The sequence below is a fragment of the Entelurus aequoreus genome, linkage group LG07, assembly GCF_033978785.1.
Source record: "Entelurus aequoreus isolate RoL-2023_Sb linkage group LG07, RoL_Eaeq_v1.1, whole genome shotgun sequence".
Lineage (NCBI taxonomy): Eukaryota > Metazoa > Chordata > Actinopteri > Syngnathiformes > Syngnathidae > Entelurus > Entelurus aequoreus.
This window is the reverse complement of record NC_084737.1, coordinates 22,701,084-22,845,262: the sequence shown is the minus strand read 5'-3', so window position 1 is coordinate 22,845,262 and position 144,179 is coordinate 22,701,084. Positions and strand designations below refer to the sequence as shown.

The 144,179-nt window shown below is 40.3% G+C and overlaps 7 protein-coding genes across 10 annotated transcripts in view; 3 read left to right on the top strand and 4 right to left on the bottom strand.

The window, feature by feature from the left end:
* The window catches only part of fance (FA complementation group E), an 11,876-nt gene extending 10,103 nt beyond the window's left edge, over positions 1-1,773 (bottom strand). Inside the window, exon 1 of the mRNA XM_062052905.1 lies at positions 1,481-1,773. Within this exon, the coding sequence (XP_061908889.1) occupies positions 1,481-1,695 (215 nt within the window). The 5' untranslated portion in view covers positions 1,696-1,773. The remainder of the gene's footprint in view (positions 1-1,480) is intronic.
* Positions 1,774-1,946: 173 nt separating this feature from the next.
* mkrn4 (makorin, ring finger protein, 4) lies at positions 1,947-8,094 on the bottom strand. Its single transcript, XM_062052911.1, has 8 exons — positions 7,811-8,094; positions 6,909-7,037; positions 6,590-6,822; positions 6,452-6,513; positions 6,078-6,334; positions 5,896-6,003; positions 2,776-2,875; positions 1,947-2,705 (listed from the first exon to the last, which is right to left on the bottom strand). The coding sequence occupies exons 1-8, from the start codon at positions 7,849-7,851 to the stop codon at positions 2,544-2,546; spliced, it is 1,092 nt and encodes a 363-aa protein (XP_061908895.1). The 5' UTR covers positions 7,852-8,094; the 3' UTR covers positions 1,947-2,543.
* Positions 8,095-19,777: 11,683 nt separating this feature from the next.
* On the bottom strand, positions 19,778-33,150 carry ppardb (peroxisome proliferator-activated receptor delta b). Its single transcript, XM_062052906.1, has 8 exons — positions 32,768-33,150; positions 23,238-23,594; positions 23,002-23,153; positions 22,784-22,922; positions 21,640-21,842; positions 21,259-21,465; positions 20,923-21,166; positions 19,778-20,849 (listed from the first exon to the last, which is right to left on the bottom strand). Exons 2-8 carry the CDS (start codon positions 23,575-23,577, stop codon positions 20,602-20,604), a joined length of 1,533 nt encoding a protein of 510 aa, XP_061908890.1. The 5' UTR covers positions 23,578-23,594; positions 32,768-33,150; the 3' UTR covers positions 19,778-20,601.
* Positions 33,151-35,310: 2,160 nt separating this feature from the next.
* On the bottom strand, positions 35,311-66,311 carry LOC133653529 (differentially expressed in FDCP 6 homolog). Its single transcript, XM_062052899.1, has 11 exons — positions 66,157-66,311; positions 59,070-59,210; positions 58,796-58,981; positions 51,173-51,400; positions 50,934-51,080; positions 43,216-43,324; positions 42,832-43,130; positions 42,600-42,766; positions 42,051-42,249; positions 37,324-37,414; positions 35,311-36,244 (listed from the first exon to the last, which is right to left on the bottom strand). Exons 1-11 carry the CDS (start codon positions 66,250-66,252, stop codon positions 36,051-36,053), a joined length of 1,857 nt encoding a protein of 618 aa, XP_061908883.1. The 5' UTR covers positions 66,253-66,311; the 3' UTR covers positions 35,311-36,050.
* Positions 66,312-71,550: 5,239 nt separating this feature from the next.
* On the top strand, positions 71,551-99,131 carry troap (trophinin associated protein). 2 transcript variants are annotated; one of them, XM_062052896.1, is made up of 19 exons: positions 71,551-71,682; positions 72,070-72,136; positions 79,228-79,420; positions 79,483-79,909; positions 81,861-81,934; positions 82,091-82,142; positions 83,496-83,626; positions 83,700-83,757; positions 90,265-90,395; positions 90,470-90,527; positions 90,604-90,662; positions 90,750-90,812; positions 93,366-93,423; positions 93,504-93,553; positions 93,637-93,699; positions 97,251-97,346; positions 97,417-97,675; positions 97,743-97,933; positions 98,675-99,131. In XM_062052896.1, the coding sequence occupies exons 2-19, from the start codon at positions 72,075-72,077 to the stop codon at positions 98,708-98,710; spliced, it is 2,061 nt and encodes a 686-aa protein (XP_061908880.1). In that variant the 5' UTR covers positions 71,551-71,682; positions 72,070-72,074; the 3' UTR covers positions 98,711-99,131. The 2 variants fall into 2 exon arrangements, with proteins under 2 accessions (XP_061908880.1, XP_061908881.1); XM_062052897.1 differs by lacking the exons at positions 81,861-81,934; positions 82,091-82,142.
* A 141-nt stretch (positions 99,132-99,272) lies between these two features.
* On the top strand, positions 99,273-126,202 carry LOC133653526 (ATP-dependent 6-phosphofructokinase, muscle type-like). Its single transcript, XM_062052895.1, has 22 exons — positions 99,273-99,488; positions 102,862-102,935; positions 103,085-103,162; positions 103,259-103,448; positions 103,958-104,123; positions 104,276-104,320; positions 105,380-105,488; positions 105,570-105,665; positions 105,733-105,825; positions 108,617-108,742; positions 108,822-108,886; positions 108,983-109,046; positions 109,139-109,285; positions 117,485-117,555; positions 117,664-117,751; positions 117,815-117,967; positions 118,066-118,230; positions 118,305-118,366; positions 118,472-118,583; positions 119,133-119,232; positions 124,771-124,876; positions 124,957-126,202. Exons 1-22 carry the CDS (start codon positions 99,398-99,400, stop codon positions 125,096-125,098), a joined length of 2,343 nt encoding a protein of 780 aa, XP_061908879.1. The 5' UTR covers positions 99,273-99,397; the 3' UTR covers positions 125,099-126,202.
* A 7,753-nt stretch (positions 126,203-133,955) lies between these two features.
* On the top strand, positions 133,956-143,288 carry LOC133653528 (uncharacterized). 3 transcript variants are annotated; one of them, XR_009826745.1, is made up of 2 exons: positions 133,956-143,024; positions 143,213-143,288. XR_009826745.1 is itself a non-coding variant. In XM_062052898.1 (2 exons), exon 2 carries the CDS (start codon positions 137,642-137,644, stop codon positions 139,568-139,570), a length of 1,929 nt encoding a protein of 642 aa, XP_061908882.1. In that variant the 5' UTR covers positions 133,956-134,217; positions 134,325-137,641; the 3' UTR covers positions 139,571-143,288. The 3 variants fall into 3 exon arrangements, 1 of the variants encoding a protein (XP_061908882.1); XR_009826744.1 differs by having other exon boundaries at positions 143,106-143,288; XM_062052898.1 differs by having other exon boundaries at positions 133,956-134,217; positions 134,325-143,288.
* The last annotated feature ends 891 nt before the right edge of the window (positions 143,289-144,179 follow it).

Genomic DNA, 144,179 nt, shown 5'->3' with positions numbered 1-144,179 from the left:
GATATACTCTGATGATTAACTTGTGTGATGACTGTATTATGCTGATAGTATGCCTCTCCCGAAAATCTCCCGGGACAACCATTTCTACCCGAATTTCTCCCGATTTCCAGCCGGACTTAAGGCACGCCCCCTCCAGGTCCGTGCGGACCTGAGTGAGGACAGCCTGTCGTCATGTCCGCTTGGCCAACCAAAAAGTAACCACAGAACACGATAGTGTTCTGTGGTTACTTTTTGGTTGGCCAACGGTTTACGTTGTATTGCGCACCCTGACGGCAAGTGTGGGAGTCGGTTCTGAAGTATGAAGTAAAGAGACGTAACTTCGTCACCTCGCCTGGCTATTGACTCCAACCCAGAATATTACACTGCCCATACCCTCCTTCAAAGGCTGTACTACTGGCTGCAAAGCATTGCACTTTCAAATACAACGAGTAGAGAGGAGTGTTGTGTGTATATGTGTAAATAAATGAACACTGAAATTCAAGTATTTATTGTTTATATATATATATATACACACACAGTGTATATATATATATTTATAGCTAGAATTCACTGAAAGTCATTTATTTAATTTATTTATATATATATATAAATATATATACATATATATATAAGAAATACTTACATTTCAGTGAATCCTAGCTATAAATATACTCCTCCCCCTTAGCCCCGCCCCCGCCCACCTCAACCCCCCTCCCAAATCTCCCGAATGTGGAGGTCTCAAAGTTGGCAAGTATGGGTGTTACCATTTAGTGGTCAATTGTACGGAATATGTAGTGTACAATCTACTAATAAAAGTTTCAATCAATCAATCTGGGCTAAACCCCGGATCTTTTATAATCCTAAATCCGCCCCCGGGTAATGCACCTTTTAACTATCATTTTTAATCCACTGTGTATCCTTTTTATGTTGCCCCTGATGTTTTAAATTGAATTGTTGTTTTGGGATAAATAGGATTCCTATTTGTGTTTGTTTAATAGTCGTGCATTGATTTAATAAGTCAAATTATCGCATATTATAGTTTTAAAATTATTGCTCGTACGTTTGTCTAGCAACTCTTGTCAATGCAAATGCTTTCACGCTTCACGTAAAACAACCAGGTACATGCAGACATTATACTGCTGCTTTCCCGCTGCCTCGCAAGACCCGTGTCACGTGACTACAAACTTAACACCACATTGGCTGTTCTGAGACACGAGTGACTTAATTTACCGGAAGTTATTTAAGCACTTTTTTTACACTTCATTTGTATAAGCTGAATTTTAAAACACTATTTTAAACACAAGGTTTTTTTTTTATTATTCAGTGAAATTGTCAGCATCATTTCTTGTCAACAAATCAGCTCAAAATTAAAAATGAAGTTACATAAATCCTTGTCAAAAACAGCTTCGATGAATAAAGACAAAAATGACCTCTATGCAGCTTCGTTAAACTAAAAGTGAAATGAACACTACTTAAGTGATTTCTTCCAGCACTGACTTACACTGTAAGAGGTCGTCCATCCGTCCCTGGGTAGACGACTTCGTCTCGACAAAGCGTGTCTACCAAGTTGGTCCACGACGACAATTCGGGATTAGCCCGCTGCTGCCTCCGGAAGACATCCAGCGCCCTGTGGGCACCGGAGACTCCAGAGAGCAATGACCGGACCAACAACTTCGACTGGCCGTCAAAGCGGCTCAAAAAATGGTTACCGTTCATTTTGAGCTAGAACACCAACATCCGCCTCAGTTGTTTACTTTTCTTCTTCGTGAGTGTAGCTGGGCTTAAAACACCACACCCCCATCTACTGGCCAGCCACCTCACTTACACTGCACAAGTATTAATAGAAAGAGCATGAAGCGTTTTCAGTGAGACAAAATGTGAAGTAGTTTATTTTTAGTGTACGAGTACAACTTGTTTTAAAAGAAATAAAAAGGAAGCCCTTAATAGTTATGCCAAAACTAGGGAATGGTGTCATTGTAATTTATTCAAAAGTAATCTTTAATTGGCATCAACCGTAAAGGAGTCCAGTACATTTTTTTTGTTTTTTTTAAATCTTTAGACAATTTTTAAGAAAAACACCATTCACACACCACTTTTAAAATACCCATATATCTAGTTCTGTCAGTATTGAGCCCTCTAATCTAACAAGAGGCAAAGAAAGTAAATGTATCTGTCAAGGTTTAAATCACTATGGCTGCAGAAAGATATATACTCTATATAAAAAAAAACAACCGGGGGGCATAGCCGAAACCCAATCCTTATTCATCCTCACAAGACGGCTTACATTAGTTTGAGTAAGGATTGTACGTACAATTCATGTTTGCCGTCTACTGCAGCAGGTCAGGTCAGATTAGTGTCTCTCTGGTTTAAGCAAGTCGGTGAAATCAGGTGCTATATAGTATGACCTCACATAAACCTGCATGGTGTATGAATACCCTTGCCTGCCCCAACAGTTCTAATTGTCCAAGGGCAGGCAGGAGCAGTTGTGTCATTACATCTGTGGGGTGACAATTTTCTGGCCTATTTCAGTGGTTCAAACACTGAAAAAAAAGAAAGGAAAAAGCTCAGAAACAGTACTTGTCCAGGAATAAAAAATCGTCACTGTCATCGTCGTCGTCGTCATCAGCACCGAGAAGAGTCATGGCAATGAAGAAATTGAGCAGGTCTACGCCATCGTAGTCATCGTCGTCGTCATCATCATCGTCGTCATCATCATCCGTGTTGCACTAATCAGTTAAATACATGTTAACCTGTGTTCACCAAAGTATGATTAGTCAAGGTTTGTGTGATACATACCAGAAATGAGCTACGTCGTGCAGACTTGTCATGCCGGTAAAGGCACTCCGTCTTGAAGGGGCAGCATTTATATCGTGCATAGTAAGTGCAGCTACGCTTACTAAGAAAAAGACAAGAGAGAGTGTTCATTTACATTGGTCATTCATCCAAATGATTAAGAATTAGGATTGAAAATGATCTTGTTTTTTAGTTTTGTTTTGCATGTTAAATGTTCTTAAATTTCATCTGTAAATGTAAAAGTTGATCGTCCAAGTCCAAGGTAACAAAATTCCCTCCAAACTAACTAAGTGCTTACTTAGTATATAGACTATGGGGGGCACAACTTGACTGCTCACACAGTGCCTTTGTCCTGATGTCTACCATCTAATCAAGAACAGTTTCAATCTGTTGAGTAAGAATGTTAATGCAAACGTCTGCACCAACAGAAATCCTCAACGTGTCTTGCTTGATCTGTGCTAAAATGTCAAAGGGCCAACAGAGCTTGAATTTTGTAAGAAAAAAAGGCAAAACTTTGATTTCAGTTATTAAGAGTCAACATTTTTGGTAAATAATTCAGTTGCTCTATTTTTTTCCTTTTTGTTTTTTCCCCCACATCCCCGTTTTAATAGCGCTTTATCAGGGTTGATCGTGTCTTGCGACGTCAAATCTGTGAGCAGCCTCAACTACTTAGCTTGTAAGCAGGTGGACGAGAAATGCTATATAAATATATATCACTTCACTTATTGCAGCTATAAATAATCAATGGCAGACCTTTTTGTGAAGGGCACATCTAGGCCAATAATCAATAGGTCAATTAATCGAATAGTTAAGTGCATCCAGAAAGTATTCACAGCGTTTCACTTTTTCCACTTTGTTAGGTTAGAGCCTTATTCCAAAACGGAATATTTTTTCCCCTCAAAATTCTACACACAAAACCTCATAATGACAACGTAAAATGTTTTGGGGGTTTTCTCAAGTCTTTTTAACTACGATACCAAAAGCTTGGCAAACCTATCTGAGGACAAAAATTGATTTAATCCCTTTTGAAATAAGGCATCAACATAAAACGTTTGAAAAAGTGAAAAGCTGTTAATACTTTCCAGATGCACTGCAAGTTAAAATAAAAAAATAACTATAATTTTGCCAGCATCGATAAATGCCATATTCGTGTGTGTTTGTTTCTTTTTTTGACTTGAATAGTTAACCCCATGAATCGAATGGGGCCCAAAAATTCACAGTCCTACTGGAAAGTCTGAATTTTTTTTTTCAACTGACACAGGTGTCTACAATAGTATGTGAACTCGCAAATAAACTGCATTTCTTAGTATCGTTATCAAATATTAGGACGGGGCTAAACAAACGCCAAGGGGCAAGCCAGGAAAAGGCATGCCAATAGCTAAGCTAGCTTCAAACAACAAAATAAATACATTCTTAGTAATTTGAGTGTAGATGGAACTACATTACAGCAAAAAATAAACCACTATTAACAAATAGGTCAGTAAGAGCCTTTAAAGAGTAGTGTAATAACTGTTGATGTACCAGCATTGTCGCAGTTAGTACACAAAATGCAAATGGACGGATGCATCCATACATTGGTGGGGTCTACATCAAGGCTAGTATCACTATATGATCAATATTTTTATGTTTTTGTTAATGTATATTAATTCAGACACGGGAAGAATTTGAGCATACAAAGAATTTTAAAGACTAATGTAGTAGTAGGGTTGTCCTGTTGCCATACTTTTCAAAATAAAGGGGACCACAAAAAATTTCATACTGGCTTGGTTTTAACAGAAAATCTTGTGATACATTAAACATGTTTCCTCTTGCACTCAAATAATTTGGGGAGATTAAAATAGGCATTAAAAACACATACCGGTATGTAAATTTAATTTTTCGTATACATATAGCCTGCCATAATCTACAATTAGGTTAGAATAGAATATAAAGCTTTCCTGACAAAAATGCTTCATGATTCAGGGTTGTCACTCTTGGTTTGGCTTTGAGAAAAATACAAGAATACCATTAAAAACAATACTATGGCTAAAACTACACAGATAAGACATGTAGCAAGTAATTCAGTCGTTTTACCTGACTGTTTAAAACAATTTACCCTAGATGAGCGGTTTTGACTGCGCTGATTTGCAACAAGCCAAACATCTGTGTATGCGTCTATGTATCTGTATGTGCACAGCAGGGGAGCAAGTTAACTATATTACCTGTCACTTTTTAAACTCCTCGTGCAGATCTGGATGCTTGTTATTTAATTGTCTACCTACGTTTGAGGCAAAGTTGGCAATACTGTATTGCTACCTTTGGCGAGGCACGTTTTAAAGCGCTTCCGTGTTTAAAGCGTATAACCTTTATTGATAGTTTTGCAGCCCAAATACCTCCATATTGCACTTCACGCACCCTCTTTATTAACCAGTAGAATGTGTTTTTTGCAATTCTTCCTCTCCACACTCTTTTGGCTTGTATGCGCTGTGTACGCGTTTTGACACATCATTCGCCTCAGCTTTGTACGTTAAAAAATAAGTACCGGTATTTTTCAAAGGCAATATAGTAACGTTTTAATTCATTTTTTAGTACAGCCCTAGATATTAGTGTTTGATTTTTTTTGTAAAGTTATTATGTACTATTGACTTTGTTTTTCTCAAACAAACAGCAGTTTATTTTGTCAATATTGTTAAAACTGTCAATAGCACTCACCATAAATAAATGTAAAAAATTACAGTTAATACATGTGATCGGTATTGGCCAATCTCACCCATGAATGATCGGTATTGGAATCAGCAACATAAATCCCTAGTCGGAACATTCCTACTCGAAAAGAGCCTAATTTTGGGTTGGTGCACTAATTGTAAGTGTATCTTGTGTTTTTAATGTTGATTTAATAAATAAATACAATTTAAAAAAATTATAAACGATACCGATAATTAAAAAAACAATACCGATAATTTCCGATATTACATTTTAAAGCATTTATCGGCCAATAATATCAGCACGCCGATATTATCGGACATCTCTACTTATAACATTAGGCTTTATGCATTAACCTCAACAGTCTATTTTCTGAGGGGAGACTTACAATGCCACATGCTCTCTAGTTTCCAATCATGGAGTCAAAATGTCTCAGCTTACCTGAATTTGTCTTTGAAGTCAGCTATAAGACTTTCCTTGGCCTGGCCTTCAACCCAGTATTTGTTGGGCACGTAAAAGGGGGATCTCACCCTGCATTGTGGACAGGTTCTAAAGCAGACAACACAAATCTGTCAAACTTGTGAAAGGTTTTTTTTAAAAAAAGGTACACGTACAAGACCTACTTCACGACTTCTTGCCCGAGGTCCTTCGTTTTTCTCCATGTCATGATGCATTGTAGGCAGAAGGCATGGGTACAGTTGGGCAAGATTCCAAACATCTGGTTTCTTGGATCCATCTTTTCATACACCTTGTCCATGCAAATACCACAGATGACGTCTCGACTCTTGAGGAAAGCCTCTGATGTCCTGCTGGAACTAGAGGCCGCAGCAGCAGCACCTACGTCTTCAGTGGAATTGGTTGGGGCCTCCTGTCCAAATGACTTTAAACATAGGTAGGTATTTATTGTCATTGCATAAGTACAACAAAACTTTGACTCTAAACATCAACTCTAACCTACTGGGTTCAACTTTAACTCACAAATAAAGCACACACAAACCTCTTTGCTATCACTTGCAGATGCCCATTCTGAGTTCTTAGGTGATCTTTGGTAAGAAGCATCTGCAGAAATGTTTAAAAAAGGGGAAGAAGTGAAAATCTGATTGGATACACTCAATGCTGAATGGCTACAAATTACATTGGAAGTGTTCCTCCGCTTGAAGGTTCCCAGTGTTTGAAGTGTGGCGTTCCCGCCTAGACGTCATCTCAGACATCACTGACCCCCTCCGGTCAGCAGGAGGTTGGACCATGGAGGAGATAGAAGATGAGGAAGAGGATGAGGAGGGAGACGAGGAGGAGGAAACAGTTTGTGCAGTCGCTCTTCGACCGCCACCATCCCCATGACTTTCAGGTTGAGGCAGGTGGATATACCTTGTCAGGAAACACAATCATTGCTCAGAAATGCACATTACTTTCTTCTTTATGGTACAACTGATCAAACAGCATTGTTTTATTACCTGCAGTGTTCACCATACCAGCATCCACCTTTCTGAAAGTATCTACATATTTGGGATGACAGTGCAGGGGGATACTCGTGTCGATAGTTGCATGTTTCTCCATACCGGCATGAACCATTTAAGAAATATCTACAAATTTACAAAAAAAGGGGGAAAGGAACATATCAAAACAGATCTCAAGATGTGCATGAGATTGGAATGTGCAATTAGCAACATTTTATTACTCCCTGACAATCCCAAATGAACGTTTTACACAAAGATAGGCAAAAGCTATTTGGTTTACAATGGTGGTTACACAAATAAAAACTATATATCAGCTCCGTTAATGAACGTTGAAAGTTAACGAATCCAACACGTATTTTGCCGCTTTGGAATTCACCACTCACGTTTAGACATAAAGAAACTGGGTGACTTTTATTGTGAGAAAACTAAGCTATGTTTTGTGGGGAAATGGCTACCAGGGTGTAACTGAACTTTTCCCGCTTCGAAACAAACACCATCTACTCCCTTATGGCGAGGTTTGTTTCTTCAATAACCCTCGGAAATCCTAATCTCACTCTTTGGCTGCGGCTACACGTTAGCTACGACCAATCTTAAAAACAAGTCAAAAGTTTTGATTTTAAGGCGACTGTCACTCGACATAAGCGTTAGACGACAAACATTACAAGTTGGACACAACGCATAAGAAAAACACTTAAAACTCTTCATTGTCTGATTTCCGTGCTGACGGTTAAGCCCACACAACACCATGTTGACGAACCAAAGACTCAACTTTTAGTTTCCGTTTAGAAACAGAAATCAACTTCAGCGACGGTGCGGTTTAAAATGGTTGCTTCTCGATTGTGGTAAAATCGTATGTATTTCTTTTGTCGAAAAAAAAAAAAGCGATAAATGTCGCTTACCTGCAGATAGCCCCGCTACGGTTGGAGGACGAGCGATCCATGGCGGAATCCTCCCTTGGTGTGTACGTGTGTGTGTGTGTTTGTGCTGCTCCTGCTGCTGTGCATGCGATCTGGCCGCTTCCCCCAACCGACTGTTTAAACAGTTGGCAGTTGGTCGCTTTGCCAATTGGCGTAGCGACGAGCCAATAGAAACGTGACGTCCTCTTTGATCGTCACCGTTTGCAATATATCCATATGACCTTTTATCTCTCCAAACTACTCTGGGACGTGCAGTCCAAGAGCCTCGTGACCAACGGAATGTCAGCACTCTTTGTATTAAGAGTAAATGTGGGGTGCAATCAAAAGTTTATCGAGATATCATTTTTCAAAACATCTGACGATCATTTCGAGACATTTGCTGAACATTATATGGCAAATAATCCACATTTGAAGACAGACAGCGAGGTCGGTTTCAACTTCCGGTCCACTATCTCTTTGTTTCATTCTGTTGCAGCCTATGGAATTTGTTTGATCACGTAACGGAAAAACGTATTAAAAGAGCCTTATTCATTTGCGTTCCTCGTAAATAAAATGTATTAATGCAATTGACTGTAATTTAATGACAATAATTAATATGTTCAAAAATAAGAAAAGTGCTCAGGATACAAACTTGAACACTGGGAAAATAGCATTTGGTATGAGACTTTACCATAAATATTCAAAAGAATACACAAGTGTGTGCTATCCAAACTTTACTTAAAAACAACAACAAAACAGTTTAGTTACAATTCACAGTCGTGCCTGGGCCATTCTACCGGATTGGTTCACAGTGAAATTGGAAATATTTTTTTAAAATTGTAAGTTTTGTTTTCAAAACTTTGTCCCTATATATATTATATTTTACAATATCAGAATATTTGGGAATGTGTCACTACCGAATCATAGGCTTCAAATATTAATATAAAACATTGTTACTCTGTTAATATCATGCTTACCTTGTGTAAAGATTTTTTTTTTTAATATTTAAGGTTTTTCATAATAAAACCCATAAAAATGATTTTTTGAACACATTTCCTTACTTCTTACTAATGAAACTATTCAAAATTGACACGCAATTTTTCTTTTTAAAATGAAATGATCAAATTGATTTCATAGTTATTGATTTATGAAATTGAACATACATTTAACCAATCAGTGTCATCATATTTTAGTTGATAACTCAATATACTTTCTTTTCTTTGTAAACACCGAGTGTTTAGGTCAGGGGTGTCCAAACTTTTTCCATTGAGGGCCGTACACGGAAAAATTAAAGCATGCGGGGGCCATTTTGATATTTTTCATTTTCAAATCATAACAAAATGTATAAATGTAAAGGGTCTCAGTCATTAAAATGTTAAAAATAAGTCACATTATTATTTTTGTAATTTTTCTTTAACGCTTACAGTAAATCTCTGTATCAACTTCAGGTTGATACAATGTTAAAAAAAAAGGTTTTATGCCTTTTCTGTCAAAGACAACTTTGTTTTTTATAGTGAAACTGAAATATGCAGTATTTTCCCCACCGCCTAAAACATTCAGAAAGCAATGTTTGATGTGAAGTAATTGGAGCCCTAAAAAGATCAATAATGCAGGACACCATTGATTTTAATTTATTATGATTTTTGATTAATCACCGTGAAAAGATCAATAAAATTCCATTAAATATATTTGGGATCCAAAAGGTCCCCCACTCATAAAGTGATACATTTTTATCATATATTTTTTTACTTTCAACACTTAAATTACGAGATCAACTTCAGATATATCTGTCTATTTTACGTTTGAACTATTATTTTGTTTGTTTTATGCTCTTATGTCAAAGAAAACATTGTTTTTATATGGCAACCACACAATATATGCAATATTTTCCACATAAAACATTTTAAAGTGAAATATTTGAAGTAATTGGAGCCTTAAATAGATCAATAATTGATTATAACATTGAATTTTTTTTTAAACATATATATTTTTTTGAGCAATGGCAAAAAAAGCAAAATAAAGAAAGACAAAAGAAAAACAAACAGCCTGCATGGCAGCTTTGTGTCAACATTGCAACTGCTCCTCGTTAGATTTCACCTCATTCCACTTTTTTTAATGTTAATTTTTAATTTTTGCAATAGCATTTCCAGAATATGTGGCGGGCCGCTAAACAATTAGCTGCGGGCCGCAAATGGCCCCCGGGTTGCACTTTGGACACCCCTGGTTTAGGTAGTGACTTCACATGTTTCGGTAGTGACCACCAAGGTTGTATCATATTCCCTCAACTTTAAAGTTAAAGTTAAAGTACAATGATTGTCACACACACACTAGGTGTGGCGAAATTGTTCTCTGCATTTGACCCATCACCCTTGATCACCCCCTGTGAGGTGAGGGGAGCAGTGGGCAGCAGCCGTGGCTGCGCCCGGGAATCATTTTTGGTGAAATTTTTTTATTGCCTAATATTAACTTATAAAATGCTTGATGTTGGAAATGTTGCCAACACTTATGTTTTGTGGTAAATAAAATCATTTATTTTGGGGGAAAACTGTTAATATCAGTTGAAAATAAGTACCCATGTGAGTTCAGTATTCAATGGCAGCACGGTGGGGCAGCGTTTGTGCCTCACAGGAAAAAGGTCCTAGGTTCTATTCTCGAGCTCTGGGTCTTTCTGTGTGGAGTTTGCATGTTCTCCCCGTGACTGTGTGTGATCTCTCTGGGTACTCCGGCTTCCTCCCCCACCTCCAAAAACATACCAAAGGGGATATAGGCCCCTCCCACCTTCAAAGACATGCACCTGAGGATAGGCCTGCGTTTCTCAAAGTGTGGAGCGCGCCCCACTGGTGGGGAATAGAGACATAGACATGACAGGAATGGGAGGAACGGGAGGAAACGCGAGGAACGGGAGGAAATTTCACTTTAATTTGTTTTTTTTTTTCAATTATATTCTTAGATTTTTTTTTTTACTATGCTTTCATTTTCTATACACACTGTAAATCACTTTGTGATTCTGTCTGTGAAATCCGCTATATAAAGAAATGTTACTTACTTATTTTTCCTGTAGGCTTTAAATTTCTAGGTAGGAGCGAAAGTTTGACAGACATAGCAACAGTAACTAATGGGGGCGGGGCTAAGCGGAAGCTTTGTGAATGGCGAGTCACTGTGCGAGGATTTGCTGTTTTGCAAATACATAAAAAATAGAGCCAATGCTGATGAGCTGTTCAATATAATGGACAGTTTCCTCAAAGAACACAACCTTAAATGGGAAAACTGTGTGGGCTTTTGCTCTGATGGCGCACAGACCATGGCAGGGTCAAGAAACGGACTGCAGGCTCTAATAAAGAGGGCTGCGCCAAATGCGCAAACCTCAATGAGGTTTTAACAGTGGCAGTGTCAAGCTTGCAACCCCGATTTGAAAAGCTGTGCAGTGCAAAACAGGCTCATTGCAGCCACTAATGCTGGAGTACTGTAAAACTCATGTTCACTTGCCCTGTCTTGCCAAATGCATTAGCTCCTCCTTTTTTTTTTTGCAAAGATTGCAAAGTGGCACTTTTATTTTTATTTATTATTGAACTTGATGCAAGTTATTTGATTTATTATTGAACTTGATGCAAGTTATAACACTTTTATTTGATTTATTATTGAACTTGATGCAAGTTATAACACTTTTATTTGATTTATTATTGAACTTGGTGCAAGTTATAACACTTATTTGATTTATTATTGAACTTGATGCAAGTTATAACACATTTATTTGATTTATTATTGAACTTGATGCAAGTTATAACACTTATTTGATTTATTATTGAACTTGATGCAAGTTATAACACTTTTATTTGATTTATTATTGAACTTGATGCAAGTTATAACACTTTTTTTGATTTATTATTGAACTTGATGCAAGTTATAACACTTTTTTTGATTTATTATTGAACTTGATGCAAGTTATAACACTTTTATTTGATTTATTATTGAACTTGATGCAAGTTATAACACTTTTTTTGATTTATTATTGAACTTGATGCAAGTTATAACACTTTTGTTTTATTTATTATTGAACTTGATGCAAGTTATTTTATTTGATATTGAACTTGATGCAAGTTATACCACAGCTGCACAGTTATTTTATTTATTATTGAACTTGATGTTATTTTATGTTATTGAGTTTGAATGTATACAACTTGATGTTACTTGATGTTCAATAAATTTGAAAATGGTAAGCTTGGCATTAGCGTTCTGTTGGGGCGATGGGGGCAGGTGGGGCTTGAAAACTCCCCCTTGTCCAAAGTGGGGGATGACAAAAAAAGTTTGAGAACCACTGGGATAGGCTGACACTGCAGGCCAAAGTGGCCCAAATCAGATTTTTTTTTTAGATCAGTTTTTTTCCAGCTGACTGTTTACACTGCAAGTAAAATGTGTTTTTTATCAGACTCCAGTGTAAATACGCACAGAACCCAATGTGGCCCTAATGTCACTCTGGCCGCGTTTACACTGCACACCAAATCAGGTTTTTTTGCCCTCAAGTGACAGAAAATGTTTTTTTTGCCAGTCGTAACACTCCTAAATGCTTCAAATCTGATCTTTTGGCATCAGATCCAGGCCATATCAGGAGGTAGTCCTGAATCCGATTGGAATCTGATCTTCTTAAATGTGACTTCCGACCTGAATGTGAGTTTTTTTCATCAGGTTTGGACAAGCTACGTCACTCGTGTGCGCCGGAAAGATGCGGTCGCAAGCGGAAATGGATATTTCACCACAACACCCGGTATCGGTTTCTGATTAAGATGACTGAATTTCCAGTGCATCACTTGTCAATAGTGCGCAAATAATAGGCTTTATGTACATCCATTTATACATTATATTACTTCAATTTATTTTCACGTAAAAAAAACAAAAAAATTTAAGATGTTGCAACTTTTATTTTATTTTGTAGTATTAGCGACTTCCTCCAGGTCAACTTCCTTTATTTTCACTTTATCAAAGGGCGCATGCAAGTGACGTTGAGGCCACATTGGGGCCTGTGCGCGTTTACACTGGAGTATGATAAAAATCACATTTTACATGCAGTTTACACAATCAGCTGGAAAAAATCAGATCTAAAAAAAATCGGATTTGGGCCACTTTTGCTTGCAGTGTAAACTGAGTCTTGCATGCGCACTTCGATATAGTGAAAACAAAGGATGTTGACTGGGAGGAAGTCGCTACTACTACAAAATAAAATAAAAGTCGCAACACCTTAAAAATTAGTGTTTTTTTTAACGTGAAAGTAAATTAAAGTAATATAATGGCAACACTAAATTGGCCCTAGTGTGTGAATGTGAGTGTGTCTATCTATCTGTGTTGGCCCTGCGATGAGGTGGCGACTTGTCCAGGGTGTACCCCGCCTTTCGCACAAATGCAGCTGAGATAGGCTCCAGCACCACCTGTGACCCAGAAAGGGACAAGCGGTAGAAAATGGATGGATGGAATGTATGAATGGATGTATATATCCATCCATCCATCCATTTTCTACCACTTATTCCCTTCGGGGTCGCGGGGGGCGCTGGAGCCTATCTCAGCTACAATCGGGCAGAAGGCGGGGTACACCCTGGACAAGTCGCCACTATATAGTGTAATATATTTGGGAGGGTTGTAATCTGTTTATGGCTGTTAAGTAGAGGAGACAAGGACATCAGCATGGATCTATAAGAGCTTTAATTTTCAACTCACATGTAAGCAAATGCGCCACAGGGTCAATTCCGGTCTTTCAACAATTGCTATTTCTTCAGAATCAAAATATATATTAATATATTACATATAGCCTATTGTATGCGCATGATTGACAAGTCATGCATGGAAAATTCCATCCATCCATCCAAATTCCATGCATCCATCCATCCGTCGGAAAATTCCGTCATCTTAAATAGAAACCGAAATCGGTTGTGATGAAGTATCCATTTCCACTGGCGACTGCGTCATTCCGGCGCACATAAATGACGTGGCTCACCCATAACAGACGAAAAAAATCACATTCGGGTCACATTGCGTTTAGACTGAAGTCACACTTGAAAAGATCAGATTTTAATCAGATTCAGGACTACCTCCTGATGTGGCCTGAATCTGATGCCAAAAGATCAGTGTTAAAGCACTTTACAGCATTCAGATCAGATTAAATCAGACCTGTGTCACTTGAGGCCAAACAAATCTGATTTGGTGTGCAGTGTAAACGGGGTCTTTTTGGCCATATTGTGTGAAAGTGAGTGGGAATGTTGTCTGTTTATCTGTATTGGCCCTGCAATAAGGTGGCGACTTGTGTAGGGTGTACCCCGCCTTCCTACCGAATGCAGCTGGGATAGGCTGCAGCAACCCCGCGACCCAAAGAGGGACAAGCAAAAGGAAATGGATATATTCAGTATTCAGAGAATAAGAAAACACTTCATATTACTGTCAGGCTTCTGAAAACTAATGTGCATTACTATGGCTCCAAATTCGATTGGATAATTATTGCGAGTCGAAACGCTCAAAAGTGTTTCAAATCTAATATTTTCGTATACTATTGGGCTGTATAATCCATTTACATCAGGAGGTAGTCCAAATCTGTTTGGAATCGGATCTTTTCAAATGTGACTGCAGTATAAACGGCAATGCAACCTGTTTGCGACCTTTACATCATCTTTGGTCGAGCTACGTCATTCGTGTGCACATCTTTTCTTCCTCCTCCTTCAGTTGTTTTCCACCATCTGACGACTTCCCCTACACAACAGCCACGGCACAAACCCAATAACACGCTGATCTGTGGCGGCCAAGTTTTCTCCTTTAGTAGCGACTTCCTTGTTAATTTACAAAATCCAGTCAAATTCCTTTGTTTTCCTTTATCGGACTGCGCCTGTGACATCGAGGCCACATTGGGGCCACATTTGGGCCTGTGCGCATTTATACTGGAGTCTGATAAAGATCACGTTACCTATAATTTAAACAGTCAGCTGTAAAAAAAAAAATCATATCTAAAAAAAATCTGATTTGGTCCACTTTGGCTTGCAGTGTAAACACAGTTTTGACCTCCAGGTTTAGGGGTAGCATTCTTTTGCTCCCTGGCCGATAAATTGTTGATGACTTTAAACTTTCCTTCTTCCTTTCTTTTATTATTTCTTCAACAATCATTGGTGTTAACTGGGTCAGCCTTCACTCTTTCTCCTTGTTCTCTCAACCTTTCTTTTTGACTTTGTTTTGGCATGTTGGTGTCTTGATTCTCTCTCTCTGAACTATACAATTACAGATAGAAGCCAACACTACATTAAAGGCCTACTGAAACCCACTACTACCGACCACGCAGTCTGATAGTTTATATATCAATGATGAAATCTTAACATTATAACACATGCCAATACGGCCGGGTTAACTTATAAAGTGACATTTTAAATTTGCCGCTAAACTTCCGGTTCGAAACGCCTCTGAGGATGACGTATGCGTGTGACGTAGCCCGACGAACACGGGTATGCCTTCCACATTGAAGCCGATACGAAAAAGCTCTGTTTTCATTTCATAATTCCACAGTATTCTGGACATCTGTGTTCGTGAATCTGTTTCAATCATGTTCATTGCATTATGGAGAAGGAAGCCGAGCAAGCAAAGAAGAAAGTTGTCGGTGCGAAATGGACATATTTTTCGAACGTAGTCAGCCACAACAGTACACAGCCGGCGCTTCTTTGTTTACATTCCCGAAAGATGCAGTCAAGATGGAAGAACTCGGATAACAGAGACTCTAACCAGGAGGACTTTTGATTTGGATACACAGACGCCTGTAGAGAACTGGGACAACACAGACTCTTACCAGGATTACTTTGATTTGGATGACAAAGACGCAGACGTGCTACTGTGAGTATGCAGCTTTGGCTTTTTTTTGCGTATGTACGTAACTTTTTTTAAATATATAAGCTTTATGAACCTTGGGTTAGGTGAACGGTCTTTTGGGCTGAGTGATTGTGTGTGTTGATCATGTGTTTGAATTGTATTGGCGTGTTCTATGGAGCTAGGAGCTAGCAGAGGAGCTAGGAGCTAGCATAACACGTACCGTACCGTACGTGCGCGTCACGTACGTAACTTTTTAAAAATATATAAGCTTTATGAACCTTGGGTTAGGTGAACGGTCTTTTGGGCTGAGTGATTGTGTGTGTTGATCGGGTGTTTGAATTGTATTGGCGTGTTCTATGGAGCTAGGAGCTAGCAGAGGAGCTAGGAGCTAGCATAACAAACACGCAGGTGTTATTATGCAGGATTAATTTGTGGCATATTAAATATAAGCCTGGTTGTGTTGTGGCTAATAGAGTATATATATGTCTTGTGTTTATTTACTGTTGTAGTCATTCCCAGCTGAATATCAGGTACCGTGAGTATGCAGCCTTGGCTGCTAAACATTCGATAACTTGACCGTATGTGCGCGTCACGTACGTAACTTTTTAAAAATATATAAGCTTTATGAACCTTGGGTTAGGTAAACGGTCTTTTGGGCTGAGTGATTGTGTGTGTTGATCAGGTGTTTGAATTGTATTGGCGTGTTCTATGGAGCTAGGAGCTAGCAGAGGAGCTAGGAGCTAGCATAACAAACACGCAGGTGTTTTTATGCAGGATTAATTTGTGGCATATTAAATATAAGCCTGGTTGTGTTGTGGCTAATAGAGTATATATATGTCTTGTGTTTATTTACTGTTGTAGTCATTCCCAGCTGAATATCAGGTCACCCCCGGCTCTCACAGCATCTTCCCTATCTGAATAGCTTCAACTCCCCACTAGTCCTTCACTTGCACTTTACTCATCCACAAATCTTTCATCCTCGCTCAAATTAATGGGGAAATTGTCGCTTTCTCGGTCCGAATCTCTCTCACTTCATGCGGCCATCATTGTAAACAATAGGGAACTTTGCGTATATGTTCAACTGACTACGTCACGCTACTTCCGGTAGGTGCAAGCCTTTTTTTTATCAGATACCAAAAGTTGCAATCTTTATCGTCGTTGTTCTATACTAAATCCTTTCAGCAAAAATATGGCAATATCGCGAAATGATCAAGTATGACACATAGAATAGATCTGCTATCCCCGTTTAAATAAAAAAAATTCATTTCAGTAGGCCTTTAAAAATGTATGCTTATATGCTAGGATTAAACTACTTTGCATTTCATTTTGTCACTACCGAAATGATCATATCACCCCCGAAACGTTATCATTTATTTCCTGTGTGACAATTCTAGCTCATTTTGACCATAACTAAGCATAACTAACCAAGCATATGGCTAATAAAACACACATTTGAGTTACATAAAAACATGATATGTTGAATAAAAGCTTAAAACGTTTACATAATAAAATATAATTGGTGTTTGACAATGTTTAAAGATACACACTGATGGTCAGACTTTGAAACACATTTATTTAAAAACTATATCATTAAGTTACTTACCATGCAGCCATGATGGGCAATAATGCAATGTCACTTCCGGGTCACAAATGTAGGGGTGTGGCCTAAATTTAGAATCAGCCACGCCCCTGAAACTCTTGTTTGAGTTTATTTCGAACATGCAAGCATACAACATGATACATCACAATTTCCAGTCGGTAGTGACATAAAAACTATAGACATGATTTTTTTTTTTTTAGCACTTTTTTAATTTAAAAATTAAATCTACAATAAATATATGTCTTTCAACCTCTGTTTGAGCTTAATCATAAATATATTTTAAATTACACCATTGAAACCAATCTCAAAAATGTTTTAAGTGGTATCTTTATACATTTAAATGTAGGGGTCACGATTGGGGGACTGTAGGGCTGTGAATCTTTGGGTGTCCCACGATTCGATTCAATATAGATTCTTGGGGTCACGATTAGATTCAAAATCGATTTTTTTCAATTCAACACGATTCTCGATTAAAAAACTATTTTTTCCCGATTCAAAACGATCGATTAAAAAACTATTTTTTCCCGATTCAAAACGATTCTCTATTCATTCAATACATAGGATTTCAGCAGGATCTACCCCAGTCTGCTGACATGCAAGCAGAGTAGTAGATTTTTGTAAAAAGCTTTTATAATTGTAAAGGATAATGTTTTATCAACTGATTGCAATAATGTCAATTTGTTTTAACTATTAAATGAACCAAAAATATGACTTATTTTATCTTTGTGAAAATATTGGACACAGTGTGTTGTCAAGCTTATGAGATGCGATGCAAGTGTAAGCCACTGTGACACTATTCTTTTTTTAAAAAATGTATAAATGTCTACCGCGACCCCGAAGGGAATAAGCGGTAGACAATGGATGGATGGATGTCTAATGATAATGTCAATGAGGGATTTTGAATCACTGCTATGTTGAAATTGTAACTAATATTGATACTGTTGTTGATAATATTCATTTTTGTTTCACTACTTTTGGTGTGTTCTGTGTCGTGTTTGTGTCTCCTCTCAATTGCTCTGTTTATTGCAGTCCTGAGTGTTGCTGGGTCGGGTTTGGTTTTGGAATTGGATTGCATTGTTATGGTATTGCTGTGTATTGTTTTGTTGGATTGATTAATAAAAAAAAATTATATATATATATTTTTTAATAAATACATTTTAAAAAATCGATTTTTAAAAATGAGAATCGATTCTGAATCGCACAACGTGAGAATCGCGATTCGAATTCGAATAGATTTTTTCCCACACCCCTAGGGGACAGCTACATTTCAATAGAAAGTACCCAACAAAAGGTGATTTTGTATTTATTTATCTTATCACTATCTCAATTAATGCCCGGGGTTTAAACAAATCATATTATAAAGTAAGTAAAAATACATGTTGGTTAAAGGGACAGCACTTTGCTTTTAATTTGGTAGAATGCCCCGCCTAGGGTTTTACTCAACCCAACAACCACCTCTGAAAAAATTGGATGAGTCTTCAAGTCACATGTTCCAAAGGAAGTCGCAAATATTCAGATCATTTGCAAGCCAAAAGTAAGTTCTAGTTAATTTTTTTGTTTTGACATTTCAACTACAACGAGCCTTATTACCTCTTAAATATGTTATTTGTCTTTCAAATACAATTGAGTGTTGAATCACTGTAATGTGCTTAGTGTCAACATGTGATGAGCATAAATTTAATGTTGTTAAATTTTATGTATTGGCAGATTTTAGGCTAAAAACTCCTGTTTTTTCAATAATGAGACATCTTCATTGGAACCTCGCACACAAATGAAAAATGATCATTTGTAAAATATATTATCAAGTTCTCAATAGCAATTCAACTCAGGAGTATAGCGTGAAAAAAATACTGTCCCCCAGTGGGATCATGATAAAAAATAACTGAGAAGTACCCTGGGAGGTGTGAAAAACCCTAATTGTCTTCTTTTGTTGTAACTTTTTTACTTATACACAACAGCTCCTGGTGAAATGAGTCTCCTTTTGATATTTATTAATGTAAATCATTTGCATATGAGTGTGTTGGTAATCCACTCTTGGCCAGACACCTACAGACCGACCGCTCAGCACTCTGCATCCGACCTCTTACAAAGATAATAAACTGTGCAACTTCTCTTGTCTTTATTTCAGGTATTCTCTTTCTTATTCGATTCCTGTCCACAACAGCCAATATTAAAAAAATGCTTGTAAACCATTTAAAAAGATTTAAGGCAAGTGTGGAGATCATCCAATGAGATATTGTCATACAATAGAGGTAGATTAAGATGAATGAGGGTGGATCATATGGATAAAGAAAAGAAGGCCAAGAGCAAATGTGAAACACTTGCAACATTCAATTAGAGCTAAAGGACAAATCCGTCTACAAAAGAAAGCTTGGGGCTCTTAAGGCAGAGTCTGTTTGTGGAATACTGCTCTGGTTTCATAAGTAAAAATCTAAATGATATTCCATGCATGAGGTGAAATCCCTCGCCCAGGAAAAGTTGGTTGGCATATTTAAAGGTATATTTGGTGAACCAAATAGAAATAATACATACAGCCCAATACGTACAGATGATGTGATAGGTCATGTTTTACAAATATAATTGACAATTACAAATGGACATACCGGTAATTACAATGAGTAAACTAAGAAAAAGACACATAAAATGTCAGTTGGTGATCATTTACATGTCTATCTAAAAACAATGACTGTCCCTTGTACTTGAGAGGATCATGTATAGCGCCACTATTCCAAACAGACTGGTTGAAGCAGGTGTTTCGCATGAGAGTGGAAGGATTTGAAATAAAACCAAAAATTAACTTGAATGTCAACTGACAGATGGATAACTTATTGCACAGATCTGCATTCAAAGGCAGCTCCACGCAGCTGTAGCCTGCCTACTTTGTGGCAAAGATAGAGGCCACTGATTAATGATGATGTAAACAAAAGCAACCTGTGCATATTTCGCTTTGACCAAAAACTGAGAACTGTTGACATCCAAACTGATGGCTTTCCTTCGCAGCACGGCATATGTTAACATAAAAGGTTTCCCCTTTCCAGCAAAGCGCTGAGCCAAAGTGAGAGAGAAGCTCACTAAAAACACTACTATCAGCTCAGCACTGCTCGGAGGTTGAAATGGGAGCAGCTTCGGTAAGAAAACATACCATTCTCAGTTATGTGACCTTAGTGGAATTGAGGGACTTGCAGCAAATCATTCCAGACGCTCATCACACGAGCACAAATGACATTGTGTGCTTACGGTACTGACGAGGATGACAAATATGCACATGACATTATGTGGAACAGTGTTTGTACTGAACACAGTGTATTGTTATAAGCATGCATTCAGTCTGTAACAGTATTGCTAAAGCAGTTTGTGCTGGAGATGCCTAATACATGTCTTTGTAGATCTCCTGTAGTAGAGGGTGGAGCGAAGTCTCCGACTCTGTCTTTTTGATCTTTTGGACAAGCTGAGCATTCTCTGTAACAAGCTGGCGCAGGTCAGCCATTTTCTGCAGCAGCTTGGGGAAGAGGTAGACACAGTCAGAGTGGTTTGCTTGCAGGTGGAGGTCCAAGGCCTGGAGGATGTTGTCCTGACTCTGCTCCACCTGTTTCACGTTCATCAAGCCGGGGCGATCTGGAGAGACATGAGTCGCAGTTGAGCAAACATGGGAGAAAATATTGGTGATGAGAAGTCGCTTCCCTTTTACCTCCACAGAGGATAATGGCAGCAACAAAGAGGGCCAGGTCACTGTCGTCAAGCTCCAGAGCGTTAAACTTGACAGCAAACTCAAACTTGGGTTCCATGATCTCACTGAAAGGCTTTCGTAAGCTGCGCAGGAATTCTCTGGTCACAAAGCCTTTACCGTTAGCCACCAAGAGTCCATCTTTGTTCATGAGAGACGGCAGCATCGCAAAAATAGCCTCGTGAACGCCATACTTCAGCAACGTTACCTACAGAGGAGCACACATGCGCACTGCAATGATCTTCTTTCTCCCAAAGGCTGTACATAAATCTTGGGCAGCCGAAAGTGGGGACAACTGACCTGGTCGTTAAGGTAGAGGTCGACAAACCCTGGAATGCTCTTGGCAAACTCGGTGAGCTCTCGCACCGTCTCCACTGTAGTGCACTGGCAGCGGTAGAACACGTGGACCCCGATCTCCTTGGTCAGGGGAGCGCCTGGAACTAACTGGCTCCATACCAAACCACTTTCAGCCTGCCACAGTGTGTCCACATCGTAGATCACAAATGGCTAAGGGCAGGACATCAGTGAGACTTATTTTCAGAGGACATTCAACCTATACTGCTATAGAAGGTGACTTAAGTATATCAGAGGTAAATTCATATAGTGTTTTCTCTGCAGAGGATATGATTGTGAGATCATGTGATAGAATGTTTGGTAAACGGCAAAAAAAAGTGAAAGTACCGATGTGCTGCTGTTTTTTCCCATCAGGATGCTGCGGGCCCTCTTCTTGGTCATACTAAGGTTCTTCAAGTACGCTGTGTTGACTTGTTTGGCCAAAGTTTTCAAGTCCGAGCCACCCGGTTTTCCGACGTTTAGCTCCTCAGCAAGCAGGCCGGCCACCAGCTTCTTCCTCTCAGCCTCAGGCATGCGACCATATCGGATTGCTGAGCAAAGACACAAATCCAAGCACATTGGCATTTTATTCTAGAAGTTTGGAAAAGCCTGAATTAAGTCATTTTTAAAGGCTCTTCTGAATTACCTGACTTGTACTATATATTGATGGACATCACAGATGACCCATTTTTCCAAAGAGTGTGAACCAAACGATGTGTTACTTACTCCAGATGACCACATTGAGTAACTACTACCTCTTACTGTCATATCTCTGAATAGTCTGATTGTTTGATTACCTTGCTTCATTAATCACAGTTATCCTATACCCAGCATCAGAACTTATCCTCTGTTACGTGCTAACTTGCCCAAAGTTTTAGCATCTTCTAGAGTAGGTTTGTTTGGTGTCCTGGCTTCATTTCTTCAGGTTACTGGTGTGTGTAACAGGAAGAGGAAAAAACTCACTCACCCTGACTCACTTGGAAAAAGCCGTTTGACAGGCCCTGTTGGTTTTATATGTGTAAATCTGTAGACCCTGTATATGATCTAGTCTTTTACACTTTCTCCCCAAAATCAGAAGTTCAGGTTTGATGCTTGAATTTATGAAAATGATTAACTCCATAAAGGGAAATTTGTATCAGTTTTTGGGATTAGGCAAAAAGTCATTTAAACTTTGTGCAGGAACTTCTGGCATGAATAAAATCATTTATTTTACCTACAGACATTCCGGGACATTTCTTTATATCTCATTGAATAATGAACAAAATGTTGCAATTTGCAGGAAATGGGTACAGTATCAATGATGGTGGGAATACTGCTTGTTCTAAGGGCTATTCTTAATGATTACAGTAATTACAGTTACTCTATGGGTCAAAGCTGACGACAGCAAGGTTTTGGGAAAATAGTGCAAAAACAAAATGTGAGGATTCTCAGCAGGCTGCAGGTCAGATGAGTGTAAAACCGAGTGAGAGAGTAGAAGACATATCTTACTCACCATCATGAGACATTCCCAAAGATAGGCACTTCTGGAAACGACAATATTGGCACTTGTTGCGATTCTTTTTCTGAATCTTGCAGGAACGCTCACAACGCTCATATTCCAATTTCATTCGCACGGTTCGTCGGAAAAAGCCCTGGTTGGACCAAATAACAATAATACAGTAAGGGGCACACAGCAGTCATACTTTTGAGATTTGTAGTAAAATACAGTACCTTACAACCCTCACAGGCATGCACACCATAGTGGAAGCCAGAGGCCTTGTCCCCACAGACCTTACACTCTACGCTGATGCCAGCGCCTGTGTTGTCTTCTCGACCCAGACGCAGCTGCTCTGACAGCGAGGGAGAAGGTGTGTGGGAAAGGTCTGCTTAGAGAAACGCATCAATAGTGAGGCTCAACATATCCACTGAGAATGTAACAAGAGCTTGAGAAAAAAAAAAGGTCTCACCCGTGTAGCTGGATGCTGCACTGCTGTGATTGTTTTCTTCATCTGGACTTTCTTTTCTCTCCTGGTCCCCTTTCTGACCAGATGCGTCCTCCTTCTCTCTGTCCTCCCTGTCTTCACTCTCATTGGCTTTCAAGTCTTCTAGGTCCGTTTGATCCGACGCACTCGCAGCCCCGCAGCTGTCTGAACCCTGCGACTCCCCCTCTGGCGCCGGCCACCTAACATCAGCCGTATCCTGAGGGGATTTGGGCTGACAGTAGCCGTTGACCCTGTCGTGCTGCTCAGAACCAGTCTGCTGTAACTCTTCCATGGTTCCTGTTGAAGCTGACGAAGTTCCTGTCATGTTGCCATCATAGCCCACTGGTTGACAAATGGAAAAATCAAAGTTAATGTAGTTATTTCTCAAGAATGACATTAAGCTGCTCATACACGTAATGGTGTTGACTATTGCACTTTTGTAAAAACTTTTACTAAAGTGTAACTTACCAAGATGCTCTACAGTTCAGTAACAGTACTGCTGGGTTAGTTTAAGAAATACTTAAGCGCTTAAAGCGCTTAAAAACAACGCACAAATTCATTGCATGTAGAAGTTTCCGAAAGAAAACTGCTCATATGTAAGTATATAGAGCAGGGGTGTCAAAGTCATCTTAGCTCAGGGGCTGCATGGAGGAAAATCTATTCCCACGTGGGCCGGACAGGTAAAATCATGGCTTAGAAACACAACTACGATAACTTCAGATTGTTTTCTTTGTTTTACTTCGGCCCAAAATAGAACAAGCACTTTCTGAAAATGTACATGTCACAAATAATCCTCTTGACAAAACACTTCAAGTTAGTTGAAAATTCTAAGGAAAAAAATCGGTGCAGTTTTAAAAACACCACGAAGACCACAATGAATTATACTTAATCTAAGTGTATCTACAAAGCAATTAAACTTTAAGTCACAGCCCATCTAGGATTGCACAAAAAACTAAATAAAGCATAAATAAAAACTGTGTATCAACTACCTCATTTGTCATTTCCACATATTAATCCTGTGCTAACCAACCAAACCATACAAACTGAGGTTGAAACTATTCAAAAGGGTTGATTTACTCCCTGCCTTTGAGGCATAACTGTGTATCGATAGAAAAATAAAAGATGGTCAATGTGTGAACAATTTCAACAAACCAAAAATACAAACTTAAAAGACTGACAGTATTGCAGTATATCACACACTGTTCATCAAACATATATTAACGTTGTTGCCCTAGGATAAACTGGGTATAACACATGGCACACTGACAAAGCTTAACCTATTGTTACTATAACAATCTACAAGGTTAAGGTTGCTTCTCTTTCTTCCCCTCCATTTTTCTGCATTCTTTCGTATCTCAAGTTATCATTACGTATATGTATTGTTGCATTTGAACAATTGTATTGTTGATAATAAAGGTAAAGTACTGGTATTGTTTATTATCAATAGCACTATTTCTATTGGTATTCATATTGCTCCATTTTTAGTGTAATAATGCTCATTGTCATTTCTGTATTTTTTTATTTTTTTTTTTAAATTTTCGCTAACTGCTTATTTGCTATTACTTTTACCATCATATTTGTACATGTCGTATTTGCTGATGTTGCTCTGTTGTTGTTGTTGTTGTGTTTGCTGTTGTTGTTTTTGTCTCTCTGTCTAATCCCCCTCTTGTCCCCACAATTCCCCCCTCTGTCTTCCTTTTTCTCTCTTTCTATCCCCTCCTGCTCCGGCCCGGCTGCACCAAATGATAATATAAATACATTTAATAAAGTCAAAATACAAGTAAGGCAACAAGAGAAGTATCCTACACTTCTCTTTTGTAAAGTAAATCTGAACAGCCGATATGGGCATCTACATCTGCTATATGATTTGCCCGAGAAGCTGGGCAGGACAAAAAAAAAAATAAAATAATAATAATAATAATAATAATAATCTAAGTGTATCTACAAAGCAATTAAACTTTAAGTCACAGCCCATCTAGGATTGCACAAAAAACTAAATAAAGCATAAATAAAAACTGTATCAACTACCTCATTTGTCATTTCCACATATTAATCCTGTGCTAACCAACCAAACCATACAAACTGAGGTTGAAACTATTCAAAAGGGTTGATTTACTCCCTGCCTTTGAGGCATAACTGTGTATCGATAGAAAAATAAAAGATGGTCAATGTGTGAACAATTTCAACAAACCAAAAATACAAACTTAAAAGACTGACAGTATTGCAGTATATCACACACTGTTCACTTTCTTTACATTTGCACAGAAGACAATAATTTTCAGAGAACTATGTCAATGTGCAGTGTCCCATGCAGCATTTTAAGTGGGGTCACCAATTGTTTGTTTTACGTTGGGTCGAGGGGGAAGTGTTGCAGCCCGCCCGGCTTTACCATGTACCTCTTGATTTGTATACTTGCTCGCCCTGGTATAAACTATTTACCTGCCTAACAAAAATAGTATTGCGACATCCAGTGGACACATTTAGAACAGCAGTTTCTTTAATTTAAAAGAGGTCATCTTGCGGGCCAGATTGAACATGTTCGCGGGCCGCATGTTTGACATCCCTGATATAGAGAATAAGAAAAGTAAACAAAATAAAACATAATTTTATAGTTTATCTCAAGTTCATACGGATAGTGACAAAGTGTTCACTGCAACTGCTACTCAATCTTGTTGTCGAGTCGACTCCAGCAGCAGGTTGTTTCAACAACTTTTTTCCCTGGGGGGCAAACAAGTGTCTTCACAGCCAGCTGCAAGTGAAATCCAAGTAAAAATGCCACATGTATGCACTGTTCTTACATGTGGGACTCGATCAAATAAGTACTATTTTGGAAAAAGTTGTAGAGTTCTTAAGATAGTTCATTATACAGGTAAAAAACAAAGGTTAAAGAAACAACAACAAAAAGGGAAAAATGATTGCTGCTGAACCTGCCACCCTTTTCAAGTGAAGCCTAATCTAAACACGCTCAAGTTTGCAGTGACCATTTTTTCAAGGTCTCTATGAACTTACAAATAAACTGAAAAACCTGTGTAGTTACTTTTTACAGCTTTCCTTAGAAACTATGGTGTGTAATGGATTTGTGTTGTTGTTTAGCGCATATGGTGCAATTTTTACCATCAAGATACTCACCAAATACCCTCCATTACCTTTATTTGTTCTTCAAAATTAACTTTTTATTAAGCCTAATGATTATTTGATTGTTTATTAGGTGTTCTGTAAGATGTAAACGTTAGGTTTAAAAGCTTAGCATTATCATGATACAGCTGTTCATCTTATGTTGATTGTTTTATTGTCAATATTTATTGTAAGTCATAATTAAATGTATTTATGATATTGTCTGTAAATGTATGTTATATTTGTGTGTTTTTATGGTGCCTGCCTTAGGACAACAGATTAAATTTAGCCATTGCAGCTAATTCTGGCATATTTACTGTGATGCTTTGCTCATATGTTGATCAATATGTATTGTCTTAATCAAATAAAGCTATTCAATACAATTCAATACTGTATGTTGTTGCAATGGGATATACTATTTTTGACAATATCTGGTGATTGTATACAGTGGTACCTCAGCTTACAAGTGCCTCAGCTCACAAGTTATTTGGGATCAAGCTGTCCCTGGCAACGAAGAAAGTGAGCGCAAAGGACAGTCCTGAGAAGAAGCGGATGATCTTACATTAAAGAAGGAAATCATCAAAAACTATCACTGAGATATGTCTGTGTGTGAAATTTCAATGTTGATGATGTGCATTCATTAGGAAAAAAAGGATTAAGGTAATGGCAAGCCGAAAAATAGTTTAAACTATTTTCCATAAAATATACATTGATGCTATAAGTGTGTTTGATCCAATGACTCGATTACTAAAATAAGTAATAGCTGCAGCCCTGATTTCAACTTCACTTTCAATTTTGGCTGTATTACAACTATTTTAGCTTGTAACTCTTTGAACTCTCATAGGCACTGATTTTATAGTTAAGCTGTTGCACTCTGTGCAATTTTTACTTTCCACCCACAGTCTGAATGCTTCTGTATATATGTATATAGTATAATATTTAATATTTAAACAACACATTCAGAACATTCATTCTCAGGACTGGACTGTGCACCTTACCTCCTTTTGCACTATTTTTATTTTCTTTCCTTCCTATGTTTTGCATATTTGTAGACTGTCGCACTGATACTGGAGTTGCTTTGAATCTCAATGTACCTGTGTATAGTGACAATGAAAGGCATTCTATTCTATTCTAACCTTGTTACTTTATTGTCATAATATTATTACAGTGATACCTCGGTTTTTGTATACCGTGGTAGCACTTTTATTTCTACTTCTGTGACTTGCGTGAGGAGCAAAGTTCATGTGCCTTACGGGATAAAGTTGTGTTTAAAAGGAATTGCGATACTTGGTGTTGTGTGTATAACCCAGTCCTACTCAAATAGTGGGGTAGCCCCCCCTGGGAGGGCACGGTGCAATGCCGGAAGGGGGCACGTGTGACCTCGGGGAAGATGCTTTTTTGCCTTTCCACAACATGACGAGGGGCAGCACAGTGGTTAGTGCTTGTGCCTCACAGCGAGAAGGTCCGATGACTTCGGCTTCCTCCCACTTCCAAAGACATGCACCTTGGGATAGGTTGATTGGCAACAGTAATTTGGCCACAGTGTGTGAATGAGAGTGTGAATGGTTGTCTCATTGAATGCAATGAGGAGACGTCTTGTCCAGGGTGTACCCCGCTTTGCGCCCACGTGCAGCTGGGATAGGCTTCAGCTACAATACAACATGACGAAGCGCATGTAGCGCTCGGCTTAACTGTTACTACGGTGGGAAAGGAGAAAGATTGGTGTGTTGTTTTCTTTAAAGGGGAACTGCACTTTTTCGAGAAGTTTGCCTAAAATTCACAATCCTTATGTAAGGCAAGCACACATTTTTCTTTTTTTTTAATGTATTCTAACTAGTAAATAAATCTGCTTACAATGTAGCCTATGGTAATTGCTCTATTCTGCCTATAAAACCATGAAAAAAACAACCAAACACTTCCATCAATGTTTTATATACACACTGTAAGTATATGTGCAATGTAGTAAAAGGCACATTAATAATAACATGTAACAATTACATATTTTGCTTATTTTAAGCATATGGCACTGCAGTAATTTCACAACATTCGCGTTTTCCTTCAGCAACATCACTTTACTACATACTGTAGACACAATGAGAGCCAACAAACATAATAAAACATCACTTAAAGGCCTACTGAAACCCACTACTACCAACCACGCAGTCTGATAGTTTATATATCAATGATGAAATCTTAACATTGCAACACATGCTAATACGGCCGGTTTAACTTATAAAGTGCAATTTTAAATTTCCCGCTAAACTTCCGGTTGAAAACTCTTTTGGAGGATGACGTATGCGCGTGACGTAGCCAGTGAAACAGAGGTATGGCTCCCCCATTGAAGCCAATACAAAATAGCTCTGTTTTCATCTCATTATTCCACAGTATTCTGGACATCTGTGTTGGTGAATCTGTTGCAATTTGTTCATTGCATTATGGAGAAAGAAGCTGAGCAAGCAAAGAAGAAAGTTGTCGGTGCGAAGCGGAGTATTTTGCGAGGGAAGTCAGCAACACAACACAGCCGGCGTTTCATTGTTTACATTCCCGAAAGATGCAGTCAAGATCGAAGAACTCGGACAACAGAGACTCTTACCAGGAGGACTTTGACTTCGATACACAGACGCCTGTAGAGAGCTGGGACAACACAGACTCTTACCAGGATTACTTTGATTTGGATACACAGACGCGCTTCCAAACATTTGATCGCTTGCCCGTACGTGCGTGTCACGTACGTAACTTTGGTTAAATATATAAGCTTTATGAACTTTGGGTTAGGTGAACGGTCCTTTGGGCTGAGTGAGTGTGTGTGTTGTGCAGGTGTTTGAATTGTATTGGCGGGTTATATGGACGGGAGCTAGTAGCTAGGAGCTAGCATAACAAACACCTATGTGTTTTTATGCAGGATTAATTTGTGGCATATTAAATATAAGTCTGGTTGTGTTGTGGCTAATAGAGTATATATATGTCTTGTGTTTATTTACTGTTGTAGTCATTCGCAGCTAAATATCAGGTCACCCCCGGCTCTCACAGCATCTTCCCTATCTGAATCGCATCCACTCCCCACTAGTCCTTCACTTGCACTTTACTCATCCACAAATCTTTTATCCTCGCTCAAATTAATGGGGAAATTGTCGCTTTCTCGGTCCGAATCTCTCTCACTTCATGCGGCCATCATTGTAAACAATAGGGAACTTTGCGTATATGTTCAATTGACTACGTCACGCTACTTCCGGTAGAGGCAAGCCTTTTTTTTATCAGATACCAAAAGTTGCGATCTTTATCGTCGTTGTTCTATACTAAATAATTTCAGCAAAAATATGGCAATATCGCGATATGATCAAGTATGACACATAGAATAGATCTGCTATCCCCGTTTAAATAAAAAAAAATCATTTCAGTAGGCCTTTAAGGGTAAAATACAACGATTTCAAAACAATAAGTGGTGGAGTTTATCAATTATCATATCGGAAGGTTAAAAAAATTCAATAGTTGTTGATAAAAAGTCAACACTCCTAATCGGAATATTACAACCTTACTATTATTGGCCTCCATTCTCCAAACTGCTGATTACAAAAACAAATTTGAAATGTCGGTTCCACTCCTGTGACAATAGAAGCAAGCATAGATGCATTACATTAACGGTTACCAAGCGAGGTGCACAAACACTTGCCAGCAAATATGTTACAAAAACAAGTAAAGATTCCCAGGAAGCACAAGGATGAATGCTGAGAAGTTCTGTGTGTTCTCTGCTATCTTTAAAACCTTGTAAACGCAGTCTATGACAAGAGTGAAGGGCCATCTGTATTATTGTGTGCACAGTGTACAAAGGGACAGGGTGCATGCACTATGTACACACTAAGCTGTGTTGATCTCAGGTGGGGGGGCCAAAGGAGAAAAGGGTGGGCAATTCTATGAGTGGGTGAGTGGACAATACTTTCCAGGAAGCCCCCTAGTGGAACTGAACAGTCTACGTAGCATTTTAGCATTGGCTATGACCAGGAAAACAGCCTGTGTCAGCTTACTGGAAATGAACGAAACATGATGAAAAGTATGTGTTGGCTGGTTCCTTCGCTACAATTAATTGAAATCACACATGCTAGCATTAATTTAAATCTAGGTCAGTGTTTTTCAACCCTTTTGGAGCCAAGGCACATTTTTGTTCATTGAAAAAATGCGTAAGCACACCACCAGCAGAAAACATAAAAAATGTAAACTCGGTAGTTGATATTGACAATAAAAAGTAATTGCTGCAATTGTTGGATATAAATTCAAACCATAACCAACCATGCATCACTATAGCTCTTGTCTCAAAGTAAGTGTCACATCACGCCGTGACTTTTTTTGAGTTGTTTGTTGTTTTTCTGTGTGTAGTAGTGTCTCGCGCTCTTATTTTGGGGGCATTTCCTGTTTTGTTGGTATTTTCCTGTAGCAGTTTGATGTCTTCCTTTGAGCGCTATTCCCCGCACCTGCTTTGTTTTAGCAGTCAAGACTATTTCAGTTGTGCGGACGCTATCCTTTTTTGTGTGGAAATTGTTAATTGTCATGTCATATACGGATGTACTTGGTGGACGCCGTCTGCTCCACACGCTGTAAGTCTTTGCTGTCGTCCAGCATTCTGTTTTTGTTTAATTGTAGCCAGTTAAGTTTTAGTTTTGTTTTCCATAGCCATCCCTAAGCTCCAATGCCCTTTTTAGGGGCACTTGCCTTTTGTTTATTTTTGGTTTAAGCATTAGATACGAACCTGACTCTCGCCAGATCCCTGTAGTCCGCTGAGCTACACCCACACAAGGATCTGGGCTCGGAGGCAATGCAAACTCCTTCAAGATAGCAAAAAATAAGGAACCAATCAAGATCGCCAGGCGGGATTTCATAGATGTGACGTAGCGCCGAAGCGACTGTTTGACTCAAACAACAATGGCGACACGCAGTGAGGAGTCGTGTGCTGACATATTTTCTTTGCACAAACGACATCGATCGTCTACTGCAGTGGTTCTTAACCTGGGTTCGATCGAACCCTAGGGGTTTGGTGAGTCGGCCTCAGGGGTTCGGCGGAGGTCAAAACACACCGACTCATCGTGTAAATACAAACTTCTCCCTATCGGCGTATTACGGATACGGCAACAGCAGAAGTCGCACTGATTTGCAAGTGTGTAATTTGTTGTGAGTTTATGCACTGTGTTGGTTTTGTTGTTTGAACAAGGTGATGTTCATGCACGGTTCATTTTGTGCACCAGTAACACTTTAGTATGGGGAAGATATTCACCATTAATTAGTTGCTTATTAACATGCAAATTAGTAACATATTGGCTCTTAACTAGTCATTATTAAGTACTTATTAATGCCTTATTCGGCATGGCCTTATTATAACCCTAACCCTCTAACCCTGACCCTAACCAAATAACTCTAAATTAAGTCTTTATTACTTAGAATATGTTCCCCTAGTGTCCAAATAACTCTAAATTAAGTTTTTGTTACTTATAATATGTTCCCCATACTAAAGTGTTACCAAAAACATAACTTTGTCTTGAATTTGAAAAACATTATTATTTTTTTTCACTAAAGAAGGGTTCGGTGAATGCGTATATGAAACTGGTGGGGTTCGGTACCTCCAACAAGGTTAAGAACCACTGGTCTACTGACATTGCTGCGTTGTTTCAGTAAAAGTTCTCTAACTTTTCGCTCTGTCGTTATCCAATATGTCGGCTGTTCTGTTTTGTTTTGGACTTCCCAGCGTCGCTCTCATCAGCGTCACGGGTTGATTTCGATGTGAGTGGTTGAAGTAGCACGTCATTCAAGATAACGGACAAGCGGTTTATCCAATCACATACAGTAATATTTTTTTTACAAGACCCCGGCCTTCTGAAATACATCTCCTATTGAGAAGTCCCAGATCCTTGTGTGGAGCTCAGCGAACTACAAGGATTGGGGAGAGTCAGGTTATTAGATACGACGTTTACAAAGCAATTAGCTACCTGCTGTCACCTACTGATATGGAAGAGTATTACACGGTTACCCTGCCGAGCTCTAGACAGCACCAGCACTTTATTTGAAGATTATAATTACTGGTTTGCATAAATTATTTTTAACCGAAATAGGTGAAATTACATAATCTCCCACGGCACACCAGACTGTATCTATGCCATCGGGTGAGCACATTCTTTCGGGGGATAATAAGTTAAAGCAATAGCAATCAAAACATAAACAATGGTAGAAGCAGTTATAAGAGCTTTAGGGTCTGTCAAGAGGCCGTCGGAGAGCATTGGCACGACATGCTAACTAAGCTAGTTAGCGCCTAACCTTGATGGACACAACTATGTTAGCGTGGCTGACCCACATTCCCCTATATATGTATGTGTGTGTGTGTGCGTGTGTCTTTAAAAAACACACCGACGCCACTTTACCTCTCCGAAAAAAGTGCTTGAGGTTCACAATCCGTTGACGCACCGACAAAGCGTGGCGGTGCTCCAGCGAGCAAGTGTCGAACACAGTCCCAGAGTTGCACCGCCGATCGATCCGCTGTTGACAAGTTTGTTTGAAGTCGCCAGCTAGCCGCACAAGCTAACGTCACAGGGCTCGCACAAACTCAACATTGACTCGGGCCTCCGTGCTGAAAACGTCCACATAGAGCCAACACATAGAGTCCAAAGAGGGGAGAAACAACCACACGTACACCTTCCGAGGTACGCATTATCGTCCGTGTCGGTCAACTGAGTTTACCGATAATCCCGAACCGAGTGACTTCTTGTTGTTTCCCAGCTTCACTCTGCGTACCCCCCATGTTTAAATCCCACCCACCTCGTGACGTCACATGTCAAGACCTAGCTGCCGCCGGTGACAACAATCCAGCAAATAAACACGCACTTATTTGGCGCTTAGAAATTGTCACACATATGCGGTGATACTACATTTAAACGTCCAATAAACTCTTGAGATACTGCAATGCATTTGCCATGTGTGGAAAAGACAAGCCTTTATTTCAAATGCTAAACACTTTACATATTGTAATATATTATTATAATACAAACCCCGTTTCCATATGAGTTGGGAAATTGTGTTAGATGTAAATATAAACGGAATACAATGATTTGCAAATCCTTTTCAACCCATATTCAATTGAATACACTACAAAGACAAGATATTTGATGTTCAAACTCATAAACTTTATTTTTATTTTTTCAAATTATAATTAACTTAGAATTTCATGACTGCAACACGTGCCAAAGTAGTTGGGAAAGGGCATGTTCACCACTGTGTTACATGGCCTTTCCTTTTAACGACACTCAGTAAACGTTTGGAAACTGAGGAGACACATTTTTTAAGCTTCTCAGGTGGAATTCTTTCCCATTCTTGCTTGATGTACAGCTTAAGTCGTTCAACAGTCCGGGGGTCTCCGTTGTGGTATTTTAGGCTTCATAATGCGCCACACATTTTCAACTATGAAGCCACGTTGATGTAACACGTGGCTTGGCATTGTCTTGCTGAAATAAGCAGGGGCGTCCATGGTAACTCATTAGTTACAGTTAAAGTGTGGTGAAATTACCCTCTGCATTTGACCCATCCACTTGTTCCACCCCCTGGGAGGTGAGAGGAGCAGTGAGCAGCAGCGGTGGCCGCGCTTGGGAATCATTTTGGTGATTTAACCCCCAATTCCAACCCTTGATGCTGAGTGCCAAGCACGTAATGGGTCCCATTTTTATAGTCTTTGGTATGACTCGGCCGGGGTTTGAACTCACGAACTACCGATCTCAGGAAGGACATTCTAACCACAAGGCCACTGAGCAGGGTAGTTGGGGTGGTTTTGGTAACATACAGTTATTATGAATATACTTAAAACAACAAATATTTCCAATGTCTTCAGTGGTGAACATGGCCACTTACCTATTTTCATTTAGGTTGGAAGTACTTATGTATGAATCTGTAATAGTAACGTTGCTAATGTCAATAACGTAAAGTAGGTTGGAAAGTAGTTGTAACAATATATTGTCATGTATTACATTTTTATTTTTATTTTTGTCAAAATAAAAATAAATATCTGATTGACTTGTGATGTAAGAGCGAGTTATCCAATAAACTGTGCACTGTAAAAATTACAATACGTTTTACAGTAAAAAAAAAAAAAAAAGTATGCTCTGTCGCCCGGAATTTTACAGTAAAAATAGTGGTACTGTTTTACCACATAAAGTAATACACTACAAAAACAACAATAAACAGTAACAAACTGACCGCTCAGTTGCCTTAATTAATTAATACATTTTAATGGTACCATTTATAGTCATACGCTGTAAAAAAAAAATAAAAATAAATAAAAATACAGTAAATTATACGGTAAAATTCTGGTGACTGAGCTGCCTGTCTACAGAGAATGTCTGAAACTATATTCCATGATCCAATGCATATGCAATTGTGTAATAATATCATGAGGTGAATCCTGGTACATTTATAGTCATTTACAAGCGGCCCTCTGAGAGCAGCCATAACTGCAATGTGGCCCTCAGTGAAAACGAGTTTGACACCCCTGTTGTAGATGGTTGATCAAGATGCAAAAAAGCATATTGTTTCATGCATCATTATTGCCACTGCCAGAAGGTTATGTAATTGTTCCCATTGGTTTGTCTGTGTCCTTTCTGTTAATTAGTTACAAACTGCTTCATTGTTGAAAATAGTCTTATTTTTAGTTAATTGTTTTGTTTATTTAATCATTTGAAAAAAACATCGTTCTTCTTATCACAACAGAAAAAAAAGATAATAGATACTGAAAAGGACATAACAAAAACAATATTTATTGCCAAAAAATGCAACTTTTATTTAGCTTAGCCTCAGGAGTATTACACACAGTTGACACACTAAACATACTGCAGTACTCATTTAGGCCACTAATGAATAGGATGATAAAGAATGATTAATGGAAGCATTGTCTAACTGTGCCACTGAACTACAAAAAGGATGAATGACCACCCATTCATTCTATAACCTACACCACGGCGAAAAGGAAACTATTAATCTTCCAAATTAAACAATGTGTGGGAATGTCCGGAATTGATTATTATACACAGTAACATTGTATTATTGATTGTTTTTTGATGGTGTTATAATATTTGTGTTTAAATAAAGGTATACATTCATGTTATGTCTGCACACACATACCCCAAAGAAATAAGAAAGTAATTATATGGTATCATTTGATGCAAAGATACTGTTGATGACATCCAATAAGATATTTTATACTAATCCAACCATTATTGTTTCACTATTTTAACTTATATCCCAGCTCTGCTTTTAAACATAATTTTGTCATGTTGACGTATAAGTGAAAATAATGACGTGTTGTCCACGACTTAACATTAATCATCTCCTCATTTTTTATTTTACATGTTAAATCAAACACCACGCATACATTCAATAGGAAATATTGATATGCATAATTGGCTTCAGTTGTACATGTCAGCATTTTTACATCACAGTTAAATCGCTCACCATTTCATTTGTACAAGGCACTGAGGCGTTTCCTGTCCCAAACCATCAAACATCGGTGGTCAAACAAACGCAGTTTATTATTAAAACATTTTAAAACACTTTCCAAAAAAAAGAGGTCAGTATATTTTACATTTGGGGAGCAATCTATTACAGTCACTTTAGTTTCTACATCGGAATTGGAGATGACACTGTCTTGTATGAGTTGTTCTTTTAAGGGATATCCATTTTTCCATTAGAAGTGTGGGAGTTGTGTCTCTCTAAATCGCACCCGGGTCCGTCAACATTTTCTTTACACTCCTCGTCTCGATCCTCCGAACCGGATATCCTTCTGAGATGCAGTCCCGGGTCTCTCTGGGTTGGAATCTGGAAATGTGACAAGGAACTTCCCAACAATGGTCTTTTTTCTAGAGACAATGACACAGAATGTAATGTTTATATCACCTGCATGAAATAATGACACTTCTAATTAAGGGTGTCCTGATACAACTTTGTCACTTCAAATTCAATATCAATATTAAACCCTTGAGTATTGGCCAATATAGAAATTGATCCAATACAATATCAGCACAAATCATACATTCTTTTATTATTTTGTAGTGTGAAATGTTAGAAAAGGCCTTATCAAGTATAATTACTCAGAGAACAACGGTAGGTAAGAAAAACACTGGCCTATTTAATATTAAGGATGGAATTGTCTTATGTAGTCTTTAAGTTGAAGAAAAGGGGTCATTTTATTTTGTGTCGACATTTGACCACAATAATTCATCAAGATACACTTTTGACACAGTAAGTTGGATGACGCAGACACATTTGTTACCGGATACTTTCTGATAAGCTTTTGTCTTGGAGACTTTGTATCTGTAAGTAATATGCAACTTAAAATATTTGATACTTTTTTATACTAAAAAATGTGGTCATTTAGACTGCAATATTGTTCAATTAAGGACCCGTATTACACGTGTGTTACTGTGTGCTTAGCTGTTGTGTAGCTTCTAGCTCTAGTAGCCTGTAGTCTACCATGTTTACCTTTTTTAAATTACTTTACCAAAATACAAGAAAAGACCATCCTTGTGTGCTTATTGGAGGACATTTAGATATTAACAGGCTGTCCAGCTTTGCACAAGTACACACTATGCAGGACTGCTTGTATCGGAGCGCTTATATCGTAGATTTTAACTGAAAGCTGATATCACCCGATACTTGTTTGTTTTTTGCTGGTATCTGTAAAAAAGTCTGATATCAAAATTGGATCAGGACACCCCTACTTCTAAGGTGAGTCAAGATGTACATGCTTGGAAAATAGACTGACATATTTTATCTTGCAAATTATCTGCAAAACACTCACAGAGGCAAGTTGCTTGACAAACAACAACACATTCATTTTTTTTCATCCAGAAACCAAAATATAACTGTGAATCAACACATTTTGTACATCTTGAAAAAGGCACCGACTGCATGTAGGAATGCATTGTGGGAAATTTACCGCCTGGTCCAATAGGTCGCATCAGTCTGTTCATCTGGACATTCCAGTGTTTGACGTTGGTGCTCGCTTGGCGAAGTTTCCTCTGGGCAGCCTGTGAGAAGGTCAAAGCAAGCCTTGGTAGTTTGTCAACCAACCATTGGTCACAAATGGCATTGAGGAAAGGGAGACAAGTCCCCTACAAATTCTAGTGATACAGATCTGTCCATCCTCCATCAAGGTTTTATATAGATGCTGCAAGTATATATGTAATGCAGTAAGAGGCACGTTCATAATAACATATATTATTTACGTATTTTGCTCAATTTAAGCATATGGCACGCATTAATTTCACAAACGCGTCACTACGTTTACTTTTTCCTTTGACAACTTCACCGATTACTACTCACGGCAGACATCATGAGAGCCAACAAACATAATAACACACCACTTACCAGTGACGTGCGGTCACTAGAGGCAGGGGAGGCGGGGCCTCACCTGCCATCATGGAAAGAAAAAAAATTTAAAAAGAAGAAATATTAATTAAATTGTTATATGTATTCAGTGATTATACTATAAAGTTATTTTCCATTTAACTTCACCAGTTTTAGATTATTTTTATTCAAAATCGCTGAATTTTCACATTTGCCGTTCAAATACTGAGAAGAGACGGTGCGGTGATCAGCAGCCAGTTGAGGCACGTCACTGCGTTGTGCCTCAACATGGATTGCGGACTCGGCTAACTGCTGGCCTGCTGTGCAGTGAGACCGTATTGCTATATGAACTAGATTATACATTTCCATAGTTTAGTTAGCTAAGGTATATAATGTACAGTGTATTTTGTCAACAACTGTATGTGTGTAAAGTATTTCTTGTGCTGAGCAATCATAAAACTGCTGCGAAGACGCACTGTGGGAGGCTTGGAGTAACCCCGCCTCCTTGTGCCGGTTAAAGCACTCCCGCCGCAGAATGCACCCTTGACGGGAGCGCCACACCAAACAAAGCCCACACCCAAACCCTCCACGTGCAAGACAGAATCCACCCAAAAAAAGTCACTTAACAAGAAGCCAAAAAGTGCAAAAACAACAATGCTCGCGCCGGAGGAGCCGTGAACAGGGACACAACATTAGGTCATACTTGCCAACCTTGAGACCTCCAATATCGGGAGGTGTGTGGGGGTGGGGGGGGGGGCGTGGTTAGGGGCGTGGTTAAGAGGAGAGTATATTTACAGCTAGAATTCACCAACTCAAGTATTTCATATATATATATATATAAATACTTGACTTTCAGTGAATTCTAGCTATATATATATATATATATATATATATATATATATATATATATATATATATATATATATATATATATATATATATATATATATATATATATATATATATATATATATATATATATATATGTATATATATATATATATATATATATATATATATATATATATATATATATATATATATATATATATATATATATATATATATATATGTGTGACGGTCCACAACTGTATGTGGCAAAATGCAGCTCCACACTGCTGTCGCTTCAACATATCACTGGCACCAGGTGGATTATGAATTTCTTTTATTACAGTGTCCTGCAAAACAGTGCAAATTGTGAGACTGTGAGTCCACTTGGGTCACGGGATTATCAATTGGAAGGCGTCACAGTTCTGAGCACTTCCCGCAGGTAAAGTACATACCACTTCTCGCCAGCCACAGGCGCTGTTGCAACACTTCATTCATAATTTAATCAACCATTATGAACGTCTGTTTCTACACCGTTACACACACATATATATATATATATATATATATATATATATATATATATATATATATATATATATATATATATATATATATATATATATTGATTTTATTATATAAATAAAATAAATACTTGAATTTTAGTGTTCATTTATTTACACACACACACACACACACACACACACACACACACACACACACACACACACACACACACACACACACACACACACACACACACACACACACACACACACACAACACTCAACTACTCATTGTTGTACTTGAAAGTACAATGCTTTGTTAAGGGTTGAATTGTCCATCCTCTTTCTATTCTCTGTCACTATTTTTCTAACCATGCTGAACACCCTCTCTGATGATGCATTGCTGTGTGGCACGCACAAAAGTGCTTTCATCAAATGCACGAGAGTGTGGAATCTTCCATCTCTCCCTAGCATGGCCCAAAACCGGTCAATCCTTGCTTCCTGGGGAAGATCTTCCCTGGCAAGCAATTGGTACTCCAGTACTTGTACCCGGAGGCTGGTCAGGTCCAATCGCAGCTGCGGCAGACTTTTTTTTTTGGGGCGTGGCCTCCAGCTCCGGCTGAATACCGGGAGTTTGTCGGGAGAAAATCTCTGTCGGGAGGTTGTCGGGAGAGGCACTGAATATCGGGATTCTCCCGCTAAAAACGGGAGGGTTGGCAAGTATGCATTAGGTACACCTGCGGACTGCAGCACGGATTTCATTTTTCATTCATTCACAACTCCTCCAACACGAACACCACTGTTCCCGCACTTATAAGTAAAGGTAAGATCATAATAAGGTTTTTTTTATTAAATGTGCTTTTTTGTGTGCTACAGTTTGTATGTGTAAAGTTAAAGTTAAGTTAAAGTACCAATGATTGTCACACACACACAGGGGCGCCGAAAAGGGGGGGTATAGGAGACGGATTCTAGGGGCCCATGATGGAGGGGGGCCCAGGGAGAACCCTTAATGATGATGAAATTATAATGTTGCCGCTGTGTTGGGGGTTCTGTAAAGATTCTTTTCATGGGGCCCAAAATCCCTAGCGGCGCCCCTGCACACACACTAGGTGTGGTGAAATTTGTCCTCTGCATTTGACACATCCCTTGATCACCCCCTGGGAGGTGAGGGGAGCAGTGGGCAGCAGCGGCGCTGCGCCCGGGAATAATTTTTGGTGATTTAACCCCCAATTCCAACCCTTGATGCTGAGTACCAAGCAGGGAAGAATGCTGGTATGAGCTTTTAAACATAACCCGTTAACTGCTGCCAATCAAATGGTGAATAAGATACTCTTTAGGGTTCATATGTTTGTAAATCTGACTGTGATGAAGTCAGTGCCTCACCAGTCATGAACTTCACCGCACGTCACTGACACTTACTGTACAATGTCTGCTGTCACGAAAATGCAGACTGATGGGATGTTGATATATTCCCATTTAGATGAAGAATGACTCATAATTCTCGCGAATAAAAAAAAGAGGGTGAAACTAAACGTCTTTTCTTGTCTTTTTGCCATTGCCGCGTCTAAATTGGATGCCAAAAATGATCAATTTGACGGGATTATGTCCTCATCCTTCTACTATCAAGGTGAGAGGCATTATTTATGATCTAGAATAAACTTTCACCAGCTCCGAGTCGAGAAAGCAGGTCACTAGCTCATGACATCAATACAGCAGCCATAAGCTAGTTAGCTCTCTGTGACAATGCACCGCTAAAAATAGTTAGTCTGTGGTCGCGCTTATAATAACAATATCACTGGTTAATATTCAAGTCACAAAATGTAAATGTGGTATTGTTGGAACTTTTTGGATGTTATTTAGAGGGCTTTATGGGAGGAGTAGAGGACCTGCCATCGACTCCATTGTAAGCAGACTTTAATTTCCGTTTATTTACGAGTTAGAATGCATAGAAAAAAATTAATTTGTCTTATTGCCTCTCATAATGATTATGAACGATAGGCAACATTCCAAACTGGTAAGTCCGTCTGTGCCTGTAGAAGTGATCAGACAACTGTCTACTATGACAGTCACACAATTACTACTATCACTCACTACTAATGCTACTGCTACAGGGTGATAATTTAAAAAAGTAAAGAAGTGATCACCATGTAATTCTACAACACCCCCATTTGTAGACAAGGGGAAATACAGCCACCGAAGCACGTTCAATTGTTTTAGCTCTAACAACATGCAGTTATTAACACATTCAACAGGAGCTAACGCAGGCCACATCTCATAGTCTCGTCGGAAAGAACTCAATGAGTTGAAATATTTTGCTGACAGCTTGGTACCACCAGTTCAAAAATCCCATCAGCACCTCTGCAACCAATAACTAACATTTTGCAATTTTAAGGTAAAACAGTTCTACAGCATACAAAAAAGGTAGTCAACAAAAAAACTATTGAGGTGTTTGATTGATAAAACCAACACTGCATTCAAACAGGGGTAATTGATTATTTATGTTGTATTATATTGTTGTTATATCTTTAAATTAATGTATTACTTTTAAACGTATGTTATTGTTAGAAAAGTCTTTTTTTAATAATTTGAAACTGTTTTGTACAATCTAAATGCTTACATTGTAAACTTTGGAAAATAGTTTTATATTTTACATTAATAGCAATTTTTTTGTTACAGTATATGTATTTAAAAATGTTTAAGGTATGTTGAAAATGCTTAATCATCTCTTAATAAAAAAATAGTTTGACATGCTTGCACAAAGCTCTGAACAGTAACATTAATACAGATTGTACAGTACTAACACAACGCGGACGGTGTCCAGGCGGGTCCACTAAGTTACTATAGTGAGTCGTCATAGCAGTGACAGAGGAGTCGTAACATTATATCTATACAAGCGAGTTTGCTATAAAATATTTTCAAGCTTTTATATTGAGGTAAAATAGATGATTGTGTTATCTTATTTATGAAAACATTTTTTGCTTACCACCACATCCTGGTCCACCCTGTGCCGGTTGGCTCTGACCTCCTCCAACTGTCTTTGGGCCTCCTCCAGGGCCTGCGACTTGGCCTCCATTTCCTGCTTGAGCTCCTGCTTCTCCCTCTGAGTCTTCAGAATATATTCTTCCTGCTCCTCCTGTAGGTTCATCAGCGCCTTCATTTTCTCCTCTTCGTCCGCAAGAAGCCTGCACCCAGCAGAGAACATTCAAAATCTTCTAAGGCACATGGTTGAGCGTAAAGACAGATCTCTCAGAAGGTTTGGACGAGGGACCGATTCAGGTCTTTGTGTTTTATCACTGCATGATTGGCTCTGCACACAAAAGATCTGAGTGGCGGCGACTTCCTCTGCTAGCAGCTCTGCTTCCTCAGGAAGATAACGCAACATGATCTCTTCTCATTTGAAACATTTGCTGCACAGCAAACACGTCAGCACAAAATGGACAACAGTATGTCACACAGAGCATCACAATTGAACACATTTTCTGTTTTAAATAATTTGGCTTAATGGGTGCGGCTGTACTAATGGTAACTTTACCCAGCCTGAGCGTAGCGGAAAGCCTCCTCATCCATCCTGGCTTTAATCTCCTGCTGCAGCGCCTCCTCCAAACACTTCTGCATCTCCTCCAGCTCGTGGATCCTCTTCCTCTGCCTTTCTGCCTCCTCCTCTTTCAGAGCCATCTCTGCCTGCATGCTGACTCGCGCCTTTATACACAACCAACAATAAGTCTTCTTCTTTTCATGGACGCTGCTTTCACCTTCACTCTCACCTCCTCAGCCTCCCGGAGCTGGACTTCCAAGGCCTGTTGGAGCTGCTCATGCTGCCGCCGCCTCCTCTCTTCGTCCTGCTCGAGGAGGGCCTGTGTCTGCCTCTGCGCCTCCCTCAGGAGCTCCAGCTCCTCCAGCTTGCGCTCGCGTTCCTCCTGAAGGGCCCGCAATCTCTGCAGCTCTTCCTCTTTGGCCTGCCTTCTCTTCTCTCGCTGCTCCCGCTGCTCACGCCTCTTTAGCTTTAAATCTTTATGGAGGGACTTTTTCCCCTCCACATGCAGCCTGATTGCTGTCTGGATGGCTGTGGGCAGATTACATATAAACCCAAATGGTTTTTTTTGTTTTGTTTTTACACTTTTTCAGTTGATCATTTTATTTCTTCTGACCTGTTGTCCATTCTTGCCTCTGCTTGGTGTCTGATGCACTCATCTCGTAAGTTTTAGAGAGGGTTTTTAGACAAAACATGCATCTTTTACCGTCACGGTCTGGAAGCACCTTTTAACAAGAAATGCAACATCACTAATCATGCAAAAACATAATAGGATAATATGTTGTCATGTTGCAATAATGTGTGTGTGGATCAAGCCAAACTAGGTCACTGATGGAGCTGTGGTTGATACAGCTGACCTTCACACAGCCAGCATGAAACTGATTCCCTCTCAGAGGCAGTGTGTGAATGTGAATGGTTGTTTAGAGTATTTAGTATATATGCCCTGTAGCTGACTGCAGGCGACCGTCTCTAAAATGATTATCATCCTTGTCTAAAAAAGGTGATATTACTCCGAATTTTTGTGAAACGACTTATGTTCTGGTTTGAGCTAGATAGGGGAATTGTTAATAAGGGTGTTCCCCACGGCTCTGTTTTAGGTCATTACATCTTTATCAGTTAAATCCTTTCACTTGTTATTATTTTTTTATGAAATTTGGGACGCAATACCTGTCTTTCAAGCCAAATTCAACTCTTTTGCCATCTCCCCTCTCTGACTATCGAAACTGTCTTTCAGTGAAGTACTTCCTGTCAAAGACTTATTTCAACCAAGTACCCCCTTACCAGAGAAAAGCATTTGAGGTTGAAACGAGGTGTGTTCATCTGTTGCGCTCTTGTTTGAATAAAAATAATAACTTTAATTGTAAACACAAATACAAAGAAAGCTGTCAGATATGCTGCCACCTTTTGGTTTTTACTTTTTGTTACTTTTTATGGTCTGGTTTTATCTTGTTTTGTATCATTTACTGCTTGGTGCTTCTTTCAGCCCAGATTCCGGTTTTTGCCTGGTGGGCAGAGTTGCAGGACATGCTCAGCCTGGGCCTACTTAAGTGTATCCTGACTGCCAGCTGGCACTCTGCAAATGTCTTGTCTTCCTGGTCTGTCATGCCTGCATAGTTGCTGTTCTGCTGCACCCATTAGTTAAGCGTTTTTTCCCAGTGCCATGTAGTTATTTTGTATTTTGCTATCACTTCTTGCATGTTTGTTTGATAGCTTCGTACCAAAGACTAAAAAAATGGGACCCATTACCTCCCTGCTTGGCACTCAGCATCTAGGGTTGGAATTGGGGGTTAAATCACCAAAAATGATTCCCGGGCGCGGCCATCGCTGCTGCCCAATGCTCCCCTCACCTCCCAGGGGGTGAACAAGGGGATAGGTCAAATGCAGAGGACAAATTTCACCACACCTAGTGTGTGACTATCATTGGTACTTTAACTTTAACTTTTTTTGTTAGGGGTTCTATTTTTCCCCACTGTGCTAATTATGTTCCTCCCGCCCCTTTTTGCACAGTCATATTTTGTAAAGACTTGTGAGTACTGTTCATTAGTAAAATAACTATTTAACTCACCATTGGTCTGCATCCTGGGATTTTTCTCAGCTGTCTTGCACAGCGCACAACAAAAGCGTTGTTCCCATAAGATAGTTATCAAATTAAAGTGCACTCATTTGCGATTAAAATTAAGATCCATCCATCCATCCATCCTCTTCCGCTTATCCGAGGTCGGGTCGCGGGGGCAGCAGCTTAAGCAGGGAAGCCCAGACTTCCCTCTCCCCAGCCACTTCGTCCAGCTCCTCCCGGGGGATCCCGAGGCGTTCCCAGGCCAGCCGGGAGACATAGTCTTCCCAACGTGTCCTGGGTCTTCCTCGTGGCCTCCTACCGGTCGGACGTGCCCTAAACACCTCCCTAGGGAGGCGTTCGGGTGGCATCCTGACCAGATGCCCGAACCACCTCATCTGGCTCCTCTCGATGTGGAGGAGCAGCGGCTTTACTTTGAGCTCCCCCCGGATGGCAGAGCTTCTCACCCTATCTCTAAGGGAGAGCCCCGCCACCCGGCGGAGGAAACTCATTTCGGCCGCTTGTACCCGTGATCTTGTCCTTTCGGTCATAACCCAAAGCTCATGACCATAAGTGAGGATGGGAACGTAGATCGACCGGTAAATTGAGAGCTTTGCCTTCCGGCTCAGCTCCTTCTTCACCACAACGGATCGATACAGCGTCCGCATTACTGAAGACGCCGCACCGATCCGCCTGTCGATCTCACGATCCACTCTTCCCTCACTCGTGAACAAGACTCCGAGGTACTTGAACTCTTCCACTTGGGGCAGGGTCTTCTCTGCAACCCGGAGATGGCACTCCACCCTTTTCCGGGCGAGAACCATGGATTCGGACTTGGAGGTGCTGATTCTCATCCCAGTCGCTTCACACTCAGCTGCGAACCGATCCAGCGAGAGCTGAAGATCCTGGCCAGATGAAGCCATCAGGACCACATCATCTGCAAAAAGCAGAGACCTAATCCTGCAACCACCAAACCAGATCCCCTCAACGCCTTGACTGCGCCTAGAAATTCTGTCCATAAAAGTTATGAACAGAATCGGTGACAAAGGGCAGCCTTGGCGGAGTCCAACTCTCACTGGAAACGTGTCCGACTTACTGCCGGCAATGCGGACCAAACTCTGGCACTGATCATACAGGGAGCGGACCGCCACAATCAGACAGTCCGATACCCCATACTCTCTGAGCACTCCCCACAGGACTTCCCGAGGGACACGGTCGAATGCCTTCTCCAAGTCCACAAAACACATGTAGACTGGTTGGGCAAACTCCCATGCACCCTCAAGGACCCTGCCGAGAGTATAGAGCTGGTCCACAGTTCCACGACCAGGACGAAAACCACACTGTTCCTCCTGAATCCGAGGTTCGACTATCCGGCGTAGCCTCCTCTCCAGCACACCTGAATAGACCTTACCGAGAAGGCTGAGGAGTGTGATCCCACGATAGTTAGAACACACCCTCCGGTTCCCCTTCTTAAAGAGAGGAACCACCACCCCGGTCTGCCAATCCAGAGGTACCGCCCCCGATGTCCACGCGATGCTGCAGAGTCTTGTCAACCAAGACAGCCCCACAGCATCCAGAGCCTTAAGGAACTCTGGGCGGATCTCATCCACCCCCGGGGCCTTGCCACCGAGGAGCTTTTTAACTACCTCAGCAACCTCAGCCCCAGAAATAGGAGAGCCCACCACAAAATTAAGATGTGTTCTTAAAATTAGAATACAAATCAATTCATAATCTTTAGTTCTGTTTTTCTTAAGTCTCAAGTAATGTAGCCTTCATGTGTCCCAATAGGTAGCAGAAATCCCATTTGAGAACTAGGGTCCGAGACATGAAATCCTTATTAACAATTCGCCTATTTAGCTCAAATCCACACTTACAAATTAGTAAAATTTAACAAGTCCCTAAAAAAATATGATAATGGGTTCCTTGTTAGGATCCGCTGCTCGGATCACAATTTGTTTACACTTTTGCGTCACGTGTTTGTTTCTGTTGCCATGACTGCAGATTTTACTCACCTGCCTCTGATCAGCGTTCGGGACGCGCACCTGTTGCCCGAGCACTGATCAGAGGGCTATTTAGTCTTTGCCCGGGCCTCACTCGGCCTGGCTTCCTAGTTTGCTTTCACGCAACAGCTAACGACCACCTTGTTTCCTGCTAGCTCTCATGCTATATTATTTTGCTTACTAGCTCCCACGCTAGTCGTTTTTGTTTTTTTCTGTCTGATTTATTTGTGGAAATAAATCATTTTCTTACCTGCAAGCTGTGTCCGAGCCGTCTGCATCCTTGGGAGAACACCTCGCACCACGATGCGACCCGGTCGTTACAGTAGGAAGCCAGCAAGAAGAAGTTCTCCCGCAACGAGCACGTCGGAGGAGATGGACGAAGGTACGTGGATGGTGTTGCGAGCATTGGAGGCGGAGACTCTCCGCTATTCCCCCTCGGAGCGCCAGGACCTGATCTGGGGTCCTAACGGAAAGTTGGTCCCAATCCACTCCGTTTGGCCCGAGGACATCGCCACACCCCCGCACCACCGGACGCGTCAGCGAAGACGGAAGCCGCCAACGAGGTCTTCACTTCGCTGCAAAGACGCGCCGCTCCCACAGACTCCTCCACCACCACACAGTAAGCAACATTCAGCCCAAGATTCCCCTCCTCACATGTTTGGCAACCCTATCGACCACTTTGCCAAACATTTCACCGATTGGGCTGTCAGTCAGCTGGAGACCCACACAGATGACGTCATCCCGCCCACTGTGGATGACGTCAGGGACGAAGAATTTTTTTAAAATTCTTCTGCTCCTTTTTATCAGCCACCTCCTAAGGACTTGAATTCTAAGATAAGACATTATCAGGACATTTTTGTGAAATGTAAATCTAGTCAGTCCCGGTCACCTGACTTTCTAGCTCCACCCCCAGTGACTATTGCTCCGCCCACTGCACATATTTTTTCCCCCTGTGCTCCCACCCAGTCTCAAGTGGGGAGTAAGAAAAGACATTTTGGACAATTTAGAGGAGAGGATTCAGCCCTCCCCCGGACCTCCCACCACCCACCCTTGAAGACGGTTCCAATCCGCAAGGAGCGCGTCTGGGATCCGCTTTTTGAGGGGGGGGCTAGTACTGGGAGCTGTGCGAGTGGGGTGGCACAACGGCGTGCTAAGCCGCAACCTCCTGCTCGGCCACCGCCACCTGTCCTTCGGCCTGCTAAGCCGCAACCGCCAGCTAGGCCACCTGCACCTAAGCTAGCGCCAAGGCTAAGGCTAGCACCAGCTCCACCACAGGTTCCAGTACCTGCACCTTGGCTGGTTCCCACACCAGTACCTGCACCTCGGCTGGTTCCCACACCAGTACCTGCACCTCGGCTGGTTCCCACACCAGTACCTGCACCTCGGCTGGTTCCCACACCAGTACCTGCACCTCGGCTGGTTCCCACACCAGTACCTGCACCACGGCTGGTTCCCGCACCAGTACCTGCACCACGACTGGTCCCCGCACCAGTACCTGCACCACGACTGGTCCCCGCACCAGTACCTGCACCACGACTGGTCCCCGCACCAGTACCTGCACCACGACTGGTCCCCGCACCAGTACCTGCTCCATGGCTGGTTCTCGCACCAGTACCTGCACCACGACTGGTTCTCGCACCAGTACCTGCACCACGACTGGTTCTCGCACCAGTACCTGCACCACGACTGGTTCTCGCACCAGCACCTGCACCACGACTGGTTCTCGCACCAGCACCTGCACCACGGCTGGTTCTCGCACCAGCACCTGCACCACGGCTGGTTCTCGCACCTGCACCACGACTGGTTCTCGCACCAGCGACTCCGGCTGCCACGACAGCGACTCCGGCTGCCACGACAGCGACTCCGGCTGCCACGACAGCGACTCCGGCTGCCACTACAGCGACTCCTGCTGCCACGACAGCGACTCCTGCTGCCACGACAGCGACTCCTGCTGCCACGACAGCGACTCCTGCTGCCACGACAGCGACTCCTGCTGCCACGACAGCGACTCCTGCTGCCACGACAGCGACTCCTGCTGCCACGACAGCGACTCCTGCTGCCACGACAGCGACTCCGGCTGCCACGACAGCGACATCTCAGCGACCTCGAGTGGTCCGGCGGCGCAAGCGGAAAGCAGGTCCCCGCATGCAGCCCTCGAGGTCAGTGAAGGGACGTCAGTGGCGCAAACAGCAGCGACATTCAAGACTTTGTTGCAGGACTCAGAGGCTGCTGAAATTCTGGCGCCACTCACGCCCACCTTCTCGGCGGCCACGGATGTGGCCTTACCGTGGTCGCCCGCCTCGCCCGCCTCGCCAGCGGCGGCGGCGTTCCATTCGCCGCCGCCACCTGACCCTTCCCCGGTGGATTCGGGGACACGTGGCCTGGCGACCCACCACCAAGTCACCCCCCCCGCCCGCCCTTGACTCATGAACTATTGCTTGTTTTTTTTGGGTTCCAGTTGTTTTTTTGTTTTCAAGGGACATCTGGAATCTGTCCTTTTAGGGGGGGGTACTGTTAGGATCCGCTGCTCGGATCACAATTTGTTTACACTTTTGCGTCACGTGTTTGTTTCTGTTGCCATGACTGCAGATTTTACTCACCTGCCTCTGATCAGCGTTCGGGACGCGCACCTGTTGCCCGAGCACTGATCAGAGGGCTATTTAGTCTTTGCCCGGGCCTCACTCGGCCTGGCTTCCTAGTTTGCTTTCACTCAACAGCTAACGACCACCTTGTTTCCTGCTAGCTCTCATGCTATATTATTTTGCTTACTAGCTCCCACGCTAGTCGTTTTTGTTTTTTTCTGTCTGATTTATTTGTGGAAATAAATCATTTTCCTACCTGCAAGCTGTGTCCGAGCCGTCTGCATCCTTAGGAGAACACCTCGCACCACGATGCGACCCGGTCGTTACATTCCTATTGCTACCGTCTTGTTTATGGTTGCTTCCTCCAGATAAGTTAAAAGATGATTGCTCAGAATCTATGTTCCTGTTATGTTTTGGCTTGAGCTAAATAGGGGAAATTGTGAAAATGGTCAAACTATATCATCAGCTTCTAATGGTATTCCCCAGGGTTCTGTTTTATGTATTCTCATCTTCATTGGTTACATATCAGATAAATCCTTCCACATGTTGATTTTCATCCATCCATCCATTGTTTACCGCTTGTCCCTGGAGCCTATACCAGCTTTATTTTTTGAAGGAAATTTGGGATGAAATACATGACATTCAAGCCAAGTCCAACTCTTTCACCAAACCCCAGTGCACTCATAAATTACTTAAATTCATCATGTCCCTAAATAATCTCGGATAAAATGTTGTTCTTCAGTGTATGGTCCATCTCTCAGGTATGTTAAGAGGTGCTAATAAAATTGGTCCCCCTCTGCAAACCACATCACCCCCATACGTTAGAAACTTCACTGAGTCTTCTCTTACCCACAACCCCTACTTTCTGCCCTCTCCGTCTTGAAAGGCACCTATGAATAAAACTAGGGATGTCCGATAATGGCTTTTTGCCGATATCCGATATGCCGATATTGTCCAATTCTTTAATTACCGATACCGATATCAACCGATACCGATATCAACCGATATATACAGTTGTGGAATTAACACATTATTATGCCTAATTTGGACAACCCGGTATGGTGAAGATAAGGTACTTTTTAAAAAAATGAATCAAATAAAATAAGATAAATAAATTAAAAACCTTTTCTTGAATAAAAAAGAAAGTAAAACAATATAAAAACAGTTACATAGAAACTAGTAATTAATGAAAATTTGTAAAATTAACTGTTAAAGGTTAGTATTATTAGTGGACCAGCAGCACGCACAATCATGTGTGCTTACGGACTGTATCCCTTGCAGACTGTATTGATATATATTGATATATAATGTAGGAACCAGAATATTAATAACAGAAAGAAACAACCCTTTTGTGTGAATGAGTGTGAATGAGTGTAAATGGGGGAGGGAGGTTTTTTGGGTTGGTGCACTAATTGTAAGTGTATCTTGTGTTTTTTATGTGGATTTAATAAAAAAAATAATAAATAAAATAAAAATTAAAAAACCGATACTGATAATTAAAAAAACAGATACCGATAATTTCCGATATTACATTTTAATGCATTTATCGGCCGATAATATCGGCAGACCGATATTATCGGACATCTCTAAATAAAACCTATTATGATTGTTTTTGGGGAGTACCTAACCTTTAGATTAGAGGCCAGGTTTATCGTCTTATGTGGAAAACTTGTGCATGCTACTGAAAGCTGTAGTTTACCTCCACACAGCAATTCCCATCCAGAGGGATTTTGCCCTGGCACTCCTTGCGGTCCTCCGTGGTGTAGTAGGACAAGTTGCTCGGCCTCAGCGTGAACCAGCGCTCCTTCCAGTTTCTCCTCAGTTGGCCTTTCTTCCACAGATAACCCTGCATTCACCCCAAACAACACACACACAAATGCTGTCAGGGCACAAAGTAGACCCTGTCAGGGAAGTAGACCACACACTTTGGCCTCCTACCTCTTTCAGGACATCACCAACTATCTCCCTGTATACTTCCTCTATACCCATACTGATGGCTGCCCTATCCATTCCTCGAACTATCTTTCCTGTGTCCATCATCTCCAGAAAAATCCAGACAGTGATGCCTCTCTGTTGCACTGCATCTTGGGAGAAGAAGTCCTCCAATTCAACACAGTTGAGCTCAGTGCTCATCGCTGAGCAGATCTTCTTCAGTAGATACTCCAACTGAGGTAGAGGTATTAATAGATGGATGAAATATGATTAATTTCATCGTGTACATCTAACATTTGCACTACTATGAGAGTAAACTGTTTTGTGTGACCAAAAACGACATATTGAGAAAATATTTTTTTCCAGAGAGGAGCTAGGAGGGCAGGCCCTCCCCAAACTGTATGTTCTCAGAAGGAAGGCTCACTGTGAGACACTTTGAAACCACATGACTTAAATGTCACTCTGACTTGATATTTGTTTTCAAATCTGCATTAAATAAAATAGATGCAAAGTATCAGTAGTAGCGTTGTATTTCACATTTTAACAGCTGTACTTCATTCCCAGTTTCAACAGCAACGTTTGATCAATTTGAAATAAACTAGTTTCCTCTTAAAATGTAAGCCCTTTTCTTGGAAGTGTCTTCGTATAAAATACATGACAGGAAACCAAAACACGACCATGAAAGTGAGACAGGAGCCAAATGGCGGCATAAACAGATCCTGTGTATTCCATGACGCAAGGAACAAGATTTAAGTCAGGGTGTGATAGTTAGTGGTTGTAAATGATCCTAAGTGTGACATATTTATTTTACAGATTACTGCCTTCTTATTTCAACAAACAAGAGCAACAGTATCACCTAAGACATCCACATAGCTAAATTTACCCAAGTAACATTTTCATATGGTAAAGTGTACCTACAGTACGTATGCCATTGGGCTAGTGGAAACGAAGATGAAAGATGGAAGTTATTTGTTTTTATGGAATTATTTATAACATATTCTGGTCTGAGACTGATTGCTTGTTTTCAACATTTCATTGCTTGTGGTTTGAAATGCCTTCTGTGGTCTTAAAAATTGGTTTGTTGACATTGGTCCAGTTACACGGATAAATATGTATATTGACTTGCATTGAACAAAGAGAGCATAGTCTACTAAGACAAATTTATTGTGTGTTAAACATACTGTATATCACAGCTATCAAACTAAAGGCCCAGGGGCTAAATCTGGCTCGCCACATCCTTTTATACAGCCCGCAAAAACTGGAAATATTAGAGGTCAATAGAGAGGTGACAAATATGATGTAAACATTATTATGGAATGTCCAAAAAGAAAAATCTGCTTAGCATAAATATAAAGGACAAACTGAAACTTAACTTATTTAGAATGACTGCAACAAAATAAACATATACAAAGACTTGGAAAGAGACAGTAGCATATAATATAAAATGCTCCTATAAAACAGCAGTGACACAGATATTATCAATGGAAAAAATAACATTCACTAATAGCAATAACATTGACACATTTAAAAAGTTATATCTGGAAGATTTCTGTTATATAATCATTGATAAAGATGACAGTATACAAATAGAATGGTGGTCAATATTGTATGTATGTACTATGTTTATGTGTGAATATGTACACTATGTGTATATTATATGTATATACACGTATACTATGTATATATAATGTTTACATATACTGTATACATATACTGTACATACATATATATTGTGTATATATATATGTATATATATATATATATATATATATATATATATATATATATATATATATATATATATATATATATATATATATATATATATATATATATATATATATATATATATATATATATATATATATATATTAGGGCTGGGAATCTTTGGGTGTCCCACGATTCGATTCAGAATCGATTCTTGGGGTCATGATTCAATTCAAAATCGATTTTTTTTTTTTCAATTCAACACGATTCTCGATTCAAAAACGATTTTTTTATTTTATTTTTTATTTTTTTAATGAAAACAACTTGTCCAGAGTGTACCCCGCCTTCCGCCCGATTGTAGCTGAGATAGGCTCCAGCGCCCCCCGCGACCTCGAAGGGAATAAGCGGTAGAAAATGGATGGATGGATGGAAAACAATACACAACAATACCATAATAATGCAACACAATTTCAAAACCAAACACAATTTTGGAGTTCTGAACTTGTGATTTCTTGCAGTGTTAAGTGGTAATATTTCACATTTGTCCCAATTGACTTTATACCCTGATAAACAGCCATTTTCAGTGATGACATTATTGATATAGTGTAGAGAGGAGTTAACATGTGACAGGTAGAGAATTTTGTCGTCACAATACATCGATAGCTTATTATACTGAGAGCCAATTTTTATAACATGAATATTATTTTCACTTCTTATTTTTGCAGCTAAGGGTTCAATAACCAAATTAAATAATAATCCAGATGCAGGACATCCCTGTTTTACTCGTCTTTTTAACGAAAAAGGTTCTGAAATATGATTATTGGTTTTGACTGATGCCATGGGCCTTGTATAAAGCATCTTAATCCATTGTATAAAATTATCTCCAAATCCAAATTTACGTAATGTGCAAAACATAACTGACCAGTTTATGCGGTCGAATGCCTTCTCCGCATCAACAGTACATACTGCTGTGGGATAAGGGAGACTTCTAGCATAGTAAATAACATTAAACAATTTCCTTGTATTGTCTGAAGATTGTCGACCTTCCATGAAGCCAGTTTGGTCAGTATGAATTAATTTTCCTATTACATTTGATAATCGTGTGGCTAAGATTTTTGCCAAGATTCAAAAGGATTCTCTATTTATTCAATACATAGGATTTCAGAAGCATCTACCCCAGTCTGCTGACATGCAAGCAGAGTAGTAGATTTTTGTAAAAAGCTTTTATAATTGTAAAGGACAATGTTTTATGAACTGATTGCAATAATGTAAATTTGTTTTAACTATTAAATGAGCCAAAAATATGACTTATTTTATCTTTGTGAAATATTGGACACAGTGTGTTGTCAAGCTTATGAGATGCGATGCAAGTGTAAGCCACTGTGACACTATTGTTCTTTTTTAAAACATTTTTATAAATGTCTAATGATAATGTCAATGAGGGATTTTTAATCACTGCTATGTGAAATTGTAACTAATATTGATACTGTTGTTGATAATATTCATTTTTGTTTCACTACTTTTGGTTTGTTCTGTGTCGTGTTTTTGTCTCCTCTAAATTGCTCTGTTTATTGCAGTTCTGAGTGTTGCTGGGTCGGGTTTGGTTTTGGAATTGGATTGCATTGTTATGGTATTGCTGTGTATTGTTTTGTTGGATTGATTAATTTAAAAAAAAAAATAAATAAAAATCATTAAAAAAAAATATAGATTTTTTAAAAATGAGAATCGATTCTGAATCGCACAACGTGAGAATCGCGATTCGAATTTGAATCGATTTTTTCCCACACCCCTAATATATATATATATATATATATATATATATATATATATATATATATATATATATATATATATATATATATATATATATATATATATTAGGGGTGTGGGAAAAAATTGATTTTTTCGAGATATATATATATATATATATATATATATATATATATATATATATATATATATATATATATATATATATATATATATATATATATATATATATATATATATTTATACATACACACACACACACACACACAGGGAAACCTGCGAAACAGGCTTGTAGGGATGATATAGCCTCTGTGTAATATATATATATATATATATATATATATATATATATATATATATATATATATATATATATATATATATATATATATATATATATATATATATATATATATATATATATATATGTATATATATATAATTTATTTACCAGATTAATCACATTTTGGAATTTGTCAGAATGTCATCCAGGAAAGTTTTTAAATGTTATACTTGTCATTTATTTGCATATTTATTTTATTTGGTAACGGTTTTATTTATCTATAGTTCTGTTAGGCTATATTTTGGAGTGAAGTTTGACACCAGTCGGAGTCTCCTATAATTTATTTTGTACTGACGTATGCAATAATCTGATCAATGACTCTATAGCAGTCAAAATAAACAGCATGATTAATCTAAGTGTGCACAGGATTTAACTCACGATTTCACATGAGTTAACTCGTTATATGTGTGTGTACAGTATATACATATGTATGTATATATTAGTGTGTCAAAAAACTACATTTTCATCAAACCAAATCCTCTAAGCGGACTATTTGGGGTAGCCCCTCAGTCATCTTGTTTTAGCACATCCAAAAAGAACTTGGTAGCATTCACTACTTTGTTGGCTTGAAGACTCATTTTGTGCTAAATTGTAAAGCTGCAGCGCCTGCCTGCCACACCCGCTGGATTATCGATACTCTTTATTTCCTTGAATTGGAGAAAATTAGGCTGACATTGAACGGTTGTTCTGTGAAGTTTCAGGAAGTATAGAGTGGTTTCCTAAAATGTGTAAATGACTAATCTCAAATTTAACCCCGATTGAAAAGTAATTGAAAGGTATATAATTGATTAACCTTTTGTCTGCTTTTGCATATTACTGCACCGTGTTGGGGACATGCAGGAGTGCAGTTGTCTGTGGCTGCATGTCAATATTTGCATGTACCTATTTGACTGATAGGTTATTTATCTATTTTTTTAATATATTTTATTTTATATATAATTTTGGTGGATTACTTGTTTGGGGGGAAAAATAACATTTGACATCTGTTTAATCATATTTCTGGACTGTATATGTAAACAATCCAATAAACAAATGTAAAAAATTTTAAAATTTTTGAATCATTCGCGTTTCTTATTGGCAACGATTCTTAATCGATAAAAAAAAAAAAAAAAAAAGAATTTCAAAAATAAAACAATTTTTTTTTTTTTTTGATTAGAGCTGTCCTGTCCAGCCACTGAGGAAAATCATATATCTTGATGTAGATGCCCATATCTGCTGTACAGAAGTGTGGGATACTTCTCTTGTTTGGGTAGCATTTTATTTAACAAAACCAGTTTTCTTTTAAGTAATATAGAAATTTAACAGAGGTGTTTATCTTTTTTGTAGAGGAATGTAGTTAATCATCGAACTGGCACCCAATGTTATTAAAAAGTATTGGTTTTCAATCAATCAATCAATCAATGTTTATTTATATAGCCCTAAATCACAAGTGTCTCAAAGGGCTGCACAAGCCACAACGACATCCTCGGTACAGAGCCCACATACGGGCAAGGAAAAACTCACCCCAGTGGGACGTCGGTGAATGACTATGAGAAACCTTGGAGAGGACCGCATATGTGGGTAACCCCTCCCCTCTAGGGGAGACCGAAAGCAACGGATGTCGAGTGGGTCTGACATAATATTGTGAAAGTCCAGTCCACAGTGGATCCAACACATCAGCGAGAGTCCAGTCCATAGTGGAGCCAGCAGGAAACCATCCCGAGCGGAGACGGGTCAGCAGCGCAGAGATGTCCCCAACCGATGCACAGGCTAGTGGTCCACCCGGGGTCCCGACTCTGGACAGCCAGCACTTCATCCATGGCCACCGGACCTATGCAACTCCCCCTCCCAAGGGACAGGGGAGAAGAGGAGAGAAGAAAAGAAACGGCAGATCAACTGGTCTAAAAAGGGGGGTCTATTTAAAGGCTAGATTATACAAATGAGTTTTAAGATGGGACTTAAATGCTTCTACTGAGGTAGCATCTCTAACTGTTACCGGGAGGGCATTCCAGAGTACTGGAGCCCGAATAGAAAACGCTCTATAGCCCGCAGACTTTTTTTTGGCTCTGGGAATCACTAATAAGCCGGAGTTCTTTGAACGCAGATTTCTTGCCGGGACATATGGTACAATACAATCGGCGAGATAGGCTGGAGCTAAACCGTGTAGTATTTTATACGTAAGTAGTAAAACCTTAAAGTCGCATCTTAAGTGCACAGGAAGCCAGTGCAAGTGAGCCAGTATAGGCGTAATATGATCAAACTTTCTTGTTTTTGTCAAAAGTCTTGCAGCCGCATTTTGTACCAACTGTAAACTTTTAATGCTAGACATAGGGGGACCCGAAAATAATACGTTACAGTAAACGAGACGAGACGTAACGAACGCATGAATAATGATCTCAGCGTCGCTAGTGGACAAGATGGAACGGATTTTAGCGATATTACGGAGATGAAAGAAGGCCGTTTTAGTAACACTCTTAATGTGTGACTCAAACGAGAGAGTTGGGTCGAAGATAATACCCAGATTCTTTACCGAGTCGCCTTGTGTAATTGTTTGGTTGTCAAATGTTAAGGTGGTATTATTAAATAGATGTCGGTGTCTAGCAGGACCGATAATCAGCATTTCGGTTTTCTTAGCGTTAAGTTGCAAAAAGTTAGCGGACATCCATTGTTTAATTTCATTAAGACACGCCTCCAGCTGACTACAATCCGGCGTGTTGGTCAGCTTTAGGGGCATGTAGAGTTGGGTGTCATCAGCATAACAGTGGAAGCTAACACCGTATTTGCGTATGATGTCACCCAGCGGCAGCATGTAAATACTAAAGAGTGCAGGGCCAAGAACCGAACCCTGGGGAACTCCGCACGTTACCTTGACATAGTTTTGAATTGAGAATGGATTCTGAATCAAATCGTTACCCTCAAGAATCGAATCGAGGTGTGTGGTGCCTGAAGATTAACAGCCCTAATATATATATATACAGGATATATATATATTTATATATATCCATCCATCCATCCATTTTCTTCTGCTTATCCGAGGTCAGGTCGCGGATAGGCCGATAAGCAGATAAGCCCAGACTTCCTCTCCCCAGCCACTTCGTCCAGCTCCTCCCGGGGGATCCTGAGGCGTTCCCAGGCCAGCCGGGTGACATAGTCTTCCCAACGTGTCCTGGGTCATCCCCTTGGCCTCCTGCCGGTCGAACGTGCCCCAAACACCTCACTCTGGAGGCGTTCAGGTGGCATCCTGAGCAGATGCCCGAACCACCTCATATGGCTCCTCTCGATGTGGAGGAGCAGCGGCTTTACTCTGAGTTGCTCCCGGATGACAGAGCTTCTCACTCTATCTCTAAGGGAGAGACCCGCCACCCGGCGGAAGAAACTCATTTCGGCCGCTTGTACCCGTGATCTTGTCCTTTCGGTCATAACCCAAAGCTCATGACCATAGGTGAGGATGGGAACGTAGATCGACCAGTAAATTGAGAGCTTTGCCTTCCGGCTCAGCTCCTTCTCCACCACAACGGATCGAGTATGTAGAGATGGGAGTGTTTTTGTTTGCTTTTTGTATTTTTTTGTAGTTCTCCTAATTATATATTTATTTATTTTTCTCTGTACTCATTTTTTGTATATATTACAATAACTGTAATTATTGTTTTTTTTTGTTTTTTTTTCAAAGAAGCAATGTTAAAGGACAGGAGTGTATTGTATTGGACAAATTCAATACATTTTTTTGTATACCTCTATGGTTTTTAACACATAGTTAACACATAGTTTTTTTCCTCTACAATATTTGGTATCCCTTCACCATCAAATAAAAGTAAATATTTTAAACCAACCTCATCAGGGACCATAACTAAAGGGTACTTGTCCTCAGACAGAAAGTTAAAAAGGCACCATAGCCGAAATGCATCCTGCTCTGGCAGAACAGTGTTTGAACTTCTGTCCGGTTTGTAGTTTTTCTTTGCTGTGAGGGTCCAACACAGCTCATCTACATGTTCCTTGTTGAAGGAGCCTTGTACTACCTGAGTAAAAAAAAAACAAATTGTCAGTACAGCATCCATGACTAGTACTCAAAATGTACTTTTTATTTTTTTAAAGTAAAAAAATCACCTTATCCAAGATATATTTGTTGAGGTAGGGCATATAACCCTGACTGGAGACTGGGCCGTCGTCATCATCCCTGAAGTGCTCCTCCAAAGCCACCGGGTCATGTGGGATGCACAAAACAGTGCAGAGGTTGTGTGATAGCACCTGAAAAATCACCATGTTAACTCGTTTAAACAAGGATGAGAACAAACGCAATAGAAAACAGGTGCGGAGACACGTACAAATAAATAAACCATGAATAAATTGCACTGACGTGAAATCATTCAAAGGAAAAACAACATTATCAGAAGTGAAATAATAAATTAAAAAAACATACCTAAGTATAAATGCATGTCCAGAGTTTTAGGGTGATCTTCTAAAAATACTTCAGTATACTAACATTGATAGATGTGTCACTTTCCACTGTTAGTAGTTACTGCCATCAAGAAGTTAAATGTGTTTGTCCTGTCTCTTGTTGATCTTTAGAAAGTGTTTGCCTATAAGTATTCATGTGTTTTATTAGTGCTGTTGAATGACAATTTTTTAAATCAGTTTAATCACACTTTTACATTTTGATAATCATGATTAATCACAGATTATTACTTGCTTGCAAAAATTTAATTATTTAAAAAATAAGACCCCAATATATGGACACAAATGCAGTTTAATTGTCAGAATGTTACACATGAGGAACATTTTGTTAAATTGAACACACGTAATTAATTTGCTCAAAACCTGTTAACAGTTAACACGTACTTATCTTAAGTCCAGTCAGCGTTTATTTGAAAGCAACATTTGAAAGCAAGCACACTAGTCAGAGTATCCTCATCATCTGCTGCTATAGTTTTGTTAAATATAAAAATCCATTATAAACTATACTATAGAATTTGTGCTGTGGCAAAGTTTTGTGTAGCATATGGTACTGAGAAATGTCAAATCGAGTATGTATTCTCTAAATATGACCATTTCAAGCTTCTGATATGTCATTTCCTACCTGGCCACACTGAATTCCCATATTATTTGTCTACTTTATTTTCAAATTCATCACCCACTATGATTTAATTTACTTTGAGATTTTCAAAAGTAAATTAGGCTAGCAGCAGGCCGATGGTGGAAGGCTAGCAGGCAGGCCGATGGTGGAGGGCTAGCAGCAGGCAGGTCGATGGTGGAAGACTAGCAGGCAGGTCGATGGTGGAAGACTAGCTTCAGGCAGGCACGTTGAGGTACCACTGTACAGAAACTTGGAATTTTAATTATAAAATAATGTCGCTTTGACATTCAACACAATTCCTTTTCAAATGCGTTAGCTCAATGCTAATTTACTTTTGAAAATCTCAAAGGGCAAGGCAAGGCAAGGCAACTTTATTTGTATAGCGCTTTTCATACACAAGGCAGACTCAAAGTGCTTCACAGACAACAAAGTGAAATGAAAGAAAATAAAAGCAAAATTAAAATGCAGACAACAAAAACAAAAACAGTGCAGACGTTAAAAGTTAAAAGATTAAAAGATTTAGCTGAAAGCTAAGGTGAACATAAAAGTCTTCAGTCTAGTTTTAAAAGTAGTGAGAGTTGGGGAGAGTCTGACATCTTCAGGAAGTTTATTCCAGCTATGTGTTGCATAGTGACTGAATGATGATCTCCCTTGATTTGAGTTTACTCTTGGAACCGCTAACAGATTGGTCTCAGAAGATCTTAGTGATCTAGAGGGCGTATATAGTGGGAGCATATCAGTGATATACTTGGGCCCTAGACCATGTAGTGATTTATATGTGAGCAGGAGGATTTTGAAATCTATTCTCTGATGTACAGGGAGCCAATGTAAGGATTTAAGAATTGGTGTAATGTGCTCACATTTTTTTGGTCTTTGTTAGAACTCTAGCAGCAGCGTTCTGAACAAGCTGTAGCTGCCTGACAGTTTTTTTGGGAAGACCTGCAAGGAGACCATTACAATAGTCTAGCCTACTGGTAATAAAGGCATGTACAAGTTTTTCTAAGTCTTGAGCTGACATGAGCCCTCTAAGTCTTTTTACATTTTTGAGGTGATAGTAGGCCGATTTTGTTACTGATTTGATGTGACTGTCGAAATGTAAATCAGAATCTAAAATAACCCCAAGATTTCTGGCTTTATTTGAGGTTTTCAGGGACAGTGATTGAAGGTGTTGGATGACTTTAAACCTTTCTTTTTTAGCACCAAAAACAATTATCTCAGTTTTATCTTCATTTAGTTGTAGGAAATTTTGGCACATCCAGTGTTTGACTTGCTCAATGCACTGGCACAGAAGATCTATGGGGCGATAGTCATTTGGTGATAGCGCTACATAGATTTGGGTGTCATCGGCATAGCAATGATGGTCAATGTTATTATTTTGCATGATTTGTCCTAGTGGGAGCATATAGATGTTAAATAAAGTCGGCCCCAAGATTGAACCTTGGGGGACTCCACACGTTACGTTGGTTGGTTCTGATACAAAGTCACCAATGGAAACAAAATAGTTCCTATCTTGTAGATATGACTTGAACCAGCTTAAAACTGTGCCTGAGATCCCCACCCAGTTTTCCAACCTGTCCAAAAGTATTGAGTGGTCGACAGTGTCAAATGCAGCACTGAGGTCCAAAAGCATTAATACTGAAGTTTTGCCAGAGTCTGTGTTTAGACGGATGTCATTTATAACTTTAAGAAGGGCCGTCTCTGTGCTATGAAGAGGTCGAAATCCTGACTGGAAGTTGTTGTGGCAGCCAGTAGAAGCCAAGAAGTGATTTAGTTGTTGGAGGACAACTTTCTCAATTATTTTACTTATGAATGGTAGATTTGAAATTGGTCTGTAGTTGTTGATAACAGAGGCATCTAGGCTCTGCTTTTTTAGAAGAGGTTTAATGACTGCAGTTTTGAAAGCCTTCGGGAAATTGCCCGATTTAATAGAATTATTAACTATTTGCAAGATGTCTGTTGATAGGCAGTCAAAAACATTCTTAAAGAAGTTGGTAGGTAAAACATCAAGGCAGCAGGTGGATGACCTTAGAGCTGTCACCGTTTCCACTAGAGTTTTAGAGTCTATGGCATTAAAGCTTGCCATCATTGCTGTGTTACTTTTGCCCAAATGGGGTGGTGATCCAACTTTTTTACTTGAGATATTGATGGTGCGTCTGATGCCTTCAATTTTATCAGTATAAAAGAATGCAAAGTCATTGCATTTCTGCGTGGAATGGAGTTCGGCTGGTATTTGTGTTGGGGGTTTAGTCAGTCTGTCAACGATTGTGAATAGGGTTTTGGCCAAAGTAAATTAAATCATAGTGGGTGATGAATTTGAAAATAAAGTAGACAAATAATATGGGAATTCAGTGTGGCCAGGTAGGAAATGACATATCAGAAGCTTGAAATGGTCATATTTAGAGAATACATACTCGATTTGACATTTCTCAGTACCATAATCAAAAAAACGTTTTTGAGTCGAGAATCGTGTTGAATGGAAAAAAAATCGATTTTGAATCGAATCGTGACCCCAAGAATCGATATTGAATCGAATCGTGGGACACCCAAAGATTTACAGCCCTAATAAATAATCTTGGACAGAATATTATTCCAAACTCAACTTTCCATTTCTACGCTGATAATACTGTCATATACTGCACAGCACCCACTCCTACTGAGAGGTCTTTAAATATTCACAACATGCATTTGACAGAGTACAAGAACAACTTTGCTATCTTCAACTGGTTTTAAATACAGAGAAAACAAAGTGTATGTTCTTAACCACATTAAAAACTGTAAAATCAGTACCGTGTGAGAACATTTTAACAAGAAATGGGCAACAAATTGTGTTAGTATCTTCTTTTAAATATTTAGGATTTTTAATTGATGACCACTTGAGTTTTAAGGAGCACATTCAGTATGTTGTAAAAAAAAAAAACCTGAAACTTTTACTGGGATTTTATTTTAGAAACAAGTCTTGCTTTTATTTTACTGTCAAACAGAAATTGGTGGAAACAACCTTTTTACCTGTTATTGACTATGGAAATGTGTTGTACATGAATGCTACTGCTGCTGTCTCCACAAGCTCGATAGTGTGTACCACAGGGCACAGAGATTCATCACAAACTGCGCTCCCCTTACTCACCATTGCGTATTATACTCAATGGTTAACTGGACATCATTATGTGCTCGACGCCTCAATCATTGGTATGTTTTCATCTACAAAACCATTCTGGGTATCACTCCATCTTATCTGTCTTGTCTTTTAACAAAGAAACAAGGAAGTCACAATCTTCGTTCAATGAATGTTCTGCAATTTGTCCTCCCCTAAGTAAGAACTGAACTGGACAAGAAAGCATTTAGGTTTGCAGCACCGAATGCTTGGAATAACCTACATTAGGATCTTCAACTTCAAACCCTTCTTACAGTAAATGAGTTTAAAGCTTCTGTGAAAGGATTGCAGTCTGCCTTGTCTGTGTGCACATGTGTTATGTGAGCAAGTTTTAATGTTGTAAATTTGATGTTTTATGTGTTGTTTACTGTTTTTAATGTAACCTTGCTGCTGACCTCTTGGCCAGGTCTCCCTTGGAAAAGAGATCTTTGATCTCAATGGGATTTTACCTGGTTAAATAAAGGCTAAATAAAAAATAAACATAAGAGTGCCCCAACTTAAGAGTGTTTTAAGGTAAGAGCTGTTTCTTGGCTAAATGTTATGCTTTAAGTTGCAAGCAAAAATTAGAGTTACAAGCATCCCCAGCATTAGTTGGCGTAGAAAATGTGAACCCTTTAATAGTCGACCAACACATCTGGTCTTACTTGCTAGCATTAGCTTATAGCTAGAGATGGATTTAACCAAATTTTTCCAACCATCCGATGGAAGAAAGTGAGAGTAAAGGACCGTTTTGGGAAGAAGAGGAAGTGAATGATAGTCATTGCATTAAAGAAATAAATCATCACAAACATAACAGAGCATGTCGCCAACTTGACAAAGCCATTTGAGGGTATCACTGCTCATTTGCACCATACTGAAGCAGAAGGAGTCTTACGCCATCCAAGGACGTTAAAATAATATCTAAACGGCAGACATTTATCTATGAAAATATGGAGAAGCTGCTGATGGTGTGTTTAACAGAGAAGAAGCTGGAAGGAAGTCCCGTAGAAGGTAAATGCTGTCAATTATTACTACATTACTTCATACAACTACCGCGTTAAACAAGTCTGGCGCCAACTTGTTGAAGCAATTTGAGCGTTTCGTTGCTAGCTTGCAACATACTGAAGAAAAAATTAGTTTAATACCAGCCAGAATGTTAAAACAATATCTAAATGGCGGATATGCATCTATGAAAATATAGAGATGCTGCTGATGGTGTGTTTGACGGAGAAGCAGCTGAAAGGAGAAACCGTAAATGTCCATTCGCCAAGGTAAATGCTGTACAATTATTATTACATTACTTCATGAAACTACCATAGTTATTATATTGTATTTTTTTCAAACATTTTGTCTAAAATGTTTTTTTTGTTTTTTTAAAGACATGTTACATGTTAAAACTGGAGCAGGGAGGCGGGGTGGGGGGGAGGGGTGGCTAAACACCAATTCCATCCATCCATTTTCTACCGCTTATTCCCTTCGGGGTCGCGGGGGGCACTGGAGCCTATCTCAGCTGCATTCGGGCGGAAGGCGGGGTACACCCTGGACAAGTCGCCACCTCATCGCAGGGCCAACACAGATAGACAGACAACATTCACACTCACATTCACACACTAGGGCCAATTTAGTGTTGCCAATCAACCTATCCCCAGGTGCATGCCAATTGAATTGATTTAAATGAATTTCATTGGAAGGTGTTGTTTTGAGATACAAGTGTTTTGAGTTAAGAGCTCTGTCGCAGAACCAATTAAGCTCGTAAGTTGAGGTTCTACTGTTTGTTCTGTTTTACATTGTTTCAAAACTAAAAACACTGAAATGGAATTCAGCGTATAGATTTTCATTAGAAAACCTTTACGGAAACTTTTGTTCAAATAATCCTGAGTGTGTGAATTAATATGTTGTGTCCCTGAAATGTCAGGTGGCGACTTGTCCAGGGTGTACCCCGCCTTCCGCCCGAATGCAGCTGAGATAGGCTCCAGCACCCCCCGCGACCCCGAAAGGGACAAGCGGTAGAAAATGGATGGATGGATGTTCAGTAACCTTGTTTTGTGCTACCTGTAATTTTATAAAATTAAATATTATTACTATTATACAGAGGGTAAGCCAAACCACTGGTCCACAGAAACTACAGATTTCTTTGTGCCAAGATGTAAAAAAAAATCAAAAGGAAAACAAAGTTTTTATTGCAGAGACCTTACGCATTACCTTACCCTACGCAATAAGTTACCTTGCACATTATTATTATAAGTGCAGTGGGTGCATTTCGGCAACAACCTTGAAAGTATTGTAAAACACAAGGTCTCTGCATGAAGGCCCAACAACCACATCCTGTCTCATGTCTCCCTGCTACTGAAACATCTGCAGCTATTGAGGCCACATGCACAACCACTTTGTGAGCATGGTATCTTGCACCTTGCACACACGGGGCTGCATGCGTAAGGGGGATAAGCCGAATCATGGGTCTGACTCTCTGCGAACCCTGGGGGACGGGGGCGGTATATGGCAGGAACATGGAGGTGGCTGGAATGGACAAGTGACATAACCGTGACATCAAGGAAAACACAGAGGCTGCATTGAAACCAGTGGCAAGAAACAACAATCACCAACATGTTTCAACATCGTGTCCCCTCTCACGGCAACAATGTTCTTTTGACAGACACAGACCTCATGTTGTTTACACTCCATCCAACAGGACTAGTACCACAGGGACCTCTTCGCACTGCACACTGGCAGCAACTTAAGAAGCGCAGTTTGGCGATAAGTGTTGTCTCTGTATTCTGGACTCACAGCAAACTGTAAATTTGTGTTCTATCAAATCGGCACGAATGATTAGAGATGATTTGAGAGAATACAAATGTGAGGGGAAATTATTTTCCTGACTCATGACACATTTTTGATCTTCCTCAAAGTAAACCCACACGCTACAGTAAATGAGGGCGGAAACTGAGCAGCAAAATTAAAAAAAAAGATTTAAAGTTACTGTTTTCACTCACCTTGAGCTGAGACTTGGACACCTTTCCACTTCTCTCCAGGTCCAGTGCTGTGAAGCCGTACCAGATGGACTTTAGCAGCTCTGACCGCAGGTCCATATCTGCACCAGTGTCACTATTTTGTAGTTTCCACTTTTCTTCTTCTTCCTCCCTCTGCTCTTGTCACTGCCTCTGAGTGACTGGCACCCCAACCCCCACCATGATGATGCTGTCACGCAGGCAAAAAAGGTTGATCACATCTTGATTGCAGTGACATCTAGTGGACACAAACATTGGCGGCGGGCAATTAGTGTCAATCCGATACCAAGTAAATAGAGGGATACTAGGGGGTGTGGGGAAAAAAATCGCAATTTTCACGTTGTGCGATTCAGAATCGATTCTCATTTTTAAAAAATCGATTTTTTTTTAAATATATTTATTTTTTATTTTTTATTTTTTTTATTAATCAATCCAACAAAACAATACACAGCAATACCATAACAATGCAATCCAATTCCAAAACCAAACCAGACCCAGCAACACTCAGAACTGCAATAAACAGAGCAATTGAGAGGAGACACAAACACGACACAGAACAAACTAAAAGTAGTGAATTAAAAATGAATATTATCAACAACAGTATCAATATTAGTTACAATTTCAACATAGCAGTGATTAAAAATCCCTCATTGACATTATCATTAGACATTTATAAAAAAATTTAAAAAAAAAGAACAATAGTGTCACAGTGGCTTACACTTGCATCGCATCTCATAAGCTTGACAACACACTGTGTCCAATATTTTCACAAAGATAAAATAAGTCATATTTTTGGTTCATTTAATAGTTAAAACAAATGTACATTATTGCAATCAGTTGATAAAACATTGTCCTTTACAATTATAAAAGCTTTTTACATAAATCTACTACTCTGCTTGCATGTCAGCAGACTGGGGTAGATCCTGCTGAAATCCTATGTATTGAATGAATAGAGAATCGTGTTAAATTGAAAAAAAAAAAAATCGATTTTGAATCGAATCGTGACCCCAAGAATCGATATTGAATCGAATCGTGGGACACCCAAAGATTCACAGTCCTAAGGGATACTAATACTTTTTTCCTTGAACACTTTTCAAGATCATTGAATAATTGTATACTTTGTGCCTTTAATATGTTGACAATGATGTTTCAGTTCAGTTTCAGTTTATTTCGAACATGCATACGATACAATGTAATGCATCACATATTTAGAATAGAATGAATGGAATAGAATGCCTTTTATTGTCACTATACACAGGTACAATGAGATTAAAAGCAACTCCAGTATCAGTGCGACAGTCTACAAAATATGCAAAACATAGGAAGGAAAGAAAAGAAAAATAGTGCAAAAGAAGGTAAGGTGCACAGTCCAGTCCTGAGAATGAGTGTTCTGAATGTGTTGTTTAAATATTAAATATTATACTCTATACATACATACAGAAGCATTCAGACTGTCGGTGGAAAGTAAAAATTGCACACAGAGAGGTGCTAAACTATAAAATCAGTGCCTATGAGAGTTCACGGTGGTTATGGCTTTAGGGAAAAAACTGTTCTTAAGTCTGTTTGTCTTAGACCTGATGACCTTGTAGCGCCTTCCTGAGGGCAGCAGGTCAAAAAGCTCAAAGCCAGGGTGGGAGCTGTCCTTGATAATGTTGGTAGCTCTGCGGAGGCAGCGGGAGGTGTAAATGTCTGTCAGGGAGGGGAGAGGGCAGCCGATGATCCGCTGTGCTGCCTTTACCACTTTCTGGAGCCTCTCCCTGTCTGCAGCGTTGCAGCTGCCGTACCATGCTGTGATGCAGTATGTCAACAGGCTCTTAATGGATGAGCGGTAGAAGGTCAGCAGCAGGTTGGAGTCCAGGTTGTACTTCTTGAGGACTCTCAGGAAGTGCAGCCGCTGCTGAGCCTTCTTAGTGATGGCAGTGATGTTAAAGTTAGAGTACCACTGATAGTCACACACTAGGTGTGGTGAAATTACCCTCTTCATTTGACCCATCCCTTTGTTCCACCCACTGGGAGGTGAGGGGAGCAGTGAGCAGCAGCGGTGGCCGCGCTCGGGAATCATAATCCTACCACTTTTCATATCATAGAAGTTTTATCCCAATTCCTTGTTCCTTGTTCCTTGTTCCGTGTTCTCTGTTTGTAACAGAACAGTAAAGACATAAATAATAAATAAACAAATATATCATAAGTAAGTAAACAAATATTAAACATAAATAATCATTATCTCTTTTTTTTTTTAAACGTTCAAGATTGATTGATTGATTTATTGAGACTTTTATTAGTAGGTTGCACAGTGAAGTACATATTCCGTACAATTGACCACTAAATGGTAACACCCAAATAAGTTTTTCAACTTGTTTAAGTCGTGGTCCACTTAAATTGATTCATGATACAGATATATACTCTTAAGGTGTGGGATGTGGAGGGGGGGGTTAGGTTTGGTTGTTTATATATATATATATATATACATATATATGTGTATATATATATATATATATACATGGAGTATATATATATATACAGCCACCCATCCGAGCCTTCATGGACGACCTGACAGTGACCACTACATCTGTCCCAGGCTGCAGGTGGATCTTGAATGGCCTTCAGGAGGTGATTTCCTGGGCTCGCATGAGAAAAGAAAAGAAAGGGAAGGTTACTGGCAAGTTCTGCTTCTCACTTGGCACCACCAAAATACCATCACTCACCGAGGAACCTGTGAAGAGCTTGGGAAAGGTGTTCAATTGCAGCCTAAAAGACGTAGCCTCCACAAAATCGACCAACCAAGACCTGGAGACCTGGCTGACCGTGGTGGACAAGTCTGGCCTTCCTGGCAAGTTCAAGGCCTGGATTTACCAGCACGGGATTCTCCCTCGGATCCTCTGGCCCCTCATGGTGTACGAAGTCCCATTTCAACGGTGGAAGGCTTTGAGCTGAGGGTCAGTAGGTTCCTGCGCAGGTGGCTGGGACTGCCGCAAAGCCTGAGCAGCATTGCTCTATACGGGCACAATAACAAGCTGAAGCTCCCCATCAGCAGCTTGAGCGAGGAGTTCATGGTGACACGGTCCAGGGAACTCCTACAATATCGGGAGTCCAGTGACCCAAAGGTTTCCCAGGCTGGGATTGAAGTCAGGACGGGGCGGAAGTGGAGAGCTGCCGAGGCTGTGGATGTCGCAGAGGCAAGGCAAGGCAAAGGGTGTTGGTGGGAACAGTGGCGCAGGGGAGATCTGGCTTAGGTAGCAGAAGAACACCTCGCTATGATAAGGCGCAGGGGAAAGAGAAGAGGTCTCTGATCCTCGAGGAGGTGCGAGCAGGAGTTGAGGAAAGGCGAGCCTGCCAGATGGCGGGAATGCAGCAACAGGGCGCCTGGACCAGATGGGAACAAGCAGCAGAGCGCAAGGTCACATGGACCGAGCTCTGGAAAGCTGAACCCCATCGGATAAAGTTCTTGATCCAGGCGGTCTACGACGTGCTGCAAGTCCATCCAACCTCTTCACCTGGGGGAAGGTGGAGACACCAGCGTGCCCCCTCTGCCAGAGGAGAGGAACCTTGGAACACATCCTAAGCTGTTGTCCGAAAGCCCTGGGTGAAGGGCGGTACCGCTGGCGACATGACCAGGTCCTGAAGGCCATAGCCGATACCATCTGCAGGGGAGTCAGTCACAGCAAGAGCCTCCGCCCAGTGAAGAGCACTGCTTTCATCAGAGCTGGGGAGAAGTCAACACAGGCTGCCCGGAACACCTCTTCTGGTCTGTTGGCAACAGCACGCGACTGGGAGCTGTCAGTTGATCTGGGCAAGCAGTTGAAGTTCCCTGACGTGGTTGCCAAAACAACACTAAGGCCAGATATTGTGCTTACCTCAGTGGCCTCCAAGCAGGTAATCCTCCTGGAGCTCACAGTGCCTTGGGAGGACCGTATGGAGGAGGCCAATGAGAGGAAGAGCGCAAAGTACTCTCAGCTTTTGGAGGAGTGTCGGAGCAATGGGTGGCGAGCGATGTGCCGGCCCGTTGAAGTGGGATGTCGAGGGTTTGTGGGCAAATCCCTCTGCAGGGCCTACAGAATGCTTGGCATCACAGGGGCCAGCCAGCGAAGGGCCATGAAGTTAGCCACAGATGCAGCAGAAGTGGCATCAAGGTGGCTGTGGATCAGGAGGGGAGAGGCGTGGCATGTAGGGCAGTAGCGCTACCTGGACACAGGCTGGGGCCTGATCAACCCTAGCTGGGTCGCCTAGGGGAGGGGGTCTGATTGTTGAAAGACCCGAAACCCCCTGTGATCCTAGGTTACATCACTGAGGATGTGTCCAGTTGCACCATTGGTGTATTTAAAAAGTATATATATATATATATATATATATATATATATATATATATATATATATATATATATATATATATATGTATATATATATATATATATATATATATATATATATATATATATATATATATATATATATATATATATATACATATATATATATATATATATATATATATATATATATATATATATATATATACACTACCGTTCAAAAGTTTGGGGTCACATTGAAATGTCCTTATTTTTGAAGGAAAAGCACTGTACCTTTCAATGAAGATAACTTTAAACTAGTCTTAACTTTAGAGAAATACACTCTATACATTGCTAATGTGGTAAATGACTATTATAGCTGCAAATGTCTGGTTTTTGGTGCAACATCTACATAGGTGTATAGAGGTCCATTTCCAGCAACTATCACTCCAGTGTTCTAATGGTACAATGTGTTTGCTCATTGGCTCAGAAGGCTAATTGATGATTAGAAAAGCCTTGTGCAATCATGTTCACACATCTGAAAACCGTTTAGCTCATTACAGAAGCTACAAAACTGACCTTCCTTTGAGCAGATTGAGTTTCTGGAGCATCACATTTGTGGGGTCAATTAAACGCTCAAAATGGCCAGAAAAAGAGAACTTTCATCTGAAACTCGACAGTCTATTCTTGTTCTTAGAAATGAAGGCTATTCCACAAAATTGTTTGGGTGACCCCAAACTTTTGAACGATAGTGTATATATATATATATATAATATATATATATATATATATATATATATATATATATATATATATATATATATATATATATATATATATATATATATATATATATATATATATATATATATATATATATATATATATATATATATATATATCCAGCGCCCCCCGCGACCCCGAAGGGAATAAGCGGTACAAAATGGATGGATGGATATATATATATTGTATGTTCAAAAAAGCGAGAAAGTGCAATGAAATGGTATGATAGACCTTTTCGCTTGGTTGCCATGGAGCTGTTTATTGAAAACCGTCGCTCATTGGCCAAAAGAAAATACAACCAAACAGCAGTCGTGCTGATTGGCTGATACAGTTTCCAAATGTGGCCAATGGTGAAGGCGCTACATCCAAACGGTTGCAGTTCTAGGAAGTTTGTAGACAACGTTGCCGTGTAGAAGAGCATCCCAAGAAGATCTTTAAACTGGTACTAAATTAATGAAAACAGAATAATTAGCACGTTTTAGAGAAGCAGCAAGTAGTCTAACGTCTTGAAGTGTTTGGTTAACGTATGTATGAGTGTTTAGCTGTTGGTTGAGCTGCAAGCTAACTGCGAAGTGGTCATTGCTGTTTGGATGCTAACAACAATGTAGTTTGTGTTACGTTGGCTTTATCAAATGTATCGTAATTTGCGCATTTAAAACAATGTTTGGATACATGTATTGTGCGAATGTGCTTTTCGTGTTAACATAAGGTAAAGCGAAGGTCATTTGAGCTTCACCGTAATATGAAGGGATGTATCACATATTTATAAATGAATGTTTGTCATGCACTGTTTGGTGGCTCACATTTGACTTGTTTGAATCCACTCTAGTCGTAATGGACTCCTCTCCAGTTCTTCGTGCGCAAAGTCACAACAAAATCCGCACTGACTGTTTGAGGTAAGCAACCACGTCACTACAGTGTTTAGCCTTGAATTGTTTTTCCTATTTTGCAATGGAATATGTCAATCCATTGTGCATAAGGTACTGATAGTTTTCTTTGTTTATTTCACAAGTAATAATATCAAGAGGGTTTTAAAGTGTGGCACGGCCTCCATCCATCCATCCATCTATTTACTACCGCTTGTCCCGTTCGGGGTCGCGGGGGGTGCTGGAGCCTATCTCAGCTACAATCGGGCGGAAGGCGGGGTACACCCTGGACAAGTCGCCAACTCATCGCAGGGCCAACACAGATCGTTTAATAGAATATCATACGATTGTGGCCAACCCTATTAATTCTGCAGCATAGTTTGTGGATTTCTGCTCACGCTAAACTTTGTTTAATTGCTCCCTTAAAGAATTGAACATCAATTGGTGTTGTCTTTGACATAGGCGCCAATCTACATTTCTGCCAGTGGATGCTCGGTGTGTGTGTATTACTGTTGTCCCGGTACCAAAAGTATTTTGGTAATTTTCTAAATAAAGGGGACCACAAAAAATGTCATTATTGGCTTTCTATTAACAAAAAAATCTTACTGTACATTAAACATAAGTTTCTTATTGCAATTTTCTCCTTAAATAAAATAATGAACATACAAGACTTGTCTTGTAATAGTAAGTAAGCAAACAACGGCTCCTAATTTAGCTGCTGACGTATGCAGTAACATATTGTGTCATTTATCATTCTATTATTTTGTCAAAATTATTAAGGACAAGTGGTAGGAAATTAATTATTAATCTACTTGTTCATTTACTGTTAATATCTGGTTGATTTCTGTTTCAACATGTTCTATCTACACTTCTGTTAAATTGTAATAATCACTTATTCTTCTGTTTTTTGATACTTTACATTAGTTTTGGATGATACCACAAATTTGGGTATCAATCCGATATCAAGTAGTTACAGGATCCTATATTGGTCATATTCGAAGTCCTCATGTGTCCAGGGACATATTTCCTGAGTTTATAAATATAATAAAAAAAAATTAAAAAACGAAAGAAGATTTGTGATGTTAAAAAATATCGATGTAATCATAGTAGTATCGACTAGATACGCTCTTGTAGATTGATAGATAGATAGTACTTTATTGATTCCTTCAGGAATCAATAAAGTACTATCTATCTTTGATTGATTGAGACTTTTATTAGTAGGTTGCATAGTGAAGTACATATTCCGTACAATTGACCACTAAATGGTAACACCCGAATAAGTTTTTCAACTTGTTTAAATCGGGGTCCACTTAAATTGATTCATGATACAGATATATACTATCATATATACTATCATGATAATACAGTCATCACACAAGATAATCACAATGAATTATTTACATTATTTACAATCAGGGGTGTGTGTGTGGGGGGGGGGGGGGGGGGGGGGGTAGGATATGGACATAAAGTAGTGGACAGAGAGGGAGAGAGAGAGAGAGAGATCAGAAGGCATAAGAAAAAGTATCTGCATTTGATTGTTAGCAATCCGGGGAGGGTGTTAGTTTAGGGTTGTAGCTGCCTGGAGGTGAACTTTTATTGCGGTTTTGAAGGAGGATAGGGATGCCCTTTCTTTTATACCTGTTGGGAGCGCATTCCACATTGATGTGGCATAGAAAGAGAATGAGTTAAGACCTTTGTTAGTTCGGAATCTGGGTTTAACGTGGTTAGTGGAGCTCCCCCTGGTGTTGTGGTTATGGCGGTCATTTACGTTAAGGAAGTAGTTTGACATGTACTTCGGTATCAGGGAGGTGTAGCGGATTTTATAGACTAGGCTCAGTGCTAGTTGTTTAACTCTGTCCTCCACCTTGAGCCAGCCCACTTTAGAGAAGTGGGTAGGAGTGAGGTGGGATCTGGGGTGGAGGTCTAGCAGTAACCTGACTAGCTTGTTCTGAGATGTTTGGAGTTTAGATTTGAGGGTTTTGGAGGTGCTAGGGTACCAGGAGGTGCATGCATAATCGAAAAAGGGTTGAACGAGAGTTCCCGCTAGAATCCTCAAGGTGCTTTTGTTGACCAGAGAGGAGATTCTGTAGAGAAATGTTGTTCGTTGGTTAACCTTTTTGATTACCTTGGTTGCCATTTTATCACAGGAAAGGTTAGCCTCTAGAATGGAACCTAGGTAGGTGACCTCATCTTTCCTGGTGATAACAATGTCACCCACTATTATGGTGAAGTCATTGACTTTCTTGAGGTTGATGTGGGACCCACACAGGATGGATTCTGTTTTACCTAAGTGTATGGATAGCTTGTTGTCAGCGAGCCAGGTGCAAGTTCTACAGAGCTCAGCACTGAGGATTTTCTCCACCTGTGACTTGTCCTTGCCGGATACCAGCAAGGCAGAGTCATCCGCAAACAAAAACAATTCACAGTCGCATGCCGATGACATGTCGTTTATGTATATTAGGAACAGTAAAGGTCCCAATATACTGCCTTGGGGGACTCCACAGCTCACAGAGAGGGGGGGGGGGACACGGTGCCATTCACCTCTACCACCTGCTCCCTCCCCTCCAAGTAAGATTGCATCCAGCTCCATGAGTTTTTGTTAAATCCGATTGCTCTGAGCTTATCCAACAGTATAGCGTGGTTAACGGTGTCAAAGGCCTTCTGAAGGTCCAGCATGACCATGCCGCAGTATTTGCCCGCGTCCACCTCATGTTTGATGTGGTCGGTCAGATAGAGAAGGCATGTGTCAGTGGAGTGGTTAGTTCTGAAGCCGGATTGGAATTTGTACATGAGTTTATTAGTGGCAAGGTAACTATCGACCTGTTTATAAACTATTTTTTCCATTACTTTCGAAATGGAACTGAGAATAGGAACAGGTCGGTAGTTGCCAGGTACCAATTTGCTTCCTTTTTTAAAGAGGGGAGTTACTCTTGCAATCTTAAAATCTTTTGGTACTTGGCCTTGTGTAATTGATAGGTTTATTATGTGCGTGATAATCGGGGCAATGATGGAGGCAGAGTCCCTGAGGAATCTGGAGGGAATATTATCAAGGCCGGTGGCCTTGTTAGGGTGGAGCGCGCTCAATTTTTTAAACACCTCATCAGCTGTGACCATTTCTAATTTGAAATCATCGTTGGATACTCCTAGCTTTCTGTAGAAGGCTTTAATGTGTTCTACACCAAAGCGACCAGAGTGGTGGGACAGCTTGTTGACAAGGGTTGCGGCTATGCTGGTGAAAAAGATGTTAAGTCTGCTAGCTACCTCCATTTTGTCTGTAATGAGGGAGTCACCCTCCTTGATGCTGATGTTGGTGAGTCTTGTTTTAAGTTTCTGGCTGCAACCAGGAAGCTGGTTGTTGAGAATTTTCCTGAGCTCATGTGGCTTATTTGTGTTTTCCTCTATTTTGTCGTTAATGTAATTTTTTTTAAAGGATTTAGTCAGGTTGGTTGACTTATTTCTTAATTTATTGCATTGCTTTTTGAGAGTTGAAAGGAGTAATTTGATGTTGATATTATTGGGTTGTTTATCTACTTCTGTTTTACATTTTTGGTATTCAGAGTATTTCCTGTCTCTGTCTTTTATGGCAGCTAATAGGTCCGGATTCATCCATGGTTCCGAGCGGGCTTTGATCCTGACTGTTTTCACGGGAGCCATGTCATTTAGTATCTTTAGGAACGCCGTTTTGAAGCGATCCCAAGCAACATCGACCAGGTTGCTCGCGAGCACAGGGGACCAGTCCCACTCATCTAATTTTAAATTGAAATTGTCATTGGAGTATTTTTTGAGGGATCTGGATTGGGCTGTTATGTGGCCATTGGCTTTAGGTTTAGCTATTTTGCGGGTGCAGAAGGTTAGATAGTGGTCGCTAACACCACAGATCATGACCCCACTATTTTTTATTTTAGGCCGGTCTGAAGTGAGAATGAGATCTATGGTTGATTGGGTGGAATCACACACCCTTGTAGGTAGCGCTATTAGCTGGGAAAGACCGTGCAGATTACAAAACTTGCTGAAGGATCTGAAGACAGGCGCATCTTTGCGTTGAATATCTGTGTTCAGATCCCCAGTTATAATTTTCTCCACGTTGTCTGTCCCCGCCAAGCATTCTTCCAAAACCCCATAGAAATCACTCTGATTAGGGGGTCTATAAACAGTCACTATTAGTACCGGCTTAGCGTTTTTAAATTTGATTTCCGCCCACACAGATTCCAGGTCATTGAGGTTAAGATCAGTGCGAGTTATGTATTTATCTATCTATCAACAATAGCGTATCTAGTCCGTGGTATCATTACAGTGGATGTTAGGTGTAGATCCACCAATGGCGTTTGTTTATATTGTAGCGTCCCGGAAGAGTTGGTGCTGCAGGGAATTCTGGGAATTTGTTCTGTAGTGTTTATGTTGTGTTGCGATGCAAATATTCTTCCAAAATGTGTTTGTCGTTGTTGTTTAGTGTGGTTTCACTATTTGGTACATGTTTATGACCGTGTTGGCATTGTTCATACTGCCACCCTTGGTGTGACATGTATGGCTGTTGAGTAAGTATGCCCTTCATTCACTCGTGAGCGAAGTCAAGATGATTGTGTCATTAGTTCACTTTTGGGCACATTAACATTTGGTCAGGCTTTGATAATTGTAGACTGTAATCAGTTACTTTTTTAGTATGTAAAACGAGCTAATCTCGCCACAAAATTAACAACAACAAGATTGATTTTTGAAAAATTAATTTAAAGATTGAAAGTTGCCATCAATCCCACGTGGGTGCTCAGGCCCCGAAGCACCCACGGGATCTGCGCCTATGGTCTTTGACATAACTTATCAGCACAGTGCTCCTCGAATAGTATGGCTCTCCCCTAGGGTGAGGGGTCACGGGTGCGTGAGAGCCCGCTACTGCTAGACAACATCTAGTTTGACACATACAACTGAATAAATAAATATCAGGTTCTCAATATTTCAGTTCATTAGATGAGTGAGAGTAATCCGTGTACTCTAAAGTGGTATTACAGGAAATACTGACAATCGCTGGCTTAAGCAGATTTGAAAAATATGTATTTTCTTAAAGGGGAACTGCACTTTTTTGGGGAATTTTGCCTATCATTCACAATCATTATGAGAGACAGGAACACACGTCTTTATTTATTTGATTTTTTAACGATTTTTAAAGATGAAAGAAAACGCTTGAAAGATGCGGCTAATGGGATTCACCGTTGTAGCATTCAAATCACTCTAAAACAACTTCAAAACCCTCCAGCAACGTTTTATATACACGGTGCAAGTCTGTATATAATGTAGTAACAGACACGTTCATAACAATATGCAATATGTACAATATTTACTGTATTTTGACAATTTTAGTCATTTCCGGGACTGATTTATCCCGCGCATTGATTTCTGTTTTCATAGCAGCACACGTCTGACTTCTGGCAACATGTGTTTTCCTACTTCCGGAATCAAATGCGAGTGTTTTCTAATCATGTCAGACTTAGTAACAGACAACAAAGACGACTATTTTTGGACAAATGAGGATTTACAACCTTATACCTTTTGAAGCTTAATATACTGCTGCTTATAGAAGCAAGCACGAACGTATAGTGAGACGTTAGAGCAGACGGAAGCCGGGAGAGGGGGATGAAAGCAATTTTGACACTATTAATATGGAAATTGGAGCCAAGCTATTTCGACATAAATGGATTGCTTACCCAAAATCAACAGATAATGTCCCCGGCCAGCTGGACCGGACGAACAACTGTCCATCGAGTGAGTTATTTTAATATCGATCATGATATATGCAGCACGCTATGTGTGTTAATACAACTACAGTACATACGCTGTCTGGCCAGCTCAGCTGTGTACAAACAAAATATGAAATACAGGCTAATATGTTACAGATACTGTAATATGATTGTTCATGTTTTTCAGTCAGTACAAATTAGTGTTGCATCGCAGTGTTGTGTATTACAAACCCAAACGTGTTTCGTGCTGTTGTAGATGGTAGCTTATCTCTTGCCGTAGTTAGCTTTTACGACTAATACCGGAGCACGCCGATGTGTTACTACGATAGGAAAAAGAGTTCCTCAGTGTTGGCTTTTACAATAGCAATGTTGCTACAGCTTGGTTATTATACAGGCTGCAGAACGTAAATTACTGTATTTTTCGGAGTATAAGTCGCTCCGGAGTATAAGTCGCACCTGCCGAAAATGCATAATAAAGATGGAAAAAAACATATATAAGTCGCACTGGAGTATAAGTCTCATTTTTGGGGGAAATTTATTTGATAAAACCCAACACCAAGAATAGACATTTGAAAGGCAATTTAAAATAAATAAAGAATAGTGAACAACCGGCTGAATAAGTGTACGTTATATGACGCATAAAAAAACAACTGAGAACGTGCCTGGTATGTTAACGTAATGGTAAGAGTCATTCAAATAACTATAACATATAGAACATTCTGTACGTTTACCAAACAATGTGTCACTCCTAATCGCTAAATCCGATGAAATCTTATACGTCTAGTCTCTTACGTGAATGGGCTAAATAATATCATTTGATATTTTACGGTAATGTGTTAATATTTTCACACATAAGTCGCTCCTGAGTATAAGTCGCACCCCCGGCCAAACTATGAAAAAAACTGTGACTTATAGTCCGAAAAATACGGTAAGTACTGTTGACGGTTTTTGAAGACATTTTTAAAGTGACTTAGAGGTTGAAATGATCGCTCCCATTAGCTGCATTGCTAACAACCAAGAACAAGCCGATTTTTATGTTTGAAAGAGAGAAAACAAACTTTTGTCTTCTTGTCTCTCAAAACGATTGTGAACGATAGACAAAATTCCCCCAAAAACAGCAGTTCCCCTTTAATTTTTGTCAATCTGCTGAACTCTCCAGGTGCCTCATAGTGGATGTCTGCCTTGAAAAAAAGGGTGTTTGAGGCGAGTGCTAATTTTACAGCATTTAACATGTTATTTCACTTTTCTGTTATGCCATGATATTGAATACATACATTTTTTTAGTTATGGATGGTTTCTTCTATGCAACAATGCCAAGTTATAGGCACACTCACCCTGATCATACATTATAATCCATTCTCAATAACCCTTACTATTTTGTTTTTTACTTAGGATAAAAAGTGAAAATAACAAAATGCCAGTGGACCCCAAGAATTTGAAGCCTGTGCCAGCACTGCACCTTCCTAACAAAGAATCTGAGAACCAAGATCCAGCATACTTAAAAAGGAGCAGACTTCCTGTGCTTGTCAAGTCCCTCCGACCTTCAGCATCTGACTTCACTCAGTGGGAGGAAAAAGCTTTGACTGTGAGTGTCTTCTTTCTATCATTTGTTGCCCAGCCCTCTAACACTTCATCATTTACCTACAGGGTAAAGCTAAAAAGAAAAAGCCATACACTCGGCCCATGCCTTTCGACGGGCCGCAGAAAAAGAAAGCAGTCGTTGAAGCTTTACAGCCAAGGAGTTTTCTACAGTCAAGAAGAGGTCCACGTGAAAACAATGTCCTTGTGAAAACCCAAAATATAACTGCCAAGCCCTCTAAATGTCCAGCTGGGTTAAAAAGCACCGTAGACTCAAACAAGGGGAAGCTGGAATCTCATGGAATGGCAAGGCTTGCAGCAGGACAGTGTGGGCATTCTGACACTTATAGGACAAAAAATTTTGCACATCAAAGCAGTGTCTCAGACAGTGTGGAAGTCTGTTTAGACCATATGACTCATCTCAGTCTCAAAGAGCCAACCAAATTATGCTATTTAAGCCAGAACGTGCGGGATAACCTTTCAAACGACCCATCTGGTAAGTTCACATGTACAGTAGGTCAGACATGCAGTTGTGTAACAATTTTTCAATACATCTAATGCATATTTGAGAATTGTTTGTTCTTTGCATCAATTAATAAGTAAGACTTGTTGAGCCTTGTTAGAATGTTGTTTACTACAGAACAACAGCGGAGTCTCCAAAGTTGAACAAAATCCATGACATTACGTTGGGTGACATCCAAGTTATCCTAAAGGGTTTGTATCGTGCAAAACCAACTTTTCTTACCTATTAGTACATGTTAATAATTATTTTTAATTTGTATAATATTTGTTGTGTATTTAAGATCCCCATCAGTCCTGAACTTTTGAAATCAAATTATGGAGGCATGGTGGAGATATTTATATAAAGAAAAATCTTGCATTCTTCCAAACTTGCTCTCAAACGAGCCGTTTGGAATTTGAGACTTTAGTGACTTATTGAGCCATTTGGATTTTGAGACTTAAGCGACCTATTGTACTTTAGTTACTTCAGCGGATATACCGTAATTTCCGGACTATAAGCCGCACCTGACTATAAGCCGCACCAGCTAAATTTAGGGGAAAATACAGATTGCTCCATATATAAGCCGCACCCGACTATAAGCCGCAGGGTTTTGATGTGTAATTACCGTAGTATATAGGGGTTCCTGCTACCACGGAGGGGATTGTCGGGACAGAGATGACTGTTTGGGAACGCAAAGTGTCCCATTTATTAACTATAAATCTTTCAATCAAACTTTCACATCTTTGACATGGCGAACAGCATTCGTGCAGAGTACAAATAATACAACGGTGCAAAGTAATACAAAGTGCTCGCATGTACGTTATCAAAATAACCAGCCTACCGGTATATGAAAAGTCAGTCTTTAATCATTGTGTCATCGTCTTCCTCCTGCGTACTAAAACCACCGAAATCCTCTTCGTCAGTGTCGGAGAAGAACAGGCCGTATATAAGCCGCACCGTTGTATAAGCCGCAGGGACCAGAACGAGGGGGAAAAGTAGCGGCTTATAGTCCGGAAATTACGGTATCCATATATGGTAACGGTTTAACCAAAGACCTTTGCGGCAGTCCCCAGTTTTTATTTAGTAATAGTCTTAAGTTGTAGTCAATATAATCTCTCTTTTCCTCTATCCTCTTTGTAGGGCAGACTGGCTTGTACATGCACATTCGTCCTCCGTTGTTGCCATTTCTAATAAAAAGTAGCGTATAGTTCAAACTTAAATATTTCAGACTCGATAAGGAAGCGCTAAAAACTACAACATGGCTGAAAGAGTGACACAGTCAAAGGGGTTTTGGCCTAAAGGAGGGCTTTGGCACGTAAATAAGAAACGGCGCGTTCTAAAGAGAGTCAGAAAGTGCCTTGAAGACAGGCTGTAAAAAAAAAAAAAAATATTTGCAAAATTTTGACCAAAGAAGCACCATTAAATGTTGTGTAGACTACAAGGAAGTGTTTTAAATGTAGGAAAAAAAGTCATATGACCCCTTTAACATTCAATGTGAAATTAATTATTTCAGGTTGTTGCCATCATAAAACCTTTATTAACTGTACAGGCATTGTTTTAAGTAGCATTCTAAGCTCAAGTGTGAAGAAATTCTACTAATAACCCTTTGGTCTGACCGACAAGTAGTGTTGAGGTAACAAGAAGGTGTTAACAGAGCAATTCAGGCAGTTTTATCATTATTGCTGGAGTAAATATAAATTGTGTCTGTCACACTTTGTGTAAAGTATTGCTTTTGATGCTCTGCTAGCTCACAAGATTTTCTTTTCATTCGGCAAGTTTGTTAAAGAATTGGTTGAACTCCATTTTGTTTTATGACTTTTGACTTTGGAAGCACGACTGTAATACATTTGCTGACTGGAAAACTGCTTTATTAGTGTATCAAATAAGCATTGACATAATTTCCTGCTACAGTTGTTGCGGGTATTTTTTTTGCAATGTTTTTCAGACAAAGCAGAGGAATTCCAGCCTGGTCACACTGCTTTGCCAAGCATCCTGTGTAATGAGGGTGTGCACATGCAGGTACAGTATGTGCAACTCCAAATTGTAAACCTTTTGTTATTGTTGTGAGATTGTGCACTACATTTAAATTATTTTTAATAGTCGGGATCATCTACGGTTTCTTGTAACTTTACTTATTGTGACATGGGTTTGTAACAGTCTTCTTCATTTCTGCAGCCCCAGCAAGTTTCTATTGCAAAGAGGCATCAAAGAGCTCCACCCACCACAGGTCAGAAGAGTGTTAACTCTACTCAGCATGTCACCACATTACATTAGATCATATAAAAATCATGTGTATATGTATATATGTGTATACAGTATATACATGTATATATATTTGTGTATATATGTGTGTGCGTGCGTGCAAACAGTGCATCTATAAAGTATTCACAGCCCTTCACTTTTTAATTTTTTTTTCATGTTACAGCCTTATTACAAAATGGACTTAATTCAATTCTACACACAAAAGACCATAATGACAATGTGAAACAAATCTTTTTTAGAAATTTTGGCAAATTAATTAAACATTAAAAAAACTATAAAAATCACATGTACATAAGTATTGACAGCCTTTGCTCAATACTTTGTTGATGCAATTTTGGCAGCAATTACAGCCTCAAATCTTTTTGAATATGATCTCCACAAGCTTGGCACGCCTTAGATGAGCCTAAACCAATCAGAGCATGCTGTTCAGTATAGTGGCCACTGATTGGTTCAGCCTCAGGCAGCATTACTAATATTGGATTAAAATATTGTAAAGGTGACAAAAGGGTGTTATTTCACGTCTAGAGGGCTGTCATAATGTTGAAGAATGTATTTAGAATGTAGTAAACAGGTTATTTAGGCCATAACAATGAAAGTATTGGATTCATAATTCCTATTTTGCAAAAAATAATTTATCATGGTCATGTCTGGGACCAATTAACAGTAATAAACAAAGGATTACATACATGTAATTTTAATACTTGAATAGTATTTTTGAAGATATGTCAATTCTGTGTACAAACTAATCACGCGTGGTTTCTCTTTACCAGCATAATGATTTCTCAAGTTCTGCAGCGCCTTCCTGTCATCACCTGCGGCGTCTGTCATGACGAGGGACAAACTTTTATTGTACAGTAGTTAAATCAGAGCTGCATACACCTCTTCATTTTTATTGGCGTCTTCTCCCGCAACATTGTCGTCATCTTCACCGGGCAGTTCACCCAGTATGGTGCTTTTTGAATCCAGCAGATGCAAAAACTTAGTTTCCCACAGTTCATACTTCTTTTCATCTCCGCCAAAACACAAACGATTCCATCCACCCATAATGGGTCTAACTTTTAATAGGTAGCTTGAGCTTCACATTCACACAACCTTGTCTAACGATATGCCCTGAGACACACTGTTAATATGTTTCAGAAGAGTCAAAATAGTCCAAAAAGTCAGTGTTTATGATAAAGATAACATTTGTGAGATGATCACATGCTAAAAGATCCACGAATATTGTGTATGAGTGAGATCGATGTGAGTTAAATGACAAATAAGTACATCCTTGTACACCAGTGAATATGTGCTCCTTTTTGGTTTGTAACTGCATCAGTGAAGTCGGTGGAATTCTCCGCTGACCCCGGTGCCCTGAGAAGCATCCTACAGAACACAGGGGTGAAGGCTGGAGGGCCCTTGCGTGCCACACCTCAGAACTCATCCAGCAGACACAGCTCTATCTACACAGTATGTCCATTTTTTTTTAGTCTAATGTATGTCCTTTGTATAGTATTTTGAGCTAAAGTAATTTCCCATGCAGGCTCAAAGAGTTCCAGTTAGAAAACATCTTACAGAGACCCCAAATGGAGCAATAAGAGGTAGCTTGAAACCTGATGCACACTCCTCTGCTTTCAATATTGTGACGTTGTTTTTTTTGTCTGCTGCAACACACAGAGAATATCGGGACACCACAGGCAGCATTACTAATATTGGATTAAAATATTGTAAAGGTGACAAAAGGGTGTTATTTCACGTCTAGAGGGCTGTCATAATGTTGAAGAATGTATTTAGAATGTAGTAAACAGGTTATTTAGGCCATAACAATGAAAGTATTGGATTCATAATTCCTATTTTGCAAAAAATAATTTATCGTGGTCATGTCTGGGACCAATTAACAGTAATAAACAAAGGATTACATACGTGTAATTTTAATACTTTAATGCAGGGTTTTTTACCAGTAAGTCCGCAAAGGTACTGCAGGGGGGTCGTGACATTTTTGGTTGATTGGACTCAATTTTAATATATTTTTTATATCTCCTTGCAATTTATCCACAAATTTAAATGTCAATTTTTATGTATCTTCTAAGAGCATTACATGATTAATATCCATAAATTAACATTCTTAAATTCATGGCACTATAATAGCACAAATGGGTTTTGTGCTATTCTTGTTTGTTTTGCCAAGAGTCAGCATGCAGTATTTACTGCTATAAGCTAACCTGCAAAACAGCAACACGCACACACGCTGTTAAGGGCATCAATTAATCACAGCGTAACGACCTGGCAGTTACAGCGTATGTGTGGTGTTGGCCTTTTCCGACTGTTTTTGTGGGTGTGAACGCATTACTCGCTCAGCAAATGAAAAAGAGAGAGCGGCTGCTGTCAATACGACGTATACAGGTAGTTGGTTTTGGTGTGATTACGGCAGAAAGTGACCAGTTTTGCCAGATAGTAGTTTTGTTGTTGATGTTGTTTTGGTGTGGTTACGGTCAACAGTAATACGTTTTGCTCAATAAAATGACAGGTTTTGACAGTGTTATTACCTGTCACTGTGTTGCAGTGAAAATGGTACAGAATAAATTATGTATTATATATTGTTTAGAGTTTAGGTTAGATTTTTGAATTTGGATTGTGTGTGTTGCATAGATTTTCCGTGCGCGGAGGACACAGGAGTAGTGCGCAATTGCGCAGACGTGCGCCTTTTAGAGGGAACATTGGCTGGGACTAGTTTAATTAAAAACAATCACAATTTTAAACAGGTTATGTTCGGGGGTCCTTGGTCCTGTTGTAGTGATAATCAACCTGCTAATCTATTATTCTTACAATAAATTGAATTCCTTAAAATCACCAAATAATACATACTATTCAATTAACCACAGAGTACTTACTACATGTAGTATTTAGTATTTAGTACTGTAGCATTTACTACAGTAAATACAAAAAAATAACCACAGGGGTTACACTGCCAATAACAGCTTTGGCTGTAGGGATATTCCTGATAGTTTTTCTTAACTCCACAAGATCGCAGTAGCTCCATATTTAAGTATTAGGTAAAGTACCGTAGTGTTTAGTGTTGCACGGACATACTTGCCAACCCTCCCGAACTTTCCGGGAGACTCCCGAATTTCAGTGCCTCTCCCGAAAATCTCCCGGGACAACCATTCTGCCGAATTTCTCCCGATTTCCAGCCGGACTTAAGGCACGCCCCCTCCAGGTCCGTGCGGACCTGAGTGAGGACAGCCTGTCGTCACGACCCCTTGGCCAACCAAAAAGTAACCACAGAACACTTGTGTTTTGTGGTTACTTTTTGGTTGGCGAACGGTTTACGTTGTATTGCGTTCTGTGGTTATGGGCAGTGTAATATTCTGGGTTGGAGTCAATAACCAGGGGAGGTGCTCCTTCAAAGGCTGTGCTACTGGCTGCAAAGCATTGCACTTTCAAATACAATAATGAGTAGAGAGGAGTGTTATGTGTGCATATGTGTAAATAAATGAACACTGAAATTCAAGTATTTATTTTATTTATATGTATATATAATAAAATACATATATATATATATATATATATATATATATATATATATATATATATATATATATATATATATATATATATATATATATATATATATATATAGTTAGAATTCATTGAAAGTCAAGTATTTATTTTAGTGTATATATATACACTACCGTTCAAAAGTTTGGGGTCACCCAAACAATTTTGTGGAATAGCCTTAATTTCTAAGAACAAGAATAGACTGTCGAGTTTCAGATGAAAGTTCTCTTTTTCTGGCTATTTTGAGCGTTTAATTGACCCCACAAATGTGATGCTCCAGAAACTCAATCTGCTCAAATGAAGGTCAGTTTTGTAGCTTCTGTAACAAGCTAAACTGTTTTCAGATGTGTCAACATGATTGCACAAGGGTTTTCTAATCATCAATTAGCCTTCTGAGCCAATGAGCAAACACATTGTACCATTAGAACACTGGAGTGATAGTTTCTGGAAATGGGCCTCTATACACCTATGTAAATATTGCACCAAAAACCAGACATTTGCAGCTAGAATAGTCATTTACCACATTAGCAATGTATAGAGTGTATTTCTTTAAAGTTAAGACTAGTTTAAAGTTATCTTCATTGAAAAGTACAGTGCTTTTCCTTCAAAAATAAGGACATTTCAATGTGACCCCAAACTTTTGAACGGTAGTGTACATATAAGAAATACTTGAATTTCAGTTAATTCTAGCTATAAATATACTCCTCCCCCATTTAACACCCCCCACCAATCTCCCGAATTTGGAGGTCTCAAGGTTAGCGAGTATGTGGACGGACATTTTGCAAAGAGCAACAATCACCTGCAGATAGAGGACAGCAAACAGCACACAGCATTGCGTCTGCCTGAACCTGGCATCAACCATCTGCAGCCGTTTATTGATAATTAGGCGCACCGGTGTGTTAGCTCCACCCACACCAAGAGTCCAACTAATAGTTCACAAAAACATACAATAACAAAGTTCAACACCCCCACATGTTCTTGGTTTGACAGGATACAATTGTTTCATATCCAGTTACTTATATTTACATCCCAAAAATAAAAGATACAATTGTGTCTAGTCTCATTTTAGTTACAGACTTGGTGAAAACGTCAGCTACCATATCTGCAGTTGGACAGTAGGGCTTAAGACTTATTTTTCCATCACAAAGTGCAAATCTGACAAAATAATATCTAATGTCAATGTTCTTACATCTTTGACGACACACAAGATTTGTCGCAAGCGCAATTGCACCTTGATTGTCCTCAAACTGTTACTGTTGCATATCATTCAGTAAATGTAGCAGATACATGCTTTCCTGTGTAGTTGTTGATAACGCCATGTATTCAGCTTCACACTTTTGAATGTTTCCCCATCACTCGCTGCAGTAAGAATGTCATCAAATCACAGGATCAATAAAACCTTATAAATAAATATGATCAATAAAAGCGTTATAATCACTATCAGCCACCTGGCTATAACTTTTTGCCACATATCTGGCCTTATAAATTGTCTCGTCAGGATTATCTTCAATTGTGTACTGTAAACCCATCTGCCCCCCACTGCATGTTTACCCTCAGGTAATGTTAATGTAAAAGTGTGGTTTTCCATCAAATAACCCGTTTCTCTCTTCATGGCCTCAGCCCATTCTTCTGCTTTTGGGGAGCTCATGGCTTCCTTCAATGTTTGGGCTACATCACATACAACTCTAAAAATAAGCAACATTTGTTTGTGCCTGGTCCTCGCCACATTTGACTTCACACTTATAGTCTGTATAAAAATCAGGGTTTCTTCTCTCTCTACTCGGATAACATGTACACTGGTCACTTTCACTTTTTAAATTTGTATCATCCGCGTCACACGTTTCCATTTTTATGTCTTGTTGGATTACTTTTGTCATGATTGTTTTCGGACACTGAGTCTCATCTTGCTTCCTATGTTCAAGGTGATTATTCATACTTTTATCCATCTGAGTATCACACTATGGTGCATTTTGTGGAAAAAAAACCAACAACTTTACCAGCCTGTTTCGGAGTATTCTCCCTGTGTCAGGATAGAAAACAATATATGCAGGACTGTTCTTGTCATAACCAACAAAGATTCCTTTTTTACAACGTGTATCCAACTTTTTCTTGTCGTATTTATTAAGTTAAAGTTAAAGTACCCATGATTGTCACACACACACACACTAGGTGTGGCGAAATTATTCTCTGCATTTGACCCATCACCGTTGATCACCCCCTGGGAGTGAGGGGAGCAGTGGGCAGCAGCAGTGGCTGCGTCCGGGAGTAATTTTTGGTGATTTAACCCCCAATTCCAACCCTTGATGCTGAGTGCCAAGCAGGGAGGTAATGGGTCCCATTTTAATAGTCTTTGGTATGACTCGGCCGGGGTTTGAACTCACAACCTACCGATCTCAGGGCGAACACTCTAACCACTAGGCCACTGATATTCGTAACATTTTGAACCGAATATATTCATTTTAGAGCGGTCATGTATTTTCCAGTTAAGTAATATGGTGTCTGCCCCATATGTTTCTTATAAAAGCAGTAGTTTGGGATGCTTTTGGCAATTTGCAGGCAGTCAGCATGCATCTTGCCATTTTGAACAAGGTTCTCCAGGTTCTTTCAGCTGTCCCATTCTGTTGGGGCGTATAAGGAGCTGAGGTTTCATGTCTAATTGCATTGTTCAGAGCAGAGCGATTTGAATAAAGCAGGCGTAAACTCGGCTCCATTTTATGATCTAATACATTTGATTCTCTTAAGTTGCAACATCAGAAATGAAATTCTCTGTGGCTATAATAGTATCATTCTTAGCTTCCAGGAAATAAGTAAATATAACTCCTGTCATCTGTGAATGCTAAGGCATATCTAAAACCATTTTTACCTGCTGGCTCTATAGGTCCAGCAAGATCATCATGAATAGATCAAGTACATATTTTGCTTTCTAAACTTTCCTTTTAGACAAACTTCACGTGTTTAATTAAGTTTCTCAGTTTTGCCCTTCATTTTCATCCCATTGGTGACACTTTCCAACTTCAACACGTCATAATAATTGCAGTGACTTAAATTTGATGCCACGTCTGTATGTCGCAGTACACATTACACTCATCAACTTCATTCATGACAGTGCTTAAATAAAACAGTCAATCAATTATATGAATGTCAAATGTTGTACCGATTTTGTGAATGAGGGGATTCTGTCCTCCTTTGATAATGATTGTTGCTCCTTACGCAATCACAGCTTTGACAGAAAATAAGTCCTGGGAAAATGATGGGATGTAAAGCACCTCCTTCAGGATCACATCCACACTTCGGCCTTTGTCTCTCAAGCACTCAAGCTCAATTGACATTGCCCTTATTCAGCACGATCCCGCTAGCCATCTCCCTGCTCCAATATATGGCTGTGGGACTTAAAAGTGGGGTCAAAGGTCACAAAATGGCCATTGTCTGTGATGATGTGCTTTGATGCTCTCGAGTCCACCATAAAGCCCTTCAGCTCCACCTCTTTGAGCGGGGCACCGTTCACCTTGAGTGAGAACGTGCGGTCCTCATCCACTGCTTGCTTCACTCTGTCCCGCTTTCTCTGTCACTTTTACAAAAATGACACCATTGTTTCTGCTTGCTGCACTCACCAGCGGCTGACGCGCACCCCACCGCTTTTTGTCCCTTCTTGCCACAGCTGTAACAGGTGATATTCTCCTTCCAATCGTCTCTTCCTTTGACTTTCATCATGCTGTCCTCTCCAAAGCCAGCTGCACCAAACTTTTCCGTGCTCTTATAGCTCCTCCGCTTGATTTTGAACTCAGCAAATGTTAACTTGTCACCACTCTGTCTAATAAACAGAGAATGGTTTAAATGTATCGGGCAGGCCTTTTAATATCATTGCGGTTTCTCCTGGATTGCGCAGTGCTGTGATAGCGTTCTCTGCATAGATGATGCAATCTGTGACACCCTTGTTCACTCCTTTTTGAAGATATGTCAATTCTGTGTACAAACTAATCACGCGTGGTTTCCCTTTACCAGCATAATGATTTCTCAAGATCTGCAGCGCCTTCCTGTCATCACCTGCGGCGTCTGTCATGACTAGGGACAAACTTTTATTGTACAGTAGTTAAATCAGAGCTGCATACACCTCTTCATTTTTATTGGCGTCTTCTCCCGCAACATTGTCGTCATCGTCACCGGGCAGTTCACCCAGTATGGTGCTTTTTGAATCCAGCAGATGCAAAAACTTAGTTTCCCACAGTTCATACTTCTTTTCATCTCCGCCAAAACACAAACGATTCCATCCACCCATAATGGGTCTAACTTTTAATAGGTAGCTTGAGCTTCACATTCACACAACCTTGTCTAACGATATGCCCTGAGACACACTGTTAATATGTTTCAGAAGAGTCAAAATAGTCCAAAAAGTCAGTGTTTATGATAAAGATAACATTTGTGAGATGATCACATGCTAAAAGATCCACGAGTATTGTGTATGAGTGAGATCGATGTGAGTTAAATGACAAATAAGTACATCCTTGTACACCAGTGAATATGTGCTCCTTTTTGGTTTGTAACTGCATCAGTGAAGTCGGTGGAATTCTCCGCTGACCCCGGTGCCCTGAGAAGCATCCTACAGAACACAGGGGTGAAGGCTGGAGGGCCCTTGCGTGCCACACCTCAGAACTCATCCAGCAGACACAGCTCTATCTACACAGTATGTCCATTTTTTTTTTAGTCTAATGTATGTCCTTTGTATAGTATTTTGAGCTAAAGTAATTTCCCATGCAGGCTCAAAGAGTTCCAGTTAGAAAACATCTTACAGAGACCCCAAAAGGAGCAATAAGAGGTAGCTTGAAACCTGATGCACACTCCTCTGCTTTCAATATTGTGACGTTGTTTTTTTTGTCTGTGCTGCAACACAGAGAATATCGGGACACCACAGAGACTTCCCAACACCAGGCATCAGCCTGTATCTGCCATGGTGTGTACAACTCTCTGTGCTCTTGTGCTCTTTAACATGAAATTGTTGTTTAGTCACTTACTTTTCTCTTATGTCATGCCATTTCAGAAATTTAACACACCTATGACTCCCTGGCTGAGAGACTGTAACACCAAAACCCCCCACCGGGAGGTCAGAACAGAAAATTGTCAATATCCATTTGCAATTTTTTTCTAAATGTACAAATATTGTATTTCCTAAATATCATATAGACTAAAAACTGTTACCAGACAGTTTGTAAGTAAAGACTTGATTAGCAGTGTGAGGAAAATAAAAAACACATACAAGGCCATCTCTCTTATGGCGACCACTTGCCAATAACGGCAAAATCTCCTCCGTAGTGGTATAAACCTTGGCTTTAACGCCCACCTGTTTCATGCTGCCATTTGTTTTACATCTCGGCATAATTGTTTTACTCCCTGTAGCGGCCCCTAGTGCACTCGTACCTCGTTTATTGCTGTTAATTGGTTCTAGACATTATCGCGATAAATAAATTCCCACAAAGTAGGAATTATTATGAGTCAAATATTTTCATAGCTAGAGCATGAAAAACTGTTTACTTTCTAAATACGTTTTTCAACATTATGAGAGCCCCTTACACATTAAATATCACCTTTTTAGTCACATTAACACTCCTTTAATCCAATGTAGTAATGCTGCCTGAGGCTGAGATAATTATTACAATATTGAGCAGCACACCCTATTTGGTTTAGCCCTGTCTAGTTGCTAATACTACTGTTATATTGATATTGCTGGTTTATTCAGCCACTTTTATGCATAAAAATACTTAATTTAGGACCAAAAAATTGTAGACCATGCTTTAAAAAAATCTCCCGTGTGTTAAAACCGCAATATTTGAAGCACGATGTAGGAAGGGAAGACTGTATTAACATTTGTGGCAATGATGCAATTTATTGATATATTGAGTCTTGCCCATAAATTCCACCGAGTACAGTTGCCTTGTGGCTGTGCTGTAAGTTTGCTGCATGCTCAGTGCTCCTCCAACACTCACCGGCTACTGCAGCCGGCGGCGTGGCTTTTCGACACCAACAGACAAGTTCAACACGTACATCCGCATGATACAGTTGGTATGTGGGATTTATTCAACAAAAAACAAGCAGAAGTAAATGATGGGTGGACTTGTTTGGATTTTTGGGCTTTTAACATAGTTAAGTAACCTATTATCAAATACCAAGCATTTTATCCTGACAATCAGATTTATTTGATTTGTGTCGTACTTCCTGTCCCACTTTACCCAATCTGTGCAAAAGGCTGTGTAATGCGGTAAGTTGTTTTTGTTTAACTGTTTATTAGGGATGTATCGGTTTTGTAGATAACTCTGTATTTCAGTTTCTAAGTATTCACAATAATGCCGTGACGCGTGACGGTATCAAACAAAAAAACTTGGTGTGTAGTTTTTTTCTGGCACTTTAGTGTTGGCTGGGTCTGAAAATAAACTACATCTACCAGAATCGTCTGCAGAGCGCAGGACTGGCAAGATGGGGGCGTGGAACGCCGTAAGCAGGAAGTGAAGCGTGTTTGTAGAAGATGGAAAACATTTTTGTTTTCGGACATTTAATCAAAATCTGTCCAGAACCTTTTGAGTTATGTTTCTAGCAAAATGTCAAACAAACTCTGGCGAAAACATAAGCTCTTTGGCGGAGGTAAGAAAGTCTGCGTTCTGCAAAGCAAAGCGCACGGCTTTCGTCTCGAATGTTTCCAAGGCAACACAGTCAGCCGGTCACATCGCAGCGCAAGGATGAAAATCACCCAAAAAACTAGATCGCGGGAAATACGAGTAAACATCACCTTGGATAATATACCACAATAATATCGTACAGTGTCCTTAATACCGTGATATCGTACCGTGAGATGTTGATACTGTTACATCCCTACTGTTTACCGTTTTTATTTTAAACTTGCTATGATATGATTAGTTTTGTGGTTTCTTCCATATTGTTCGATCATTTAATACATTACAGCAATTAACAATGAGGCTCATTGCAGTTGACGTAAACCTATAGGAACGGGCGGTGCCGTACGCACTACACTACATCTACATACAGGTACATGTTATATTATCCTGCGCCGATCAGCACAGTCCTTATGTTCTCAAATGTTCTATGATTCAGCAAGCAGCAGCTTTCTATTTTTAATGTCTCATCGCTCATCTTTACGAATCCAACGCTTTCCGTCATGTTTAACTTCGACCCAAACTAACTCCAGTATCATATATTCAGAATAAGTAGGCTTCATGCTGTGACTTAGGGAAATAACTTCATCAAAAACGAAGATGGAAAAAAACTATTTAATTGACTGTCATAAACCAGAATGTTTCAGGATAAGATATTGGACAGTAATCTTAATAATCACAGGAAGTCTACACTTAACAATTTATTTGTAGAATGTCTTTTATGGATTAAGCAAATGTTATCATAGGTATGTTGAGCAGTACAAACATACTAAACAATAATTGAGTCAATCAAAATTGCACACCACAGATGGGAAAAGGACCAGAATTTAGAGAATGCTCTTGTTAAAATATTACAAGAATACCATTTTAACTTTATTACAAGAGCACCAATACTACGTGCGTCATACATTTCAACAAATACATTTTCTGCATTGTGGCGCTTGTTCAAAGATGACTTTAGTTACTGACTCTATTTGGTTTTTTTCATGCAGGTACAAAGAGTTCCAGTTAGAAATAATCTGACAGAGACAGCCAAGGGTGCAACGACAGGTAGATTGAAGCCTGATTCACTCTCCTGCTTTCAATATTGTGACACTGTTGTTGTTTTTTTGGTCTTTGCTGCACACAAGGGAGACCACAAAGAATTCACAGTACCAGACGTCAGCCTATGTCTGCCATGGTGTGTACAACTCTGTGTTCACATTCTACTTCATTTAACTTGTTGTATAGTCACTACTTTCCTATTATGTCATGCTATTTCAGAAATTCAACACACCCATCACTCCCAGGTTGATGGAGTCTAACAGCAAAACCCCCCACCGGGAGGTCAGAGCAGGAAATCATATTATGTTTTTTCTAAATATTTTATAGGCTAAAAAAGCTGTTGTCAATCAGTGTGTAGTTGTTGTAGTGTGGTGTGGGGGAAACAAAATACCTCAATTTCAACTTCAACTCTAGCTAACTTCTATGTCATGTATTTAAAATAGGTAGGCCTCATGCTCTGATTGATTTAGGGAAATCACCTTTTAAAATAAAAATTAGAGGAACATTTGACCACTCGGAATAAGACATTGGACCGTAAACAACAGATTTAGAGAATAGTTGAAATATTACATTAATAAAATTTTAATTTTACATCAGCAAAGTCATGAGAAGGAGAAAAAAATGCAATATGGCGCGGGTTTCAATTAAATAGGCTATATAGAATATGGATGGATGGATGGATGGATGGAAATTCAATTGTCCAACAATATAAATCTTGTGCATAAACACAAACGGTTAATGTCGATCATAATTTCCGGAAGTGCTGACATTAAGCAAAACATTAGTACCTTAACCAAAGCAAGCAAGTACAGTGCTTGCGGAAAGTATTCACAGCGCTTCACTTTTTCCACATTTTGTTATGTTACAGCCCTATTCCAAAATGGAATATTTTCATTTCTGTCCTCAAGGTTCTACAGGCAATATCCAATAATGACAATGTGAAAAGGTTTTTTACAAATTTATTTAAAAATTAAAAACAAAACAAATAATCACATGTATGTAAGTATTCACAGTCTTTGCTCAATACTTTGTTGATGTACCTTTGGCAGAAATTAGTCTTTTTGAATACAATGCCACATGCTTGGCACACCTATCTCTGGGCAATTTTTGCCCATTGTTCTTTGCAGGACGTCTCGATCTCCGTCCGATTGGATGGGAAGCGTTGTTTTTTATCCAGGGTGTTTCTGTACATTGCTGCATTCATCTTTCCTTCAATCTTGACTGGTCTCCCAGTTCCTGCCGCTGAAAAGCATCCTCACAGCATGATGCTGCCACCACCATGCATCACTGTTGGGATGGTATTGGCCTGGTGATGAGCGGTGCCTGTTTTCCTCCAAACATGACGCTTGAGGCTGAGAGTTTAATCTTTGTCTCATCAGACCAGATAATTTTGTCTCTTATGGTCTGAGAGTCTTGAGAGCATTTTGGCTTTTTATTTTTTATTAAGAAATGGCTTTCTTCTAGCCATTATACCATACAGGCCTGATTGATGGATTGCTGCAGAGATGGTTGTCCTTCTGGAAGGTTCTTTTTTCTCCACAGAGGAATGTGGTAGCTCTGACACAATGACCATCAAGTTCTTGTTCACCTCCCTGACTAGACTAAGATGAATGCAGAAATGTACAGAGACATCCTTGATGAAAACCAACACTTGCCGTCCAACCTGATGGAGCTTGAGAGGTTCTGCAAAAAATATTGGGTGAAACTGCTCAATGATAGGTGTGCTAAGCTTGTGGCATTATATTCAAAAAGACTTGAGACTGTAATTGCTGCGAAAGGTGCATCAACAAAGTATTGAGCAAAGGCTGTGAATACGTACATGGGATTATTTAAAATTTTTATGAATTTGCAAAATTATTAATAAAAAATAAAAAATTATCACAATGTCATTGTGATGAACAATACGCCTTTATTGACCGTGATCTGTGAATTTGTGTGTGTTTTTGTGTGCACAACCTCCCGTTCCACCTTCGTGAAAGTCAAGCTTGTCACAATGCAATTAATTCAGCGTTGTGCCTCTTCCCCTTACACAGCTGGAAGTGCAGCCCAGAAGAATAAAATAAAGAAATAAGTTTAAACACAACATTGAGAATGATCAGCAGCTATAGTCTGCAAAGATTCCCTTTCTCTGTTATAACTACTAAATAACTCTGCAGATACGGTTTGTTCAAATCATTTTTGAGTTTGTTGATTAAAAAAACATTGAAATAACCTGAAATAATCTTTTATCATTAATTTAAACTGCATTTTAATGTACTTTTTTTAATATAAGCCACTGTACTGGGTTTTAAAAAACTACAATGTGAGTCACTGCTTGCCGTATGCCAAAGCACGGGTGAAAAGCACTGATCTATATAAGTAATTGAAGAACATTAAAAATAATTTACCATTTGAAAGTGTTGTTTAGTAAATGTTAACTTGAAAAAAAGTATTATCAGTAGTATAGTTTTCACTACACCATTTACTATGTTTACTGCAGAATGTTTGTGATGACAAGCAAAAAAAACAAAATAACTTTGAGAGGAAAATAAGCTGTTCTCTTTACCCCCACAATATGTACCGAAAAAGAAGAAAAACATGGCCCTGAAACTAGGTACGGACCATAGCGTGGGTTACCTGTGGTGTTGCACTTCTAGTAAACACAACGACAGGTGTCATCTGTTAGCATACATTACCTCGATCAAACATGGCGGAAATGTCTGTAACAAGATACTGCAATAGCAAATAGTATGTGTGTTTTGAGTCTTGATTTGAATAGGGAAATTGAGTCCATATTGCAAAAGTCTGGTGGTAGTGAGTTCCAAAGATGAGGGGCTGAGCAGCTCAAAGCTTGGGTCTCCATGGTGGACAGTCCATATAAGAGGACAGTGAGATGGACAGATGACGAGCATCTTGGGGAACGTGAGGGCGTGGCGACATGGAGCAGGTCAGAAAGATATGACGGGGCAAGTTTACAGATAGCTTTGAAAGTGGGGAGAATTGTTTTAAATTGGATACCAAGAGGGACAAGCGGTAGAAAATGGATGAATGGGTGGATGGATACGGTGTTTGATGGGTGGCCAGTGGAGTTGCTGCAGAACATGGGGGATGTGCTGGATTGAAGGAGTTTTGGTAATTATTAACATGCATAAATCACGGCCAAATAAATGGCAATGTAAAGGAGAAATGAACATTAAACGTAAGTTTTACCTTCATTGAGCACTCTTATTGATTAACACCGCAAGACTTTGGGAAATTAGGGGATTAATGGAGGAAGAGGAGAGGGGGGGAGGCGAGAATGTACAGGACCATAGTGTATCGCAAAATTTGATTTTACCCATGTAAATCAAGAGGGCTGAATAAGCAAGCAATGCTGTCAACACACCAAGGGTAAAATAAAACTGTTTATTATGCGCAATATTGGACACAAACAAAGACCAATGTTCACCGAGGCAACATTTTGGTAATGATTTCCATCGTTAACCAAGAGTAACAGGAACTAGGACATTCGTTAAGAGAGGTATCACTGTATTGGGAATAGTTATGTTGCCATAGCCACACCATCATCACTATGAGCAATTTATTTTCATTGTGCAAAGTTTGTCTGTGTTCCTGAGAAAGAACTACAAAAAAATTGAAAACCAATCTCGCATGATTTTTGTTTTTGTAATATTGCTACCTTTTCCTCATAATTTAACTAAAAAAACCTCAGGTATGAACCTTCATCATCATTCATACCAACAAAGAAATAGGTTTTGTGTGGCAAGTTAAAAAAATGACTGGAGTTTCTTAAAGATTAATTGCTATACTACTTATCACACTGGCAATGTAAATTTTCTTTCCATGTTTGGCAGGAGATTGTCCAAAGATTATTTGATGACCAAGAGGATGGGCAAAGTGCCACCAAAGATGGCACGCAGAAAGCACTTTTCCCAGTTGATGCCTCACCTGTAAGAAAAGAGGTCCAAATTGTAACCTTAGAGAAACTCCTATTATATTAATTGTCTGTCATTGTTTTAGATTCAAACCCATTGTGAAGAAAAAACAGCGACCAATAACATCTGTAACAATGAAGAGGAGGCTAAGCCATTTATGCCAGCACTGCCAAGAGAGTCGGTTATCTTTTATTCAACTGGCGAAAAAATGGTCCGAACTGCACATTTTGAAAAGCAGGAGCGTTCGGTCCATCAGGAGCGACATGGTCCGGCTACATCAGAACTGGGAGAAGTGTGTGACCCCATTCGTAAGGTCAACACAGTCGGTCACATTGTGCACAAAGGTAACAACTCCTACCCCATCTTTTCTGCATCTTCATAAACTTTTTAAGTCACCCTTAATTGTTACAGACCAGAAGACCTGTGTGACAAACACAGCTGTCGCGTTGCTGCGTAAGGGTCTTCCTCTCGCCGAGCTGCGTTTGGACGAGGAGGTTTCTATGTATACCTCTCTTTCCGTCTCAGACGATCATGCATTCTCCCATCCTCGACCCCGCTGCGGAAATCCGGTGGCGTTCCTTTTGTACTTTGAAGAATCCACTGTGAGTACAAACCTGAGCATCATTAATATTAATTTTACATGCGTACAATAATGTTGATGCCTGATTTAAAAGCCTTATCACAATTGCTTGAACATTTATTGTTGTGCTTTTAATTTATAGATACATAGATAGATGTACTTCATTATTCCTACAAGAGAAATTAAGGAATTATTATAGCTATTTGTTTTACAGTAAACAACTATCTGATTTAGGATTGCCAAAAGTATCGATACTTTAATCACCACACAAAAAATACATAGAATCCTGTACAATAGGGATGTGAATCTTAACTCACGATTCGATTGTGATTCTTTGAAGCAACAATTTGATTCAGAATCGATTGTCTATTTAACGCAATTTTGATTCAAGCCTATTCTTGCAATATATTATTTGGTATGAAAATTATGATCAAACCTTTTCAAAACCGTTTACATGTTACAAAAGCTGCTTTTGGCCACTGACTTATGATGTATATGCACAGAGGAAGCGCAACAATGTCCTACAAAAACGTTCCTTTAAAAATAGATTCTTGAAAATTATAATTGATATAGAATTGGAAAAATAAGAATTACGATTCAGATGTGAATCGAGTCAGTGCCTAAGAAGAACGCCTTCTTTTTTAATTTTTTTTTATTAGCAAGTGTTTTCTATATATTTTTTGCTTATACATGAAAGCCTGTCACAAATGCGGTATATGCAATCACAAGTTACTATAAAATGTGTTTTCTTTTTTCTTTTCAGAGATTTGTTCCACTGAATTTTGAAGCTTCTCCATGATGCCCGCCACTTTTATACAAGTCAATGGTTCCAGCATAAAGTGTTGTTTTTTTAACTACAGTTTAACCCCAGGATCACAAACCTCACCCCTTGGTTGTCCTAATGTGACTAATTTATGTGTCTTTAATTTTGGCCCACTAACTCCGGTTCACACAATGTTGCTGGTGCTGTATGCACATGCACCCATCTATACTTTGAACTACTTTCAATGTGTGCAGGACCTGAATGAAGACACTACAGTATTACAGTATTTACAGTTTTTGTTCCTATGTGTTGCATGTACTCTTGCAAATGACTGGTGATTTTTCAACCTGTCATTTTTGTGTACAGTACATCTGCACCTGAGGACCTTTTTAGACTCAAGAGCAATAGCAATATAATGAATTTTATGTTTAATAAATGTGTGTCTTGTCTCACTATGTCATTTTGGAACCTTTTATTTTTTTTTAACAGTAGTAACTGACCCAAAACCATATTTACACAATGATGATTCTTTGCTATTACGGTGTTCTCACGTCCTGTGCAGGTGCTTGGAAGTATATTTAGGTGGTGGAGGGTTTCAGTGGGAGGGGACTGCGGACACAAGTGGTCTATAAAACCAGTGCTTAGACTGGTTGAGCAGCCTCAACCTCTTCCTCCTCCTCCCTTTTAATAGAGAACCTCAGACTGCTTGCGTCCTCTGGAAACATGTCAAAGGATCTTCACCCCACCATGGACCCCACAAAGATGGGAGCTGGACGCTCCATTGCTGTGCTGACGTCGGGAGGAGATGCTCAAGGTAAGAAGATCATACACACTAGATCCTGACACACCTTTACTACCTTTTATCCTTGAGTCAACACAAGTGTAAAATCATTGCACAACAATATGCTATTCTTAAATCATTCATTTATACTTTGGAAGCGCTGGACAATACATGCTCATAATAGTGTGATGTCTGCACTATAATGGATCATCTTGGGAGAAATTCAATTCTAATATGTTGTGTTTTTGTTGGACGGATACCTCCTCCATCAACCTCTTGTCTAAAAGGTGACATCTATTCATTTAATACCTCCTGCACAATAACTAATACAAATCTCGTTCAACTCGAGAATTCCCTTAATTTACGTCTTTGGGGCTAATTTTAGTGGCGATGACCTTTTTTCTAGCATGGTAGGGAGAACCCACCACTACCATCCCACCCCTCATTCGCACAGCAGCTGTCTGGTGAAACAAGATCTGCAGCATGCCAACTTGTCACAACAAAAATTCATGCTGTGGCATTTGGCGTCCGAGGACATCCAGGTGCAAGACCTAGAGCATGCAGTTAACGCGCCCCTCTGTCCTTTCCATGTGCCTATTTTGGGCTCATTTGCTGTCGGTTTACGAAAAGGTCAGGTGGGCTTTAAGTTTTAATTGATTAGATGTGTTGTCCTAGTTGACTTCTTTGTTTCTTTATAAATACTTCCTCACTGTGTTATGGTACTATAATAAAGTAAAACTATTACTTGATGCTGCAGAACAGACCTAATTGGAGAGTGTAAAAAAATTGTGGCTCAAGAAATTGGGATCAGAGCTCACCTGCACAGTCCTCTCTGGAGTGTGGCTGAATGAGAGGTGAAATAACTTTGTGTTTTTCATGTCAATTTGTAATTATTCGACTCAGTGTTTGTCTTTTAGGCTTTTACACAGTGGGTTTTTAACAAAACAATTCCTTAAGTGTGAAGAGAAACTTATAGATTTAGAATGATTAGCTTGCAAATTAATTGTTACACAGTTGTTAGCCTTGATGCTAGCAAAAAAAATATCCAGTTGGGGTAGTTTGTCACAAATACTCATGTTCATATACACTACAGGTCAATAGTTTAAGAACACCTTATTTATAGCAGTAAGTAACCACATTTTTTACATCCTTTGCTTTTCTTGCCCTAATGTGGGTGGGATCTGAGCCGAGGATGTTGTGGCTTGTGCAGCCCTTTGAAACATTCGTGATTAAGGGCTTTGTAAGTAAACTTTGATATCAATGTTGTTGCTGTAGATACAGTAAGGTCCAGAAGTAAAAGTACAGTACATTTGGAAAGTATTCACAGTGCTTCACTTTTCCCACATTTTGTTATCCATCCATCCATTTTCTACCGATGGTCCCTTTTGGGGTCGCAGGAGGTGCTGGAGCCTATGTTACAGCCAATAACAATAATTTTTGTTGTCAAAAATTGACCAAAAATATCCAATAATGACAATATGAAAAGGTTTTTAAAAATGTTTATGCAAATGTATTACAAATAAAGAAACAAAAAAACACATTTACATAAGTATTCACAGCTTTTGCTCAATACTTCGTTGATGCACCTTTGGCAGAATTTACAGCCTCAAGTCTTTTTGATTATGATGCGACAAGCTTGGCGCACCTATCTTTGGGAAGTTTCACCCATTCCTCTTTGTGGCACCTTGTATGCTACATTAGGTTGAATGGAAGTGTTGGTTTTCCTCCAGGATGTCTCTGTACATTGCTGCATTCATCTTAGTCTAGTCAGGGAGGTGACCAAGAACTCGATGGTCACTCTGTCAGAGCTACCGCATTCCTCTGTGGAGAAAAGAGAACCTTCCAGAAGGACAACCATCTCTGCAGCAATCCATTAATCAGGCTTGTATGGTATAGTGGCCAGACGGAAGCCATTTATTCGAAAAAAGTTAGCCAAAATGCACCTGAAAGACTCTGACCATGAGAAACAAACTTCTCTGATCTGATGAGACAAAGATTGAACTCTTTGGCGTGAATGCCAGGCAATCATGTTTGGAGGAAACCAGGCCCCGGTCATCACCAGGCCAACACTATCCCTACAGTGAAGCATGGTGGTGACAGCATCATGCTGTGGGAATGTTTTTAAGTGGTAGGAGCTGGGAGACTAGTCAGTATAAAGGGAAAGGAAGGAAAGATGAATGCAGCAATGTACAGAAACATTCTGGATGAAAACCGATGCGTCCCTTCCAACCTGATATAGCTTTAGAGAAGAATTGGCAAACTGCCCAAAGATAGGTGTGCAAAGCTTGTGGCATCGAGTTCAAAACTAATTGAGGCTATATTTATGTACATGAAAATTATTGTTTATTTTTCATTCATTTGCAGATTTAAAAAAACCTCTTGACATTATCATTATGGGGTATTTGTCTGTAGAAATTTGAGGATAAAAATAAATGTAATCAATTTTTGAAATAAGGCTGTAACATAACAAAATGTGGAAAAAGTGAAGTGATGTGAATACCTACCAGATGCACTGTAGAAGAGTGACCATTTTTTTATGATTTTGCCTTTAAAGTATACACATTTTGTATAAAACTGCAAAGGGGTTTGAAATAATACAAAAAACGTGATTGAGTGTTGAGTTTCAGCATTAACTGAAAAGTTTGACACAAATAGGTCATATACCATGTAGAAATTACATTTACATTATGTAGAAAACATCCACTTTCTTTTCATTTATTCAACTGACATGGTTGTAAATATAGTAATCTTGTTCATTACTCATTATTTAATCATCCATCTTCTACCGCTTATTCCCTTCGGGGTTGCGATGTCACCGCAAATTATTTTTATTCAAGTGTTAAAATAGCGGTTATATTTTCAGAGTGTATGTGGGCTCAACCAATGCTATCTTGTACCTGTAGCTTAATTCCTAATGGGAAATGAATGAATTGTATTATATTGGGTAACCCATACATTCTAGCTTGGTAGTAAGCTACATGGTAGTGTGGGTGGCACTGGGAGAAATGTGGGTGTAGTGTCCTTCCCAAGGACACAATGGCAGCGACTATAGGATGCGGATGCTGGAATCGAACTAGGAACCTTGAAGTTTCTGGATCCCCGCTCTACCCGCCCTAAAAACATAATTTTGTGACAGAATTGAAAGTCGGCACTTCAATCGCATAAATGGCATAACGCAAATAGAGTTCATTCAGTTTGGATGCTTTCTGAGATGAAGTCTTGCATCACGTTCCCCGTGATGGCTGGTTGTCCTTAATGGGTTGTTTTTTTTGTACGCTTTTGAGGAATTTCTCAACTTAATTTTCATGTCTACAAATGCATGATACTAATGTCAATTTGTATACCGATAAGTCTTACAAAAAAGAGCCATTGAAAAAATCAAAGTGACATTTTCCTTGTTTCTCAGGTATGAATGCTGCTGTGAGAGCTACAGTCAGAGTTGGTCTCTACACTGGAGCCAAAGTCTACTTTGTTCATGAGGTAGGTGCTGCACACTGAAATGAGGCAAATGTTAGCACTGTCCGAAGGCCTCTAAGGCAAACCTCTATTATTTTATCTAATGTTTTTTTTTAATTATTTTGTAATGTTTGTAGGTCATGTTATGTATTCTATTCTAAATTCTGCTTCAGGGCTACCAGGGCCTGGTGGATGGAGGAGACAACATTCGTCCTGCTACATGGGAGAGTGTTTCCATGATGCTTCAGCTGGTGAGTTAATATGTGGCTCCATCCCATGCAACAATGTCTTTGTTTCATTTAGGTATCAGGCAGAGTTCATATTTGTTCCCGTCCTTTGGTTTTCAGGGAGGAACTGTCATTGGCAGTGCCCGCTGCAAAGACTTTAGATCCAGGGAGGGTCGCATGAAAGCGGCCTGCAACCTGGTGAAGCTCGGCATCACCAACCTGTGTGTGATAGGAGGTGACGGGAGCCTCACCGGGGCCAACGAGTTCAGGACAGAGTGGAGCGGACTTCTGGCTGACTTGGTCCGAGCTGGTAAGGAGACCCATCTACACGGAGCTCATTTTCCCCATAGACAGAGTAAATAAAGGCATATAAAAGTATTATTTTGATATCTTAATTGCATGTTTTTTGTTGGCTGATACAGGCCTGCCCACATTTTAGAGCTGGAAGTAGGCATTCAAAAAGTACTAACATTTCTTAGAAAACAGGCCTAAAATCACTACTGTCTATTTTGGGTGGAATTTTACCTGTAGACATAATTTTTAGGTCCAGAACTATGAAATTAGTGCCAATGTTGTCAGCATTAGAGAGTTGATTGATTGATTGAAACTTTTATTAGTAGATTGCACAGTACAGTACATATTCCGTACAATTTACCACTAAATGGTAACACCCGAATACGTTTTTCAAGTCAGGGTCAACGTTAATCAATTCATGGGTCCTTTTTAAATGTGAGGAGTGTACTCAGTTTTTTTACTGATTTTTGTATTTGAGATGTGTGATACATTTCTCCTGTTGTAACGGATTTAATACTCTTACAGGTAAAATTACGGAAGATGAAGCCAAAAAATCCTCTCACTTGAACATCGTGGGCATGGTTGGCTCCATCGACAACGACTTCTGTGGTACCGACATGACCATTGGTACTGACTCAGCCCTGCACCGCATCATAGAGGTGGTGGACGCCATTACTACAACCGCACAGAGGTCAGTTCAGACATGAGCCCCCACCCCATGTCTCGCATTAAGACTCATTATATTGCAAAAAGTGTGTATTTTACTTTAACAGTCATGTGAACCCAAAATTGACCCAATTCATGATGATTCTAAGGGTACATTATCTATGTGTGTTCTCACAGTCACCAGAGAACCTTCATATTGGAGGTGATGGGCAGACACTGTGGGTCAGTACATGAAGCGATACAATAACTTTGCATTGGCTAATCCAGGGATATGGAACCTATGGCTCTCGAGCCAGATGTGGCTCTTTTGATGACTGCATCTGGCTCCCAGATAAATCATAGACTTAGACTTCCTTTTATTGTCATTCAAATTTGAACTTTACAGTACATATAAGAACGAAATTTTGTTGCATTAGCTTATGGTAGTGCAGGATAAAAGAGCAATAGGTGCAGATATAAATAAATAGATTACTGTACAGATAAATGTATTGCACTTTTTAAGTTAAAGTTAAAGTACCAATGATTGTCACACACACACTAGGTGTGGTGAAATTTGTCCTCTACATTTGACCCATCCCCTTGGGGAGCAGTGGGCAGCAGCGGCACCGCGCCCGGGAATAATTTTTGATGATTTAACCCCCAATTCCAACCCTTGATACTGAGTGCCAAGCAGGGAGGTAATGGGTCCCATTTTTATAGTCTTTGGTATGACTCGGCTGGGATTTGAACTCCAACCTACCGATCTCAGGGCGAACACTCTAACCACTTGCATATGCATCCACGTTTATGGATGTATGTTCTATTGTCTTTATATTCCAGCGAGTTAATCCATTTTTGGGGGGAATTGAGGGGATAATTATGATGCGTTCAAGAGTCTTACGGCCTGAGGGAAGTAGCTGACATTGCTTAACACTATAAGCAATGAATAATTCAGCTGGTAATCACAGTGTTAAAAATAACGTTCAAAATATAAAACCGCACCTGTTCAAGAAGTCGCATAAATGGTAAGAAGTATTTTTATTTATTATTGGTTAGCTTCAGAATAACAATGTTATTAAAAATAATAAGAGACTTATTATACTCTAAAAATGTTAGTCTTACTTAAAAATGCACGCATTTAGTTGTATTCAGTGTTAAAAAAATATTATATGGCTCTCACGTAAATACATTTTAAAATATTTGGCTTTCATGGCCCTCTCAGCCAAAAAGGTTCCCGACCCCTGGGCTAATCTCTACAATACAGTGATGGTGTATTTTGTGTGTGCGTGTGTGTGTCCACAGATACCTAGCCTTGGTGACTGCTCTGGCCTGTGGTGCAGACTGGGTCTTCATTCCAGAGATGCCACCAGATGATGGCTGGGACAACCACCTATGCAGGAGGCTGGCAGATGTGGGATTGTCTCTGCACTAGCTCCTATTGTTTGTGTTGTTTTGCATGCAATATTCTATTAACTCTCTAGTGTGTTTTCAGCAAAGGGCCAGAGGTTCTCGTCTCAATGTGATCATTGTGGCAGAGGGAGCTATTTCCAGAGACGGCAAACCGATCTCATCTGACAAAATTAAAAAGGCAAGGTCGCACTGGCAATGTAAATTGCACCGGGAACGTGACAATGATTGATTTGTGTTTCTTCCAGCTGGTGACTGACAGACTTGGCTTCGATACGCGCACCACCGTCCTTGGACACGTGCAGAGGGGAGGAACGCCCTCTGCCTTTGACAGAATCCTTGTAAGTGCATTGGTAAAAACTTTATGAAACATAGGTATGAGGGTAATTTCACCACACCTAGTGTGTGTGTGAGACTATCAGTGGTACTTAAACTTTAACTTTATGGTATCTTGCAGGAACATCCCGTTTTGTCAAAACAATATTCTCATACAATGGAACCTCAATTTTCTGATTTAATTGATTCTTGAACAAAAATAGAAAGTTATGTATATTGAAGCAAATGTCTTTGTATTAAACAATGTAAAATGAATAATGGGTTTCAACCTCGACAAATGTCTATATTTTAGTAAAAGTTAGTGTACTTTGAACACAATATAAAGTGCTATACAGCACTGTATATGAAACAAACATAACAAGGTGATGAAATAATTAATTTCTATTTAATTACAAAGTCAAAACAACAGTTGAACTGTCCTCCTGTGCAGCTGCCACACGCACACACACTAGCCCTGTGTTGCACAAACAGTTTAAAATCACAAAACTCCTTTAACTTTAACAGCCAGGTCGCTACAATGATTAGGAATAAAAAATAAAAAACACTTTACCTTGTTGGTTAATCTTCTTGGTGTTGAGCCAAAGAAAATCTGAAGGGAACAGGTGAGGCAGTGTCGACAACACTGTAGATACTTCCTGAATGTTTCAAACCACACATCGTTAGTCCATTGTTTTCTTTGGACTAGTGAGCTAGCAAAACTAGAAGCATGCTGTAAAAAGGCTAAACAACTGTTGAAAAACATGCAAAGTAGCAATTGGCACAGTAGCTAACAACAGCACTGATCTGCTGATGGAGATCTATCAGCCCGCCCACAATGGATGTGCTGAAGGCACAAAATGGCTGTGCTGAGAGGTACACAATAGGTGAATGAAAGGTTCATACACTGAGACAAGGTTTGTACAACAAAGCATATATACAGTATATAGTGGTTTTAATATTACAATAATAACTAGGAAAAAATGTAATGGGTCTTGAAAGAAAAACACTGCTGTCCTTTTCAGTGGTTCACAGTTTGTAAAATGAGAACTCACAAACCGGCTGTCAATTTTTAGATTCGCTGTCTTAGAGTTATTTTACAGTGTAAATCTTTTAATGCATATAAATATAATTCCCTCATGTCCACAAGCAGAAAAGGGGAGATATCATGCCACCCTTGGCTCCTCTCAAAATGTCTGCTTCCTGCTCCATCCCAAAAGCAAATCTATAGTCCTCAAGAAGGGAGGGGGTTGTCAATTGTCCCATTTGACGCAGGTTTCCATGGCAACGGCTCCTTTGATCTTGCTGAAGGAGCTGCCGCTCGTAAACACGTCGTTTGTAACCGTTACTAAACTTTCGTCAAGTCCAGCTTGGGTTTTAACTTTGAGTATTCTGAATTGTCAATTACAGCATGCTAATAGCTGTATGCTACCAGATACCATGCAAATATACCAGGAATTTTTACTTAACACTTTTTAGTCAGAAAGGGATTTTGGTTAGGGTGAGCAGACGCATTCCTATGGTTCGTCTGCTCTAGTTGTAGGTTCTGGCTCTCAAATGGATCATAATTTCACCTTAGTTTCACAGCTCTGCTCATCCTATCAATCATTTGTAACAGCTTTTGGGTACATTGAACGGCTGCTAGCATCTTCCGAATTTGTAGATACATCAGGGCAACGCTTACTCCAATCAGTAGATGTCCTGTTACCATGATTACGAGAATGTCTTCAATGTCCTCGCCAGGCACACGACCCTCTACTTCTCCCCAGCGACAAACATTCTGCCAGGACAGAAAAGTTCCCCCGAAACCAAGCTTCTCGTCTTGTCAATTTCGTTGAGAGGCAAGTTGATCAATTCCATTGTTTTGATTTTGGAGAGCAGTGCAAAAAGAGGCCCCAAGAAAGATAAGATATGACAATACGAGACCACTAAGAAAATGCAGGAGAGGTAATAGAGAGGAGAGGTAATAGAGAGGGAAGGGAAGCGTCCGCTTTCGTTGAGAGAGCAAGAAATTAAAAAAAGAGAATGGATACAAAAAATGCTAACGATTTGTGTGTTAACCCTACTGAACAATAGCTGAAGTAGGATTCATACAAATGTAAATGGTTGAAATGCAATATCTATGCTAACACAAATCAAATATAAATATTAGATATAGGACATGCTAAGGCAGCGCTATAGGGATATTATATCATGCCATTTAGAATTGATTTTAGAATGAGTCGCGATTCTTATTTAAAATGATTGTTAATCAATTTTTAAAAATCCATATCTGCTGTGCAGATTTACTTTAAAAAAGAGAAGTCAAGTGTGGGATACTTCTCCTGTGCCTTATTTGTATTTGACTTGATTAAATGTTTGGGTAGAATTTTATTAAACAAAACCAGTTTTCTGTGAAGCAATATAGAAATGTATCACAGCTGCTTGTTTATTTTATGGAGGAATGTAGTTAATCATAGAACTGGCACCCAATGTTTTTAAAAAGTATTACATTTTAATCGAGAATCGTTTTGAATTGAGAATCGATTCTAAATGGAATCGCACCCCGAAAAGTCGAATCGAATCGTGTGGTGGCCAAAGATTCACAGCCCTAGCGAGTACTATTTTGTATTTAATACGGTATATGCTAACACTTAGCGAGATAGGTACTAAGTACAAGAGAACAAGGACTCCACCTCATTCAATCTTAATATTGATCTTGATTTCGGACTGTGACAAATTTAAGTAATTGTTGCAGACCAAATCAACAAAATAAAGAACAGAAAATCATTTCTACCCATGCTCTTCCAAAGGATGTAACAACGTGTTTGTGTCTTGCAGGGCAGCAGAATGGGAGTAGAGGCGGTGATGGCGCTTTTGGAGGCCACACCAGATACCCCAGCCTGCGTGGTCAGCCTCTCTGGGAACCAAGCGGTCAGGCTGCCGCTCATGGAGTGTGTGCAAGTGGTATGTTGGTGTATCATCACGCTAAAAAGAATAAACTTTTGTCAGTTCTGGTTTAAATCATCTTTTGCACCCTTTTCAGACCAAAGATGTGACTGCTGCCATGGCTGAAGGCAGGTTTGAGGATGCTATCAAGCTCAGAGGAAAGTAAGAAGTTTATTATTTAAATCTACTTCAGATTGATAGCAGTGAGGTTTGGGGAAAAAAAACGTTTGAAAAATGCAATCAACTCTTAACTTGTAGGAGCTTTGAAAACAACTGGAACACATACAAGCTGCTGGCCCACATTAACCCCCCAGATGTTAAAGTAAGGACAATCTTCACTATGAACTAAAATTAACCATTATTTATAGATTTACTCCAAGTATTTTCATATTTATTATCCTTCCCTTATGTCAGAGCAACATCAATGTAGCCATTATGAATGTTGGCGCTCCTTGTGCTGGCATGAATGCAGCAGTGCGTTCAGCGGTCAGAATGGGCATCATCCAGGGTCACAACATGTTGGCTGTTCACGATGGCTTTGACGGCCTCGCACATGGACAGGTGAGTCATATCACATAAGTATTAACACCTCCTTAGGTTAGAATCAGGTCCAAAACAGCTTGACAAAATGAAAATTCTGACTTTTGTAACCTTTTATTAAGAAAAGTACCCATCCATCTATCTTCTTTTACTTATCCGAGGTCAGGTCGCAGGGGCAGCAGCCTAAAGGGGCGTTCACACACTGCCTGATTAGATGGCGATTCATTCCATTTCTCAAATGGCCGTGAATCGTGTCTTAACAATGGCGGTAGGCCTTTTTCAAAATGTTTTGAACATGGCGACAACGCAGATTGGCACGGTAGTATCACAAATCTCCACGAAAGATGGCGAAGTCCTCCAACCTCTACTCCGCATCAACCGCTGTGCCATCGTGTAAGGCCGAGATGCTCCTATGTTTAATTCCGCCACTTCCGTGAAGTTACCATGTCCACTTAGTGAAGGTTCAGGGTGACTAATTATGCCGGTGTTAACACGGTACTATCACAGACCTTGCGGCGCAAATATAGAGGGTGTCCCGGTTCTAGGTTTTGTGTTCGATGTTAACACGAGCTTAGGTGGAGCATGGGTAATTGCCAAATCATCACGAACCACCATCTAAACCGGCAATGTGTGAACTTCCCTTAAGCAGAGAATCCCAAACTCCCTTCTCCCCGACTACTTCACCCCTCGTCCTGAGGTATCACAAGTCATTCCCAGGCCAGCTGAGACATTGTCTCTCTACTGTCTCCTGTGTCTTTGCCAAGGCCTCTTACTGGTCAGACATGTCCTGGACACCTCCTCAGTGATACATTTGGGAGGCATCCTGACAAGTTGCCCCAGCCACCTAGTCTGGCTCCTCTCAATATGGATGACAAGTGGCTTAACTCAAGAGTTCCTCCCGAATGTCAGAACTTCTCACCCTGTCTAAGAAAGTGCCCCGCCACCCTTTGGAGCAAACCCATTTCGGCAGCTTGTACCTGCCATCTGGTCCTTTCAGTCACTTCCCAAAGCTCATGATCAAAGGTGAGGGTAAGAATGTAGATCAACCGGTAAATTCAAAGCTTTTGCTTTCGGCTTTGCTGCCTCTTCACCATGGCGAACCGATGCAGAGTCCGCATCACTGCAGATATTGCACCGATCTGCCTTTCGATCTTACAATCCGTTCTTCTTGGACTTGGAGGTGCTGATTCTCATTCTAGTCGCTTTACACTCAGCTGCAAACCGATCCAGTGAGAGCTGAAGATCACAGCCAGATGAAGCGAGCAGGACTACATCATCTGCAAAAAGCAAATAAGTGAAGTGAATTACATTTATATAGCGCTTTTTCTCAAGTGACTCAAAGCGCTTTACATTGCGAAACCCAATATCTAAGTTACATTTAAACCAGTGTGGGTGGCACTGGGAGCAGGTGGGTGAAGTGTCTTGCCCAAGGACACGACGGCAGTGACTAGGATGGCGGAAGCGGGGATCGAACCTGCAACCCTCAAGTTGCTGGCACGGCCGCTCTACCAACCGAGCTATACCGCCCCAAATAGACCCAATCCTGCAGCCACCAAATCGGATCTATCAGATTAACGCTTTGACTGTGCTTAGAAATTCTGTCCATAAAAGTTATGAACAGAATTGGTGAGAAAGGGCAGCCCTGGCAAAGTCCAAACCTCATTGGAAACCGGTTCGACTTACTGCCGACAATTGCGACCAAGCTCTGACATTGGTCATACACAGAGTGGACTGCCAGATTTTGGCAAATACTTTTGTCATACTCGCCACAGGATTTCCTGATAATCATTGTGGAAGCCTTCTCTAAGTCCACAAAAATGTAGATTTGTTGGGCAAACTCCCATGCACCCTAAAGGACCCTGCCAAGGGTATAGAGCTGATTCACAGTTCCACGAAAAAGACGAAAACCACACTGATCCCCCTGAATCTAAGGTGCAACTATCCCTTGGACCCTCTTCTCCAGTACCTCTGGACAGACTTTTCCAGGAAGGATGAGGAGTTTTAGTCCACAATAGTTGTTCCCAATCATGCCTCTCCCGGTCTCTTTGTCGTTGCCAGTGTGAGCGTTGGAGTCCCCCACAAGAACAAAGGAATCAGCTGAAGGAGTACCCTTCAGTACTCCAAATCCAAAAATGATACGTACTCTGAACTGCTATATGGTGCAAACAACAGTCAAAACCTGTCCCCCGAAGGCGAAGAGAGACTACACTCGTCTTCTGGGTTGAACTCCAATGTACATGCTCTGAGACGGGGGCAACAAGTATTTCTACCGCTATTTCTACCTGCCCGTCACCTCTCTGTCAGTGCTTACTACGTGAGAGTGAAAGACAGCCCAACCCCTCTCGAGGGAACTGGCTCCAGAGCCTTTGCTGTGTGTCGATGTGAATCACACTATGTATATCTACCTGGAACTTATCAACGGTTCGCACCAGCTCAGGCTCCTTCCCACCCAGAGACATGACATTCATGACTGTCCCAAGAGCTTGTATTAGAATTTTTTCTAATCAAGTAGTCAAACAAAATTGTCTTTCTTAAATTTATTTGAAAAGCTCAAGCCTCTCAAATGGAAAAAGGTCACATTCATAGCAAAGTATGTAAGCAGTGCGCAATAGGAAGAGAGATGCATTATTCTTTATACACTGAAATAAAGGTGGGATGGAGGGGGTAAGAGCATATGACGCAACTCTGTGGAAAGTGCCCACACTGGGAACAATGGTGAATTGTTGAATGAGCAACAAGAAGGGAGAAGAGATACTTTCAGTGAGTCAATGCGGACAATGTCACACACAGGCCAGAATGTGCTTTACGCACAGCACTGTTGCAATTTACACAAAGGTACATGAATGTTTTCCAACACATTTCCTCCCTTTGATTCCAAAGGAATCACTAAAAACAAGAATTAAAACATTTACAAGTCACATAACAGCGGTGGGATTTGAAGGTTGGAAAAAGAGCACAGTTTGAGGTTGGGTGGTCGGGCTTGTTGGTGGTGACGTTGGCCGGTGCATTGCCGCGGAACCACGGTGCCTCGTCTACTTCTGGCCCTATAACAAGTTTCTTTGTGTGGTGCAAAAGGGCTCGCTCTTCTATGACCTCAGAGGAGAGGTTACTAGCACTTCACTCCTTGCGCGTGTGTGCTGTGGGATGGATTCTTGCACATGACACACGGAACCGTCGTCAGCTGTGGGACTCGTTTGTATTGAGTGGCGTGGACCCACGTAGCACGTCCCACAACCTTGACTGCAGTGTGGGTCGTCAGTTAAACCTGGAACTGCCCAAGCCAGCGTCCGAGCTTGAACTTCTTTGGGCTTGGGTTCCGTATAAGGAAATGGCAGGGTTGGATGTTGTGCAGGAGTCTGTTGGCGGTTCTCGGAAGTGCTTCTCAAACTGTCCTCCTGATGGCAGTAAGAGAATTGGTTAAGTGCAAGCAATATCATCTCCCTTGAAGGAGAGATCGTTGTGACCTGGGACCCATCAGCACATTTGGTAGGGCACCCAACAAAATCTCAAAGGGAGACAGGTTGCTTTAACTGCCAACTCTCATCTGCATCTGCATCTGCATCTGTACCAGGGGCAGGCATCGTATCCAATTCATGCCGGTCTCATAAAAGCATTATTTTCTGTTTAATGTTGCCGTTTTCTCTCCCTACCGCTCCCCTGACAGCGGGTGGTAACTGCAGTAGTTTCTCAGATCGACACCTAAAGTGTCACTCATGTTGGTCATTAATGCGTTTGCAAAATGGGGGCCATTATCGGAGGATATGTTTTCCGGGATGTCCTATCGTGGAATTACCTCTCGCTTTGCTACGGTGTCAGCTGTCGCATTCTTTGTGTGGAATGCTTTGACCATCACCAAGCAATATTTATTCCCTTCACATGGGTGGAGTTCCATCAAATCAATCATTACATGTTGAACAGGAAATTCAGGTGGGGCGTGGGGGGTTGGCGGCTGACGTAGTCCTTAGCGGCCTACCGGGATTGGGCCTGGCACAAATCATGCAGCGTTGGCAAAACATGTCTGCGCATGTACAGAACCCTTTAACACATACTTTAGACCATCCATCCATCCATTTTATACCGCTTGTCCCTTTTGGGATCGCGGGGGGTGCTGGAGCCTATCTCAGCTGCATTCGGGCGGAAGGGGTACACCCTGGACAAGTCGCCACCTCATCGCAGGGCCAACATAGACAGACAGACAACATTCACACTCACATTCACACACTAGGGCCAATTTAGTGTTGCCAATCAACCTATCCCCAGGTGCATGTCTTTGGAGGTGGGAGGAAGCCGGAGTACCCGGAGGGAACCCACGCAGTCACGGGGAGAACATGCAAACCAGTGATTCGCAAACTGTGGTACGTGTACCACTAGTGGTATGCCAAAAAATGTATTGAATAAAGTACAGTGTTTTATTTTTCTATTCTCAAACTGATGATACAGTGGCCAAAACACTAAATATACTTGTTAAATAAAACCTCTGTCTTGTTTTTAATGAATATTTAGCCATAATACGCTACTGTATTTTATTGTTGGTCATTATAGTAGTACTTGGAGAGCCAAGTTTTTTTTCTGAGATGAAACTTGGTGAAAAATGTTTGAGAACTACTGCTTTACACAGTCATAATCAACCTCTTTTAACACATGATCGAACCTATGTGACAATTTAGCGTACACTGGGAAAAAGTAGCTGGAATTGCCATCAGGACTATAATTTAAAAGGATTTGCCACTGGCCAGTGTGCATGCAGTAGTGAGCGCAATGAGTTCCGCAGCCTGAGCTGAGAGGGAGGAGGCGATAGAAGAAGAGGTGACAACGTCATGATCATCAACCAAGGCGAAGCCAACCAGGGGGAAGCCAATGTCAGGGTCACGGGAAGCTGACCTGTCGACATTAACATATGGGGTGAAAAAGCACCCGCAAAACTAGCCTTAATCAGGTCAACCAGTTTAAGATTATCTGGTACTAACAGTAATCAAGCGGAAGCCTCGTTTGGAGATGTTTAAGGCCTACCATATCTAAATATCGCAGGCCAAGATTTTGACCCTCAAGTGATTTTAATAATTTTATTGTTTAAAAAAAGATTGAAATCACCACTAGGAGTGCAATGATCCTCGGGGTGATCAGTCCAATAGTCTCACTGCATCCCAGGTGGCGAAAGGGCTTATCATACCCTCTCTTTAATTCAAATTGCTTGGGGATGTCCCTGTCACACTCACTCGGTACAACACAATGTTCACATATACTTTCAGTTTCATTCTCAATCTCCTACTTCACATCTTCATCACATCCATCATCTTTTTGTACCTCATTTTCTAAGTCACTTACAATTTTCTCAGGTTCTTTTTTGATTCCTCTTAAAAATCACTCAATAGGCGCCATTGCAGGGCTCAAATTTAACCACGGCAACTCCCGCAACCGGCCTCGTCATATGCCGTAATGCCCTAAAAAATTGACCAGCATCGGCGGCAAGAACATGCCGTGACCGCCCTTGACTTTTTACTTGTTAATGGACTAGGGATGTAACGGTAAACGGTACGATGATAATTCGTGATAAGATTCCAGATGATGTGTCGGGAACGCTGTCACAACTTGTTTATAAATTCTTTAGTTTGTTCACTGTGATGTTCACTCGTCCTTTATTTAACTGCAAACTGTATCAGTGTTTAAATAACTAGCTAAAATGTTTTGTCATCTCATCGAACTGAATGAAGGCTGTGAAGATTGTGTATTCAATGTGTGAGTTATTACTCTTCTTTATTTTTGTTGGCCAAACTGTTGTACTGAACCACAAGGAGGCGTTGGAGAAAAACAAATCTTGTTTATGAGTCTTCATTAGCCAAACTACTTTGGGTTTTATTTTGATATCAAAAAATAAACGCCATGTTTTTTTTACATTACATTATATTACTTATTTAAGATTGTTAAGTCTATACTGATTTTTCGTGTTGGTCCCCACCTTTTTTCCTTTGGAATGTGAGTGAGTTAATTAGATTTAGTCGAGGCCGCTTCTACGCTTTCCTCCCTTTGCCTCCTTGTTTTTTCTCATCGCAAAAAAGGGGGTAGAATAATAGGCTTTTGTTCTCTTATCAGGCACTTGTCCTCTCCAAGGCCGCGGTGATGAGATGCTTTCAAGGCTTTCTAAATTTGCGAGCATACTCCTCTCCTTTTTTTTCTCTAGGAGACAGCTGAATAATGGTATAATATTTATAAATACACATTTATATAAGCATAAAGCCCGCTGATAGTTTTCTGAACGTTTTAACACGCGTGACGTTGTCTAGAGGTGAAACATATATACATAAAGTGAAACATATATACATAAAGCTAAAATTTTCTAATCATATGTATTACTACAAACGTGTTGTAAGTGCAAAGAATAGTGAAGGGACATCCACTGTTTCAAGCAAATATAATAGAAAAAAACTTACAGTTGCTTGTGTTAAAGCAGTGGTTCTCAAACTTTTTTTGTCATCCCCCACTTTGGACAAGGGGGAGTTTTCAAGCCCCACCTGCCCCCATCGCCTCAACAGAACGCTAATGCCAAGCTTAACATTTTCAAATTTATCGAACATCAAGTAACATCAAGTTTTATACATTCAAACTCAATAACATAAAATAAAATCAAGTTCAATAATAAATAAAATAACTGTGCAGCTGTGGTATAACTTGCATCAAGTTCAATATCAAATAAAATAACTTGCATCAATTCAATAATAAATAAAACAAAAGTGTTATAACTTGCATCAAGTTCAATAATAAATCAAAAAAAGTGTTATAACTTGCATCAAGTTCAATAATAAATCAAAAAAAGTGTTATAACTTGCATCAAGTTCAATAATAAATCAAATAAAAGTGTTATAACTTGCATCAAGTTCAATAATAAATCAAATAACTTGCATCAAGTTCAATAATAAATAAAACAAAAGTGTTATAACTTGCATCAAGTTCAATAATAAATAAAACAAAAGTGTTATAACTTGCATCAAGTTCAATAATAAATCAAAAAAAGTGTTATAACTTGCATCAAGTTCAATAATAAATCAAATAAAAGTGTTATAACTTGCATCAAGTTCAATAATAAATCAAATAACTTGCATCAAGTTCAATAATAAATGAAAATAAAAGTGCCACTTTGCAATCTTTGCCAAAAAAAGGAGGACAGGGCAAGTGAACATGAGTTTTACAGTACTCCAGCATTAGTGGCTGCAATGAGCCTGTTTTGCACTGCACAGCTTTTCAAATCGGGGTTGCAGGCTTGACACTGCCACTGTTAAAACCTCATTGAATTCGGGGCTGAGCTGCCTTGACGCGAGTGTTTCCCGGTGAATGACACATTGTGTCCATTGCGCATTTGGCGCAACCCTCTTTATTAGAGCCTGCAGCCCGTTTCTTGACTTTGCCATGCGCGCCATCAGAGCAAAAGCCCACACAGTTTTCCCATTTAAGGTCGTGTTCTTTGAGGAAACTGTCCATTATCTTGAACAGCTCATCAGCAGTGGCTCTATTTTTTATGTATTTGCAAAACAGCAAATCCTCGCACAGTGACTCGCCATTCACAAAGCTTCCGCTTAGCACCGCCCCCATTAGTTACTGTTGCTATGTCAGTAAACTTTCGCTCCTACCTAGAAATGTAAAGCCTACAGGAAAAATAAGTAATTTACATTTATCTATATAGCGGATTTCACAGACAGAATCACAAAGTGATTTACAGTGTGTATAGAAAATGAAAGCATAGTAAAAAAAAAAATCAAAGAATATAATAATAAAAAAATAAAAGTGAAATTTCCTCCCGTTCCTCGCACCCCACCTGTCATGTCTCTATTCCCCACCAGTGGGGCGCGCCCCACACTTTGAGAAACGCTGTGTTAAAGTAACAATGTAAACATCCAGTACAACACAATAGTGTACACTTTAGTGTCTTTCAACTTTTACTCTCTGACAAGCAGTGTCCTCCACAGTGGACATGTTTGTATCGGTCTGGAATATGTTGTTTCTCAGAAAAGTTAATTAACAATTTAACTTTTAATAATGTAAATACCTCACAAACTGATGTTTGGCTTCACTGGCTTCAAATATATTTTCTCAGTGACAGTTTATGAGAAGGCGACTTGTCCAGATGATAAACTGCCATGCTCCAGCCCCCACGCGACATCCAAAGAAACAAGCGGTGTAAAGGTGTATGTAATATTTTGACCACGACTATGATTTCTCTCACCATAGGTAGAGCCAATCAACTGGACTTCCGTGAGTGGCTGGACTGGACTGGGAGGCTCCCAGTTGGGCACCAAGAGGTAAAGATTTGTATCTGCAATTATTTTAGTTCCCATCGTAAAAAAACATGTCTTCCCCATTTTTGTATTTACCATAAAAACACAAATGTTGTCACTGGTTTCCAAAAGAACTCTTCCAGCTAAATGTATGGAGGACATCAGCCAGAACATTGCAAAGTTTAACATCCATGCCTTGGTGATCATTGGAGGATTTGAGGTAGGAACTAAACCAAGTGAGAGAACATCAAACCAAGCAACTCCTAATCATCCTTGTTTGCAGGCCTATGTGGGAGGTCTGGAGCTGGTCCAGGCCCGAGAGAAATACGAGGAAATGTGTATCCCTATGGTGGTTATCCCTGCCACCGTTTCTAACAATGTTCCTGGCTCTGACTTCAGCATTGGCGCCGACACCGCTCTCAACATGATCACCTCTGTCAGTAGCTTGACTACCATTACACACACACACGCACACACACTTTCACGCAAAGATACACAAGTGTTAATCAACGTCCTGCTTGGTGCTACCTGCAGACGTGTGACAGGATTAAGCAGTCAGCAGCAGGGACCAAACGTCGCGTTTTCCTTGTTGAGACGATGGGTGGCTACTGTGGCTATTTGGCCACTATGGCAGGCCTAGCTGCTGGGGCTGACGCTGCCTACATCTTTGAGGAAAAATTCAACATTAAAGATCTGGAGGTTAAAAAACAGGAAATATTTGTGAGCCTAAGTAAAAATTTGGATCAGTGATGAGTTGTGTATTCTTTCTTAAGGTGAATGTTGAGCATCTTTTGGAGAAGATGAAGACAACGGTGAAAAGAGGCTTGGTTCTCAGGTATGATTTTTTTCCAGCTGGAAATCAAACATGCAGCAAAAATGACCAATAGGCTGTTGAGTGAGTGGATATTGTCATCATCTGGTGCTGCTATTTCCGCAATAGGAACGAGAACTCTAATGCCAACTACACCACAGACTTCATCTTAAATTTATACTCAGAAGAAGGAAAAGGCACCTTTGACTGTCGCAAGAATGTCCTGGGACACATGCAGCAGGTCAGTTGTTGACTTGAGCTGTGTGTTTGTACACTCCAGTCGTCCCTCGTTTATCGCGGCTAATTGGTTACAGGCCTGGCCATTGTAAACGAATTTAGTAGGAATGTTATTAATAAATCAAATACTCACATAGTTAGAACATAACAAATCGGTTTACGACCTACTAAATATGTTCAACATAATTACCAACGGTACGAAAAGTTGGTTTTGCATAATAGGACCCCTTTAACACATAATTTAGGTCAGAAATATGTAGAATATGCTTAAAAATATATTTTATTAAAAATCCACAATATAGTGAAGCCACAATATTTGAAGCGCGAGGTGGCGAGGGAGGACTGTACACACACACTACACTATTACTACTGCTTCGACAACGCCCTGCTGGTTGCATCCAAATAGTGCACTTTATTTTGCCTCAAGACATGATGGATCAACTATCAAGCCTACATATTTAACTTAATCTATTCAATAATAATCAATGAAGAGATGATAAGTAATACCTCACTAAACTGGTTGACCTACTCATTTCCTATGTGTCCATTGCAGGGCGGTACTCCAACACCCTTTGACAGGAACTTTGGCACTAAGATGGGTGCCAAGTCGGTCCTGTGGGTCACTGAAAAGCTTAAAGAGTGCTATAGACACGGTAAGATGGTTTAAAATGTACATTGTAACAGTAGGTTGTATTCGGACATGTGACTTTTGAACAAAAGTGAACGAAATGTTGGGCCACCAAACCAACATGGCTACTGTGCAGCAAGCCGAATGCGACCTATCTCAGAACACAAGATCTTACCACTAAAAGCAGATATGAGTAAAAAATGCTAACTATGTAATAGAATCTATCCCTATACGTTATCAAAATAAGATTTGTCGAGTGACCTCAAGGCTCTGTCGGTCGCGTTCCAGACATGTTGAACTATCGTGTGCTCCAGACTTCATTCTACACAACAAAACCGATGAAAACTAGGAAAAGCATGGAGGTCTACAACTTCTTTGTGTGTGGCAGGGTCAAGAATATTTGTGTCAAGACTGCTGGATAAATCATGCATCGATTTTTTGTTAGGATGAGGTTGCATTTCATTATTTTACTTTGCCTCTACAGTCATGTTTGTTGCTTTGTTGCTGTTGTACACGTTTACGAGTAGCGTGTTTTTCCCCGTCTTCATCAAAATATAACTATGGATGTCAACATTCTGTATGTGTTGAAAGATTAATTTATGATTGCTGCCTTTGGTAAAAATTGAACTCTTTTAGGTTTTGCTCACATTTGATTTATTTTATTTAGACTCACTGAGTTAGTGCTTTACAAAACACAACAAAATGTGTTTAAGAAGTACAAATAATATCAAGATAATACTTCAATGGGAAATACTAAACGCTAAAAGTATATCAAACAAACCTTTAACGAAGTGATCATTGCAAACTCGTATATTCTTCGACTCTACCCTCCTTGACTAGAGTACGTGCCCCTTTTTCTCGTCTTCTTTCTTGACATGTTTTTCTCTTCATGATTACCTTGAAAAACTCTGAAGAAACTTTTATCCTTTTCGCCTTTATACTATCCTTTTCTAAAACAACCCAAGCATAGCGCATTTTTCTTCGAGAAAGGCAAAAGCCCGCCAGAACGCTTAGACAACAGACGCTCTCTGGCCCACCACTTCGAGACTCGCATATTTAATGAGCGGTATGTGACATTAGGTGACCTATACCAGTGTTTTTCAACCACTGTGCCGCGGCACACTAGCGTGCCGTGAGATTCAGTCTGGTGTGCTGTGGGAGATTATCTAGTTTCACCTATTTGGGTTAAAAATATTTTTTGCAAACCAGTAATTATAGTCTGCACATTATGTGTTGTTGTTGAGTGTCGGTGCTGTCTAGAGCTCGGCATAGTATAATTGTGTAATATTCTTCCATATCAGTAGTTGGCAGCAGTTAGCTAATTGTGTTGTACATGTCGGGAACAGCGGGAGGCAGTGTGCAGGTAAAAAGGTGTCTAATGCTTAAACCAAAAATAAACAAAAGGTGAGTGCCCCTAAGAAAAGGCATTGAAGCTTAGGGAAGGCTATGCAGAACAAAACTAAAACTGAACTGGCTACAAAGTAAATAAAATGCTGGACGACAGCAAAGACTTACCGTGGAGCAAAGACTTCGTCCACAAAGTACATCCGAACATGACATGACAATCAACAGTGTCCCCACAAAGAAGGATAAAAACAACTGAAATATTCTTGATTGCTAAAACAAAGCAGGCGTGGGGAATAGCAGTCAAGGAAGACATGAAACTGCTACAGGAAAATACCAAAAAAAGAGAAAAAGCCACCAAAATAGGAGCGCAAGACAAGAACTAAAACACTACACACAGGAAAACAGCAAAAAACTCAAAATAAGTCACGGCATGATGTGACAGGTGGTGACAGTACACCTACTTTGAGACAAGAGCAATATTGATGCACTCTTGGTTATGGTTTAAAGTCATACCCAACAATTGCGACAACTACTTTAACTTTTTACTGTCAACTGTGTTTTGTTTTTTAATGATTTCTGCTGGTGGTGTGCCTTTGAATTTTTTCAACGCAAAAAATGTGCCTTGGCTCAAAAAAGGTTGAAAAACACCGACCTATAATATATTTCTCATCATGTAGTGCATGCAGAAACATTGTTTGAGTCTATGCTGTGCAAGTGGCTGCTTTTGCATTTACTCATTCACGTTGACATTACTACATTATGGGCCTGACCTACTAAAATTAAATACCAAATGCTAAACAGCGTGTGCAAACCAAAAAATTGTGTGTACTATTAGTGGGCCTGTTCCATGTGATCTAGTAAGACTGCGTGTGCAGTTGAAAATTGGTGTAGACACAGTCTTATCTAAATTAGGTTTTTGCATGTACAACGGGTCTTGCACCATGGTGCTCCTTAATCATTTACTGCACATTTAGTAGATCACCTTTGCGTGTGCTATCAAATTTGCACGTGTTTTATATGTCGATCAGGCCCTATGTGTCACACACCCCTTTTGTTGCAGCAGTTCTTTTTGCTAATTTGTAAAATGACAATGTCATGTATAATATAAAATATTGTTGTTAGTTAAAAAGTCAGAAATATGGAGTCTGAACTATATGCATACCTTTGACCCCTTTTGTTTTCATGTGAAAGGCACATATTTTGTTCTTCCTTCTTGGCCTCTTCCCGTTAACCGATGTTTCCTGTAATAAAAAAAGAAAATGTACATTTTCTCCAGAGCTACTGCCAGCAGACGGTGGTGAAAATCTCAGAAAAGTTTCTATATTTTATCAAGTACAAATGTTGACAGGTATTTTTTTTAAAACATTAAAAAAGACATATTAAAACTGCGATGGAAAAGGGGCTCTTCGTGTAAACACACACACGGCAATCTATTCTGTGCTAAAGCACATTTGACTCCTAAAATCTAGTTTGATGACCCAATATTCAAGCACACTTTGGGCCTGATTTACTGAGCTCCAAATACCATGTGCTAGACAGCGTACGCAAAAAATAAAATAGTGTGTACTATGAGTAGGCGTGTTGCATGTGATCTACTAACAATGCATTGTGTGCAATTAAAAGGTGGTGCAGAATGCCCTTTTTAAATGAGGATTTTAGGCATACAAGGCTTTTACCACAGAGACAATAATTTTCTTCAAATACATGTTATCATGCTCCTACCTTTTGTGCGATGTTAACATTTCTGATTTGCAATCAAGACAACAGAAACATATGCACACTGACAATTCCTGACACTTTTCTTTCACTTTCACATTCAGTGCGCGAGGCTGTGGATTGCATCACCAGCGCAGTCGTGCGTCTGGAATGACTAAAACACAAGAAAATTGACAATGAAAGACGTCTTTTTACGTAGGAGGTATATTATAGTAATATATTTCTTAAAAAAACAAAAAACGAGTGTTAAAAAAAAAACACCGGCAGTTACCAAAACGCATAAATTGAATTCATTTAATTCAGCCCCATAAGTCATCCAGTAGCAATAAAATTACAAAATAAAATTGCTGAATAGATATGTCTAATCCTGCAGCCGTGTGTGGAACTGTCAGTTTGCACATCCTTCTGACAGAAGCTAAATAAAACGCAAAGTAGTGCTCGCAAAATGGTGATGAGCAGCATATATTTTTAATATTAATGAAGACAAGGGATGTCATGCCTTATTCTGCTCATTTAACATGCAATTCCCTTTGCACCGGTTTAGTAGATCAGCTTTGTGTGTGGTATCAGGTTTGTACGTGTTTTAGCGCACGCAAATCTTTAGTAAATCAGGCTTTTGTTGGTGGGGCTGTGCTCTGCACAATTGTTCTTGCACAAGTTCATGTGTGCACAGCAAAAAGTTAATTAATGCGATCGCTCCTCCTGCCAGTTATCAATGAACACTGTGACTTTGCAAAATCCAAAACCATTGAAGTTGGCACGTTGTGTAAATCGTATGTAAAGACAGAATAAAATGATTTGCTACTCCTTTTCAACCTATATTCAATTGAATAGACTGCAGAGACAAGATACTTAACGTTCGAACTGGAAAACCTTGCCATCCAAGCAACGTTATCTTGGACGCCCCTGCTTATTTCAGCAAGACAATGCCAAGCCACATATTACAACAGCGTGGCTTCGTAATAAAAGAGTGCGGGTACTAGACTGGCCTGCCTGTAGGCCATGACCTGTTTCCCATTGTAAATGTGTGGCGCATTATGAAGCGTAAAATACCACAACGGAGACCCCGTACTGTTGAACAACTTAAGCTGTACATCAAGCAAGAATGGGAAAGAATTCCACCTGAAAAGCTTAAAAAATTGGTCTCCTCAGTTCCCAAATGTTTACTGAATGTTGTTAGCTGCTCAGTGGCATTGTGGTTAGAGTGTCCGCCCTGAGATCGGTATAGGTCGTGAGTTCAAACCCCAAGTCATACCAAAGACTATAAAAAAATGGGACCCATTACCTCCCTGCTTGGCACTCAGCATCAAGGGTTGGAATTGGGGGTTAAATCACCAAAAAAGATTCCCGGGTGCTTGCCACCGCTGCTGCTCACTGCTTCCCTCACCTCCCAGAAGGTGAACAAGGTGATGGGTCAAATGCAGAGAGTAATTTCACCACACCTAGTGTGTGAGACAATCATTGGTACTTTAACTTTAACTTTAAAAGGAATGGCCATGTAACACAGTGGTATAAATGCCCCTGTGCAAACTTTTTTGCAATGTGTTGCTGGCATTAAATTCTAAGTTAATGATTATTTACAAAAGAAAATTAAGTTTCTCAGTTCGAACATGAAACATCTTGTCTTTGCAGTCTATTCCATTGAATATACGTTGAACGGATTTGCAAGTCACTGTATTCTGTTTTTACTTACAAATTACACAACGTGCCAACTTCACTGGTTTTGGGTTTTGTAAAAAAAAAATCTCAAAATAAGTCAGGACAGATGCAGTGCTAGTGTTGTACAATAATGTAAATGAGCCAAAGCCTGAATGCATGCAGACCTGTGTGAGTACAGTTAATTTCTACTTTACAACTAAATACACAATGTCAAAGGGGACCTACTATGCAAATGTAACTAGTCTTACCTATTGATACCTGTTTTTGTGTATTTAGGATCTGCATAAGTCCTGAAAAATTGAAATTAAACCATGGAGGGAGGCATGGCGGAGATATTTATAAAACAATCTTGCCTTCCTTAATACGTCCTTCAAATGAGACGTATAGAATTTGACAAATTTGTGAAATTTTTCCAATCGGTGATGACAGCGGATATCTCCATATATGGTAGAAATTTACCTGAAGACATTTGCGCGAGTCTGCCATTGTAGTCATTAAGCTCTTTATTATTCTCTATCCTCGCGTTGTGGGGCAGACTGTCTCGTACATGCACATGCATCCTATGCTTATTCCATTTCCAATCCAAAGTAGCGTATAGTTCCAACTTATATCTGTCAGTCGACTCCACTTTGAAGTGCTAAAAACTACAACATGGATGACTGGGACTAGACGCAGTCGAAGTGGAGGCTCGCAAATAAGAGCACACACAAAACGGCGCACTCTGAAAAGACGGTAATATCGTAATATGACCTCTTTGATGTTGCTGGTATTTTCATTGATAGTATACGGTGATATGAGTTGTGTTCTGGAATGATGTAATATATCTTTTTGGCTGCCTTAGGTCGTATCTTTGCCAATACGCCAGCCTCTGCCTGTGTGCTGGGCATGAAGAAGAGGGCGCTCACCTTCCAGCCCCTGGCTGATTTAAAGGGAGACACCGATTTTGAGTATGATGCATCCAGCAGCATTGTACTCCCAATTATTGATGGCTGTTTGGCATAATCAGTTTTTCTGTTGACTGCTGCAGACACCGCATTCCAAAAACACAGTGGTGGCTAAAGATCAGGCCGATCATGAAGATCCTGGCTAAGTACAACATCAAACTGGACACATCCGAACATGCCGACATGGAGCATGTGATCAAGAAGAGGACTACCCTCGGAAATTAAGGGGACACCGATGAATGACACTCTGTATTTTGGTCGAAAAGTGTTTCCTTTATTGGTCTACTTCACACAAGAAACAGGGTTTCAAAAAAAAGATTAAATATTATATTTTGAACTTCTTTCGTATGATTTTGCATTTAATGTGGACATTTGAAATAGACTAGGTAAGCTGCGATGACCACCCCCAAATGGTTATGTAATTGTTGGGGTTTGTATGTCACTTTGTTAGATCAAAGATTAAATAAATTATTATACCAGCACATATTTGATGGTATGAAATGTAGTACCAAGGTCCCAGATTTAGCCTAATGAATACAACAAGACCGTTAGCAATATGGTATGAACATAATAATTCCAATAATAATCTGGATAATTTCTACCACATAACCTTACGTTTGTGCTACGAGCCGCAACGTCTTTGTGTGCATGCTAACAGCCATGTGTCCCACCTCCACCCACAGATACAAGCGAGTAAATGACTGACAAGAGGGTTCACTCAGTTATTTCATTCCCCTATAGATAATTTAAATGTTTCAGTCTGGATTCAGCACTTTTTAAAAAAAAACTTTTTTGACACAAAGTTAACAGAAATACAATAAAACACAAATCAAATGTTCTTCTTTCCGCCACCCACAAGAAAAAATATCAGTCCAAGTACATGCAAATATTGATATAAAGCCACAGACGACTGCACTTCCGAATGGTTCTGAATGCAGCAGTACACAAAAGCAAACAAAAGGCTCATCAATCACCCACAATTCAACCATGTCTCAAACGGGGCCAAACTGGAGAGTATACTCCTTTACATATTTTAAGAAAGCATCCCATATTTCTTGAAGTTTGAACAACCATTCAATGTCAGCCTATTTTCTCCAATTTAAAGAAATAAAAAATATCAGGCGTGGTAGGGAGGCGCTGTAGCCTTCCAGTTAAGCACAATAAGTATTCCAGCTAACAAAGTAGAATGCCGCCACATTCTTTTTGGATTTGATGAGAAAAGATGACAGAGGGGCTACCCCAAACAGTCCACTTGTTAGAAGATTTGGTTCAGGGACTCTGCACTTTTGTTTTACTATTTGGAGGTTGGACTTGGTGGAGGTCTGCGATCCTAGTATTATTTCAGATTTTATTTGTCAAAGCAGCCTCCAGGGGCCGTACTTATCAAGCTTCTCAGAATTACTCCTAAGAAGTCTGCTAAGAGTTGACTTAAGAGTAAATAAATTCTTCGCTGAAAGCTGCACTTAAAAGTTAGTTATCAAGCGTCTTGCTCACACTTTCAGCGAAGTGTAGGACTGAATCTTAAGTGTCACATTCAGAGCTGAATTACGACATTACTATGTGCCGTAAATGGAATTTTAGGTGACGTCATTTCTGTGTCCATAGAAATGACCAATCACGGAAGGGAATCCGTTGTCTAAGAATAAAGAAATATCTTGGAACTATTTAAGTGGACAATGGGAGTGTATATTTTGACAATAAACAACAAAATAATACAAAACAAACTAGTCCCCGCCGGCACTCACGCTACCGCTCCCTCTCTTCTGTCGCCCACACACTCACTGACGTCACTCACCTCACGGTATGTGTGTATACGCTACTGTCATAACATTTTCTTTCCAATTCATTAATTAGGCAACTAATTTGAAACTGGTGTGAGTGGCTCTATATATACACTAGCCCACTGCAGCCACATGCAGAAATCAACATGGAATCGAAAAGTATTAAATCTGTGACAAAAATAATACCCGCTCTGTCTAAGCGATACCGTTTGATCAGCTGCTCGTCATCAAACAAATCCAGAACATCGTTCCGCTCCCTGAATGTTCGCGCACGTCTCTCTCGCCTCAGTGCCATCCCCTGCTGGCAACTCCTAACCACTTAAGACACCTCTGAAGGTCTCTTAAATATCGTGGAGAGTAGGAGTGATTCTTAAACTTAAGAACGTTGATAAAAAGCTTTTATTCTTAAGTTTGAGAGTAGGACTAAATTTCGCAAATTCTCAGGACTTAAGTGTAAAATGGCACTCTAAGAAGCTTGATAAGTACGGCCCCAGATATGTAACTACGCCTCTTAGGGTTTGTGAGTTGCATAGGAATGAGATTAGACATTTCGAGCAGTGGGATTGGACCATTAAAAGTGTTTTAATGTAATGACGTGACACTGTTGCTTTGAATGCCATGATCTCACCTTTGATGTAAAAAAAGAACATCAAAACTGGGTAGAGAACATTCCAGAATCAATAAAAGAACTGGGACTATAACTTTGTGATTAGATCAAAGCACAATAATTATCAATGATGGTTGTTTAACTGTTCAAATACTGTAACTATAACATGTTTATACACTCTTTAAGTGTATATTCTGTACTCCATTAAAGCACAAGCACTTAATCAATCAATCAATGTTTATTTATATATCCCTAAATCACAAGTGTCTCAAAGGGCTGTACAAGCCACAACGACATCCTCGGTACAGAGCCCACATACGGGCAAGGAAAAACTCACCCCAGTGGGACGTCAATGTGAATGACTATGAGAAACCTTGGAGAAGGCCGCATATGTGGGTAACCCCCCCCCCCCCCCCCCCCTCTAGGGGAGACCGAAAGCAATGGATGTCGAGTGGGTCTGACATAATATTGTGAAAGGCCAGTCCACAGTGAATCCAACACATCAGCGAAAGTCCAGTCCATAGTGGGACCAGCAGGAAACCATCCCGAGCGGAGACGGGTCAGCAGCGTAGAGATGTCCCCAATCGATGCACAGGCTAGCGGTCCACCCCGGGTCCCGACTCTGGACAGCCAGCACTTCATCCGTGGCCACCGGACCTGTGTCCTCCCCCTCCATAAGGGAGAGGGGAGCAGAGGAGAAAAGAAAAGAAAAGAAACGGCAGATCAACTGGTTTAAAAAGGGAGTCTATTTAAAGGCTAGAGTATACAAATGAGTTTTAAGATGGGACTTAAATGCTTCTACTGAGGTAGCATCTCTAACTTTTACCGGGAGGGCATTCCATAGTACTGGAGCCCGAATAGAAAACACTCTATAGCCCGCAGACTTTTTTTGGGCTCTGGGAATCACTAATAAGCCGGAGTTCTTTGAACGCAGATTTCTTGCCGGGACATATGGTACAATACAATCAGCAAGATAGGCAGGAGCTTGACCGTGTAGTATTTTATACGTAAGTAGTAAAACTTTAAAGTCGCATCTTAGGTGCACAGGAAGCCAGTGCAGGTGAACCAGTATAGGCGTAATATGATCAAACTTTCTTGTTTTTGTCAAAAGTCTAGCAGCCGCATTTTGTACCAACTGTAATCTTTTAATGCTAGACATAGGGAGGCCCGAAAATAATACGTTACAGTAATCGAGACGAGATGTAACGAACGCATGAATAATGATCTCAGGGTCGCTTGTGGACAAAATGGAACAAATTTTAGCGATATTGCGGAGATGAAAGAAGGCCGTTTTAGTAACACTCTTAATGTGTGACTCAAACGAGAGAGTTGGGTCGAAGATAATACCCAGATTCAGATGTGTTATGTGAGCAAGTTTTAATGTCGTAAATGAGATGTTTTATGTATTTGTTTACTGTTTTTAATGTAACCTTGCTGCTGCCCTCTTGGCCAGGTCTCCCTTGGAAAAGAGATCTTTGATCTCAATGGGATTTTACCTGGTTAAATAAAGGCTAATAATAATAATAAGATTCTTTACTGAGTCGCCTTGTGTAATTGTTTGGTTGTCAAATGTTAAGGTGGTATTATTAAATAGATGTCGGTGTTGAGCAGGACCGATAATCAGCATTTCCGTTTTCTTAGCGTTGAGTTGCAAAAAGTTAGCGGACATCCATTGTTTAATTTCATTAAGACACGCCTCCAGCTGACTACAATCCGGCGTGTTGGTCAGCTTTAGGGGCATGTAGAGTTGGGTGTCATCAGCATAACAGTGAAAGCTAACACCGTATTTGCGTATGATGTCACCTAGCGGCAGCATGTAAATACTAAAGAGTGCAGGGCCAAGAACCGAACCCAGGGGAACTCCGCACGTTACCTTAACATAGTCCGAGGTCACATTGTTATGGGAGAAACACTGCATCCTGTCAGTAAGATAAGAGTTAAACCAAGACAAGGCTAAGTCTGACATCCCAATACGCGTTTTGATACGCTCTAATAAAATATTATGATCAACAGTATCGAAAGCGGCGCTAAGATCAAGAAGCAGCAACATAGATGACGCATCAGAATCCATCGTTAGCAATAGATCATCATTTTTGCGAGGGCTGTCTCCGTAGAGTGATTTGCCCTGAACCCGGATTGAAAAGGTTCACAGAGATTGTTAGACGCTAAGTGTTCATTTAGCTGCTGTGCAACAATTTTTTCGAGGATTTTCGAGATAAACGGAAGGTGGAACACCGGCCGGTAGTTTACCATGAGGTCAGGATCGAGGTTAGGTCTTTTGAGTAGAGGATGAATAACCGCTTTTTTGAATGCTAGGGGAACAGTGCCAGAGGAAAGTGATAAGTTTATAATATTTAACACTGATGGACCTAATAATACAAACAGCTCCTTGATAAGTTTCCCAGGAATTGGGTCAAGTAAACATGTTTGTTTTGTTCCATTTACACATTTTAACAATTCCTCCAATGTTATTTCATCAAAGAGAGAGAAACTATTTTGGAGGGCAGTGTCCGTCGTATATACAGTCGTATCTGTGTTAATAGAACCCAGTTGTAGCTGAGATGCATTGTCTTTAATCTCTTTTCTAATGAGTTAAATTTTCTTATTAAAGAAATTCATAAAGTCATCTGCTGAGTGGGTGGAGCTACTGGGAGGAGTCCCTTGTTGGGTTAGCGATGCTACTGTACTAAACAAAAATTTAGGATCATTTTTGTTGAGGTGGATGAGATTTGAGTAATATTTAGCTTTAGCTGAGGTAAGCATGCGTTTATAAGTTATTAAACTATCACTCCATGCTTGATGGAAAACCTCAAGTTTAGTCGCACGCCATTTGCGTTCCAGCTTTCTACATGAAAATTTATGGGCTTTAGTTTCTTCTGTAAACCATGGGGTACGCCTTTTAGGGGCCCTTTTTAGCTTTAGCGGTGCTACACTATCAATGGTGTCGCGCAGGGCGTCGTTAAAGTTGTTAGTGAGGTTATCAATAGATAAATGATAAATGGGTTATACTTGTATAGCGCTTTTCTACCTTCAAGGTACTCCAAAGCGCTTTGACAGTATTTCCACATTCACCCATTCACACACACATTCACACACTGATGGCGGGAGCTGCCATGCAAGGCGCTAACCAGCAGCCATCAGGAGCAAGGGTGAAGTGTCTTGCCCAAGGACACAACGGACGTGACTATAGGTGGGGATTGAACCCCAGTAACCAGCAACACTCCGATTGCTGGCACGGCCACTCTACCAACTTCGCCACGCCGTCCCCACATAATTTGGGAATGGTGCCATTACCGAAGGCAGTAGGTCAGCAAGAGTCATCGTTGTGGCAGCATTAATGTTGCGGCTGCTATAGTAGTTATTATTATTATTATTAGTTTGTTGACAATGGGTCAGAACTTCGAATTCCTGTTAGCATGTTAAGTAAGGTTAGTATGCTAGCTTTATTTATTTTTGTAGCTAATTTTGTATGGTTCTCGCCTGGAAAAGGGTGGAGTGCCATCTTCGGGTTGGGGAGGAGACCCTGCCCCAAGTGCAGGAGTTCAAGTACCTCGGAGTCTTGTTCACGAGTGAGGGAAGAGTGGATCGTGAGATCGACAGGTGGATCGGTGCGGCGTCTTCAGTAATGCGGACGATGTATCGATCCGTTGGGGTGAAGAAGGAGCTGAGCCGGAAGGCAAAGCTCTCAATTTACCGGTCGATCTATCTTCCCATCCTCACCTATGGTCATGAGCTTTGGGTTATGACCGAAAGGTCATAACCATGAATTTACCATCCGGGAGGAGCTGGACGAAGTGGCTGGGAAGAGGAAAGTCTGGGCTTCTCTGCTTAGGCTGCTGCCCCCGTGACCCGACCTCGAATAAGATGGATGGATGGATGGATAGATTTTTATATATATATATTTATATATATATATATGTATGTATGTATGTATGTATGTATGTATGTATATATATATATATATATATATATATATATATATGTATGTATGTATGTATGTATATATGTATATATGTATGTATGTATGTATGTATGTATGTATGTATGTATGTATGTATATATATATATATATATATCTATGTATGTATGTATGTATGTATATATATATATATATATATATATATATATATATATATATATATATATATATATATATATATATATATATATATATAAAACAAAGTGCAAAGCCATAGGCTCACACAAGTTCAGTAAATAATTTACATTTGGAACACAGCATCATTGTTTTCACAGCTTTTTGGTTGTTAGAGGTAGAGAGTGTTTTAACGTAGAGTTCTAATTCTTTTTAAAGGCACAAAAAACAGGTCGGGTATTGAGAAACTTACATTTATGAATATAAAATAGCATGGGCAGCACGGTGACACAGGGGTTGTGCATGTGCCTCACAATACGAAGGTCCTGAGTAGTCCTGAGTTCAATCCCGGGCTCGGGATCTTTCTGTGTTGAGTTTGCATGTTCTCCCCGTGACTGTGTGGGTTCCCTCCGGGTACTCCGGCTTTCTCCCACCTCCAAAGACATGCACCTGGGGATAGGTTGATTGGCAACACTAAATTGGCCCTAGTGTGTGAATGTGAGTGTGAATGTTGTCTGTCTATCTGTGTTGGCCCTGCGATGAGGTGGCGACTTGTCCAGGGTGCACGGCCTTCCGCCCGAATGCAGCTGAGATAGGCTCCAGCACCCCCCGCGACCCCAAAAGGGACAAGCGGTAGCAAATGGATGAATATATATATATATATATATATATATATATATATATATATATATATATATATATATATATATATATATATATATATATATATATATATATATATAACAAAGTGCAAAGCCATAGGCTCACACAAGTTCAGTAAATAATTTACATTTGGAACACAGCATCATCGTTTTCACAGCTTTTTGGTTGTTAGAGGTAGAGAGTGTTTTAACGTAGAGTTACCATGAATTGATTAACGTGGACCCCGACTTAAACAAGTTGAAAAACTTATTCGGGTGTTACCATTTAGTGGTCAATTGTACGCAATATGTACTGTACTGGGGGCAGCACGGTGTCAGAGGGGTTAGTGCATCTGCCTCACAATACGAAGGTCCTGAGTAGTCCTGAGTTCAATCCCGGGCTCTGGATCTTTCTGTGTTGAGTTTGCATGTTCTCCCCGTGATGCGTGGGTTCCCTCCGGGTACTCCGGCTTCCTCCCACCTCCAAAGACATGCACCTGGGGATAGGTTGATTGGCAACACTAAATTGGCCCTAGTGTGTGAATGTGAGTGTGAATGTCGTCTGTCTATCTGTGTTGGCCCTGCGATGAGGTGGCGACTTGTCCAGAGTGTGGATTGATTGTGACTTTTATTAGTAGATTGCGCAGTGAAGTACATATTCCGTACAATTGACCACTAAATGGTAACACCCGAATAAGTTTTTCAACTTGTTTAAGTCGGGGTCCACTTAAATTGATTCATGATACAGATATATACTATCATCATAATACAGTCATCACACAAGATAATCATCAGAGTATATGTAACAGGCTCAATTATGTCTTGTAAATAATCAATCAATCAATCAATCATCAATCAATCAATGTTTATTTATATAGCCCTAAATCACAAGTGTCTCAAAGGGCTGTACAAGCCACAACGACATCCTCGGTACAGAGCCCACATACGGGCAAGGAAAAACTCACCCCAGTGGGACGTCGGTGAATGACTATGAGAAACCTTGGAGAGGACCGCATATGTGGGTAACCCCTCCCCTCTAGGGGAGACCGAAAGCAACGGATGTCGAGTGGGTCTGACATAACATTGTGAAAGTCCAGTCCACAGTGGATCCAACACATCAGCTGGAGTCCAGTCCACAGCGGGGCCAACAGGAAACCATCCCGAGCGGAGACGGGTCAGCAGCGCAGAGATGTCCCCAACCGATGCACAGGCTAGTGGTCCACCCGGGGTCCCGGCTCTGGACAGCCAGCACTTCATCCATGGCCACCGGACCTATGCAACTCCCCCTCGCAAGGGACAGGGGAGAAGAGGAGAGAAGAAAAGAAACGGCAGATCAACTGGTCTAAAAAGGGGGGGGTCTATTTAAAGGCTAGATTATACAAATGAGTTTTAAGATGGGACTTAAATGCTTCTACTGAGGTAGCATCTCTAACTGTTACTGGGAGGGCATTCCAGAGTACTGGAGCCCGAATAGAAAACGCTCTATAGCCCGCAGACTTTTTTTTGGCTCTGGGAATCACTAATAAGCCGGAGTTCTTTGAACGCAGATTTCTTGCCGGGACATATGGTACAATACAATCGGCGAGATAGGCTGGAGCTAAACCGTGTAGTATTTTATACGTAAGTAGTAAAACCTTAAAGTCGCATCTTAAGTGCACAGGAAGCCAGTGCAGGTGAGCCAGTATAGGCGTAATATGATCAAACTTTCTTGTTTTTGTCAAAAGCCTTGAAGCCGCATTTTGTACCAACTGTAATCTTTTAATGCTAGACATAGGGAGGCCCGAAAATAATACGTTACAGTAATCGAGACGAGACGTAACGAACGCATGAATAATGATCTCAGCGTCGCTAGTGGACAAGATGGAACGAATTTTAGCGATAATGTATTTTATAATGCTTTATTATTGTTATAATTACACAAAATGTGTAAGTTACAGGTAAATACCTGGATATTGTTCAATGTTTTGTCAATGTGGAACCATTGTCTCGTTGTCCCTCCTACTGCAATAATTACTGTGACACCTGTCTTTTTATATGCGTTGGACACGCCTTCCAACTTCCCTTTTGTCCACGATAACTGGAGAGGTAGGCGTGCATGCGACGACAGAAATATTGTCATGTTAAGAATTTAAGTTCACTATCTTTTTCTGTATTATATTTGTGTAGGGACTTGACGATGGAAACAAAGTTATTGACGACAATTGTATGTTCTGTATTGTCAGGTATGTTTATTTCACTGTTGTACTGCCCTTTTGTCCACGATAACGGGAGAGGGACTTGACGATGGAAACAAAGTGATTGACGACAATTGTATGTTCTGTATTGTCAGTAAAGTGCAGCTGAGCAATCCATGGTGTCGGTCGTGTTCCATTAAAGCCACACAACGCAGAGGAAAAGACCACCGGTTACACTTGGTGGTCGACCAGCGCTCGTCTGGTGCCCGGGAAAAGCTGCTGGAGTTCCCGCCCGCTGCACTCGGCTGCTCCTCCCTCCCTCTCCCTTCCTGTCGCCGAGGACAACGGCGCGCGCTCCCGCGTGCGCGCGAGGTGTGCTGACAAATCACGCTGTTTTAAAGTGTGTGCGCGTGATTTAAGCTTGTTTTTGTTTGTGCTGGTGACTTTATAATATCCAGCTGGTACATTTTATGAACATTTTTGTGACAGTTAGTCCTGTCATAGCAGAAAGAAAAGTGGTGAATGGGCAAGCCTGTTTGTATTAGTGTTTATTGAAGCCTTTTGATGGTGTTTTATTTTCTGTTCATCTATTAATCGGTGTGGGCTTATGAGAGGCTATACGCCCTAATAGCACAGGGGGGGAATTTTTTTCTTCTTCTCATGCTACAGTGCTGTGCTATGTATTGATTTGTCAGGGGCTATTTACGGTGGGCTTTACAATGAGTTTTTTTTTATGTGTCAACTTGTGTCGCTATTGCCCTTGTTTTGCTATACTGCCTTCGTGGGGATTTCTCTTTGTTGTTATAGTGAAACATTTGCATAGTATTCGAGATTCCTACAATGGCTGGTCGTGGGCATAGTGTAGGGGTGGGCAATTAATTTTTTACCGGGGGCCGCATGAGCTACCCGAGCACTGCTGGAGGGCCACATCGACAATATTTCAATTAAATTTTGCTCAATATTATTTTTGATATATACCGTAAGATAAATAATAATAATAATAGTAATACTTCAACATAGTGTGTGTAACAGCCTTCCATGACTAATATAAATAAATTAACATTAATAATAAATGACAGTAAAATAAGCACACGTATGACTGAGGAGTCATAGTGTAACTTTGTGTGGTGTTTGAGTTGTCCGACTTTTTGTGTGGCCTTAAACGCACCAGTGGTTTAGTGCTATGCGTGTTGGTGACAGATGACAAGTTGGTTTTGGCCTGGTTTGTACGGCAGAAAATGACGAGTTTTTCGAGATAGAATTGTTTTACTCATGTTTTTGGTGTGGTTATGTCCGAATATAAACAGTTTTGTTCAATAAAGTGATCGATATAATTCCTGACCTCGAAGCATCTCGATAGACTTTACAATAATTGAACGGTGTTGACGAACACCATTAGGGCCGCTTGTTGTCACTGTCACTCAAAAGTTGCATTGCAAAATTCCATAGAATAAATATGTTTATTTTGTTTAGAATTCAGATGGGATTTGATTTGGTGCGCGGCATATACTTGCTGCGCGCAGCGGACGCTTGAGCAGTGCGCAATTGCGCAGGCACGCACCTTAGGTGAGGGGACGTTGCTTTGCAGTTCATGTGTTGTTGAAAACACTGCATTCCTCATCAACTTTTCTCTTTTTGGCGTCTCGGGTGTAAACCGTGCATCACTTGTCGCTGCATGTGCACCTTCACTCGCAGGTTACACACGGACACACGCCCATAAATAATACTTTTCAAAATAAAAGCAGCACAGTTGTATTGCGCGCAGGACATAGATGTTTTTTCAACTTTATTTTGTAATTGCAGTTGTTCACATTCACTCACAATCACGCATACGTCCACACGGAAGTAATACAAATAACGATTTTCAGAACAAAAGCAGCACCGTTGTATTGCACACTCGACATAGATACTTTTTAAAATTTATTTTGTAATTTATAATTGGCCTCACGCGGGCCGGACAGGGACGCACAAAGGGCCGGATGCGGCCCGCGGGCCGCAGAATGCCCAGGTCTGGCATAGTGTCACATTTGGAATGGGGAGGGGTAGGTTGGTGTCAAGCAGTCCTAACTTCATGATAGACCAACCAGTTTTTAACCCGCTACTGACCCCCATCTCTAGCTCTACGCCAGTTACTCAAGCAGTGCGTGAACCCACACAAGTCATATCTGTTGATGCTTTTGGAGAGATGATCACAACTTTAGCTAAACAGATAGGAGACAACATCTCTGCCAACATCAGCATGATGCACCAGCCAAGTGCATTTCAGCCTCAGTCCACCGCTGTGAGCCCTTCCTCCAGGCATGATGGTTCGCCACAAGTGAAAGTTGTTGTGCAGCCTGACGTCAAAGCACCACCTTACTTTAGGGGCGATAATGCTGATGTGTTCTCAATTCATGAATGGGTAGATATGATGAAATGTTACCTAGAGTAAAATGTGACAGTCCTCCTGAAATGTTTGAGCTAATTATGTCCAGACTAACAGGCAAAGCGAGGGATGTTGTAAAGGTGTCGCTGCGCAGCCGCCCTGAACTGAATACAGCTGACCTGCCCACTGCAGTTTGACATTTTGAAAGGTAACTTCAGTGAGCTATCATATTCTAACGTGCCTATGAAAGACTTTTACTGCACTATTCCCCATTCTGTTGAGAGTGCTATGGACTACTGGATCCATCTTAACAAGTCCATTGATGCTGCTGATGTGTCTCCATAGGCGGGGCAAATCTGTTAAGGACCCCAGTGCTGAAGTTGTCATGATGTTTAATAACCACTGTCCTGACCCTCATCTTGCCTTGTTGTTTCAACTAAAGACGCCTGAGCAGTGGACTGCAGCTGAGGTTCAGGAGCGTCTGGATGCTCACATAAGAAAGGTTAGAACGACAGCAGCCCAGTCTCAATGTGTGATGGGCTTGTCAGCTTACAATCAAAGCCCAGTGACTGATTATTCTTCGCCGCAGGCCGTCTCGGTAACACGCCAACAGTCGTTGCTTTCTGTTCCTCAACCTTCCCCTGGCCTTTCCTGCAGTCAGCCTCCTTCTGATGCACTTGTGGCTGTCGCACATCAGTCCACCTCCCCATTCCACCCATCTTCTGCTGTCAATGTGGCACCGGCCGCTTTTGACCCACCAGCTAACGACCCTGGTGCTCAAGTTGTGGCCATGTTTGATAAGGTTCTGTCCTTGTGCAATGCATCTTTGGCTAACAATCAAAGACCAGGAGGCCAAAGGTCAGGCACCCGTCAGACTGTTCAACCCAGAAACCATCAAAGTTCTGTGGCAGTCACGTGTCGAGTATGTACTTCCAGTGAACATTCAACTCATGCACACTGTAAACTCTACAGATTGTGCCTCAACTGTTTGAGACCTGGTCACATGAAGCGTGAGTGCCCACAGGCCTCACATTCCCCGGCTATACCGCCATCTTTTCCACCCAATGCTGATTTAAACTAACCCGCCTGTGTAGTGAGAGGGGTAGCATGGGCGAAGCTAGTAGCACCCTCAGTGAAAATGAAGATGTGCAATTGACCTATGTGAACTGTTGTAGTAGCCTTTCTGAAGACAAAACAGTGATTGTTGTGGGTTCCCATAGAGTGGAAGGAGCTAGTGAGTTGTTTTATGCTCCAGTGTCTGTGGGGGGCCAGTCTGTTTTAAGAGGGATGCTTGATTCAGGTAGCATGTCATGCACGCTAAATGTGGAGGCGGAGTCAAAGCTTAGAGCTGTTGGGCTACTCCCTAGTCCTCGGCCTGTGCCGGAGAAGGTGGTCCTTGTTGGCTGTGGTGGCCTTATGACACAACCCAGGTGCATTTATGACCTTGAAATTGAAGTTTATGGGTCTAAGTTAATTGTGCCAACTCTACTTGTTCCAGGGCAGAAAGATGAGATGATCATTGGGACCAATGTCATAAGACCCATTATACAGACAATGAAGTCTGATAATAAGTACTGGCAGCTGGTCTGCTCCAATACTTCTGACCCCAATTGTGAACAGTTTCTTGGACTACTCAGCTGCATTACATGCTGGTCTGGTCCGGAAATGCCTGAAAAAGTTGGTACAGTCAAGCTAAGACAATCTGTCACTCTTGCACCTCAGGGAGAGTCTCTAGTATGTGGGAAGCTGCCCAACAGTGCTCCTGTGTCACCTGGGAGTACTGTCATTGTGGAGCCCACCTCTTCCCGTTCTACCCCTAGAGACATCATTGTTGGCCGGGTCGTGACACCCATGTGGGGTAATCGTTGGGTCCCAATGAAGATCCTGAACCCAACAAAGAGACTTGTGACACTGCGCCGTAACGCTAAGGTAGCAGATGTTTTTCCTTGTATTGCAATGGAAGACCTTCCTTTGTCACAGAGTGTGTGTATGCAGCAGACCTGTGAGGGAAGTGACCCAGCCTCCAAGTCAGGTACCGCCTCTAATCCCCTTCAGCAGCTTAAAGATTGTGGCTTGGCGGATGTTGATCTTGAAGGCTGTGAAGTATCAGAGGAATGGAAACAGCGACTTGCTGAACTGGTCCTCACCTACGAAGATGTATTTTCTAAAGACAAGCTGGACTGTGGCGAGGCAAAGGATTTTGTCCACCGAATCCACCTCACTGATGATCGCCCTTTTAGACTCCCCTATCGCCGTGTCCCTCCAGCTCACTATCATAAGCTGAGAGAGGTGCTGTCTGAGATGGAGTTTAAAGGAATCATCAGCAAGTTAGTCAGTGAGTATGCCTCACCCCTTGTTCTAGTCTGGAAGAAGTCAGGGGAGTTGAGGATCTGCACGGACTTCCGCTGGCTTAACGCCAAGACCGTGAAGGATGCACACCCGCTACCCCACCAGGCTGACTGTCTTGCCGCCCTTGGTGGAAATGCCTTTTTCAGTACCATGGATCTCACATCGGGGTTTTACAACGTCCCCCTCCATGAGTCTGACAGGCGGTATACGGCCTTCACAACACCCTTAGGCCTATACGAGTACAACAGACTTCCCCAGGGCTTGTGCAACAGCCCCGCATCCTTTATGCGGATGATGATCAGCATCTTTGGGGTCTTGAACTTCTCCAGCCTCCTCTGCTATTTGGATGGCCTGCTCGTGTTTGCTCCATCCGAAGAAGAAGCCCTGAAGCGGCTGGAGAGTGTCTTCCTGCGTCTCAGAGCCAACAACCTGAAACTGGCGCAGAGGAAGTGCTACTTCTTGCGTAGGACCGTGAAGTTTCTGGGTCATGTAGTGAACAGCGGTGGTGTTGCAGTCGACCAGGAGAAAGTCAAAGTCATCTCCGCTTTTGAAAAAAAAGATCTTATGGAGGAGATGACGGCTGCACCCCATCACAGTGGAAAGTCAAGTCCTTCCTGGGCATGGTGCTGTACTACCAGCATTTCATCCCTGGCTGTTCTTCTTTTGCAAAGCCACTTTACACATTGACTGCAGGACAGAAGAGGAGTGCCAAGAGCTCCTTTGGGCGGAGAAGAGCAGGCACCTTCAGAAAACTGACTCCTCAGGACTGGACTTCTGCTTGTGAGAAGGCGTTTGAGGATCTGAAGAGTGCACTTCTTAATAGTGTGGTGCTGGCACACCCAGACTTTGAAAGGCCCTTCATCCTCTGCACCGATGCATCCCTTGATGGTCTGGGTGCGGTCCTGTCCCAGGTCCCTGATGGCGAAGAACGAGCGAGACCCATTGCTTTTGCAAGCAAAACTCTCAGCCGCAGCCAAGTCAACTACCCTGCTCACAGACTGGAGTTCTTAGCCCTTAAATGGGCAGTTTTTGATAAATTCAGCCACTGGCTCAAGGGTCACATGTTTACTGTCTGGTCGGATAACAACCCCCTCACTCACATCCTGACTAAGCCAAAACTAGATGCCTGTGAGCAGCGGTGGGTCTCCAAGTTGGCTCCATATAATTTTGAGATTAAGCACATCCCTGGCAGGCAGAATGTGGTGGCAGATGCACTCAGTAGAGACCCATTTGTGACTCCTTTGAGGGAGCGGCTGCTGGGTGAGCCCTATGCTAAGCTGCTGAATCGGGTCTGTGATGTCAGTGATGGATGTGTGCAGGATGCGTTCCGCTTCACTTGCCAGCCACCATCACTGAGGTGTCATCCTCACATTGACACCATTGAAAGTTCAATGTCTGAAGAAGATGTCTCTTCAATCCGTTCTTCTTTGGATGAATGGGACAGTGCTCCTCGCCAGCGTGCTACCTCACTAGCTGACCACCTCACAACATTGGAACCTCCTGGCCAAGACACTTTGCCTTCCCTATCACTTGCTGACCTTCAGTCTCACCAACAAAGAGACCCAGTCATCTTAAGAGCTACTTATTATGTTGACAGAAAACGCAGGCCCTCCAGACGCGAACGTTGTAATGAAAATCAGCTAACTCTGAGAGTATTGAAACAGTGGGATAGGCTGATGCTTCTGGATGGCATCCTCTATAGCAGGGGTGTCAAAATCATTTTAGCTCAGGGGCCGCACGGAGGAAAATCTGTGCACACGCGGGCCGGACTATTACAACCATAGCATTAAAACAAAAAAAAAACTTCAGATTGTTTTCTTTGTCTTACTTTGGCCAAAAATAGAACAAACACATTCTGAAAATATTACAATAAAATATGGAAAAAAATACAAGCAGCGGTAAAGTTTAGATCAGGGGTATCAAACTAATTTTAGATCGGGGGCCACATGGAGGAAAATCTATGCCCAAGTGGGCCAGACTGGTAAAATCATGGCACAATAACTTAAAAATAAAGAAAACTTCAGATTGTTTTCTTTGTTTAAAAATAGAGTCACAAAGGACCCTTTGACCAAGAAGAAGAGGTACCAGTTTGTTGTGCCAGAGTCCTTGAAGGCAGACGCACTGTCTGGCGTTCATGACCAAGCTGGTCATCAAGGTCAGCCCCGCACTCTTGCTTTAGCTCGCCACCGTTTTTTCTGGTATGACATGGAGAAGGATGTCCGCAGTTACGTGAAACAGTGCCGCAGGTGTGTCCTTAGCAAGACCCCCCGAGCCTTCAACAAGGGCCTCGCTACAAAGCATCAAGACCTCTGCTCCCCTAGAGCTTGTGTGTGTTGACTTTTGGACAGCTGAAGACAGCCACAACAAATCTGTGGATGATCTTGTAGTCACTGATCACTTTACGAAATTGGCACATGCTTTTCCTTGTCAGGACCAGACTGCAAAGAGGGTTGCTAGGAAATTATGGGACAGCTTCTTCTGCATTTACGGCTTCCCCCAGCGCCTTCATTCAGACCAGGGTGCAAATTTTGAAAGTGAACTGATTGCTGAACTCTTGATGTTGTCAGGAGTTGACAAGTCTCACACTTCCCCCTACCATCCTATGGGAAACGGTGGGACGAAGCGGTTTAACCGCACCTTAGGCAACATGTTGAGATCATTGCCCCCTCGCTCCAAGCAGAAATGGCCCCAAATGATCCAGACAATGACTTTTGTGTATAATTGCACTGTGCATGAGACGACTGGGTTTGCGCCTTTTTATTTGATGTTTGGGAGAACCCCGAGATTGCCGGTAGATCTCCTCTTTAAGAATGTGTTTCGGGATGAGACTGTGTGTGACTATAACATATATGTAAAGTCCCTTTTAGAGGACCTGCATTGTGCTATGACACTTGCCCAGAAGAACTGCTCTGCTGAGCAGAAGCATCAGAGCAACCAGTACAACAGAAGGGTCAAAGGTCAGCCTCTTTCACTTGGCGACCAGGTGCTGTTGGCAAACAAAGGTGTCAAAGGGAAGCGTAAACTTTCTGACAAGTGGTTGCCTGTTATACACACTGTGGTGGCCTCAAAACCCGACCTGCACATCTACCGGATCAAGGATCCAGAGGGGAATGAACCGTAACCTGTTGCTCCAGGTTAACTTCCTGCCGTTAGACGGAGCTTTGGATGATGATGCTGGACCAGTGGTCATGCCTGCCACAGCAGTATTTAATGGGTGTGAGTCAGAGGTGTCAGATACGGCAGCTGCAACTGTTGAGACATCCCATGCTGGTTCCCTCTTGAGTGCTGATGCTTGTGATGATGGCCGTACTGCCTCTTGGGTCCATGAGCAGTCTTCCTTTGATGAGCCTCAGTGTTCAGAGTCCGCTGAAGTAGTCTCCCCTACAGACAGTGGCCATATTGCTGCTCTGGATCCCCGATAGCTCTACCTGCTCCCTCACTGCAATTAGTCCCAGTTGGTCCACCTCAAACATCTGGTGCTGAGAACCAATTTGCCTCACGGTTAGGCAGAGTCATTAAACCTGTTTACCGTTTAATAGAGTCCATGGTTCAACTTGAGTCCATATTAGGGGTCGAGCCAGGCTCCCATACTGTTATTAATGTGTGAGATATGACCAGAAAGCTGTTTTATGCTGCTCTTTGTGTGGACTCAATGTTCTGAAAAACTAATGTTTCCCTACTCACCCACAATGTTTGGCCTGTGTATGCGTGGTGTATAAGGCACCTCACCTTGTCTATAGAGTACTATGAGTTCTTGCTAGGCGCCAAGCAAGTCTTGTTCTCTTATCCTTTAAATAGGAAGCGTATATTGCTGTTTAATGCAAATTTGTGATTTTCATGTCCATTGTGTTTACACATGCGTACTGTTCTTGCAAACCAGACTTTTGTGTAATTCTTGGGGGGTGAGTGTAACAGGGTCAATTATGTCTTGTAAATAATGTATTTTATAATGCTTTATTATTGTTATAATCACACAAAATGTGTAAGTTACATGTAAATACCTGGATATTGTTCAATGTTTTGTCAATGTGGAACCATTGTCTCGTTGTCCCTCCTACTACAATAATTACTGTGACACCTGTCTTTTTATATGCGTTGGACACGCCTTCCAACTTCCCTTTTGTCCACGATAACGGGAGAGGTAGGCGTGCATGCGACGACAGAAATATTGTCATGTTAAGAATTTAAGTTCACTATCTTTTTCTGTATTATATTTGTGTAGGGACTTGACGATGGAAACAAAGTTATTGACGACAATTGTATGTTCTGTATTGTCAGGTATGTTTATTTCACTGTTGTACTGCCCTTTTGTCCACGATAACAGGAGAGGGACTTGACGATGGAAACAAAGTTATTGACGACAATTGTATGTTCTGTATTGTCAGTAAAGTGCAGCTGAGCAATCCATGATGTCGGTCGTGTTCCATTAAAGCCACACAACGCAGAGGAAAAGACCACCGGTTACATATATACATTGAATTATTTACATTATTTACAATCTGGGGTGTGGGATGTGGAGGGGGTAGGTTTGGTTGGTATCAACACTTCAGTCATCAACAATTGCATCATCAGAGAAATGGACTTTGGAACAGTGTAGGTCTGACTTGGTAGGATATGTACAGCAAGCAGTGGACATAGAGAGAGAGATCAGAAAGTATAAGAAAAAGTGTCTACATCTGATTATTTACATTTGTCCAGGGTGTACCCCACCTTCCGCCTGAATGCAGGTGAGATAGGTTCCAGCACGAATCTTTGGGTGTCCCACGATTCGATTCAATATCGATTCTTGGGGTCACGATTCGATTCCAAATCTTTTTTTTTTTTTTCGATTCTCGATTCAATAACGATATTTTCCCGATTCAAAACGATTCTCTATTCATTCAATACATAGGATTTCAGCAGGATCCAACCCAGTCTGCTGACGTGCAAGCAGAGTAGTAGATTTTTGTAAAAACCTTTTATAATTGTAAAGGACAATGTTTTATCAACTGTTTGCAATAATGTAAATTTGTTTTAACTATTAAATGAACCAAAAATATGACTTATTTTATCTTTGTGAAAATATTGGACACAGTGTGTTGTCAAGCTTATGAGATGCGATGCAAGTGTAAGCCACTGTGACACTATTGTTCTTTTTTAAAATTTTTTATAAATGTCTAATGATAATGTCAATGAGGGATTTTATCACTGCTATGTTGAAATTGTAACTAATATTGATACTGTTGTTGATAATATTCATTTTTGTTTCACTACTTTTGGTTTGTTTTGTGTCGTGTTTGTGTCTCCTCAGTCCTCA

Excerpts from the sequence above, each read along its gene's own strand:
- mkrn4 (XM_062052911.1), bottom strand. The coding sequence starts at position 7,851 with ATGGATCGCTCGTCCTCCAACCGTAGCGGGGCTATCTGCAG. Across the intron at positions 6,335-6,451 it reads CTGCAAGTGATAGCAAAGAG|TCATTTGGACAGGAGGCCCC; the intron begins GTTTGTGTGTGC and ends CTATGTTTAAAG. Across the intron at positions 2,706-2,775 it reads CACGACGTAGCTCATTTCTG|TGCAACACGGATGATGATGA; the intron begins GTATGTATCACA and ends TTAACTGATTAG.
- ppardb (XM_062052906.1), bottom strand. The coding sequence starts at position 23,577 with ATGACAGGAACTTCGTCAGCTTCAACAGGAACCATGGAAGAGTTACAG. Across the intron at positions 21,843-22,783 it reads TTTGGGAATGTCTCATGATG|CAATCCGATATGGTCGCATG; the intron begins GTGAGTAAGATA and ends GTCTTTGCTCAG. Across the intron at positions 21,167-21,258 it reads ACCTCTACCTTAACGACCAG|GTAACGTTGCTGAAGTATGG; the intron begins GTCAGTTGTCCC and ends GCTCCTCTGTAG.
- LOC133653529 (XM_062052899.1), bottom strand. The coding sequence starts at position 66,252 with ATGGACCTGCGGTCAGAGCTGCTAAAGTCCATCTGGTACGGCTTCACA. Across the intron at positions 37,415-42,050 it reads GGGTGGACCAGGATGTGGTG|GCTGCCCAGAGGAAACTTCG; the intron begins GTAAGCAAAAAA and ends ACCTTCTCACAG. Across the intron at positions 36,245-37,323 it reads GCGACCTATTGGACCAGGCG|AAAAAAGACCATTGTTGGGA; the intron begins GTAAATTTCCCA and ends CATTGTCTCTAG.
- troap (XM_062052896.1), top strand. The coding sequence starts at position 72,075 with ATGGACTCCTCTCCAGTTCTTCGTGCGCAAAGTCACAACAAAATCCGC. Across the intron at positions 79,421-79,482 it reads GGGAGGAAAAAGCTTTGACT|GGTAAAGCTAAAAAGAAAAA; the intron begins GTGAGTGTCTTC and ends ATTTACCTACAG. Across the intron at positions 83,758-90,264 it reads CCCAAATGGAGCAATAAGAG|TGAAGTCGGTGGAATTCTCC; the intron begins GTAGCTTGAAAC and ends TAACTGCATCAG.
- LOC133653526 (XM_062052895.1), top strand. The coding sequence starts at position 99,398 with ATGTCAAAGGATCTTCACCCCACCATGGACCCCACAAAGATGGGAGCT. Across the intron at positions 117,968-118,065 it reads CTCTCAACATGATCACCTCT|ACGTGTGACAGGATTAAGCA; the intron begins GTCAGTAGCTTG and ends TGCTACCTGCAG. Across the intron at positions 118,584-119,132 it reads TCCTGGGACACATGCAGCAG|GGCGGTACTCCAACACCCTT; the intron begins GTCAGTTGTTGA and ends TGTCCATTGCAG.
- LOC133653528 (XM_062052898.1), top strand. The coding sequence starts at position 137,642 with ATGGGCGAAGCTAGTAGCACCCTCAGTGAAAATGAAGATGTGCAATTG.